This window comes from Engystomops pustulosus, chromosome 1 (assembly GCF_040894005.1).
Source record: "Engystomops pustulosus chromosome 1, aEngPut4.maternal, whole genome shotgun sequence".
NCBI lineage: Eukaryota > Metazoa > Chordata > Amphibia > Anura > Leptodactylidae > Engystomops > Engystomops pustulosus.
In genome coordinates, this window is record NC_092411.1 from 154,570,678 (window position 1) to 154,693,764 (window position 123,087).

The 123,087-nt window shown below is 43.1% G+C and overlaps 4 protein-coding genes and 1 long non-coding RNA gene across 9 annotated transcripts; 1 reads left to right on the forward strand and 4 right to left on the reverse strand.

Moving 5' to 3' along the window:
- Window positions 1–11,818: 11,818 nt before the first annotated feature.
- C1H19orf25 (chromosome 1 C19orf25 homolog) lies at window positions 11,819–16,790 on the reverse strand. Of its 2 annotated transcripts, none has more exons than XM_072112001.1 (3): window positions 16,726–16,790; window positions 12,754–12,913; window positions 11,819–12,668 (listed from the first exon to the last, which is right to left on the reverse strand). In XM_072112001.1, exons 2-3 carry the CDS (start codon window positions 12,881–12,883, stop codon window positions 12,478–12,480), a joined length of 321 nt encoding a protein of 106 aa, XP_071968102.1. In that variant the 5' UTR covers window positions 12,884–12,913; window positions 16,726–16,790; the 3' UTR covers window positions 11,819–12,477. The 2 variants fall into 2 exon arrangements, with proteins under 2 accessions (XP_071968102.1, XP_071968093.1); XM_072111992.1 differs by lacking the exon at window positions 16,726–16,790 and adding an exon at window positions 16,580–16,701.
- LOC140064781 (uncharacterized) lies at window positions 16,684–30,317 on the forward strand. Its single transcript, XR_011847812.1, has 2 exons — window positions 16,684–16,836; window positions 27,755–30,317. It is a non-coding gene; the product is annotated as an uncharacterized lncRNA (long non-coding RNA).
- On the reverse strand, window positions 29,839–39,402 carry REEP6 (receptor accessory protein 6). 2 transcript variants are annotated; one of them, XM_072111979.1, is made up of 6 exons: window positions 39,159–39,402; window positions 38,762–38,855; window positions 35,197–35,335; window positions 33,167–33,335; window positions 33,006–33,079; window positions 29,839–30,243 (listed from the first exon to the last, which is right to left on the reverse strand). In XM_072111979.1, exons 1-6 carry the CDS (start codon window positions 39,271–39,273, stop codon window positions 30,226–30,228), a joined length of 609 nt encoding a protein of 202 aa, XP_071968080.1. In that variant the 5' UTR covers window positions 39,274–39,402; the 3' UTR covers window positions 29,839–30,225. The 2 variants fall into 2 exon arrangements, with proteins under 2 accessions (XP_071968080.1, XP_071968081.1); XM_072111980.1 differs by lacking the exon at window positions 33,006–33,079.
- A 2,285-nt stretch (window positions 39,403–41,687) lies between these two features.
- PCSK4 (proprotein convertase subtilisin/kexin type 4) lies at window positions 41,688–95,961 on the reverse strand. 3 transcript variants are annotated; one of them, XM_072112126.1, is made up of 16 exons: window positions 95,626–95,961; window positions 93,471–93,575; window positions 91,128–91,223; window positions 90,434–90,562; window positions 90,264–90,340; window positions 87,934–88,022; window positions 79,835–80,007; window positions 77,570–77,782; window positions 70,603–70,703; window positions 69,768–69,871; window positions 69,571–69,688; window positions 69,303–69,482; window positions 69,106–69,230; window positions 67,951–67,986; window positions 42,809–42,925; window positions 41,688–42,079 (listed from the first exon to the last, which is right to left on the reverse strand). In XM_072112126.1, the coding sequence occupies exons 1-16, from the start codon at window positions 95,944–95,946 to the stop codon at window positions 41,709–41,711; spliced, it is 2,355 nt and encodes a 784-aa protein (XP_071968227.1). In that variant the 5' UTR covers window positions 95,947–95,961; the 3' UTR covers window positions 41,688–41,708. The 3 variants fall into 3 exon arrangements, with proteins under 3 accessions (XP_071968227.1, XP_071968217.1, XP_071968236.1); XM_072112116.1 differs by having other exon boundaries at window positions 67,951–68,013; XM_072112135.1 differs by lacking the exon at window positions 67,951–67,986.
- A 17,006-nt stretch (window positions 95,962–112,967) lies between these two features.
- Window positions 112,968–121,555, reverse strand: LOC140120862 (CTD small phosphatase-like protein 2-A). The gene is made up of 8 exons (XM_072139905.1): window positions 121,364–121,555; window positions 120,716–120,813; window positions 120,411–120,520; window positions 114,504–114,601; window positions 114,148–114,227; window positions 113,856–113,982; window positions 113,346–113,441; window positions 112,968–113,201 (listed from the first exon to the last, which is right to left on the reverse strand). Exons 1-8 carry the CDS (start codon window positions 121,553–121,555, stop codon window positions 113,139–113,141), a joined length of 864 nt encoding a protein of 287 aa, XP_071996006.1. The 3' UTR covers window positions 112,968–113,138.
- Between the last annotated feature and the right edge of the window lie 1,532 nt (window positions 121,556–123,087).

Here is a 123,087-nt window from a genome sequence, read left to right on the forward strand (position 1 = left end):
ATCAATTACAAATATGGTAAACAGTCTACCAACATCTTCCCCCTCTCATCATGGACAAGCGTACTGATATGTACAATGTCCACCAGTAAGAATGAGGACCTACTTACTACAAAGTAGAACCAAGCAAAACAGCCCACTAGATGCTATTCCTCAATGTGTGAGAGGAAGTCAGCTAGTGCAATTCAAAATCAGTCAATTTGTGCATGTATGTCATCCATTGTGTACCAGCCCAGAATGCTTATCTAAATGCTGCACAAGAAGTGGAAAATCTGCATATGTATGCAAGACACTGGGGGTAATTTACTAAGGGCCCGATTCACGCTTTCCCGACGTGTTACCCGAATATTTCCGATTTGCGCCGATTTCCCCTGAATTGCCCCGGGATTTTGGCGCACGCGATCGAATTGTGGCGCATCGGCGCTGGCATGCTCACGACAGAAATCGGGGGGCATGGCTGAATGAAAACCCGACGGATTCGGAAAAACTGCCGCATTTAAAACAAAAAATGTGTCGCACAGAATATCATTAGTTACGTTGATTACTAACTACTAATTTAAGGTAATTAACAGTAAAGTTGCACAAACAATAATAAGAATCAATGGAGTCTCATTCAAAAATAGATGGAAAAAAAAACTTTAACAGGTCTATGAGCAAAGGCCTGATGATTAAGTCAATTGTCACGGATGCTCCTGCAACCCATGTCCCTGGTCGCAGGTGCACCGGTGTGCCTCCTTGTGCCCCTGAAGCCAGGCTGCAGCCTCACTCACTTTCCCTCGCTCCTAGGGCGCATGTGCGCCCGCTCTGTAATATTTAAAGGGCCAGGTGGACACCTGCCCATATAAATTGCAGGTCCCTTCCTGTGTCCCCTGCTGGATCTTTGTGCCTCGTGCCTCAGAGAAAGCTTCCCTGTGTTATTTCTGTGTTAATATGATTTCCCGTTGTGACCTTGATTCCTGTTCCTGACTCCAATTCTCAGCCAACTGTCCTGATCTTCTACATTGTCCCTGACTCCGCTTGGAATGCTTGGAATGAAATGGCCTTGCTTGCCACTTTTAAAAAAGGACTGTCTGGTCGAATCAAAGATCAGAGACCTGCACGAGATCTGCCATCCTATATGAGTAGTCTCATCTCTTTGGCTACTTGGTCCGTTCGAGGTACTGAAGTGCATTAATCCTTTGTTTTACAAGCTTCGTCTTCCTCCCATCATGTGCATCCCAAACTCCTTCCAAGTCTCCCTTCTGAAACCTGTCATCCTGAATTGCTTCTCCTGGCAAGTACCTCCTCCTGCCTTCTTTGTCTTCTGCAGAGGTTCATTTAGACCAAGAAAAGTGGGAGGCCAAAGGGAGGGTACTGTCACGGGTGCTACTTGGACCCATGTCCTGGGTCGCAAGCGCACCCGCGTGCCTCCCTGTGCCCCTGGAGTCCAGCTGCAGTGTCACTCACCTTTCATCACTCCACCCGCAGCCACCGCGCCCTGGTGCATTCGCGCCAGCTTTGTAAGATTTAAAGGGCTAGCATGCCGATTGTCACTGGCCGCCGCCCCTTATAAATAGAGAAAGCTGCCCTGTGTTATTACTGCGTTTATTGTAATTTCCAGTTGTGTCCTCGATTCCTGTTCCTGGCTCTGATTCTCTGCCGCCTGTCCTGACCTTCTTCCTTGTCCCTGACTCCTGCCTGACCACGACTCCATCTCTTATTATGATTTTTTACCTCGCCTTGGCCACCACTGCAAGCCGCACCTGTGTAACGACCTGGTGGTATCAACCCGCAGCAAGTCCAACACGCTTTGCTGTGGGCTCTGGCGAAAACTGGGTGCCACTTAGGCTCCCAAGTGTTGGCTTACATCATTACTTGCAGTGGTTCGGAGGGTCCACTACCCCTGACCTTGACACCAATTTTCTCCAAGCGAGTTCTAAGAGGAGCATCAGTTGCTGCCAACTTCCCTCTCCAATGCAGTGATGCACTTATTTAAAGCAACACACTCTCAGTGTTCACCATACACGTTGTAAGAGCATTTAAAAACCCTCCAGGACTTGCTGGTGTGAGACCTAAACTCTATTAATTGCAGAGTCTTGCTGTGTGCTGAGGGCCTGGAAGAGCTCTCTGAGCAACTGGAATTAAGATTGCATTGTGCCTCCATATGCTCTGGAGCATTGGAGGAAGATGAGGGCCAGTTTAGTGGGCTTTCTTGCATTATTGCCCCCACGCCAGAGCTGGTTTGAGGTACTTGTATTTGCAGGGGCCCCTTTTGTGAGGTGCTGGAAGCATTCTTCCCTCTTTCTCCTCTTGTCAGGCCAGGAGTCTGCCTGGTGGCGATAACATGATGGACACGGCTGGCGGGAAACTCTCCAAGCTCAGCACTGATGTAGTTTGCTGGCTGCTGTCTGTCCTGTTGTGTCCCGAGGTCCTACCTCGCCTGCCACACCACGAACGTCCTCACTCTGCCATGTTCAAGCCACCCTCGGCTCTTAGCTTGCCACAGAAAAAACTTAGGCAATATTTGTAGCTGGGCTTGACATCTATAGAGATTATAATCTTCACATTAGGAACAGGTGATATAGGAGGAAAGGGGGGGGGGAAGAGGTTGTTAGATCGGAAAAGGGGAGGGGGTTTGTAGACCTGAAGAAGTTCTGTTTTGGTATTGAAACCAAGGTGTCCAGATTTTCAGAAATTTGTTTCTTGTCTTCCAGTGGGATAATTCCTCGAATCTACAAATTTCTCTCTTTGTCTCTCCACTGGGAGAGGGACGGGACCAAGTTTGTCTTCCAATTGTGTGGAATTAAAAGTTTTGCAGCTGATACGAGGATGGTAGCTAAGTCATTCTTTTTAAGTGTAAAGTTAGGATCAGGTTTCCCTAGCAATATAACACTAGGTAACTGGGGTATCTGTATTTTACTTATTTGTTCTATCGTTTAAAGAGTTTCTCTCCAGAATGGCTGTAGCCGATGACAGGACCACCATATATGGGCCATAGTACCTATTGAAGTGTTACAACTCCAGCACCTATGTTCTATTTTTGGGAATAATTGCTGAAGCCAGTGAGGCGTCTTATACCACCCAGATATTATTTTATATGCATTTTCTCTCATTCTGATACACCTACAATAACCGTTCGAGGCTTTCAGTACACCTGTTTTATCTTCTTCTGTAAAGACCTCTTGCAGATCTCTTTCCCACTGTGTTAGAAAATAAGGGCAAGAAGAAGTCTGTAATTGAACAATCGCCTGATATGTTCTTGACAGTAATTTCTTCTGAAGGGAGATTGTGGAGGCTAATTTCTCCAACCAAGTGGGATCAAAATTGCTTTTTGTTTGTGAATTTTGAGCATACTTCTTCGAAATCTCTATGATGTAAAAAATTTGTAAGCTTGAGGCCTTTTTCTCCAAGCATTTGTGCTTTGTCTATTGCATCTTGCTTTTGAAAAAATGAGGCAAGTGAACTGTGGTGTAACCTGTTCCAAAAGGTATGCATGTTTTCTTTGTTAGGGTGTAACATTATAGGTAGTCTAGTGGTATTAAGGGGCTAAGGTCTGAGAAGGTTGGTGACATCTGTGATTTGTGAAAGTATGTGACCTAATCCTTTATGTAGTACGATACATTTCCTAAAATCACTAGGTTGGGTTCTGAGGCCCCCCCCCACCCCCACCCCCCATATGGCGGCTCTGCTTTCTGGAGTAAAAAGGAAGTTTTCTACTTTATTGTATAAACTATGTTCCAGTGATTGGGAGATTGAGAGCCACCTTGAGAGTTGGCAGGCTTGATAATATGCTTTGGGGTCCGGGAGACCTATCCTTGGCTTGCTAGTTTTCTGTAGTGTGAACATGGGTTTACTTGCAGTGCTGCTTTGATTGATTTAGCACCCTACCTGTTTCTGTCCTGCAGCTCCACACTCCTCTGTGTTCTCAAAAGCTCAGCCCCAATCACCTTGGAGGCTGGAACTTCTTGATCACATATCACTCTTGTTCACCTGGCACCCTTTGGTGGTTAAAATAAGTTTATATAGGTTTTATTAGGTAAAAAATTATACATTTTGTATAAAAATGTGCTTGTTTCGCCATCTACTGACACTAATAACTTTTTCATAATTCGATGTGAAGATCTGTGTAGAGTGTAATTTTTTGCTCCTGGCACAGTGTAACAAATATCTAGAAATGAAAAGCCCTTAAATCTCACATAGGGCTTGTCATTAAAACAAATTGTTACCCCCCCCCCCCGATTATGACAAAGGAGGCATTGACAATGATCCCTGCAATAAACACCTGTGATGAGTAATGAAGTTAAAATACATGACGCTAAAATTGTGCCACTAAAAAAGTACAGCGCATCCTATGAAAAAATTCCCCATAAATAAATGATTTTATGATAAAGTGGTTCATTGTCTTGTGACTATATTTATGGGTTTATTTATTTTTATCCTGGGTATAATACAGTGTATCATCTTATCTAAACTACACTGATGAACAGTCAAGCCCCTTCCACACTGGCGTTTTTCACGCGCGAGTTCTGCGCGTGCATTTGACGCGCAGAACTTGCATTGCACTCTGTCCCATTGTATTCAATGGGTCTTTCTTCATTAGCGTTGGTTTTCACGCGCGTGCTTGCGTTCGTTTTCACGCGTGTCAAAATCGCAGCATGCTCTACTTTTGCGTGTCACGCGCGTTTTTCACGCCCCATTCAAGTCTATGGAGATGCATCAAGAACGCATTGCACTCGCAATCATTGCGAGTGCAATGCGTTTCAAACGTAAGGGTCGCTAGGTGACCAGAATAACAGTATTTCCCCTGCTCGAGAACGATCATTTAATTTAAAAAACACAACGAAGAACAGTGAAGAATAGAATAAAAACAGTGAACACAGTGAACACAGGATCATTTAAGAGAAAAACACAGTGCAGAACACAGTGCAGAATAGATTACAGATGTTCGGCACATCTGCTTACTTGTCGGGAGATACGCGCGGAACGGTGCGCCCAAAATAGCATGTGAAGAACAATATATATGTGTGAAAAACACATTGCAGATGTATTTAAACATCTGCAATTTGTTCTTCACACACATATATATTGTTCTTCACATGCTATTTTGGGCGCACCGTTCCGCGCGTATCTCCCGACAAGTAAGCAGATGTGCCGAACATCTGTAATCTATTCTGCACTGTGTTCTGCACTGTGTTTTTCTCTTAAATGATCCTGTGTTCACTGTGTTCACTGTTTTTATTCTATTCTTCACTGTTCTTCACATCTGCTAACTTGTCGGGAGATAATATACACGGGGAACAGTGAAGAATAGATCGCAGATGTTTGCAACTTATCAGAAGACATTATTTTTCAATTAAATAACACATTTTAATCCCAAACCATGGTCCCTTTGAAAAATGCTCGAGTCTCCCATTGACTCGTGCGTGAAAAATGCACCGAAAACGCAAAAAAAAACGCTAACAACACGTGCGTGAAAAACGCAAAAACGCTAATTACTCCAAGGAAAAATGGAACAAAAACACAGCCAAAAACGTCAGTTTTTCACGCATTGCACTCTGACGTGAAATGCAACGCTAGTGTGGAAGGGGCCTAACTTTAGAGATTTGAATTACCGTATTTTTTGCCCTATAGGGCGCACCGGACTATAAGGCGCATTAGTCCGATGCGCCTTATATATGTAATGATCTGCTGTCTCCGGTAGCGGGGACCCATGTAAGTATGGTCCGCTGCCCTGTGCCCAGCGCCATACATAGGGCGCACCGGACTATAAGGCGCACTTTGGATTTCCACGGAAATCCAATGCTTTTAAGTGCGCCTTATAGTCCGGAAAATACGGTACTTGTAATTTGCAAGGACCATCCATATGGGTTACTTCGTCGATCTCTGAGGAAACTTAGACTAGGCTGTCATATTTCTCCATTGGTCTAGCCTAAGTGCTGCATGGACCTTCCGTGCAGAGAGGTGTAGTTGCTCAACTGTCCTAAAACAGTCAAGCACATGCACTAACGGACCATATCAGAATAAGTTCTTATCTAGGCTGTTTACCCATTAGATGCTAAAATCACAAACCTTGTGAAGGAGGCCCCTTGAAGCTGTACAAACTGGGGTCCAATTGAAGGTCCCTGAGTTTGTCCTGCTCATGTGACTAGTCGATCCTGTCTCTGATAGGGCCGAGTAGTTTGCCTGCCAGCCTATTCAAGTGCATTGGTTGACAATACTAATGCACTTCTTTAAAAGACACCTGTCATCAAATCTCTGTAACTATTTCTGTCACCACTACTGGTTGGAGAAGCTCACAAGGATTCCATCCCAGCCTTTATCTAGTCAATTCATACATTAATCATTGTAAAATCATCTTTTCTTTATTACGTAAATTAGGCTGGTCACATGGTCAGAGGCAGTGATGTCACACCTGTTACCCCTCCTCTCTCCTTGCCCTGCTCATGTCTGTGTGTAATTTATAGTAAAGCATTGCTAGTGTCTGTGCTTTATCTGCTGACATGCTGCCCCTCCTAATACACATGTGTGAGACACAAACATCAGCTACACCTGTACCTGACATGTTCTGCTATAACATGGCTGACTGGAGCTGTTGTATCTCTCCTATACATACAAAGGCTGCAGGGGTCTCCAGCACTAGGAACACATGGAGGAGCCATTACACCATTATACCTCACAACATTATACAGGCTGTCAGTCATGTATATATCTCATACACACAGGCGTCAGGGGGCATGGCCGCCAGAAGCAGGAAGCACATAGAGGAGCCAGCACCAGGAGTGTCACATAATTATACAGGCTGTAGGTCATGTATATAGGAGTATCTCATACAAACACAGGCTGCAGGGGGCACCAGCAAGCACATAGAGGAGCCAGCACCAGGAGTGTCACATCATTATACAGGCTGTGGGTCATGTATATAGGAGTATCTCATACATACAGAGGCTGCAGGGGGCACCAGCAAGCACATAGAAATGCCAGTAGATCAGAAGATCACATGTTCAAGCTTACATGCCAGTAAAAGTAAAAAAAGTTAAAACAATAAAGGTTTTTTAAATAAAATTAAATAATAAAAGAAAGTGAAAGTCTCCCAAACACCACAATTCCCTATATACAAGTACAAAAAACCACAAAATCACAAAAAAAAATCCACTTATTTGGTATTGCCACGTCCGTAAAAATCAATCGGTGAACACGGTAAAAAAACTACCGGAAAACTTGCCAAAAATAGACATTTTTTTTTAATCAGATTGCTTTACAAAAAATGTTCTAAAAATGATCCAAAAAGTTACAGGCACCAAAATGATACCAATGAAAAGAACAACCTGCCACGCAAAAAGTAAGCCCACCACCAGCTCCGTCAACCAAAAAATACTAAAGTTATGCTGCTGTAGAAATGGCGATACTAAAACAAATGCAATTTTTTCTATTCTAGTTTTTCTTCAATAAAATTGGCTAAATATAAATAAAAGTAGATAAATGAAGTATCACCGTAATTGTAGTGATCCGTAGAATAAAGATATTATATTTATGCTACAGTGAACGCCCCCCCCAAAACAAATTCTAAAAAATCCAAAACAAGAATTGATGATTTTATTTTGCTCCACACGTAAAGAGTTAATAAAATCGCATCAATAAGCTGAAGACCCACTAAAATGAAGTTTTACAGTGCATCTTGTCTCGCACAAAATAAGCCCTTATTTGTCCAAATTGGCAAAAAAAAAAAAAAAGATTGTATAGCCTCTATAAACCCCTTCCCCACACACTGTCATAGAATGGTGCGGCTGGAAGTGACTTGCCAAAATGGTTCAGACACAGTGATCTGGTCAAGACCAGAGGGGTTTTGTCGTTTTCTAAAACCCCAACGTCCCTCATTCCCTTCTGAGCCCTACTGTGTACCTATACAACATTTTATTTGCAAGTGTGGGGCAATTTTATACTCGGGAGAAATAGTAGTACACACTTTTGGGGGTTGTTTCATCTTTAATCCCTTAAAAAATAAGACTGTGACTTTTTTGGGAACATTTTTAATTTTTTCCTTTTAGGGGCCTAATTGATTCAAACACATGTAGGGCAAAATACACATATTACACCTTGCAAAATTTTTGAAGGGGTGTACTTGTTGGGGTTCCCCTCTGTTTTGATATCACTAAGGCTCTCCAAATGCACCCTGACACATGTAAAGGATTTCTGTCAAATTTGGCTTCTAAAAGGCTAATGCCACTCTTTCCCTTCTGAGCCCTACTGTGTACCCATACAACATTTTATAAGTGAGGCAACTCTACAATCGGGAGAAATAGTTTTACACATGTCTGCGGGTTGTTTCATATATTATCCCTTGTGGCTTACAAAAATTAGGGATAAAACTGACTTTTTGGGGAAAATTTTCATCTTTTTCCTTTTTAGGGCATAATTGAACACCTGTAGGGGCAAATATACATATTACACCTTGCTAAATTCTTCAAAGGATGTACTTTTCAAAATGGTGTTACTTGTTGGGGTTCTCCTCTGTTTTGATATCACTAAGGCTCTCCAAATGCACCCTGACACATGTAAAGGATTTCTGTCAAATTTGGCTTCTAAAAGGCTAATGCCACTCTTTCCCTTCTGAGCCCTACTGTGTACCCATACAACATTTTATAAGTGAGGCAACTCTACAATCGGGAGAAATAGTTTTACACATGTCTGCGGGTTGTTTCATATATTATCCCTTGTGGCTTACAAAAATTAGGGATAAAACTGACTTTTTGGGGAAAATTTTCATCTTTTTCCTTTTTAGGGCATAATTGAACACCTGTAGGGGCAAATATACATATTACACCTTGCTAAATTCTTCAAAGGATGTACTTTTCAAAATGGTGTTACTTGTTGGGGTTTTCCTCTGTTTTGGTACCACTAAGGCTCTCCAAATGCATCCTGACACATGTAAAGGATTTCTGTCAAATTTGGCTTCTAAAAGGCCAATGCCCCTCTTTCCTTTCTGAGCCCTACTGTGTACCCATACAACACTTTATATGCACAACTGGGGCAATTCTACGCTTAGGAGAAATTTTACACATTTCTGGGGGTTGTTTCATCTTTTATTCCTTGTGGCTTACAAAAATTTGGGGTGAATGTAACTTTTTTGAGAAAATTTTCATCTTTTTTCGGCCAAATGGAATCAAACACCTGTTGGGGAAAATATACAAATTACACGTTGCTAAATTCTCCAAGGGGCTTACTTTCCAAAATGGTGTCACTTGTTGGGACTTTCCTCTGTTTTGTTACACTAGGGCTCTCTAAATGCATTCTGACACATGAAAACTTTTTCAGCCATACTTGTCCTCCAAAAACAAAACAACGCGCTTTCCATTCCAAGTGCCCCCCTGTGCCCGTACAGCAGGGTACAGTGACAAAATGGGTATTGGCATACTCAGGAGGAATTGCACTAAACACTGTAAAATGCATTTTCCTTTTTAACCCATTGTGAAGTTGCAAATTTTATTGTTCAAAGAACATGTTAAAGAATAACAAAGGATAACAAACTTCCCAAAGGTTGTTTTCAATATTTTGAGGGGTGCAGTTTCTAAAATGGTGTGATTTGTGGGGGTTTTCTGTCATGTAGGCCTTATTAAGTTACTTCTAACTAAATTGGCCCTTCAAAAGTAGGTTATGATGATTTTCTTGAAAATCTGAAAAAAAATCACACGTAAAGTTATAAGCCTCCTAACATCCTAAATAAAAGGAAAGGATGTTTGAAAAATGATGCCAAGTTAAAGCAGACATATGGGAAATGTTAGTCATCAAGTTATTTTGGTAATATGACTAACTTTCCAAAAAGTAGAAAATTTTTAATTTGGAAAACATTTTTTTTTCAAAATCGTCACCAAATTTCCATTTATTTCATAAATAAATACTAAACATATATCTTAAATTTCTCAACCAACATGAAGTACAATGAGTCACAATGAGTCAAAATCAACTGGATATGTTAAAGCATTCCAAAGTTATGACCACTTAAAGTGACATATGTCAGATTTCAAAAAATGGGCCTTGTCAGGATGGTGCAAAATGGCCAAGTCGTTAAGGTGTTAATTAAACTGGGTGGCCTTATATGGAGTACAGTATATAATTTCATTTGGGAGTACGTAATGGGGGCTGTTTTAAATAAATTAGAGGTACTGTATTATAAATAAAATATGTATATAAATTAGCAGGGTGTTGTAGTTCAAGAGGTGTGGTATACCGTATATAATTCTGGGTGCTGTAGACACTATAATGTATTCGGGGGACTATATAAAGAATGTTTTATGTGTGTTTAGCCATGTAAGTAACTTTTTTTTTTTAGGGGCCGAGTTTTCCTGCATGGAGCTGAAGACATTTTAGTGTGAATTCAACAGAAATAAACCATGGTCAAGAGAAATTGTAAAGAAGATCAAAAGGCTAAAATCAGCACTGGGCTGTTCTGTTCATCTGGGTTACTTTTGAGATCCATGGAGGTCCTATCACTGTGATCCCACCAAATAGCAAGTTAGCCCCTATCCTGTGGGTGGGGATAACTTGTTGTAACCAGATATATTTTTACATTGACTGGTCAAAAAGGAGTTAAAAGTTTGAATCCCCAGAGAGCAGGAGTGCGCAACCTTCGGCCAACCGGGGACCAATGTACATGCTTGATAAAGACCTTGTGGTTGAAACGTTGATTCATAACTGATGAATAAAGGGACACTACACTCACCGGCCACTTTATTAGGTACACCTGTCCAACTGCTCCTTAACATTTCATTTCTAATCAGCCAATCACATGGCGGCAACTCAGTGCATTTAGCCATGTAGACATGGTCAAGACAATCTCCTGCAGTTCAAACCGTGCATCAGTATGGGGAAGAAAGGTGATTTGAGTGCCTTTGAACGTGGCATGGTTGTTGGTGCCAGAAGGGCTGGTCTGAGTATTTCAGAAACTGCTGATCTACTGGGATTTTCACGCACAACCATCTCTAGGGTTTACAGAGAATGGTCCAAAAAAGAAAAAACATCCAGTGAGCGGCAGTTCTGTGGGCGGAAATGCCTTGTTGATGCCAGAGGTCAGAGGAGAATGGGCAGACTGGTTCGAGCTGATAGAAAGACAACAGTGACTAAAATCGCCACCCGTTACAACCAAGGTAGGCAGAAGAGCATCTCTGAACGCACAGTATGTCGAACTTTGAGGCAGATGGGCTACAGCAGCAGAAGACCACACCGGGTGCCACTCCTTTTAGCTAAGAACAGGAAACTGAGGCTACAATTTGCACAAGCTCATCGAAATTGGACAGTAGAAGATTGGAAAAACGTTGCCTGGTCTGATGAGTCTCGATTTCTGCTGCGACATTCGGATGGTAGGGTCAGAATTTGGCTCAACAACATGACTCCTTAGGGTTTAAATACCCTAGGGGGTCTAAAAAAAATAGTAAAAAAAAAAAAATGTAAAAATAGTTAGAAAAAAAAAATGAAAAAAACCCTAAAAAGTTAAAATTAGTCCCCTGTGATCAATGCCATTTGGATCGAGCTGTTAGTAGGTACTGGGTGCAATGGCACAGAATAGCTCATACGCACCTTCATTACACACCGCTGTGTCTGCACGAGCTTAGAAATTTGTTTTTAAACCGGCCATTCCTTGGCCTGCAAAAGACAGACCTGGTTTGCTTAGGAAACCTGGAATGCTATCGAATTAAAATCTTTTTGTTTTGCCTTGTAGAAGAGCATCACACTGGAATTATTTAGTGAGTGTATTATTATATTTCAATTGGCATTTACTGAGTTGTAAAGTGACTTTTACCATTAGTACCATTTACCAAGAGTTCTGAACAAATCTGCTGCCAAGAGATGAATCAGAATTATTTATTTAAAAGAAAGGGATACAAGACAAAGAACCAAAGGACCAAAGAAATGAGCTCAGCGATGGATTGCGGCCTTCATAGTTTTTAGAAGTTTATTTGTAAAAAACATACTGTCATATTTTAGGCCATTTAGGAACTTTAAAATATCCGGCTTCTGGGTTTCTTGCAAATCAATGTATATTGGCACAACCCTGGCAGTGTTATTCTCGATAACATTTGTTAGGCACCATTCAGACACCCATTTCATCCAACAATCTTTAAGAGAATGTTTAGAAAGAACAAGGAAAGATATCACACTAGATTCAATTACTATAGAAGCTGAAGAGATAGCTAGTACTCCAGCTACTTTATCACGGTGCTCCACATAGCCCTGGTAGCCGTTCTCCTCCAAAGTACCAACAATGTTCATGACCAGGTCGGTATCCTCTATACTGTACCAGATGGAGAACTGGTAGGTGCATGGCAAGGTACACATACCTCATCAAGTTAAACAGTTTTCCATGCAACTCATTTTTATTCCATATAAATTATTGGCATACTTGTTTTACCCATGCACTGTATTATAAATGATAAGAGAAACATCCCCACCAATGAGACTTACAAATTCAATTCCATGCAAGAGTTTTATCAGCAGTGCAAGAAACAGTTACATGGCTGCCTCTCTCAGCTCTTCTATAACTTTTCCAAGCTTTATTCCAGAAGATCTCAAGGACTCATATTTTTCCTTCAACTCATCCTGAGCTCCTTTCAACATGTTGTTCAAATGCACATAAGAGCAGCTTTGCATGTACTGCCTGTCGCGGTCACTGGATATTTCCTGAGAAGGTATCAGGGAATCTGGGATAATAGTATGAAAAAAAATAGCAGTAAGGGAAGGAAAGACAAATATATAAGGATTTTCCATACTGTGCATAGAGCATACCGTCACTAAGGTCACAAACAAACACAGGATCAGAAGCTACTGCACCACGAACATCTTCCAGAATTTCCTCTACACTTGGGGGCTCTGGGCGAGAGGGAAGAACAATGCGTTTCTTTGCTCTTGACGTCATCCTAATGTTGGCTTATAGATAAAATATTTTCTGAAACATGAAAAAAAATAACATGATCTTGATAAATTCTGTCAACAGGAATGCTGGAGATCCGATCACCAAATTTTACTCTACTAAACTCAGGAAGGGTATGAAATGTCCTTTGTAGAATTACTTCTTTTATGTGAAATCTCGTTGCCTATAAAAAAAATCTCCTCCAAAGCCAATGGAAAATGAGCAGGGAAGCGTAGAAATTTTACCTGAGATAAGTCACTAAAAGGGCTAGTTCACATCTTTGATAGGTCTTCAGTTATGTCCTTCTTTTATTGGAGGTAAAACCAGGAGTGATCGAACACAAAGAACAGGTGCAAGTCTTTCCATTATACTTTACCTCTGTAAGGAGTTGAACCTGTTCTGTATTCAACCTTAGAGACTGAAGGGGGGGGGGGTATCCCTTCAGACACCCCTATCTTTGGCTTCATAGTACCTAGAACTAGAGATAAGGGCAGTTAAAGAATGGAAGAAAAGTCAGCAGCTGATAAAGATCCAATTCCTTCCAAGTTCCTTTAGAATGGAGGCGTAGAACACAAATCCAGAATCCTCTTGCAATTTGAAGTATTTATTATTATTTTTAAGATTTATTATAATGTTTAATATGAAACCAAACACATGTGTTTTCTCTTCTCAGCTCATCTTTACATGTTTTGGAGAGGATTTAAAAGAAAAAAAAGGTAAATATTTGAGATTTCACACAAAAAAAGGGATTTCTAAAAAAAAAAAAAAGGTCATTTCATATGCCACCTGAGGTGGCAAGTAGTTTAATGGAGTAAAATTTAGTGACAAGTTCCCTATAAACATGATTTCCCACTAGTCACAATGTCACACAGTGCCTGTGTCGTTCAATTAAACGTTTTTCTTTCAAAGACATATCTCATGTTCTCACAGGGGGGTTTTCAGTAGTAAAGGACTAGGACTTATCTAATACATCGAGTATACTAAGAGCCATACATTTTCATTGGTGGCATTTAGAGCCACAGTTGGTGTCTCAAGCACAGCTCTCAGCTGTCTCTGGCACACCCACAGAACTGAATGGAATATGTTCTCTGCATCACCCATTACTGATAGTAGGACACCCATTCTTGAGTAACTTGTGCATTCAGACCATCTTTTTTTCCCCCCCTGTTCTGTAGACAGGAGATAACTTCACAACTCGCTTTAAATGAAGCAGGACACACTTTTGCAGTGCAGCTCTATTAACCCCAGGGTTTTTTATTTATTTTATTAAATTTTATTTTCCCGTGATGTTATTTATTATAACATGCCGTGTACTGGGAAGATGAAAAAAAATTCCAAATGTGGAAAAATTGAAAAAAAAAAACGCATGTGCTTCACGTTCTTGTGGGATAAGTTTTTATGCCTTTACTCTGCACTCCAAATAACACCTCTACTTTCTTTGGTTCCGTATGATCCCGGTGATACCAAATTTATACAGGTTTTATTGCGTTTTAATACATTTTCAAAAATGATATTAATGTGTACGAAAAAAAGGAAAAAAAAAATTTGCCATCTTCTAACGCTAATAATTTTTCATACTTTGGTGCACGGAGCTGTGTGAGGTGTCACTTTTTGCGAAATGAGCCAATGTTTTCATGGCTACCATTTTGAGGACTGTGTGAGGTCACCGCCGGTTATAACCGTTTTTATATTTTGATAGATCTTGGGACGCGGCAATACTTAATGTGTTTGTGATTTTTACTGTTTATTTTATATCAGTTCTAGAGAAAGGGGGTTGATTTTAATTATTTATATTTTATTAATTTTTTTACATTTTTTAAACTTTTTTTTTTTTTTTTTTTTTTTTTACACCATTTCTTAGACCCTCTAGGGAACTTTAACCATAGATGGTCAGATCGTTCCTACCATATACTGCAATAAAACTGTATTGCAATATATGGAGTTTTTGCATGTGATTCGTTACAATGAGCCACCGGCTCATTGTAACGAATATGCAGAAACCATTCAGCCTCGGGTCTGACGAATGCCCGAGGCTGTCATGGCAACCGATGACGTTCAGGGGAGGGACGAATGGAGGAAACATGGCGGTGCCAATGCGCCGTCATTGCTTTCAGTGCTGCCGGTGGCAAAGGGAAGGTTAACACCTGCGATATGCAGCAAAGCCCATCTCTGTATGAAGAGGGCTCAGCCCGTGAGCCCTCTTCTTCCCCCCTTCATAGCTCTGCGTCGGATATATCCGTCGCAGAGCGTGAAGGGGTTAGAACACTATTGAAGAGCCAATGGTAGCTGAAAGGCAGGCTTCAGCAGAACCATTGTGTTACGTATATGGAGAGGCAGCAGACACTCCGGATCCCACTGCCATGACCCCAGCAAACAGACATTCATATCATAACCCATTCTTGGGACAAACCCTTCACGACAACCCTTCCTGTAGAGGTCCCTGTTCAAACACTTGGAGAGCTTTAATTTACAGGGAGTTTTTTTTTTTTTTTTTTAATTGATGCCAGCTTACTAACCTCCGACAATCACAGTAGCTTTCTATGCCAAAGAGAAGCGCATGCCAGACCCTGTTATAGGTTAGGATCATTTGATATAAACAAAAATACCAAAACTGAATTATCCTGTTATTTTAATATAAATCGCGAGAAAAGGGTCCTCCGAGAGCAACCATTTCAAAGCAGCAGTGGTGGGAACTGTATTCCCTTTTATGGCATTCTCATGAAGGGGATCTCTCATCAGTACTATGGAAGAAGTGATAACAGCAGTGACTGAGCTTGATACAAGTACTCACTGTGGCACATATACTAAGGTGCTAGCACCAGTTTTCTGTCAGACTTTGCACATTCTTTTCTGTGCAAACTATTTGCTCACGTATTTAAGAAGTGTCTGCACCACATTTGTGTCGTGGCGCAGCTGCACTATTCTTTACTTGACAAATTTCTGCACTGAAGTCTGACAAAAATGTGTTGCGCGCCCTATGTTAAAGGCGCCCCCCCCCCCCCCAAAAAAAGTGGTGCTCTTTGTTGGGGCAGTGCAGGGGGCGCTAAATTCATGAACGCACACCAGAAATCCTGACTCTGTGGGCCACTGTCTGCCGTGATAGGACTGTATTCAGAATACACTGTTGGTGCCGCTGTCCGGCTGGCACTCACTTGTCATAGATTAGTCTACTTTTCAGCCACAAAGCCGCCTTGCTGTATGTCATGACTATAGTATGGCTTGTCTGTTTAGGCAATACACTCTGTGAAGTCTTAATCTCTCCTGTTCTGATCTCCACCTATCACATTCACTCATTATAATTAAGTGTCAGTCACTCAGATGAGGCAGAACTAGAGCAGCACCGGCTCTACAGTGTAAAGCTGCAGTCACAATGCATCCAGCATAGTCTCGGAGTGGTGGCAATAAGAAATATGTGGGGCACGATATCACGTATTATTATGGAGAACCAAAGTCATTTATTCGAAAAACGCCAGACATCTCAGTGTAAAAGCTTGTGTGGACTGTCCCATAGCATTGCTGGTAGACTCCGTCTAATACTGCTACATAGGGAGGACAGAATACTAGAACATGGACTGCAATATGGATAAGCGGCTCCACGCTGGTGAGGCCATTCCTTCACCAGGCACTGGGCACAGATGTCGTACACAAAGTGAACGGACGCGGTAGACAATGCACTGCACTAATACACATAACTAGTCCCACCTCATCTCACTCCGCCGAGCTCTTCCTACTCATCCCACACAGAGACGCTGCACTGTGTACACACACTTATAGTCACTAGAGTGCTACTCTTGGCAATTTCATTTGTCTTCTTTTGTGACGCCATTTTGTCGAAGATAACTGCTTACACGCCAGTCGATGTAAGGGAGGCTAGAGGGCGCCGGCTGTGGACAGCTTTCAGACACAAGTGAATGTACTCTTTGCAGCACCCGGATAGAGATAGAGACGTCAGCGTACAGGTGAGAGGTCAAGTCAAGCGTTGACGTGTTATAATAAAAAGAAATGCTAATACACAGGCCGCTACTTAACCCCTCGTAAACCAGGGTGTATTTGGAGAGCAGTAGATTTTTAATCTTCACCCTTTTCTATTCCACTGATCATAAAGATTTACATAAGTGGAGAGCAGTCATTTCACCTACTTGTTACCTGCATTTGCTTGTGGGAGCTGCTCTCTGTAAAATGGATGAAGAAGGGAGTGAGACACTTATTTAAGGCTGCACACACAATGATATGTTTCCAAAATGGGCCCTTAAAACCGGCCATTAACTCCTTTTTTTCACTATAGTTCATAGAAGGGGATTAATCACAAGCTGGTCCATCTTTGTATTCCCCCTGAGCTGAAAATATCTAGACAATTTGGAGTGCTGCCTGCTTTCGTTTACCTAGACACCCCTCTAAACATCCGGTGGCCAGGCCATTGTACACCAGGTACTGCATGTGCAACACCCTCGCCGATGCAATGGCGAGGGAGTGTTTGCGAATACGTCCCACCTGCATATACCCACATCACACTACATGGTCCTGATAGGACATAGGGGATATTGCAGTGGTTAATCCTGCCTGGCAAGGCAGAAGTTAAGTATTTTGTATGATGCAAGATGCTATTGTCCAATGATATGTGTTACATCCTGTGCTCTGTAAGCTGAGATGTGATTGGAGGAGCAGCCACCACCTGACCAAAGGGAGGTAATAAAACCCCCTGGCCAGGAATGTTCTGGAGGAATTAGAGAGAAGTCTCAGATTCTGAAGAAGTCTCTCCCAGATGAGAAGAGGAGAAGATCTTGTAGACTTAGAGTGAGTGAGTAATCTCAGTCTAGCCCATACCAGAGCAGGAAGAGCCTAGCCCCTGCCTCTGAAGAGTGGAGTATCAGACTAGAGTTAGTATAGTGAGAAAAGGGGTATCATCTTACCTTTAAAGGTGATACTTGAAGCCCTACAGGACAAGCTGAAGCTTCCTACCAGGACACAGCTGCCTTCCCAGCCTGCCCTCTACATCCAGGCTGGTGAACTATCTCCTGAGGCTCCCTCCAACTCACATCTCAGCACTCCATCTACCTGTTAAAGGCACGTTGCTGCGGTTCCTGACGGTTCAAATAAAGAACTGTAAGTTGTTTTCTTCAACTTCTGTCTCCGTCTGGTCCCTGCTAATACGGCTGCCTTCACCACCGGCACCCTGTCCATCACACAGAGACTCACCCTCGGGACATTAAGGGGTTGCCCCCGGGAGATCCGCTATAGCAGCCTCTCCCTCATCATTTCTTGCCAACACCACCCTGCTGGAGACCTGCCAGGCTGTAGGACAGCCCTCCGGTTCCCCCGTACCAAGCACCGTGACAATAGCGTGCTTAGGCCGCAACCGCCAGCCACTCCGGTACTGCGGGCCCCGGCTGACTCCAGGCCTCACCGCAAAGGGCTAGGCCCCGGTGGGGGATGTTGCAAGTGGCGTCACGAACAGGATTGATACTTCTGTGCCTTATTACGGCATTAAAGACTTTCCTTTATTAAAAAGACTGTGCTGCCTAACCCTGATGCCATCCGGGTTTAGGCCCAAGTAATTGTGTGTTTCTGGATTGAACTGTGTTATACTGCTGCCACGTGCTGTCGAGCGCCGCTCCAGCACTCAAGAGGTTAATCCTTGCAAGAACTGTACCAGCTCTGCTACATCCGGCGTGGCAGCAAGTAATTCCAGCCCGCCAAAACCATCACTGGCGGGAAACCCAGAGACATCGCTAAGCTCCGCCCCCTGCGCGAATCCTGCCTCAGCGCGCTATGGCGCAGCAGAAAATTCAGCCCGCCACAACTCCTGGCGGGAAAGACTCAAGCTCCGCCCTCTGGCACGAAACTCTCCCGCGCTGCAACGCCAGTGAGAACCCACGAGGTACCTCAGAGTCAGCGCAGCCGCCATCCAGCATCAGAGAGGTTAATCGGCCATCTTGGATTTCTCCACGTGCTGTCTCCTGTCCTGCCGACATGCCGCACAGCCTTCGAGATGAAGAACCAAGTGTCGCATGGCCTGCCCACAAGCCTCGGGCACCTTCCTCTGCTGCACCGCTTACTGCTGTCTCCTGTACGCAGTCTTCAATGGCGGATTCTCCACAGCGGCTGCCTCCTCCGATGACGGACCTCCTGAGGACCACCGCGGATGTGAGTACCATGGCCCCCAGGGCCTATATCACAGTGACTGTGACTATATCTCCCTTAGCCCCGGCTGGGGTACAGTCCGGCCTCCCTGCAGAGGGTCAACATCTCCCCATAGGAGGCCCGGCTACAAAAGGGACTCTCTTAAAGGGGCCTGACCCCTTATCTAATGCTGCTGATCGTCCTGCGGAGTATCCAGGACCACCTGCTAAGAGGCCCAGGCTGTCCGGTGAGAACGCCCTGCCAGCTACAGAGGTTACCACCGCCAGCGCAACAGCGCCCCCAAGGGCTACAGGTCAGTCCAGGAACAACAATCCTTCAGCTGTCAGCAGTGAAGAAGTTACAGCTCCTGCGGTCATCATCATGCGCTCCACAGCGCCCCCAGCTACAGAAGGTCAGCCAGAGAAGTGCCTGCCTCCTTCCTTTGCTGAGATGCCTGCCGCCGCAGATGACCTCCCTGCTGTCCCAGCTCCAGCTTCTGGGTGTTCCATGTCAGCAATTCCAGTGTCTACCACCAGATGTCTTCAGGTGACAGATCTCAACACTGCTTTCTTCACCCAGGCTGATGATGTCCATGCTGCAGTTCCTGCTCCCATGCCTGCAGCCATTGCTCTTGAGCAGCAAGATTAACCCCTGAAGGGCTGTAGCCCACTTCAGGTACTGTACATATTGTATATTTCTGTCCTTACCCCAAAGAGCCAGAGACTTTCCTGAGACTCTTACCCTTATTTATCTCAGTCAAGATATTATACATTGTCATGTGCTATGATAGCACCCTTCCTCTGCCACAGCAGAGCTTCTTTCTTCAAAGGACTCTGTCCCTCTACACCAGAGGAGACCCTTTGCATCTCAGTGCACTTTTCCCCACCTCAAGGGCTGTACCCAGAAGATGGACTTTGTTACTAGAGACCTTCTGAGAGACTTTTGCCAGATACACCAGGGAAAAGTTGCTATGTCTATTGACTATTATTTTGCACTTAATGCCTTTCCTTGTAGGTACGGACATTATGCTTGCACCTTTTTATGCCTTTTCTTTGCAGGAAAAGAGACATTTATTCTGCTACCCTGAGTAGCCTACCTCTGTAACGTTTGTAACGTTTAAGATGTCTACCCATTGGGCTCCTAAGCCAATGTGAATTTACCAAATGTTTGCACACTGTCATATATGCCAGTAGTCTGCATTAACCCTTTCATAGGCTTTTCAGGTTGTAGTGTGGCTGTGTCGGACCGTCTATTTGTGTAAAACACTGACTGCTACCTGATCCCTCAAACCGAGGTTTGCACATGGGGGTAGTCCGTAAACTGCGGGTCCTTCGGGGACCGGGGGTGTTACAAAGATAGCACCTGGATGCCACCCATACATGGGTAAGGATACCAGTCAGGAGGTACTCGTGTCACATATGCTAACTCAATGCATATACACATTATATAATTGCCGCCAGGGAAGAAGTGTTGATACAACAAATATACAGGCCTTGGTGCAAGGAGTGGATTACAGGACATGACACCACACCTTTCCTACTGTACAGTTCGGTTTAATGGCGTCAGCGACCAACTGTCATACAGCTACATGTTTTTGTCTTAGTCCGACACCAACCCAGGTGCCTGTCTCCAGGACCATGGGCGGTTTGTCCCTACACCTCACATAGCCTGCACTTCCCAGAAGTGCCCTTAGCCCCCTCTGTGCCCCGAACCATCTGTAGTCGAGCCGAGGGCGGCTCTTTCAATTGCCCCCGGGGTATGCAACACCCTCGCCGATGCAATGGCGAGGGAGTGTTTGCGAATACGTCCCACCTGCATATACCCACATCACACTACATGGTCCTGATAGGACATAGGGGATATTGCAGTGGTTAATCCTGCCTGGCAAGGCAGAAGTTAAGTATTTTGTATGATGCAAGATGCTATTGTCCAATGATATGTGTTACATCCTGTGCTCTGTAAGCTGAGATGTGATTGGAGGAGCAGCCACCACCTGACCAAAGGGAGGTAATAAAACCCCCTGGCCAGGAATGTTCTGGAGGAATTAGAGAGAAGTCTCAGATTCTGAAGAAGTCTCTCCCAGATGAGAAGAGGAGAAGATCTTGTAGACTTAGAGTGAGTGAGTAATCTCAGTCTAGCCCATACCAGAGCAGGAAGAGCCTAGCCCCTGCCTCTGAAGAGTGGAGTATCAGACTAGAGTTAGTGTAGTGAGGAAAGGGGTATCATCTTACCTTTAAAGGTGATACCTGAAGCCCTACAGGACAAGCTGAAGCTTCCTACCAGGACACAGCTGCCTTCCCAGCCTGCCCTCTACATCCAGGCTGGTGAACTATCTCCTGAGGCTCTCCCTCATCATTTCTTGCCAACACCACCCTGCTGGAGACCTGCCAGGCTGTAGGACAGCCCTCCGGTTCCCCCGTACCAAGCACCGTGACAATAGCGTGCTTAGGCCGCAACCGCCAGCCACTCCGGTACTGCGGGCCCCGGCTGACTCCAGGCCTCACCGCAAAGGGCTAGGCCCCGGTGGGGGATGTTGCACATGGCTTATGGTGCGGTCACATGTGGCGTTGGTGTTGTGTTTACAGACTAAAATCAAATGCCTTGGGTTGGGACTTTCCATTGAAATGCATGAGATCGGTATCCGACACCCAGTGTTTTGCATTGTATAAATACAAGACGCTGGGTGCTAGTTACCTATTGCATGCCTTAAAGGACTATTCCAGGAATCAGCATAATTCATATAGAAATGAGTCAGTAATAGCTAATATGTACTTTGTTGTTATTTCAAATTTTGCTCCCCTTAGCAGAAAAATGCTGTTGACATAGACCAGGGGTCCCCAAACTTTTTACATAGGGGGCCGCTCACTGTCCCCCTCAGACCATTGGAGGGCCAGACTAAAGTCTAAAAATAAATAGCGGTACATGTGACCGCATCCATAATACACTGGCAACCCCCTCAATTAATTATTTTATATACCGGTACTGCACCCCCTTGTGAACTATTTTATATATTGGCACAATTAATTAATTAATATACTGGGACCTCTCTCCATTAATTATTGAATATGCCTCCCCCCCCATTAATTACTAAACTGCCCCTCATAATTAATTATTTCCTATACCCGCACCATTAATTATTCCTATACTGCCCCTCATAATTAATTATTTCCTATTCTACCCCTCATAATTAATTATTTCCTATGCTGCCCCTCATAATTAATTATTTCCTACGCTGCCTCTCATAATTATTTCCTATGCTGCCCCTCATAATTATTTCCTATGCTGCCTCTCATAATTATTTCCTATGCTGCCCCTCATAATTATTTCCTATGCTGCCCCTCATAATTATTTCCTATGCTGCCCCTCATAATTATTTCCTATGCTGTCCCTTAAAATTAATTATTTCCTATTCTACCCCTCATAATTAATTATTTCCTATTCTACCCCTCATAATTAATTATTTCCTATGCTGCCCCTCATAATTAATTATTTGCTATGCTGCCTCTCATAATTAATTATTTTCTATGCTGCCCCTTATAATTAATTATTTCCTATGCTGCCCCTCATAATTAATCATTTACTAATCTGCCCCTTATAATTAATTATTTCCTATGCTGCCCCTTATAATTTATTATTTCCTATTCTACCCCTCATAATTAATTATTTCCTATTCTGCCCCTCATAATTAATTATTTCCTATTCTGCCCCTCATAATTAATTATTTCCTAAGCTGCCCCTTATAATTAATTATTATCTATGCAGCCCCTCATAATTAATTATTTCTTATTCTGCCCCTCATAACTAACTATACTAGCCCCCAGTCGCCACAATCTTTTTACTGCCCTTTAATAAAAAAATAAAAACCCTGCACTCACCTAAGTCTTCTATCTTCTTGCCTTCTTGCCGCAGGAAGGGGCGCGCAGCCGCGTGATGACGTCATCGCGCGGCCGCGCATTTTAGTTCATGGAGCGATGTGCGCCGGGGTTGTATTCCGGCCACATCGCTCTAGTAATAGTGCTTGAGCGGCCGTTTCCGGCCGCACCGAGCACTATACAGTGACGGGCAGGAGCTTCCTGTCCGGATGGAGGCTCCTGCCCGACTGTTGCAGGCCGGGAGGGCCCGGCGCTGGCGCGCCAAGTGTCTGGGGCCGGATCGAAACGGTCCGTCGTTGTTTGGGGAACCCTGACATAGACTGTAATGAAGAATTAAAATGCTACTGGCCCTTTAACCCCTTAAGGACGCAGCCATTTTGTAGCTTTAGGCTGGTGCGACACGTACCAGCGCTTTCAGACATTGCGCTTTGGTTGCATTTTCACTGCGTTTTAAAACGCATTACAACAGCTGAGGAGAGGTGATTTGCCTTATTACATTACTGTTAACATTTTTTTTTACAAAACGCATTGTAAACACGATGTTAATGTATGTGTTTTGTTAACACATGCATTAACATCGTGTTAACAAATGTAAATAGTAATGTAATTAGGCAAATCAACTTCTCAGCTGTTGTAATGTGTTTTAAACGCAATGAAAACGCAACCGAAGCGCAACGTGTGAATGCGCCCTCAGTCCCATTTTTTGGATTCTGACTTGCGTCGCTTTATATGATTATAACTTTTGAACACTGTTAATTTTGGCTGCTAAGTTTTGCATTTATCTACAAAAAAAATGAAAAAATGATGATCATTTTTTAAATGTCTGGAAAATTTATTTTGACATCAAGCGGCTTACAAATCAAATATTGGTTTTTCGGATTTTCAGAATTGACTATTTTGGGATAAATACAGTTTTGAATGAAATTTTACATATTTGGCATCAAACCCCCCTATATAATCAACCCATTTTTAAATCTCCACCCCACAAACTATCAGAAACAGCTTTTAGGAAGAATGTTAACCCCTTGAGATCTTCATAGTAATTGAATTAAAATGGAGGTGAAATTTATATGTTCATTTAGCCCTAAAATTTACACATTTCCAAAAGATAAAAAGATAAAATCCACCATACAATTTGTTCTACAATTTCTCCTGAGTGCAGCGACCCCCCACATGTGGCTGTTACTTGTGTTATGGGGGCACAGTGAGGCGCAGAAGGGAAGGAGGGACCTGCAGCTCCCAGGATTTCAGTTTCCTCATTGGCCCCTCTTGTAGGCTATAACATTTTCGTTTTTTCGTTATTGTGACAGCATTTTTTTTGCGGGACGAGATGCTTTTTCCAGTGTTACCATTTTGGGGTTGGTATCCCCTATTGTTGAAAATTTAGGAACTTTTTTTTGAGGGCAGGAGAAGAAAAGCATCAACTCTGTACTGGATTTTTTCTTTTTTTTTTTCGTGTTCACCGTTTAGCCTGATAATTATGTTATCTTTATTCTATGGGTCGATACGATTACGGGGATACCAGACATGAATATTTTTTCTTATGTTTTACTAAATTTGCCAAATAAAACCTTAATGTGGGGATAAATCTATCATTTATGTATTGCCATCTTCCAAGTAGCATAACATTGTTACTTTTTTGGCTACAGAGCTGGTTGATGGCTTGTTTTTTGCGGGGCATGTTGTACTTTGCACCAGTATCATTCTGGAGTACATATGTTTTTTTTAATCACTTTTTATTGCATTTTTTGTGGGATTGAATAGGTAAAAATCATAATTTTTGGAGGGTTTATAACAGTTTTTTTACGGCATTTATCGTGCGATTTCAATAATTATTTACTGTTATTCTACGGGTTGTTACATACGCGGTGATACTATATATGTGGGGTTTGTGTTATGATTTAGACCTTTTTTTGCGTTATATGTCTCTTTATATGTTTTGGGGCATTTTTATTGATTTCTTTCTTTATTTTTTATTGAATAACTTTTTTTTTTCACTTTTTTCACCATGGGACATGCAATCATCTGATTGCTTGTTCATGATAATACTCTGCAATACTGATGTATTGCAGGGTATTAGCAGTTTTAGGCCGCGGTCACACGTACCGCTAGGCGTCCGTTCATAACGCGACGCTAGCGTACAGGGGGAGGTCCTCGACCCGAACGCACATGCGTTTCCAGAGAAACGCCTGCGATCGGCTTAACAATCGTTCGGGCCGAGGACCTCCCCCTGTGCGCTAGCATCGCGTTATGACGGATGCCTAGCGGTACGTGTGACTGCGGCCTTGCAGGCAATCTTACATCTTATAAACAGTTCTTAAAGGCAACACTGGGGTCCAGATAGGAGCAGCAACGATTGCGCCCCCCAAAAACGGTTGGGGAGGGGCGATCAGGGGGAAAGACCCCCCAGAGGCATGTTAGATGCCACGGTCGTGCTGACCGCGGCATTTAACGGGTTGAACAACCGCGATCGGAGCACACTCCGATTGCGGGTGTTACACTGGGGTGCCGACTGTAACATATAACCGGCACACTAGTGTAACACCCGCGATCGTGCTTTCTGATGCCGGTTCGGCTCTTGATCTTGAGATGAACCAGCATGGTCTGTAGGTTTGTTCTTAAGTTGAATTTGTATGTAAGTCGGAAATGTATATTTTATCATTGTAATCCTCGACATAACTTTTTTGGTCTCTGTGACAATTGGATTTTAAAAATGTTGGGTTGTCAAAAAAAATCAATATTAAGACTAAAGCTTCATTACAGACACCTGTGATAACTGTTATAGCTGTTTATTGTAGCCTTGGATTAAAGTACAATAAATTACCAATATCCAGGGGTCCATTTGTAACTAGGGGTTATCTGAAGAGAGGGGAGTTCCTCTACTGCAGTGTTTCCTAGCTTATCGGTATGTTCCGATAAAGTTAGCGATATAACACTGCTATTACTGTGATAGGGGTAGGGAGCAGCTTACTTTAGTAAGTTCTCCTAGAGGGTTTATTTCTGGTGACAGTTCCTCTTTAAGCCTTAATAAAATATATCCGCTCAGGAACTGGGAAGATTAAAGGTTGCCCCATATCCCAAGAGGAATGTACTAAGTCCTTTGCACTTGCCAATAAGTCTCACAAATTGAGGAGCAGGAGCAGTAGAAAACTGCAGACTCCGGACCTGAAGAGTTAAGGAACAACCCAAAACCATCATGCTCACCATAGAATCAGAATGGCATCATTCTGTCCCCTAGTCTATTGACCCCAAATTACAAATCTCTTAAAATGGTGTTTGTTGGATATATTTTCCTGTTACAGGCGGTCCCCTACTTACGGACACCCGACTTACAGACAGACCCCTCTGACCTCTGGTGAAGCTCTCTGGATGGTTTACTAGTCCCAGATTGCAAGAATTAGCTGTAAGGTGTCTGTAATGAAGCTTAATTGATAATCCTTGGTCCCATTACAGCAAAAAATGTTTAAACTGCAATTGTCACTAGGGGACCTTATCTTACGTAACCCGGGGACTGCCTGTACTTGTTTACTGAGTTACTTTGTTTCTCGCTGAAGGATATACCAGAATGTTCCAGGGCCAACCTTGTTGACCCTTTAAACCAGTCTAAATGCTGTATCCTTAAATTAATTTAATTGTGTTTGTTTACATTGTTATTTATCTTTACACCTCACCATAGGTGAGAACAGTGTACTACATATTTTATGTACAATTACTTTTCACTCATTTTAAAACTAAATAAAAATATGTAGAAGGGTGATGGCGTTTTTGGTCAGTTTTTGGCCGTTTACTATGCATTTGGCTGCTTACAACCTATTTGTCTATTAAGATAATTGGGAGAAACGGACCAAAAACGCCATGTATGGCATCACCCTAAAAGAAAAGAAGAAAAAAAACTGATAGATGCTTATACTCACCTACCTGTCCAATATCGATCAGCAGTAAGCTTATTTTAGTATGTCTAAGAAGTGCAGCTTTTTTGAGAAATAAGGCTTTTAAAAATATGCAGTGCACAACAATTTGCGATTATATTAACGATTCTAAATGAAATGCTGGTATAGAAGCATTGATCAATCTCCCCCATGTAATTACTAGAGGAAGGAGGACTTGAAACAATAAGTTGTGGCTATAGTTCATACTTTTACGTTGGGAGGATTCCTGTTGTTCCTTTACAACAGAGGGCTAGGACATATTGCACTGTATGTTATAAATAGAGAAGTGAACAGTGACAGCCAGTATTTTTTTTTACTGAAAATGTTAAGGGTGTCTTCCTTTATATCCATCATTAGGAAAACACACAGAGCTTAGTGAAGGCCTAGGCTGGATGCAATACAGTTGCATCTGTCCCCGTATACAATTATGGCATCCTCTGATCAAACACTGTGCTCTCCAGCAGGAAGCAAAATGGAAAACCGCAGCCAGCTTTATTTTTTTATCTAACGTTTCCTGCTGTTTGTAACATATACTAAGCAGACAAAGGTGAAAAGGATGCCTCTATCTGCCAGTATGTGTTTGTATAAACACTAAACATGTACATATGACATGGTGTGAAACCACCCTTAGACTACATTCACACTACAGTATGGGAGACGTATATACGGCCGATATACGTCCCCCATACACTTCTATGGGCTCGCGGCGCCCTACGGGACATGTCCTATCTTTTCCCGTATTACGGAGCAGCGGCCACACATCGCTATGGAGAGGGGCGGGGGTAAGCAGTGCTCTCCCTCTCATCCTCTCCCCAAGCTGCCGTGTGCCCACCGTGCTACGGTGCGGCGGTCTCACGGCAGTGGGAATGTAGCATTAGTTTTAATTTTAATGGCAGCAGCGGAAAACAAGAGTCATTTAAGTTTTGTGTAGTAACTGCTCCTCTTCTCATCAACAGGTATGTTATAAAGATAAAGGAGGACAAGGTATAAGCCAAGATTCCTCCTAGTCTACACTGGCATAGTAACAAAACTTGTTTGTGGCTTTCAAGAGGAGTTTATTGAATGTTATCCAACAAAGGAGTTTAATTGTACCAGATCTCAACAGGCTGCATGGACAACAGTCTTTGTCAGTGTAAATATTACTGACCGGCTGTAATAAAGATATCAAAATTGACTTAACCTACAGTGTAAACTGGAAATTGTGGCACACGTACTCCAACTGGTGCGCTGTCTAATGGTACACCTGCTTTATCATCCCCTAGTGTCAGCAGGTCTTTGGATTCTTTTTATGCCCCACGCCATACACTGAATTAAAGGCAATGCAAATGTGATCACTATAGGGGGCAGGATTAGAGACATGGCTCAACAGAGCCAGAAAGTGGGACAGTCAAGTTCTTTGTAAACATAACCAGGTCTTGGATGATCGACCAGCCCGTTTCATATTGAGGAGCCCATACATGATGCATCCATGTGGCAGTAAACAGGTAAATTGCCACTCTCTGTATTTACTATTGTTAACAATAGCAGGTACAGTCTGACATTTATTATGCATTTCCGCCTTTGATGTTCATGTTTAACAATGTTTTACCAAATTTCCAAGTTATCATCTGTCCATAGGATAGGAGAGAATAAGGTGCTGCTATACCCATTAGCAATAACACGACCCCCATTCTCTGGATTGCTGGGGGTCTTGGTAGTTCCCTGTGGACAGGGGACAACCCCTTTAAGTGAGGACGGCTAAACAAAATTGATATGGGCCCCAGCCTTGTTTAGTCTCTGAAACCATAGTATAATTGTGGACTAATTTGCAAACCTTAACATAATCTTTGTAGGACAGGTGGCAATGGTTACGATCAGACAAGCATGTAGACTGATCACTGAACTGTAGGTCACTGTGCAATAAGAGGAAGCAATGTGCATTTTGCCCTGCCATTTAGATAAAACGATCCGGTGTAGGTGCAGTTCTGTCCGCATGTGCTATAGCTTCCTAGCTTATACAGGAACACTGTAGAAGTCTACAATAGACAATACAAGGCCTTTCTTAAGCCCTTAAGGATGCAGTCTTTTTTTGTTCACTTTTGCTCCCCACCTTCAAATATCTATAAAATTGTTTAATTTTTACATGTATAGAGCTGTGTGAGGGCTTATTTCTTCTTAACAAATTGTATTACTTTGGAAAAAAAATATTTCAAATGCAGTGATTTGCACCATTTTCTTGTGGGCTCAGTTATTAAGACTTTCACTATGCACTCTAAAAACCCCTCTACTTGATATTTTCATTTGACAATCACAGTGATACCAAATTCCTACAGGTTTTATTGTGCTTTAATAAATATGTGTATTCAGCGGAGGGGATGCACTGGTGTCCAGTTCTACGCCTGTTCACAAGGCAGTGCAAAGAAGAGTGGAAAGCTGCTGCAGACAATCTGAAAAGGGAAATTTTTCTTATAGCAATAAAGGGTGAAGTAGTGAAGACAACATGCGTTGTTCAGTGGGTGGGTGCCTACAAAGGGGTTTCAGAAGTACAGGAAGGGAATCTTCACAAATAGATGGGAATTATGGGGGAGCTTTATCATCAAGTTTCCGAGGTAAAAATGTTCTAGTTGCCCATGGAAACCAGTCAGAGCTCAGCTTTAATGTTATAAACAGCTGTAGGAAAATGAAAGCTGTGCTCTGATTGGTTGCCATGAGCAACTAGAACAGCTCTGCTCTAAGAGACTTATGATAAATCTCCCCCTATAAGCAGTGTAATGCTGGTTTCTGTAGGACTTGCCATAGGCATGGAGAGCCTACCAGCTTTCATAGAAACCGATCGTCACCACTACCAAGGTTGCAAGGGACGGCAGTTACGTACATGCAGGTATTAATGGAGGATGTTTTACATATAATACAATCTGTGAGCCCTCTTGACATGGGCTTAATGCCTATGCTGCTCATTGTTAATTGTTTAGAGAAAAAATACATACATACCAAGTAAACAAACTACTGGAAAAAAATGACATTTACAAAGGCCCCATAAGAGAAAAAAATCTGACCACCATTATACAACAAGTAATTTAGATTTATTTTTGTATTTCCAGTCTTTGTATTGATACAGAAGCGCTAAGATTTCCACTTTCCGGTCCATGAGATCACTTTAACCTAAGCTATGACAAGGAATAAAGAAACGTAGCATCTAGTAGCTAGCCATCACTCTCTGTGGACAAATTTGTGTCAAGTGTGCTGAACAGAAATCCAAAAAAACAAAGAATGCACATAAATTCCAATTGGGGACAAGGAGGGGTGAAGTGTGCATAAACCTGGAGTGAAGTTGAGGTAAAAAACAGGGATGGAAGGAATGTAGTCTTTTCATAGGATTTATTCTCTTATAAATGAGACGTCTTGAGGTAAATCCATCACTTGACTTTTTCAGCTTCCAGGGAATTTATCACTGCTCCTTTGAGTGCTACAAAAAAAAAGGAAATATCATTATAAATGGAATAGTCCTAGAAACCAACAACTTATGTTATCTAGAGGAAACTACTGTTGAGGTCACTACAGGTTGCATGTTTATGCTTTGATTCATGCCCCATGGGGTTCTTCTGGTCCATAGACTGAGGCCAAGACAGGTCCGGTATGTCCAGTAGAGCTCACTGCTCTGAGATGCATCTCTGCACTACTGGTGTAGTGATAGTGTCAGCTGTTCTCTTCAATTAGGCTTTTGTACTATAGTGAAAGCCTAAGATACTCAATTATAAGAAGCTAAGAGAACTTGGAAGGATGCCCAAACTAGAACTGGAGCGGGGAAAAAAAGGAGTAGCAGCAACATTCAGGGTGCGGTCACATGTCGCGTTTAACGCACGTGTTTGAAAAAGCTGGAGAGATTTGCCTAATTAAACACTTGCGTTTACAAAATGCAACAGTTACTGCATTGTTAATGCATCCATTAACATTGCGTATACGCATGTGTTAGTTAATGCAGTTACACACGTATCGCGCAAGTGTTTACATTTGCATTTTGTAAACAAGTGTTAACAGCTGTTTAATTAGGCAAATCCATCTTCAGCTTATGCAATGCGTTTTTAAATGCATGCATTAAACACGACGTGTGACCGCATCCTTAATGATATGTCCTCACCCATTATGATCCACACCCGCTTTTGGCTTCATAAACTGCATCTGAAAAACTGAATGTGGGAACACACACACACACAGTACTCACATGTGAAATCCAGGTGCTGAATTTACTCAATTGTCCCGCAGTAACTTGTAAAAGCATACAGTGGAATGTTGCAATACAACATTGCAGCATTCACATTGCGGAAAATGTTTCCTGTAGCATAGTTCCAGCTCTTAGATTACCATATACATTAGATAAATGTTGGCTTCCAATTCCCAAGGTAGATGTAGTGTAATTCTTTTGTTTTAATATCATTTTTTTTTCTTTATTAAAGACATCGCTTTAAATTTTGGTCCTTGTATTCTCTGGGAAATCATAGACTTGTAAAGTGTGGTTAGATGTGTGACTGCTAGAGAGCTGAGTGGTGGCAGCGGATAATATCTGGAGTGCTGAAACGTGACGCTAGCGCACAGGGGACGGGCTTCGGCCCAATCGCATATGCGTTTCCCAGGTTCATAACTTTGGCAATTGTGAGCCGCCGGCATCGCGAGGGGACACAAAGAAGAGCGGAAGAACACAAGGAGGACCCGAGGAGGCACCAAAGCATCGGAAGCAGAAGAGGCGATTATAATGTTAAATTATACTTTTATTTTTTAGATTCGAGTATAAGCCAGATTAGGGGTTTTCAGCACAAATTTGTGCTGAAAATCTCTGCTTATACTCAAGTATATATGGTATATAATGTAAATGTCAAGATGTTGTACTAAGCAAAGGCCTGTGTGAACAAGCTGCAGGGACAACTACTAAAAAAAAAAAAGAACAAACTTGTAAAGGTATTGTACAATATTTTAAGTTGTTAAAAGATTTGGCAGACCACAGTACAATCTGGTAGATCCATTGTCTTGGTGGAAGTCTATAGTATAATTATTTGTAGTATCCGGACAACTCCTTTTCTACACGAGTACCTGGTAGCTGACCCCCCCCTCCCCATGATAGGCAATTACATCATGGAGTGGTGCAAGAATGTTATTCCAGAAGCTGATGCTTTGAAATGAAGGTGTGTCCACATAATACGTAGTTATGCAGAGTCATCCAAAGGAGAAGCCACTTTTTGTTCTTCTTTAGCAGCTCTCCACTCTGGCTAGTGGGACATAGCATGCTTTATATCATGTCAGAAGATATACTTTGAGCAGGATATTGATCATAAAGTAAAACAGCAAAACTGAGTAATGTGGCAAGAATGAGGGTGCGTCCAAACAGTTCCTCCATATCAATATTCTAATGACAGATCAATAGCCCTTGATACTTCGTGTAGCATTGCTTGCTACAAGCTGCCAAGCAAAACTGCAGACAACCCTCATAAACAAAGGACTTTAGCACAGATTGTAGTACTTTGGTCTGCAGGAAGACATCTAGTGCACTGCAGGAAGAAGGCTTACTAGCCAGTGAGGATAACAAAACCCAGAACTAGAACTTCTAGAAACTACAAGAGAGCTCAGCTTGGTATGGGCCATATAATTGTATTTCTGGTATATGCAATTGCATTAATTATTTTAAAATATTTATTTTACTTGGTATAGGGAATGGTATCTATTTGTGGGCTAAGGAAGATTGAATCTACATCTATGAATCGTAGTGATATATGATTATAAATTGCAGCTGCTGTTTCGCAAGGAAGAAGATACTCCTGGCATCATATATATAACCAGGATGCTCAGAGTCCTGTCCTTGGCACGGTGTTCAATCCAGTAAAAACAGTACACTGCACAGTCCGAGATTCATGGAACATCCACTGCTATGTGTTTTTAGTACAAGGGCTCATTCACATGGCTATACTTAGGGCAGTGATGTTTTTGCATGATTTCCGACCAGATCACGGCCCCCATAAACCTCTATAGGCCCTGGTCACAGCGCGGTTATCACATCACCATGACCCAGTTGGGTGGCAACTCGTCTGCCTATGGAGGGAGAAGGGGTGGGAAGCAAACTAAAATGTTCTGCAGCACCAAGACAAGGTTCAGATTGTGGCTGAAGTCTGGCCTTGTGAGAGTGCTGGATTTTATTTGTATGCCAAATTGAGCTCTCTGATCATGGTTTTAAGTACATACAGAAGTGCTTGGAAGGGCCTGCTGGCCTCCCTCTGGATTCAGAAGAGATCTGCTGCTGGCTAGAGTCTGCAGTACTGTAGCATTAGAGAAAGGGAGACATTTATTTAATAAGAAGATGCAGGACATGAAACATCATGACATAAAGTACAGTATTATCTTACCTTGCCTGGTGACAGTTTCTGCTGTGTTCAGAGCCTGACCACCAAGATCACTTACTACACTATCTACAGTTTGATGATGCTTCAAGAAAAATGGTCGGATGAAGCGGCTATATAACGTCTGTGAGCCATTCCATGTAAACGGGGCCATACACCACAGAAGGAAAGCACACTACAAGAAAACAATTGTGGAAAGTAATGGGTTAAACACAATTGCTACAAATAGCACCTATTCCCCAGAACTAGCACAGCATTATTGCAGCATATGAATGGGATGCTACAATGTGAGCTTGAGGTTACAGAAAACCCCATTTTTCTAATCACATACAACTTTCTCAATATTTAAAAAGTCAGTTCCATATCGCCAAATTAGTTTTTTTGGTAGAAAGAACATGGTTTTCTAAAAGACGCCATCAAATAAATGGGAATTTAAAGAAAACCACACAAATCACCATATTTTCACATATACAGCTAGTGACATGTTCCCATAGAGCCCTATTAACTTACCTCCTTTTAGCTAAAAATTGTTTCCCTTACATCCACATTGATCAACTTTATATTATGTAACCTGGCATCAGAGAAGGGGTGTCCTGCTCAGCCAGCCCCTCCCATCTACTCCTTCCAATGTCCCATGCCTCTTCTCAGCATGTCACATGACCAGAGTGACATCATTTCCGGGACCTTTAGCATTCACATGAAATCACAGCAATCTCCATGGATTTCTACTTCTCCCCATACTCTATGGAGGCATGCTGTGATACATACATGGGTTAAACGTTGCAGATGTAAAAGGACCTTTGATAATATCATCCTGGTCACATGACTAAGGGTTCATTCACACACGGTTCATTCATACTGCTGCATGCCGGAGGTGAGGAGGTGACCCCTCCTCCCTCCATTGAAAACAGCGGCGCACGGCCCCACACTCGCAGAAAGAGAGAGCATGCTCTATCTTTTTGGGGTGTGTGGCACAGATCGATGCCACACACGTGCCACCATTGCCATCTATATGGACGTATATGCGGCCACATGTACGTCCCCATGAAATGCCGTGTGAATGAGCTCTAAGTGCGCAATGATGTTCTCCATACAGCAGAATATCATGGCAATATGCATGACTCAATCAGGTGACTTGTATATACTTTTATAAACTGATTTTGGTAACATTGTAGCCATGGAAAGGAACCATTTACAGATAAGAGCATTTACATTTTAATCATAGTTTTACTGAAGCCTTTATTTTGAGTGGGTTATTTTGCATTTGCAATGTTTAACCCCTTATCTCTGCACCTTTTACCTACGCAAATCTCCACCATCTACTAACCAATCCAACCATGACCTCTTCATTTCAGTCTGTGGTATCGCCACAGTACCGAAGCAGCTTGCCGTCTCTGGGTTTTGCTGGACCCGGACCTCTACTTTGCACTGTATATTCGATCACTTGCACGCTCTTGTCACATGCATCTCAATAACATCTTTAGAATCTGCCTATTAATTACAATTGAAACCTATAAAGTGCTAATTGCACTCAATGCCAAGACTGTGGTGCAACTTCATACAATGCAGTCACTGGGGTCAGGAACTGTAAAAATCTGTAAGGGTTCAGAAGTGTTTTATTAAATTCCTAGGGTCAGGAACTGTAAAAATCTGTAAGGGTTCAGAAGTGGTTTCCTAGGAAATCAGTGGTTTTCCAGTGGAAATCCTAGGAACCACTTCCTAGAATTTGAACATGCCTGCTTTGCCCCAAAAGTAGCTCCCTTTCTGGGTGGAATTCCAACTAGGCTCCATTTATTTCTATGCTGCCAAGCTGCAAAACCAGCACAAACCATGGCAAGGAGTTTTTGGAAAAAAAACAGCAATAATTGTCAACCCCCTTAAGATCAGGCAATACAAGGTTAAGCCCCTTCGTCACATACATTCATAAGCTTTATAGCCTTACATTTCTTTATCTCCATATATATCAATATGCCTCTCTGCACTCAGTATTAAAAAATCCTAATAATTTATTATATACCCCTTAAAGATTTCCTCACCTTTCCCAGATAGTAAAATGGAAACCAGAAGAGAAATATATCCGAGAAGAATTCCACTACACTGAACACTCCATAGACTACCCAGTACGTCAACCATGTTGTGTCATCTGTTTTATCTGCACTTTCAATGGCTTTAATCCTGAAAAGAAAAACAGATTCTTGCAAGAGAATATGCATTTGCTAAAGTTTTGCCAAATTATTAATGCAAGTAAATGTATGAAATTTCAATTTTAATAAAAAATGCCAGTAAGTATAACAACACTTACATCAAGTCCTCTTCACCCAGATTCCCGCACTGGTCTTCTTTAATGTTGACCAGGATCGGGTGGAATAAAGATTTTTAAAAAGCAGGCCAGAGCGCAGGGAGGTGATGTCCGGCTGCTAATTATTCATGCCATCCACATGATAGATGCCTCATTCTCCCAGCATGGGAAAGGGAGCGATGTCACACAGGAGGCGTGAATAACTATCAGCCAGAGAACCGGACAGTGTGTCCCTGTACTCCGGCTTTTGTTTTCCAGGCAATCCCAGCGTGTCAACATTAAAGACCAGTGCAGGGATCGGGATGAAGAGGACCTTAGGCGAGTATGTGCCATTTGTTTTGTACTATTCTTATCACTCATTTCTAATCCAAGTTAGGCCAAGGGACGCAATTGACTAATGGACACCACTATGTGTGGTGGGAGCTTTGGAGTCTCTCAAAGCAGACTGAAGCTCACTAAAGCAGCAAATTACAGCCAACATCAGAAATTTTAAGAGAATGCTCCGACGCTCCTCCCCAATTACTTTTCTATATTCTGCGCGGCCCGGCACCTCGTGATGCCATAGTGGCCACCAAGCTTGCGGAACCGTGTTGTGCAGAAGATACAAGAGGAGCTGCGGGGAGCAGCGAATGGCAAGTACTGTAAAGCTGCAGTGTGCTGGGGCTACCTATATAGTGGGAGAAGGACTTGGCTGCAGTGTGCTGGGGCTACCTATATATTGGGAGAAGGACTTGGCTGCAGTGTGCTGGGGCTACCTATATATTGGGAGAGGGACTTGGCTGCAGTGTGCTGGGGCTACCTATATACTGGGTGGTTGCTGCAATGTGCTGGGGTTACCCATATATTGGAGGTGCAGTGTGCAGGTGACCGGGAATTGTTCCTGGTGCTGTGTTTCTGTGTGAAGCTTTGTTCTAGTACTGTACTTGTGTATTGAACTCCATGCTGGTGCTTTATTTATGTACTGAGCTTTGTTCAGGTTAAGTATATATGTAAATTTCTATTAAAATAATTCATGACAGGCACAACTTTAGAACATGTAAGATACTGTACATTTCAATTAAATGGGGGACACTGTATATGTTAAAATTAATTCGGTGGACCAATGCCTAAGCTAACAAAATGAGTGAGACACTATAATACATACATGAATGTATGTCTTTAACATTTTTATGTGTGTGGGGGGTGGGGGTGGGGCTGTCTATGTTAAACAAAGTAGGGGATGGTGGAGGGGTTTGGTAGGTAAAACTATTTTTTTAAAATTCGCCCTGTACAAGAAATTACCTAGAAACTGCCATGGGTGCATTTACATGTTCAGGTTTTCAGATGCAGTTTCAATGATATGTTCTCACACATTATCATCCACAGCTGTTTTTGGCTTTAAAAACCTGCATCTGAAAAACTGAACGTGTGAACACACCGTGAGGCTACATTTACAAGTGTCATTTACATTGCATTTGGAAACACAATATAACAGCTAAGAACATTTGTGTTTACAAAATACAGCAGTTAAGGCAATGTTAATGCATAGGCTAACAATGCGTTAACACAATGTCAGCACATGCGTTAACATAGCATTTTGTAAATGCAAGTGTTATCAGCAAAGTAATGAGTCAATTCTCCTCTTAGCTGTTGTACTGCATTTCAAAACGCAATGCTACGTGTGAATGCAGTCAGAGAAAACCAGAAACCAAGAGGTCCTGTACAACCCAATAGCAGAAAATACTCGATTTAGGCTCCTTTTTAAATGGTTAGGATTTTTTTCTTGGTTTTTTAACGCTCAACTTCAACAATGCTACTTATTTTTCAACAGACATAAGCATATGATAAGCTTATTTTAGTAGTTAAAAGTTCAATTTTAGGGTAAAAAAATAAATATATATAGAAGCCAAACATAACAGCTATTCTCTAACTTTGTTTATACTGTAGAGTGAACACTGCAAATGTTATAATTTAAAAAAAAAAAAAAAAAAGAACATTTTTTCTATTAGTGAAATCAAGAAGACACCAGATATGTACAGTTTTTCTTCATATTTTTCAAAAGTTTTAACCAAAAAAAAAAAAAAAAAAAAAAAGACACATTGTTTGTCAAAATAGGTTACTAGGGTATAGTGGTTTGTGCCATGTACAAAATTGGTTACATTTGGCACCACAATTGAGGTGTCAAATATAACAATGTTTATAACAGTTTTTTTTCCTTATTTCTCATTAAAAAGACTACTATTAGGGCTTATTTTATAAACAATCAGGCTACAATTACATCACATTTTTTGTGATCAGTGTATATGCCAGTAAAGCTCCCAATGTATATGCTGAGCGTATCCATAGACATGTGGACACACCTTTCTGCTTCTGCCTGCACATTACACGTTGTATAGGGTTGAAACATTCATGTATCAGTATTCTGTTATGCCCTTCACAAGTTGAACATAATATCCTTATAGCCATGTTCATTATGGAAGCAGCAATACCCACTTAGTTTTTTTGTTCTTAAAACAAATTTGCGAGTCTTACTTGCGCAGCGGCCATGCTAATCTCTGTATTGTTTCAATTGTGCTGCCAAAGCTAGCAAATTATTTCATTGTTTTTTTTTTTACCCATTATTACTTATAGGGAAAATACATTTTGCCATTTTTTACTGCCCCAGCGGACTTACATATGCAAAATATCAATACTGCAGTTTATTATAACTGTCAGTTTCCACAGACTGTCGCGCTATTAGGCCCAGCTCCCGGCTGCACTGGCAAACACAAAGGGATTGCGATGTGCAGTGGCCCACAGATTGCTTAGTTGCCACAATCAACTCTACTGGGGCAGTGAAGATGTTAAACTGCCCTGAACAGAGATTTCTCCACCAGGAGCCTGGCTATGTACAATGCGTGGTCTCCTGCTGCTGGTGTTGCTAGCAGTCTGGTGCTGCTGTTTAGTGGGAGAGCAGGGACTCCTTGTACAGATTACTACGATGATCAGTGTCCTGTTTGCTGTGAATCAGGGACGTTGCAGTGTCTTATTTCACAGTGTGAATCTGTCCTAACACTGGTCTTTGCCATCAGCCAAGTGACAGCTGTCATGCACAGGAAGTAGGGTGCAAGTAGGGACGTATAGGTTTTTTTTTTTTTTAATTTTATTGCCTTCCCAGCTAACCGATAACTCCTAATGTAAATAAGCATTGCATCCTTTATAATCCACCCCTGTTTTGCCTCCCTAAAGTGCATAAACCTATATCCTTCCCCCAAGTTTAGGCTGCAGAACAGTAGCAACCACCCATGCTCCCCAAGAAGAATCCCGTAAATCCAAATACTTACGATCTGTAAGCAGGATACACAAAGCCAATTAAATTACAGACCAAAGACGCCCCATAGCCAAACACCAGGTACAAGCCCAGAGAGCAGATGGAGCCTGCGGAGACAGGAGCATGCGGGGTTAATGGGGGGATCTATATCAGTCTGGGGGGAAATAAAAGGACATCAAGGAGATTACAAAACATGAGAAAAGCTTGTGTCTAAGACTGTTCAGAAGAATTAGTGCAAGGCAATAATCCCCATAGAGCAGAGCCTCCCCTCCCCCTGCTGGGCAATCCTGAGCAGTATTATCAGGCCATAGCTATAGACAGGTGCATACAGGGGAGCTCTGATGATATAGAAAAGGTGTAACGGTCACCAGTACACTAGACGACACGGCAGGTGTCCGGCCGAGGCTTACCGCTCGCCAGGTAATACTTCTTGATGCCGGTCTTCTGCTCCGCCTTCCCCAGCAGCCTGGAAACTATGTTGTCCCCATTCAGGTAGTTGGTCAGACGCTCCCGGAGAGACGGCATGGCGACCCCGCAGCTCGCAGGCTTCCTCTCCTCTAGCTGATGCCTCGCTCCGGGCTACTAGCGTCACGTGAGCAGTGGCCAATCCATGAAGAGGGCGTGTCCGCGGCGTACAGGTGCAGGTTGTGTCCTGTATCAGGGGCGGAGTAGAGGTTCGCTCATATTACCCCACCGGACCTGCAAATATCATTGCCAAGCAGCGGGCACAATGGCACTGGAAGGCACCTGGATAACGCAAACAGAACCGCAGGCCCGCAGCTACTCCTCTAGTTCTCCGCTCTCGTAGTGAGCACAAAAGAAGATATACTAAAGATATTCACATCAGCACCTAACTCACAGCATGGCTGATTCCACCTGAAGAAGGATGGGGGTCACCACCTGGACATATTAATATCACCCAACTTTTGGGTTAGAGAAAAAGGGACAAAAAGCCTTCCCTTTTTAGAAAACCACCACCATTGTCCCGCCACTTGTCCAATCTCCAAATATAGTATAATAACCCCCTTCATGTGGTCAAACTCCTCCCCCACTCCCAAAGACCCATATATTCTCCCTTTACTTATGTGTTCACCTGTCCTCATCTCCTCTCATATAGTGGCCTGCTGTCCTCCTTCATCTCCCCTCATACTGTGGTCTCCTGTCCACCATCACCCCTCATACTGTGGTCTCCTGCCCTTCTTCATCTCCCCTCATATTGTGGCCTCCTATCCTCTTCCATCTCCTCTCATACTGTGGTCCCCTGTCCACCATCTTCCTTCATACTGTGGTCTCCTGTCCTCCTTCATCTCCCATCATATTGTGGCCTCCAATCCTCTTACATTTCCCCTCGTATAGTGGCCTCCTATCCACCATCTCCTCTCATACTGTGGTCTCCTGTCCACCATCTCCTCTCAAACTGTGGTCTCCTGTCCACCATCTCCTCTCAAACTGTGGTCTCCTGTCCACCATCTCCTCTCATACTGTGGTCTCCTGTCCACCATCTTCCCTCATACTGTGGTCTCCTGTCCTCCTTCATCTCCCCTTATATTGTATCCTCCTGTCCTCCATCTCCCCTCATATTGTGGCCTCCTATCCTCTTACATTTCCCCTTGTATAGTGGCCTCCTGTCCACCATCTCCTCTCATACTGTGGTCTCCTGTCCACCATCTCCCCTCATATTGTATCCTCCAGTCCTCCATCTCCATCTACTGGGGCGTGGAGTAGCCGGACATGAGGCTACTAGTCGCGGCTACTCCACGCCCCAGTAGCCACGTTACTCCGCCTACCAGATAATCTTCGGCGCGCAGCTCCTGGTAGCTGCGCGCCCTCGTCCGGTTCCCTTGCGTTCTGCGCATGCGCAGAACGCAGGCCTTCGGCTGCGAAGCCGCGGCTCCGGGGCCGGAACTACTGTGCATGCGCAGTAGGCGGGGGACTCGGACGAGGGCGCGCAGCTACCAGGAGCTGCGCGCCGAAGATTATCTGGTAGGCGGAGTAACGTGGCTACTGGGGCGTGGAGTATCCGCGACTAGTAGCCTCATGTCCGGCTACTCCACGCCCCAGTAGCCGCATAAAAAAATTAGCATATAGCTACAATAAAGTTTTCTAAAAGACACCAGGGACGTGAGGATTAGCCCAAAAAAGGGCTAATCCTCATGTCCCATCCATCCACCTACCACCCCTTCTACCTTTATAGGTAGAATCGGGGTGGTAGGTTCCCTTTAATATTTAGAGCTCCCTGGGATCAAAATGCTAACTGGATCAATTACCTGCAAACTAGTAGTGTAGATTTGTACCATGTCAGCCATGGAGAACAGAAGAATATTGAAGAAATATTTGATGGTGAGCTTTCGAGAATACTAGTTCTCTTCGTCAGACATGATGTTATGCATATAGCCTCAAAGTGATTTATTCACTCTTCTTCTGTTCTCCATGGCTAACAGGGTACAAATCTACACAGAGTCTGCAACTGTCAGCCAACCCTGTGCAAGTTCCCAAATTAACTGTCAAATGCGCACAGTACTCTTCTACTACCTTTTACAGGGGTTGATAAATTCAGGAAACAAGAAATATAATCTACAGGGCGGACTCTCCAGTGGCACAAGCTGGGAACAATATAAGGGACACTGTAATAGCAAATTTGTCCTTCAAAAGCTCTCGCTGCCGACTCCCCTACAGTTTTACCCCTTTGTGAGGTATTTCTGTTTTTAGAAGAAATTGAGTTTCTTAAAAAAAAATAGAAATTTTCATTTGCATGAGCAAAATGCTCACAATAAACCTTTATTAATTGCTTGAGGGGTCTAGTTTTCAAAACTTTTGTTTTGGGTCTTCTGTAAATGCAACTTCAAATCTATTTTGGTAAAAAAAACAAAACTATGTGCATCCTAGCAAATAATTTCTCCTACATCACACATACAATATAAAGGCAATAATCTTCACAATCAATTTTAATATATTTTTATTTAAGGCACAGTAGTAAGGAAAAGGTGGACATAAAGTAGTACATACTCAGAGACCGCTATACCAATGGCAGCCACTAAAGTAATTCCTGGAGGCTTCGCAAAGCCAGCATTACTAGAATAAGCCTTGTTAAAGTCCACCTGTGAGCAGGACCAATGGTCTTTATCATGGGTGGAAAAGAGTGGACATGAGGTGCAATTACTAGCCGAATCACCGCTGCAAGTGTGGCAAGATGGGTGACATGGGGCACAAACACGTTTAGTATTGTGGGACTCCTTTTCTAATGTCTTCACCTTCTGTAGATCTTTAAAATATTTTGGTGGACAATGGATGATGCATACATTTCCATAGATATAAAATGGTAGTTCACACTCTATAAGAAAAAATAAAAGCTTAGAACATTCAGGAGCACGGTCAAGATTACAAGATGTGGTACATGAAAACACTATTCCTTCCAAAGAAGTGGACACTTTTTTAAGCATCAATTCCATCAGTCTAATAACAATGCTCCTCTTATTGATAGAACCCTGCCTTTAGACAGGAGAGTACCAAATTATCGGTTTCAAGTAATACATCACAATATGAACAAAATTGCCAAAGGAATGTACAGGATTGAGAAATGGTATCTGCTCCATAAACAATAATGCACCACACGTTGAGTGTGCTCCTGCAGTTCAACCCTTTACATTTGAAGGGAACTGAACTGCTATACCAGATAGACCATGCTTGAGAAAGGGGTAGGTACTCTGAAAGGCGGTGTGTAAATCTGCCCACTCTCTCTGTACCAAAACTGGAATTCATGGACTTTGCATGAAAGGAAACGTTGAACTCTATAACTTATCTGTTGTATATTTCATGATGATGAAGATTAGAGAAAAAAAAAAGTTTGTACTGCAATTATTTTCTTATTGGCTGCAATAGCAAACATAACACATGGACACGTGCGGCACTATGTTGGAAAGAAAACAGCAATGTGTTTCTAAACCTGCACAGGTGCTTTAAGAAATGTCTACTGCTTTACTTTAAGCCTCTAGTCCCTAGGCTAGTTTTCATTCCTATTTGTACAATACTGCACATAGGCAACATTGTGTGTAGAATTTACCTTGGCATGCTCCACTGGGATCACGAATTACACATTCTGACAACCCAGAACCGATTTTCCTAGCCATTAAGTTTTCATTTGTTCCATACAGAATAAGGACAAAGCTGTACAACAATCCTAGGAGACATGCAGAAAGAGATTAGATTTTTAGATGAAGTAAATATGAAACAAATTTACAGATGAAGAGAGAGAAAATAAAATATTTCAGCAACTAAATAAGTAGAAATCATTCTTCTTTACCTATGGCAAAATCCATGAGCAAGGCTGGATTATCATTGGCACTATTGGAGCACCAATTCCAGGCCCTCGATGTGGATAATCTCAAGGGGGTCTGGCCTGCAGCTCCAATGATTATAAGGTGGGTGCGCGGGGCCTTCCACTCTGCCCCCTTGTCCCTTTACTCACTGCACTTCATGACTGACCTGTCCTCCCCCTTATCTGAATAAATTGCACCGATTGGCTGAGCTGCCTCCCTATATATCATATAGACTCGTCACACCACAACTGACCACATTGTGCCTTCACATATATCATATATAACCCTCACAAAACTGACCACACTGTACCCATACATATATCATATATACTCCTCACATCACAACTGACCACAACATCCCCCACATATATCATATATACCCCTCACACCACAAATGACCACATGGGCCCCCACATACACCATATATATCCCACACACCACAACTGACCCCGGGTTCCCCTATATATAATATATATCCTCACACAACAACTGACCACACTGTTTACCCACATCTATTATATATACCCTGCGCATCACAACTCACCACACTGTCATCCCATGTATATCGTATATCATAATATACCATTTACACCACAGCTGACCACACTGTGCCCCCACATACAGGAGTGTACCTAGCCTCTTTGCTGCCTGAGGTGATTTATACCCGAACGGTCAAAGAGTTTATTTACAGGACTTAGTGGTAATAATTAGAGATGAGCGAACATACTCGTCCGAGCTTGATGCTCGTTCGAGCATTAGCGTACTCGAAACTGCTCGTTGCTCGGACGAATACTTCGCCCGCTCGAGAAAATGGCAGCTCCCGCCGTTTTGCTTTTTGGCGGCCAGAAACAGAGCCAATCACAAGCCAGGAGACTCTGCACTCCACCCAGCATGACGTGGTACCCTTACACGTCGATAGCAGTGGTTGGCTGGCCAGATCAGGTGACCCTGGGATAGACTAGCCGCTGCCCGCGCTGCTCGGATCATTCTGTGTCTGGATGCCGCTAGGGAGAGAGCTGCTGCTGGTCAGGGAAAGCGTTAGGGTGTTCTATTAGCTTACTGTTAGGCAGGAGTGATTCTACAAGAACCCAACAGCCCTTCTTAGGGCTACAATAACGTTATACTTTTTTTTTTTTTATTTGCAGCTAGTACCATATTGTGAGGAATTTGCAGGGGGACTTGCTACCGTTGTGTTTAGCTCTTAGTGACACACATATCCACCTCAAACACCAAAGTGGGAAAATTTATTAGGGGTTTGATTTCAATTAGGCACAGTCTGCCATTTACTTTTTATTTTACATTTATTTTTTCATAACTCAGCGTCATCTCATCAGTGTGCTTTCATACTTGGCTAGAAAATAGCCAAAGGAGAATCCAAATGGCTTACTTATGCCTACAATAGCGTTATATATATTTTATTTCTGGTTGATCTGCTGGTGGCTGTCCTTGCTGCAGTGCATCTACTACCAAATTGTGAGGAATTTGTAGTGAGACTTGCGACCGCTGTGTTTAGCGCTTAGTGACGCACATATCCATCGCAAAGACCAAAGTGGGAAAATTTATTAGGGGTTGGATTTCAATTAGGCACAGTCTGCCAGTTTCTTTTTATTTTACGTTTATTTTTTCATAACTCAGCGTCATCTCATCTGGCATAGCAGTGTGCTTGCATACTTGGCTAGAAAATAGCCATAGCAATAGGATAGCATCGTTTGGTTTTAAAAACTAAAAAACACAAAAAAAAAAAACACAAAAAAACACAAAAAAAAGTTAAAAAAAAATTAAAGTTATAACTTTCATTTTCAAAATGTTTAACCCGAGGGCTAGGGGTAGAGGACGAGGGCGGGGACGTGGGCGTCCAACTACTGCAGGGGTCAGAGGCCGTGGTCCTGGGCGGGGTGAGACACCACCTGCTGATGAGGGAGCAGGGGAACGCCGCAGAGCTACACTCCCTAGGTTCATGTCTGAAGTTACTGGGACTCGTGGTAGAGCACTGTTGAGGCCAGAACAGTGCGAACAGGTGATGTCGTGGATTGCCGACAATGCTTCGAGCAATTTGTCCACCAGTCAGTCTTCCACGCAGTCCACCCATGTCACCGAAATCGGCACTCCTCCAGCTCCTGCACCTCAGCCTCCTCCCTCCCAGTCTGCCCCCTCCCAGGAAAATTTGGCATTTGAACCGGCATACTCTGAGGAACTGTTTTCTGGACCCTTCCCACAGTCACAAACCACTTGTCCGGTTGCTGCTGAGCAATTTTCCGATGCCCAGGTTTTCCACCAGTCGCAGTCTGTGGGTGATGATGACCTTCTTGACCTAGTGGAAGAAGTGTGTAAAGAGGTGTCCGACGATGAGGAGACACGGTTGTCAGACAGTGGTGAAGTTGTTGTCAGGGCAGGAAGTCCGAGGGGGGAGCAGACTGAGGGATCAGAGGATGATGAGGTGACAGACCCAAGCTGGGTTGAGAGGCCGGGTGAACAAAGTGCTTCTGAGACGCAGGAGAGTCCTCGACCAGAACAGGTTGGAAGAGGCAGTGGTGGGGCCAGACGGAGAGGCAGGGCCAGAGCAGGTGCATCAGCGCCAAATGTGTCACGTAGTGAAGCTCCCGTGGCGAGGGCTCCCGCGGCGAGGGCTAGATTTTCAGAAGTCTGGAGGTTCTTTAAGGAAACACCGGATGACCGACGGACTGTGGTGTGCAACCTTTGCCAAACCAGGATCAGCAGGGGTTCCACCACTACTAGCTTAACTACCACCAGTATGCGCAGGCATATGAATGCTAAACACCCCACTCAGTGGCACCAAGCCCGTTCACCTCTGGCCGTGCACACCACTGCTCCTTCCCCTGTGTCAGCTGATAGTCAGCCCCCTGCCCAGGACCCTGGCACAAAAACCCCATCGTCGCCTCCACGATCCTCCACAGCATCCACCAGCGTTCAGCTCTCCATACCCCAGACGCTGGAGCGGAAACGCAAATATAGTGCAACCCACCCGCACGCCCAAGCCCTTAATGTCCACATCTCCAGATTGCTTAGCCTGGAGATGCTGCCCTATAGGCTAGTAGAAACCGAGGCCTTTCGCAACCTCATGGCGGCGGCCGCCCCTCAGTATTCGGTCCCCAGCCGCCACTACTTTTCCCGATGTGCCGTCCCAGCCCTGCACCAGCATGTGTCAGATAACATCATCCGTGCCCTGACCAACGCCGTTTCTGACAAGGTCCACCTGAACACGGACACGTGGACGAGTGCTGCCGGGCAGGGCCACTATATATCGCTGACGGCACATTGGGTTAACTTGGTGGAGGCTGGGACCGAGTCTGACCCTGCGGCTGGTCATATACTGCCGACGCCGAGGATTGCGGGGCCTACCTCGGTCCAAGTCTTTCAGGCCTACTATGCCTCCTCCTCCTCCCACCCCTCCTCCACCTCCTCCTCCGAACTACCATCCGTGGGCATGGCGCCATCAGTCGCTAGCTCTAGGCACAGCAGCAGTGCCGTCGCTAAGCGACAGCAGGCGGTGCTCAAACTCCTGAGCCTAGGCGATAAAAGGCACACCGCCCAAGAACTATTACAGGGCATCACGGCGCAGACTGATCTGTGGCTGGCACCGCTGAACCTGAAGCCAGGCATGGTTGTGTGTGACAACGGCCGTAACCTGGTGGCGGCTCTGCAACTCGGCAGACTGACACATGTGCCATGCCTGGCCCATGTGTTAAATCTGATAGTTCAGCGTTTCCTCAAGACATACCCCAATCTGTCTGATTTGCTCACGAAGGTGCGCCGCATCTGTGCGCATTTCAGGAAGTCCAGCACAGAGGAGGAAGAGGAGGAGAATGTTGGCGAGACACAAGAGGGGACCATTGTTGAGTCCTTCACTGTTCAGCGTGTATGGGCAGAAGAAGAGGAGTTGGAGGAGTTGGAGGAGGAGGAAATGGACAGTCAGGCCAGTGAGGGGAGTGAATTCTTACGCGTTGGTACTCTGGCGCATATGGCAGATTTCATGCTAGGCTGCCTATCCCGTGACCCTCGCGTTCAAAGAATTTATTCCAGCACCGATTACTGGGTATTCACTCTCCTGGACCCACGGTACAAGCAAAATCTTTCCACTCTCATCCTTGGAGAGGAAAGGAGTGTGAGAATGCATGAATACCAGCAGGCCCTGGTGCACAAGCTGAAACACTATTTCCCTTCTGACAGCGCTAGCGGCAGAGTGCGTAGTTCTGCGGGACAAGTAGCAAGGGAGAGTAGGCGAGCAGGCAGCTTGTCCAGCACTGGCAAGGGTACGCTTTACAAGGCTTTTGCCAGCTTTATGTCACCCCAGAAAGACACTGTCACATGTCCCCAGTCTCGGCAGAGTAGGGCTGATCTTTACAGAAAGATGGTGAGGGAGTACGTAGCTGACCATACCATCGTCCTAAATGATCACACAGCTCCCTACAACTACTGGGTTTCAAAGCTGGACATGTGGCACGAACTGGCGCTGTACGCCTTGGAGGTTCTTGCCTGCCCTGCCGCTAGCGTCTTGTCCGAGCGGGTTTTCAGTGCAGCTGGTGGCATCATCACCGATAAGCGTACACGCCTGTCGACTGACAGCGCTGACCGGCTGACGCTTATTAAGATGAATAAAGCCTGGATTTCTCATAATTTCCAATGTCCACCAGGTGAAGGAAGCTCAACCTGAATAATTTATGCACTCCTCCTCCTCCTCATTTTCCTCCTTCTCCTCCTCTTTGTACACTAAAGCAGAGGAAACTGGCTATTTTTTGACAGGGCCCAGTGGCTCTAGCTATAGTACTTTATGCATTTAATTTTTCTGGAGGGCCACCTACCCGGTCCTCTGTTTTAAACAATTTTTGGGAGTGCCACATACAGGCACTCAATCTATTCCATTTTTCTGGAGGGCCACCTACCTGCTCCTCTGGTTTGAAAACTTTTTTGGACTGCCACATACAGGCACTCAATCTATTTCATTTTTCTGGAGGGCCACCTACCTGCTCCTCTGGTTTGAAAACTTTTTTGGACTGCCACATACAGGCACTATCCAAATTAAATTGTCTCCATAGCAGCCTCCACACGTTGTCTCCATTGCTACCTCCAAAAGTCGTCCATATAGCTGCCTCCATACATCGTCCCCTTATCAAACGAGGTGTGTCAGGCAGAAATTTGGGTTGTTTTCATGGATTCCACATCAAAGTTGTTAACTTTGTCGCCACCCTGCTGTGTTATCCACAAAATATACTGGCAAACTTTTACCATTTAGGGATATTATTTCAGCGCTTCTTGCGCATCTGTTTACATTCCCCTCACCCGCCATATCCCAAACTTATAAGAACACTACTACACTTAACTTGGTGCAGGCTGGGACCGAGTCTGACCCTGGGGCTGGTCATATACTGCTGACGCAGAGGATTGCGGGGCCTACCTCGGTCCAGGTCTCAAAGGCCTACTATACCTCCTCCTCCTCCCACCCCTCCTCCACCTCCTCCTCCTCCGAACTACCATCCGTGGCCATGGCGCCATCAGTCGGTAGCTCTAGGCACAGCAGCAGTGCCGTCGCTAAGCGACAGCAGGCGGTGCTCAAACTGCTGAGCCTAGGCGATAAAAGGCACACCGCCCAAGAGCTATTACAGGGCATTCCACATCAAACTTGTTAACTTTGTCGCCACCCTGCTGTGTAATCCACAAAATATACTGGCAAACTTTTATCATTTACCGATATTATTTCAGCGCTTCTTGCGCATCTGTTTACATTCCCCTCACCCGCCATATCCCAAACTTATAAGAACGCTACTACACTTGATCTTATACAAAAGGTTCTTAGAAGTGCTGTTTGGGGAGTAGCCGAGAGACAGGGGCTTGGATTGGCGAAAGCTCGCCTGGAAGCGGAGCGCCAGCTCCATCCCAAGATCCAACTAACATAGTTTTAACTGCAGCACCTTTAATCTACTACTAGTTCACTGCCTCCATAATAATAATAATAATAATAATAATCTTTATTTATATAGCGCCATCATATTCCGTAGCGCTTTACAAATCATAGGAAACAAATACAAATGTAATGTAACAGAGCACAACATTTGTATGGAACAACAGGAGTGAGGTCCCTGCTCGCCAGAGCTTACGGTTTATGAAGATGATGGGGTAACACGAGGTAAAAGAATATGTAATGGTCAAGCCATTCTTCTTAGGGAATAGAACAAAATATAATAAATGGAATTGCTGTCGCTTGAACCACTCAGCCATCATCTTATATACCAGGTCCAGGGTGAATGGGACTGCAGAGAAGTCTGGTGCCTGTTGGTTGCTGGATAACAGATGGGAGGACGACACAGGACGGGTTAGTAGAAGAGTTAAAACTTCATGCAGTTAATGAGTGTTATAGGCTTGCCTAAAGAAATGGGTTTTAAGAGCACGTTTGAAACTTTGGAAGAAGTTAGGTATTAGTCTGATAGTCCGGGGCAGAGCATTCCATAGAATTGGTGCAGCTCTAGAGAAGTCTTGGAGACGCGAGTGGGAGGTCCGCACTAGGGTAGAGGTTAATCTAAGATCACTGGCGGATCTAAGAGCACGGGTTGGGCGATAGACTGAGATAAGAGAGGAGAGGTAGGGGGGTGCAGCATTATACAGAGCTTTATGGATGAGGGTTATTATTTTAAACTGTATTCGAAAGGAGACTGGCAGCCAGTGCAGCGACTGGCATGAACTGTAGGCATACATGGTCCCCTTATCAAACGAGCTGTGTCAGGCAGAATTTTGGGTTGTTTTCATGGCTTCCACAACAAACTTGTTAACTTTGTCGCCACCCTGCTGTGTAATTCACAAAATATACTGGCAAACTTTTATCATTTACCAATATTATTTCAGCGCTTCTTGCGCATCTGTTTACATTCCCCTCACCCGCCATATCCTAAACTTATAAGAACGCTACTACACTTGATCTTATATAAAAGGTTCTTAGAAGTGCTGTTTGGGGAGTAGCCTAGAGACAGGGGCTTGGATTGGCGAAAGCTCGCCTGGCAGCGGAGCGCCAGCTCCATGCCAAGATCCAACTAACATAGTTTTAACTGCAGCACCTTTAATCTACTACTAGTTCACTGCCTCCATACATGGTCCCCTTATCAAACGAGCTGTGTCAGGCAGAAATTTGGGTTGTTTTCATGGCTTCCATGTTAACTTTGTCGCCACCATGCTGTGTAATCCACAAAATATACTGGCAAACTTTTATCATGTACCGATATTATTTGAGCGCTTCTTGCTCACCTCCTTTGGTTCCTCTCTGCCACCCATTGGTTTAAAGCCTGAGTCCATTTAGGGTATGTCGCCATGTCACTCTCTAGCCTGCCGCTGCCTCTGCATGCCGTCCCCTATAGTGTCAGGGTCAATTATTGGATGTTTTAGATGCTATCTAGCTTCATTCTGTCACTCTGTCATGGCCATGCTGTTGCCCATAATTTTGGCATAATGGTGCGATTAAGCAGCCTCAGAGGCATCCATGCATGCTGCCCCTGCTGTTTCCTGTCCATTTCCGTGGTGTTTCCATCCTTTTCTGAGGTTCCCAGGTGTTTGGCCAAGCTTCCCTGTGCAGAGCCTTGGTCCCCTTGAAAAATGCTCGAGTCTCCCATTGACTTCAATGGGGCTCGTTATTCGAGACGAGCACTCGAGCATCGGGAAAAGTTCGTCTCGAATAACGAGTACCCGAGCATTTTAGTGCTCGCTCATCTCTAGTAATAATCAATTGGGGTATCTAATTGGATCTCAGAATTGGTAGAGAAGCCGGTCACACATGGTCCCTGCCATATAATGTGCCATTTCCAGCAGCTCTCTATTTAAAACACCCCCTTCCTGCAGCTGCCCCCCTCTGTAGCCCCTCCTAGTGTTTCTTTTTCTGTTGTCTGTCTATAAAAGAAGGGACTACAGAAAAGGGGACACTATAATAGCCCTTGTCTTTGGCCTTTTCACTTTGAGGAAAAAAAATATACATATAGTACATACCCGAGTATAAGCCGAGACGCCTAATTAAAAAGACGCCAAAAAAAACTTTATTGACTGGAGTATAAGCCTAGAGAGGGAAAGGCTACTGCTACTCATTTATAAAATGTCCACCAGCCTTCCCGCATTGATAAAATGTCAACCACAGAGCCCCCCTTTAATAAAATGTCCACTGCAGAGCCCCCCTTTAATGTAAGTTCACTAATGTTATACCAACTGCACATTTATCATTATGTATACGGGATCCCTAGGTTATACCAGCTGTACATATATCATTATATACAGTAAGATCCCCAGGTTATACCAGCTGTACATATATCATTATATACAGGAGATCCCCATGTTACACCCGCTGTTCATATATGATTATATACAGGAGATCACCAGATTATACCAGCTGTACATATAACTGTCATTATTCGGGATGTGTGGCAAAGCGGGATGGACTTGCTGTGGCAGGGTACCACCAAGTCGTTCCACAGGTGCGACTAGCGTGCAGTGGCAGCCGAGGTCGAGGTATGCAAAAAATATCAATGATACCACGGAAATATTCAATTCTTCACTTGTAGTTCACTTGTAGTTGACGGCACAGGGACCACCAGAAACGGAAAACAAACTGAGCCCCCTGGTCCGAGACTATATGCAGAGGTATTCCATGAAGCCAGAAGATGTGCTGGAAGAACAGGCTGGCAAGATGTGGAACCGACGGCAGGCCTGGCAGAGGAACAAAGTGGGAAATCTTGGAGAAGCGGTCGGTTACCACCCACATGACGGTATTACCCAACCCACAAAATTCCGTACATCCTTGACCAGATCTGACCACCAGTACTGTCGGGAAATGAAGGCAAGAGAGCGCTGCACCCCATGGTGCCCAGCCACACGAGAGCAATGTCCCAAAGTCAGTATCCATCTCTGAAGGGCAGGTCGGACATACATCTTGCCAGGAGGAAGTTGCCGAAAGTCCACAGGAGCAGCAAGAACCAGCCGTTCAGGATAAACAATGTGTCTAGGAGCAGGATCCTCCCCAACAACATCCGAGGCACGAGAGAGAGCATCATCCCTCACATTCTTCTCTGCAGGACGGAAATGTAGCAGAAAGTTGAAACGGGAGAAGAAGAGAGACCAACAAGCCGGTTTTGGATTTAGACGCTGAGCAGTCCAGAGGTACAGGAGGTTTTTAATGATCAGTATAGATACTGACTGGATAACGAGCAACCTCTAGAAGATAAAACTATTCCTCCAAAGCAAATTTAATAGCCAGAAGTTCCCGATCTGCAATAGAGTACCGTATATACTCGAGTATAAGCCGACCCAAGTATAAGCCGAGACCCCTAATTTTGTCACCAAAAACTGGGAAAAACTACTGACTCGAGTATAAGCCGAGGGTGGGAAATGCATTGGTCAAACTCCCCCCCCCCCAGTATATAGCCAGCAAGCCCCCAGTAGTATATAGTCAGCCAGCTCCCAGTAGTATACAGCCTGACAGCCCCTAATGGTATACAGCCAGCCTGCCCCATGTAGTATACAGCCAGCCTGCCCCCATGTAGTATACAGCATCCCCTAGTAGTATACTGCCTTCCCCCATGTAGTATATAGCATCCCCTAGTAGTATACTGCCTGCCCCTAGTAGTATACAGTCTGCCCCCATGTAGTATACAGTCTGCCCCCATGTAGTATACAGCAGGCCCCAGTAGTATACAGCCTGCCCTCAGTAGTATACTGCCAGTTCCCAGCAGTATACAGCCAGTCCCCAGTAGAATACAGCCTGCCAGCCCCCAGTAGAATACAGCAAGTATACAGCTTGCCCCCATGTGTACAGCAGCCCCTAGTAGTATACAGCCTGCCCCCATGTAGTATACAGCAGCCCCTAGTAGTATAAAGCCTGCCCCTAGTAGTATACAGCAGCCCCTAGTAGTATACAGCAGCCCCTAGTAGTATACAGCAGCCCCTAGTAGTATACAGCCTGCCCCCTTGTCTTTGGCCTTTTCACTTATTGACAGGAGTATAAGCCTAGAGACGGAAAGGCTCTGCCTGCCCCCCTGTAGTATACAGCAGCCCCCATGTAGTATAGAGCATCCCCTAGTAGTATACAGCCTGCCCCCATGTAGTATACAGCCTTCCCCCATGTAGTATACAGCCTGCCCCCATGTAGTATACAGCCTGCCCCCATGTAGTATACAGCCTGCCCCCATGTAGTATACAGCAGCCCATAGTATTATACAGCCAGCCCCTAGTATTATACAGCCAGCCCCTAGTAGTAAACAGCAGTCCCTAGTAGTATACTGCCTGCCCCCATGTAGTATACAGCAGCCTCCATGTAGTATACAGCCTGCCCCCATGTAGTATACAGCCTGCCCCCATGTAGCATACAGCCTGCCCCCATGTAGTATACAGCCTGCCCCCATGTAGCATACAGTCTGCCCCCAGTAGTATACAGCCAGTCCCCAGTAGTATACAGCCTGCCAGCCCCCAGTAGTATACAGCCTGCCAGCCCCCAGTAGTATACAGCCTGCCAGCCCCCAGTAGTATACAGCCTGCCAGCCCCCAGTAGTATACAGCCTGCCAGCCCCCATGTAGTATACAGCATCCCCTAGTAGTATACAGCAGCCCCTAGTAGTATACTGCCTGCCCCTAGTAGTATACAGTCTGCCCCCATGTAGTATACAGTCGGCCCCCATGTAGTATACAGCAGCCCCCATGTAGTATACAGCCTGCCCCCCAGTAGTATACAGCCTGCCCCCCAGTAGTATACAGCCAGTCCCCAGTAGTATACAGCCAGTCCCCAGTAGTATACAGCCTGCCAGCCCCCAGTAGTATACAGCCTGCCAGCCCCCAGTAGTATACAGCCTGCCAGCCCCCATGTAGTATACAGCAGCGCCCTAGTAGTATAAAAGCCTGCCCCCATGTAGAATACAGCAGCCCCTAGTAGTATACAGCCTGCCCCCATGTAGTGTACAGCAGCCCCTAGTAGTATACAGCCTGCCCCCATGTAGTATACAGCAGCCCCTAGTAGTATAAAGCCTGCCCCTAGTATACAGCAGCCCCTAGTAGTATACAGCAGCCCCTAGTAGTATACAGCCTGCCCCCATGTAGTATACAGCATCCCCTAGTAGTATACAGCCTGCCCCCTTGTCTTTGGCCTTTTCACTTTGAGAAAAAAAAATATACATATAGTACATACCCGAGTATAAGCTGAGTCGCCTAATTAAAAAGATGCCAAATAAAACTTATTGACAGGTGTATAAGCCTAGAGAGGGAAAGGCTCTGCCTGCCCCCCTGTGGGCTCTGCCTGCCCCCATGTAGTATACAGCAGCCCCCATGTAGTATACAGCAGCCCCTAGTAGTATACAGCAGCCCCCAGTAGTATACAGCCTGCCCCCATGTAGTATACAGCCTGCCCCCATGTAGTATACAGCCTGCCCGTATGTAGTATACAGCCAGCCCCTAGTAGTAAACAGCAGCCCCTAGTAGTATACTGCCTGCCCCCATGTAGTATACAGCATCCCCTAATAGTATACAGCCTTCCCCCATGTAGTATACAGCATCCCCTAGCAGTATACAGCCTTCCCCCAAGTAGCAGACAGCAGCCCCTAATAGTATACAGTCTGCCCCCATGTAGTATACAGCAGCCCCTAGTAGTATACTGCCTGCCCCCATGTAGTATACAGCAGCCCCTAGTAGTATACAGCCTGCCCCCATGTAGTGTACAGCAGCCCCTAGTAGTATACAGCCTGCCCCCATGTAGTATACAGCAGCCCCTAGTAGTATAAAGCCTGCCCCCATGTAGTATACAGCAGCCCCTAGTAGTATACAGCCTGCCCCCATGTAGTATACAGCATCCCCTAGTAGTATACAGCCTGCCCCCTTGTCTTTGGCCTTTTCACTTTGAGGGAAAAAAATATACATATAGTACATACCCGAGTATAAGCCGAGTCGCCTAATTAAAAAGACGCCAAATAAAACTTATTGACAGGAGTATAAGCCTAGAGAGGGAAAGGCTCTGCCTGCCCCCCCCCCTGTAGGCTCTGCCTGCCCCCATGTAGTATACAGCATCCCGTAGTAGTATACAGCCTGCCCCATGTAGTATACAGTAGCCCCCAGTAGTATACAGCATCCCCTAGTAGTATACAGCCTGCCCCCATGTAGTATACAGCCTGCCCCCATGTAGTATACAGCAGCCCCTAGTAGTATACAGCCTGCGCCCATGTAGTATACAGCCTGCCCCCATGTAGTATACAGCCTGCCCCCATGTAGTATACAGCCTGCCCCCATGTAGTATACAGCCTGCCCCCATGTAGTATACAGCCTGCCCCCATGTAGTATACAGCCTGCCCCATGTAGTATACAGCCTGCCCCCATGTAGTATATAGCCTGCCCCCATGTAGTATATAGCCTGCCCCCATGTAGTATACAGCCTGCCCCCATGTAGTATACAGCAGCCCCTAGTAGTATACAGCCTGCCCCCATGTAGTATGCAGCAGCCCCAAGTAGTATACAGCCTGCCCCCATGTAGTATACAGCATCCCCTAGTAGTATACAGCCTGTCCCCATGTAGTATACAGCAGCCTCTAGTAGTATACAGCCTGCCCCCACAGCCCGCCCCCACAGCCCTTAAAAAAATAAACTTCTATACTCACCCTCCGATGTCGGCATGGCTCCCCGATGTCAGCGGGTCCGTCTTCTTTCTTCTCCGCGGCTCCTCTTCTTTCTTCTTTCTTCCGGCATGGACGCGGCCATGTTTTCTTCTAGCAGGCGCATCTATGACGCGGCCGCTGCTAACGTCATAGTATGCGCGGCCAGGAAGAAAACATGGACGCGTCCATGACAGAAGCAAGAAAGAAGACAAGACGCGCTGACATCGGGGAGCCGCGCCGACATCGGAGGGTGAGTATATAAGTTTTTTTCTTTTAATAGACTCGTGTATAAGCCGAGGGGCCGTTTTTCAGCACATTTTTTGTGCTGAAAAACTCGTTTTATACACGAGTATATACGGTAGTTCCATTCTGCGGCTGAAAAGGTCTTGGAGAAGAACCCACAAGTGAGAGTTGGGCCCTTGGCACCCTTCTGTGTGAGAACGGTTCCAGCACCAACCGATCAAGGCGTCAACCTCTAGCAGGAACGGTTTCTCAGAATCAGACCGGGTGAGAACGGGTGCAGATGAAAAGGCAGATTTTAGCTCCGTGAAAGCATCTTCAGTCGCCGGAGGCCACTGCCTAGGGTTGGCGTTCTTCTTGGTCAGCGCCACAATGGGAGATACCAGGGTGGAAAAATGTGGGATGAACTTTTGATAGTAATTGGCAAATCCCAGGAATCTCTGGATAGCTTGTAGTCCCACTGGACACGGCCAGTGAAGTACTGCAGACACCTTGGCAGGATCCATCTGTAGTCCCTTGTCTTAAATAATGTATCCAAGGAATGGGAGACTCTTCTGATGGAATTGGCATTTCTCGAGCTTTGTATATAGGTGATTGGCCTAACGTACATGGGTCTGATGGGATTCAATGTCCACAGAGAACACCAGTATGTCGTCCAGGTAGACCACGACAAAGGTATAGAGTAAGTCTCTGAATATGTTGTTGACAAAGTCCTGGAACACTGCCAGTGCATTACAGAGACCAAAGGGCATAAGTCGAAGTGGCCATCTCGAGTATTGAAGGCGGTCTTCCATTTATCACCTTCTTGTATGCGAATGAGGTTATATGCCCCTCGCAAGTCCAACTTGGTGAAAACCTTGGCACCACATAGACGATCAAAGAGTTCAGTGATCAGGGGAACTGGGTAGTGGTTTTTCACCGTGACTTTATTGAGGACGCGGTAATGGATGCACGGACGGAGAGAACCATACTTCTTGGACACAAAAGAAGAATCCTGCTCCAGCAGGAGACGAAGACTTGTGTATAAAGCCCTTGTGCAGGCTCTCCTTTATGTAGGCCGAAATGGAAACGGTTTCAGGAACAGACAGAGGGTACACTCGAACCAGTGGACGAGATGCACCCGGCACCAAGTCCACATATGGAGCAGGAAGACCCAGCAAAGACTTGAAGGACTCCAGAAGTGAATCGGCTGAGACGGGACAAGGTGCTTCCAGACAATGTGAGTGACACTCCCGTCCGCAGCGGAGAACTTCACCCGTTTGCCAGTCGAGCACCGGTGCGTGGCGCTGCAACCACGGAAGACCCAGAAGGATTGAAGACTTGGACTGGGTTAACAGATAAAAGGAAAGTCGCTCTTTGTGCATGACCCCTACTTGTAGGCATAGGGGTTCAGTGTGGTACCGGATCGGGTCCTGGAGAATCTGCCCACTGACTGACGAGATAACCAGCGGCTTCTTGAGACGGACCACAGGAAGATGGTACTTAGAGACCACAAAGTTTCCTGCTGACTCGGAATCCAGGAAGAAAGAGGCAGAAAATGGGTCACCCTTACCGGAGCGGAGTAAGACAAGTATGTTCAGACGTGTAGAAGCTTTGTTCTCACCGAGGGACGCTTCTCCCAAGAACCCTAGGTGCGCGCGTTTCCCGGACGCGGAGGACAGAGTGGACAGGTCCAAAGGAAGTGCTGCAGGCTGGCACAATAGAGACAGAGGTTCTCCTGAAGTCGCCTAGATTGTTCCTGGGAAGACAGCCTAGATCGATCCACCTGCATAGGCTCCTCTGCAGACGGCACGGCCGGAGGCTGGAGCGGCCTTTGAAAAGCAGGAGCTTGGCAAGGTAGACGTCGTTGACAGACTTGGGGATGCTTGTGACATAACTCCTCTGTACGCTCCCTAAACCGCACGTCTATCCAAGTGGCCAAAGTGATGAGACCTTGGGAGGCGTAATCTCGGCGGGATCCGGATCTTACTGTCAGGATTCGGGATGTGTGGATCCACTGGACCACCGCGGGAGGTGGTACTAGCCGACACCTGGGACCGAAGTCAAAGTGGCACCTGGTCTTCACCAGAGCCGGCGCAAAGCAGGATGGACTTGCTGCAGCAGGGTACCACCAGGTCATTCCACAGGTACGACTAGCCTGCGGTGGCAGCCGTCACAGAAGACAGGCTCGTGGTTGGGTCTAGGCACAGGTTCAGAGCAGGTGGCAGAGATGCAGGGTCAAGTCCAATCCGGGGTCAGCAACAGGAGGTCCCCCTTTAATGTAATGTCCACAGCAGAGGCCCCCTTTAATGTAATGTACACAGTGGAGCCGTTAATTAAAATTTTCACAAAAAAATGGACCAATTGTCACGGCAGGGATTATTTGCTCAAATTTTTTTTTACCCAAAACTGCCATTTGCAGAAAAGATTACCCATATCCGGACAGTAACTAAATCATAAAACTTTTATTATTTGTACATCTTAAAATGATAGTAGTATTGCTACTGGGTGCTCCATGGAAAAGTGTTTAAATACACAGTATGACACAGAGTTCGGGCTAATCATAGTATCATTGTCAGCACTCGTCCAGCAAACGCGCAACCACAACCAGACTTGGCGCTAGCTGTAAGACTACGTAAGTGGTGGCGAATTCACCCTGCGACGTCCCTGTGGGCTAAGGCCCTGCCTAAAGCAGATAAACCGCCCTGATAAGGGCGAACCCACTATTAGGAACCTAACTGACGGTCCCTGAGTGACCCTACAACAGGATAGGGGACACTTACTTCGTCTGGCAGCTGCTGGATGGTGGAGCGGACAGGTAACGGAAATACAGGTATAGACCAGTGTTCACACTGGTGCACAGAAACAAACACAAGACTGAACAGGTAACCGGAATGCAGGAATAGACCAGTGTTCACACTGGTACACAGAATACAAACACAGGACTGAGACAGGGACAGATATACACTCACCGGCCACTTTATTAGGTACACCTGTCCAACTGATCGTTAACACTTAATTTCTAATCAGCCAATCACATGGCGGCAACTCAGTGCATTTAGGCATGTAGACATGGTCAAGACAATCTCCTGCAGTTCAAACCGAGCATCAGTATGGGGAAGAAAGGTGATTTGAGTGCCTTTGAACGTGGCATGGTTGTTGGTGCCAGAAGGGCTGGTCTGAGTATTTCAGAAACTGCTGATATACTGGGATTTTCACTCACAACCATCTCTAGGGTTTACAGAGAATGGTCCGAAAAAGAAAAAACATCCAGTGAGCGGCAGTTCTGTGGGCGGAAATGCCTTGTTGATGCCAGAGGTCAGAGGAGAATGGGCAGACTGGTTCGAGCTAATAGAAAGGCAACAGTGACTCAAATCGCCACCCGTTACAACCAAGGTAGGCAGAAGACCATCTCTGAACGCACAGTACGTCGAACTTTGAGGCAAATGGGCTACAGCAGCAGAAGACCACACCGGGTGCCACTCCTTTCAGCTAAGAACAGGAAACTGAGGCTACAATTTGCACAAGCTCATCGAAATTGGACAGTAGAAGATTGGAAAAACGTTGCCTGGTCTGATGAGTCTCGATTTCTGCTGCGACATTCAGATGGTAGCGTCAGAATTTGGCGCCAACAACATGAAAGCATGGATCCATCCTGCCTTGTATCAACGGTTCAGGCTGGTGGTGGTGGTGTCATGGTGTGGGGAATATTTTCTTGGTACTCTTTGGGTCCCTTGGTACCAATTGAGCATCGTTGCAACGCCACAGCCTACCTGAGTATTGTTGCTGACCATGTCCATCCCTTTATGACCACAATGTACCCAACATCTGATGGCTACTTTCAGCAGGATAATGTGCCATGTCATAAAGCTGGAATCATCTCAGACTGGTTTCTTGAACATGACAATGAGTTCACTGTACTCAAATGGCCTCCACAGTCACCAGATCTCAATCCAATAGAGCATCTTTGGGATGTGGTGGAACGGGAGATTCGCATCAGGTCAGGTCAAGATCAAATGGGTTATATACAGGTCAGGTACAGATACAGGTACAAGGCAGGATAAACAGAGACAGGTAAAACTGAGCTCGATACACAGTTAGGACAAGACTAAAAATAACCAGCAAGGTCTGATGGGAGCAGGCAGGTATATATGCAGTTCCTGGACACGCCTCCAGCAGCACCCTGGGGGAACTGTCCATCAGCCTAGTAACCCTTGCTGGGCAGGACTAAAATGCATGGAGCCGGGTGTGGCTCAGTTAATCCAAACATAAGAATTAAGCCACAGTTCAGACACAAATAAACGCCATGTATTCCGCCAACTGCGGATAGAGCGACGTTCAGGCACGGACGTTACAATCATAGTATATAAGGCTGGAAAAAGACACAAGTCCAACAAGTCCAACCTTTAAAAAGATCTTCGGAGAAATCCTTGTACTGTCCGTTCAGGTATTTGGACATTGTAATGATCTCCCCTCAGTCGTCTTTTTTCTAAACTGAATAATCCCAAATTTTGTAATCTGTCATTGTATTCTAATCCCCCCATTCCCCTAATAATCCTGGTTGCTCTCCTCTGCACCCGTTCAAGCTCTACTATATCCTTTTTATACACTGGTGCCCAAAACTGTACACAATATTCCATGTGTGGTCTGACCAGGGATTTGTATAAGGGCAAAACTTTCTTTATCATGAGAATCTATTCCTCTCTTGATACATCCCATAATTTTATTTGTTTTAGCAGCAGCCGCCTGGCTCTGGTCAATAAAATTAAGTTTACCATCCACCAATACCCCCAAGTCCCTTTCAGCTCCAGTTTTACCAAGTAATTGACCGTTTAGAACATAATTATACTTTTTGTTTCCATGGCCCAAGTGCATAACTTTACATTTATCTACATTAAACCTCATCAACCATTTCTCTGCCCACTCCTCAAGCTTCCACAAATCCCTCTGTAATGCTAAACTATCGACCTCAGTATTTATTACTTTACACAGCTTAGTATCATCTGCAAATATTGAAACTTGACTGTGTAGACCCACTACAAGGTCATTAATAAAAATATTAAAAAGAAGTGGCCCCAATACTGACCCCTGTGGCACTCCACTGGTAAGGTCAACCCAATCTGAGAATGTGCCATTAATGACCACCCTCTGTTTTCTATCACTAAGCCAATTACTTACCCAAATACACAGATTTTCTCCTATTCCCAGCAGTCTCATTTTATATACCAACCTTTTATGTGGCACGGTGTCAAATGCCTTTCAAAAGTCCAGATATACATCATCCACAGCGTCCCCCAGATCCAATCTTGAACTTACCTCCTCGTAGAAACCAATCAGATTAGTCTGACAGGACTGATCTCTCATAAACCCATGCTGACGCTGGGTTATATGGTTGTGCACAGTGAGATACTCGAGGACAGCATCTCTAACAAACCCCTCAAATATTTTTCCCCCCACAGAAGTTAGACTCACGGGTCTGTTTCCAGGATCACTTTTTGATCCTTTTTTGTATATTGGTACCACATTTGCTATGCGCCAGTCCTGTGGAACATAACCAGTCCTCAGTGAATCTTCAAATATTAAAAATAACGGTACAGAGTTCATGCAGAACCCGGGGGTGTATGCCATCTGGCCCTGGTGATTTATCTATCTTAGTGGTTGCGAGGCGGCGCCGTACCTCTTCCTGGGTTAAACTGTTGACATTCCAAAAAGAATTTACATTATTCCTCATTGTGTCTTCCACCAGGGGATTTTCCTGGGTAAAGACAGTTGAGAAGGCGACATTCAGTAGATTGGCCCTTTCCTCATCTCCTTCCACCATGACCCCCATGTTATTTTTAAGGGGACCCACACTCTCTGTTTTTAGTTTCTTGAAAAATAATTTGGGATTATTTTTGCTCTCCCTGGCAATTTTTCTCTCAGTCTCTATTTTTACAGCCTTTGTCTGCTTTTAACATGATTTATTTTTCTCTCTATAATCCTGTAATGCCTTATCGCTACCTTCACGTTTTAGCACCTTAAACGCCTTATCTTTCTCGCTTATTGCTTTCCTTACAAGACTAGTTAGCCACATTGGCTTTTTCTTGTTCCTCTTGTTCCTCAGAATATATGAGAAAAAGTCCCTTTTTTTTGGGGGGGGGGGGGGGGGGGCTTTTGTCTTTGAGAACATTATCCCAGTCTATGCCTTTAAGGTCTTCCCTTAGTTGCTGAAGTTTAGAGTGTTGGTTGCCCCTTCCCTAACGTTCTTAGTAAAGCGTAATACAAAATCAATGATATTATGATCACTATTCCCCAGGTTCCCCCCAACCTGTAGTTTTGCTACCCTATCAGGTCTGTTGGTAAGGCTAAGGTCCAGCAGTGCCCCCCCTCTTGTTGGCTCCAGGACTATTTGCGACAGGTAATTGTCTTTTGTTGTTGACAAGAACCTGCTGCCTTTGAAGGACCTGCATGTTACTGCCCCCCAGTCAATATCTGGGTAATTAAAGTCCCCCATGATAAGTACTTCACCATGCTTTGAAGCCGGAATCCATTTCACTTATCAGCATTTCCTCTGCTGCCTCCAATATATTTGGAGCCTTATAACAAACCCCTAGTAATATTTTATTATTCTTTTTCCCTCCCCTTATCTCCACCCATAGGGACTACATATTTGCATTTGCGTTACTGATGTCATCTCGCAAGACAGGCTTGAGGCAAGAATTTCACATATAAACAAACCCTCCCCCTTTTTTATTTATACGATCCTTTCTAAAAAGACTATAACCATCTATAGTAACAGCCCAGTCATAGCTACTGTCCAGCCATGTCTCGCTGATACCCACTATATCATATTTCTGCTCCAACATCAAGAGTTCCAGTTCCTCCATTTTGTTTGTGAGGCTTCTGGCATTTGTGTACATACACTTTATATGGTTTTCCCTGTCCGTATTCCTTTTGTTCTTATTCCCCAATCTCATTCCAGCCCCCCTTCCTCCCCCATGGACTATGATTCTTCCCAGCACTCTACACTGTCTATTTGCCCTGCACAAGTGTAGTTGCCCTCCCCCCAGGTCTCTAGTTTAAACACTCCTCCAACCTTCTAGCCATTTTTCCCCCCAAACAGCTGCACCCTCCCCATTGAGGTGCAGCCCATCCCTACTGTAGAGCCTGTAGCCAACAGAAAAGTCAGCCCAGTTCTCCATGAACCCAAAACCCTCCTTCCTACACAAACTTTTGAGCCACTTATTTACCTCCCTGATCTCCCACTGCCTTTCTGGTGTGGCACGTGGTACAGGTAGTATTTCAGAGAAAACTAATTGTGATCGCAGCGTGACGACATTTGATATTTAAAGATAAAGCCCCTTCCAGAGAATCCTGAATACCCAATAGAGGGTGAATACAAAGCCCATCTCTCTGGCATAACAAAGCGCCTATGAAGGTATGATAAGTTGATTGGCATTGAAGGATAACCAGAGTGCTGCAGGGGGCGGCAACATCACACAGACCTGCCATTGGTTCCTTCTCAAACTCTTTCATCCAATTTTATCAAGGGGAGACGCAGCGTCTAAAGCATGACGTCATCCGACAGGAGAGATCAGTTGACAGTACTGATACGATGACGCGGCCAGTGCTCTCCGTGCAGGTCAGTGGACATGACCAAATGTTGGATGGTATGGCTCCTGCGCATGTCAGTGCACTTGGATTTTGAGTGCGAAAAGAACCTTGGTGGTCCGTGATGACTGCTATCGTGACAGGTTAATCAATGTAGATATTCATTATAGATGTTCATGTAGTTTTGTAATCTGTAGATGTTAATCCCTATAGCAGTTCTGGCTATTAACAGCTTTTCAGTGGTCACTAATTCACAACAAACTGTACTCTGCATAATTCAGTATGTACAATTCACAGTCTGTCTCATCCATAGTTATTATACATTGAAACATGGATATTAGGGCTCCATGATTATCTGGAACAGAATGAAGAACATATAGCTTAATATATATTCCAGAGCAAAGTGAAAGTGAAAACCATTATATAAAAAAGGTGACTTTACATCAATTCGGCTGATGTCACTTAGGGGATGGTTAGAACCTTGTCATGGTGGGAGGGGCTCAATTCACATGGTTTACGCACCATGAGTGATCTTGTATACATAATGTATCATAAAAAAGTTGATCAAAGTTAAAGAAGAAGTATGTGTACAGGAAGTATGAAATTTACAAGTATGCCGCAAAAGTGAACCCTTCATTCAGGCCCACTGGGCTCAGGGATTTGAGCAGATATATACATCTGGCTTCCAGTTGTAGAAGTTTCAGATCAATATTACCCTGATGAGGCCCTGTCTGGACCAGGTCAATAGCTCAAAATCTGAGAGTGCTTGCATTTCCTCCGTGGTGTAATCTTATGTGTCTAGAAATAGGAGTGTCCTTATTCGTCGTGATGGAGCTGACATGACTGGAAATTCTCCTCTGTAGCTGTTGTATGGTTTTGCCTACATAGATATGTGGACAGGTGCACTGTGCCACATATACCACTGCTGTGCTTTTACAATTCATGAAATGTGTGATCGAGATGGTTTCATTGTTAGCTGGGTTGACAAATGTTTTAGTTTTTGGCATAAATGGACAGAAGGAGCATATCCCACATGGGAAAGATCCTGCAATAAGATTTCGTAGTTGTTGAGTAGGTGTTTAGGGTACCTTGAAATGACTATGTACTAGGTTCCACAGATTGGGACCTCGACGATACATAATTGCAGGTCTCTCTGTTATAGTCTCTCCTAGGTCTGGATCAGCAGTAAGTATTGGCCAATACCTAGAGAGAATCTTGTTGTTGTTGTAGGTACCTATGAATCTAATAATTTGCTGTGCGTGCTGTTGTGTTTTATTATGAAAGAGTGTATCTCTTTTTGTGTTTTTTGCCCTAGTGTAGGCTTTATACAGACATTTTTTAGGGTAACCTCGACTTCTGATAGAGATTGTCACATTCTTTCTTAAATGTTGTTTAGTCTGAGCAGTTCCTACGAGCTCTCAGATACTGCCCGACAGGTATTCCTGATCTCAGGGGTTGTGGATGCCAGCTTTGCCACTCAAGTAGATTGTTTGTAGAGCTTGGCTTCCAATATATCAGTCTTAAGGTGTCCCCGTGGATCTATGCAAATAGTTAGGTCCAAGAAATTAATCTGCGTTTCATTGATCTCAGATATAAACTTCATTCCAATGTCAGTACCATTGAGTTGGTCGACGAATTCACCAAATAATTTTGCACCTTCTTCCCAAAGAATCAGCACATCATCGATGTACCTGCCTCAGTACACTATGTGTTGGGTAAAATGGACAAGACCTTCAGAGAAGACTATGGTATCCTCTCACCAACCAAGAAAGAGGTTTGCGCATGAAGGCGCAAACGTCGCCCACATCACAGTTCCTCTAATTTGGTTGTAGATGGAACATTTAAACAGTAGTTTAAAGTAGTTTCTAGTGAGTATAAAGTACAGAAGTTTTAATAGGAACTTGTTATGTTCCCTAAATTGAATTCCTTTGGTATTGAGGAAGAATTTGACTGCCTTAACCCCTTAAGGACGCAGGGTTTTTCGGCTCATTTCTCGCTCTCCATCTTCAAAAATCCATAACTTTTTCATTTTTACGTGTACAGACCTGTGTGAGGGCTTATTTTGTGCGTAACAAATTTTACTTTCCTGTAATGGTATTTATTTTAACATGGCGTGTACTGCGAAGCTGAAAAAAAATTCCAAATGTGGAAAGCCCGTTCTTGTGGGCTGTTTTTACGACTTTCACTCTTCACTCCAAATAACACGCCTACTTTATTCTTTGGTTCGGTGCGATTGCGGTGATACCAAATTTATATAGGTTTTATTGTGTTTTAATACATTTTCAAAAATTAAACGAATGTGTACAAAAAAGAAAAAAAAATGTTGCCATCTTCTGACGCTAATAACTTTTTCATACACGCACGGAGATGTGTGAGGGGTCATTTTTTGCAAAATGAGGCGACGTTTTCATTGCTACCATTTTGAGGTCTGTGCGACATTTTGATCATTTTTTATTTCATTTTTTATGTTATGTAAAAAGGTGTAAAAGTCGCATTTCGGACATTTGGGCGCCATTTCCCGCCTCGGAGGTCACCGCCGCCCGTAACCGTTTTTATATTTTGATAGATTTTGGGATGCGGGGATACCTAATATGTTTGTGATTTTTACTGTTTATTATGTTTTATATCCGTTCTAGGGAAAGGGGGGTGATTTGAACTTTTAATATTTTATTCATTTTTTTATTTTTTAAAACTTTTTTTTTTTTTTTCACTATTTTTTAGACCATCTAGGGTACATTAACCCTAGATAATCAGATCGCTCCTACCATATACTGCAATACTTCTGTATTGCAATATATGGCATTTTTGCAGCACATTCATTACAATGAGCCACTGGCTCATTGTAACGAATCTGCAGATGCCAGATAGTCTTGGGTCAAACGAAGACCCGAGGCTACCATGGCAACCGATCGATGACGATGACGTTCGGGGGCGCGGCGATCGTAATAAAGATGGTGGCACCGACCGCGGTTATTAGCGGTGGGGGTTTGCTGCAATATGCAACAACCCCCACCTCTGTATGAAGAGGACTCAGCCCGTGAGCCCCCTTCATACATCACTTATACCTCTGCGCCGTAGAGCTACGGCGCAGAGCGTTAAGGGGTTAAGGCCAAGGTGATGCTCAATGTTGTTATACAGGGATTTAACATCAAGACTGGCAATCATTGTATTGGGTGGAAGTGTTAAATCCTGTATTTTTTTGATGGTATCTTTAGTGTCCTGAAGGTACGAGGGAATAGCACAGACAAAGGGTTGTAGCATCTTGTCTATGTAGACACTGCTTGATTGCATGACAAACGCCTTACTCACTGTTCTAGCCCGTTTCCTCACAGCCCCACTGAATGCACTACTCATAGTGGGGCCATCTATTATGAGACTAAATACATTATTTAAAAAACGAGTCACTATAGGTTTAGAGAGCTGTGTCATACTGGGGCACATTTACTAAGGGTCCGCACGGCGCATTTTCATCGGGTTTCCGGCGCACGCAATCGAATTTTGGCCGACTTGCATGCAACACAAATCGGGGGGCGTGGCGGACGGACAACCCGACTGATTCAAAATAAGCACGGGATTTACAATTCAAATTGTGTTGCAAGACAATGCACTGACATATACCAGGAAGAAGAAGGTGAACTCCGGCGGCCCTCAGAGGGGAAGCGACACATGCAGGAAAATGGACGCATGTTCTTGAAGAATCACGCCGGACTTCATCCTCATCGGAGAATGTACCTCGGGGATCGCGACAGGACCGGGTAAGTAAACCTGCCCCACTGTGTTTTTAAACACTTTTCCATGGAGTAGCAATTCTACTATAATTTTAGGATGTATAAATAGTAAAAGTGACATTTTATGATGTCCGGATATGGGTTATCTTTTCTGCCAATGGCAGTTTTGGGTAAAAAAAAACCTTTAATTGAATGTACACTGCTGAGCCCCCCTTTAAAGAGGACCTGTCACCCCCACCAAACATGCCCCCCATAATCCTCTCCCCAGCCCCTTTCCATATATGTTAAATTTATTTTAATTTATGTTGTGAAAGTTGTTACTAAAGGATATAACCTCTTATCAAATAAGAGGTTGGATCCTCGTATCCACTGCGCTGGCAGTCGGATATATTCATGAGGGGGCGGCACTCCTCTCTATGCGCTGACCGACACTCCCCAACGACTACCCTCTCTCGCTGCGGAAAAGCCTGCAGCGATTGCGCAATATATGTGATGCTGCCGGCTTCTCCGCAAATACTGTATTCTTCCTGGCCAATGTCAGAAACACCAAATAAGAAAGTGTAAGGTCAAGCAATGGATTACACGTCCCTCTGCGATGTGGCCGCATCACAGAGAGACGTGTAATTCATCACTTAGGGGGTCCACTTTAATGTAATGTCCACTGCAGAGTCCCCTCTTTAATGTAATGTCCATAGCAGGGCCACTTTTAAAAAAAACAAAAAACGCCATGCTCACCTTCGGCTTCTTCTCCCCGCGGCTCTTCCTCCAGGCCTGTGAGCGCACAAACTATGATGTCACCTTGACGCGACACACATGATCCCTATTATATCCTTATTATTATTGCTTGCTTGTCTCAGCAAAGCATCCCCTCACCTGTTGCGGTCAGTGAAATCCCATATATCAATATTAAAGGGGTTTTTCACTTACAGCAAAAAACTTTTCAGTAGTTTATTTATTCCTCCAGACCTCTAGATGCCTGCATGCCATCACTTAACAGAAAGATACATTGTTTATTTCTTGTGCATGAAAACCGATCGTCATGTGGTGTCACACCGGTGCATGGTTTATTATATCACAGAATAATAAGAACTGTGCACCTGTGCGACATCACAGAGAGTAATCAGAATGGTGCACCTGTGTGACATCACATGACGATTGGATTTTATCCAGAGGAAGTTAACAATGTAACTTCCTAAAGAATTACATCAAGCAGAGATCTATATAATTCATACGTAGAGTATTTTTGAAAACTGTTCAACTCTTCATTGTACAAAACAATTATTTGCTGAAAGTGGACAATCCCTTTAACATATAGTAGCCATTGTTGCCATGGGGCATCACTGTTTAAGCATAAAGTGCTGACATTGAGGTTCACATGATGCACCTATAGGTAGAGAAATGCATTCTTTTTCTTAGTAATTATAGTAGGGCCCTCAATTTTTTCAACATAAAGAGATGTTTTGCCCCAGCAATATTATAGCAAATTATCAAACACAGATTTTTATTATTACTCCAGCAATTGGTAGGGGTTGTGGCTATATAACCACCGAAACACATATGGCTCAACAATATAACAGTAATATGCCGTATGGCACAACGATTATCACAACCATCCATCTAATGTGGCTCTTGACTCTCCACAGACAAAGAGTTTAATTCAATTGCCTGATCATTTTGTTCTCGGAAATATAAGTTGCTGTCAGAGGTGTAAGGTAGTAATGGCAGTTTTATACTGTCTCCCTTTGTGAATGGGGGTGTCTAGAGAGCTAGCCATCATACAAATAATCTCTCTGCTAACAACTCACATTGTGGTTCCATTGGATTAAAAATGCAATATTTTTCAAGTTATAATAAAAAAAAGACTTCTGTATTTCTAAAGTTAAAGCCTACCAGTGTTTCGGTAGTTCCCTTTGTTCACCAATTCAAGAGTCCATGTGCCTTGTGGATTTTCATCCCATGTGTGTGTACTCATAAAGGACCAGTTTTGGTACCCAGCAGAACTTGTATCATATGGTCTAGAAAATTGAGAGAAATTTTAGATATCTTTATCTGTGATAACAAAGTAACTCAACTTTTAATAGCCTTACCTCAACCCCATGAGAACAGATCGTGTACCCATTGGGCTGGTGAGGTAGATTTCTAGATCACCTCTTCGAGTATAGCTGAGCGAGACTTGGGCTTGAACATGCTCAATTGACAAGATGTAGTTTGATGTCCCAGAGCAACCACTAATGTTCTGACTTACAACAAGATGTGAAGATATTCTCCTTGAAGAAACAAATATATTACCAAGACTTTCAAATAAATTATATGCAAAGAAAAGAGCTCCTGGTAAGAAAACACATTTACACTTACCGAGGACTACTGACAATCCTAACCAAGCACGTTCTCTGTGGACGTGTAGTTTCCCACTTTAGAGCTAGGTCCACCATTTTTCCAGCATCCAGAAGTCCATAACCATAATGGTGACTCACTAGAGTAAGAAGTAAAATACATTGCACTTTCACATTTTGCCTAATGCTCAGTTTAGAAGACATTGTTTGTGGCCTCACCTTTTCTGCCTACTCCATTTACCACCCAGTCATCAGTTATTAAGTTATCAGGACTTGATGCACGCACCACAATGTGTTGCACATCTCTCCATGTGAGGGCAGGGCTGTGTTCAAAAGGTCACAAATCAGTCAGGAGATTTATTAATACTTATAACCTTCTAACTCATGTAACAAATTGGACATCATATATGTCTCTGACCCTCTTAGGCTGGATTCACACTACCATAGCACGGCGGGCACACGGCAGCACAGGGAGAGAAGGAGGGGGAGAGCACAGCTCACCCCCGCCCCTCTCCATAGCGATATATGGCGCACGGCGCCGTATGCCGTGAAAAGATACGACATGTCCTATTTTTTCACGGGGTGCGGAGCCGCATGTGTGCTGCACCGTACCACTCCCGTAGGGTGCTGTGCCCCCATTGCCGTCTATGGGGGACGTATATTGGCCGTTTATACGTCCCCCATGCGGCAGTGTGAATGAGGCCTTAGAGTGGGTTCACACGGCAGTATTTTGAGTTCATCTTTTTATGTCAAAATCAGAAATAGGATATACAATTGGAAAGATTTGTAATGGGGCAGAATGATGACATTACAGCCTTGCAGCACTGGGGTCCTGGGTTCATGTCCCAGGGTCAACATCTGCAAAGAGTTTGTATGCTCTCTCCGTGATTGCGTGCGATTCCTCCGGGTCCTCCCACACTCCAAAACATACTGGTAGGTTGATAAGATTTTGAGCTCCATTGGGGACAGCGACGGATTTGGCAAGCTCTGTGCAGCGCTGTGGAAACTTTGACCGCTACATAAATAAAGGAATTATTATTCATGTACTTCTTACTTTGCTTCCAGTGCAAGTGCAATAATTCCTGCTGCTAGAGGCGCAGATGCGGATGTTCCAGTGTGCTGTTCTGTACACCGGTATCGAATGTCAGTGGTGACCTACAAAAGACAGCACATACCCTGCAAAGTTAAAAGGAAATGAAAATGACCTGTTAAACTTACAGTATGCGAAAGGTGTAGTTTATTCTTTAAAACCTTAAAGGGAATCGGTCAGGACTATTTGGAAACTAAACCACCCACTGGGCCTTATGGACTGATGACTTAGTTTCTCAAAATCCTTTAAGGGCATGTTAAAAACAAGTTTTCTTCCAGCAGGCACATACTATGACGCGGCTGCTGCTGATGTCATAGTATGCGCCGGCCAGGAAGAAAACATGGCCACGTCCATGACAGAAGAAACTCCTCGGGACTCACCACATGCTGCTGGCAGGGAGCCAGGTAATGTGAATTACACTTATAGAAACTACTGAAATGATTCAGAATGCTGACAGAGGCATTTTTTAAATCAGCATAGCATAGTCTATTGGAACCTGTCAACAGCTAAAAATGACATTCCTGGTGACCGGTTTGCTTTAAAGAAAGAAGAAAATATGTCACCAATGGAAAAGGCCAGACTCCATTAGCTGGGATGAAAGAAAATATAGGTTGATTTTGTTATTGTTGTTGTCTCCTATTGTCAAGATACAAGTCCATCCCATAAAACCACCTCCAGGTTTCAAAAAGAAAAGTTTTTTCACCTACGCATCATGACCACATGACAGGACGGAAAAAAAACAGAAATAACAGAAACCTTTATTAATCTATCAGCGAGCATTTTGACACAGGAGCACATTGAAATCTTGAGTAAGGGTATCAATTGTGTGCCCTCTCAGGACTTTAATCTGTTTTGTACTATACAAGATATTAATAAGTTTGCTCGCAACATTACGGTAGAAAAAAAAACATTTTTTGGACTTACAGGACGAAAATAATGTCAATGTGTGTAATTTTGTGGATCAGTGTAATGTTTTAACACTTAAAGCACCATCAAATGAGTCAGGGAGTGCAAAAAACAGATCACAAAAAGTATCTACTATCCAATAACTTTGTGGACCCCCATATTGGAAAAATTCCAAGATATTGTGGAAAAAGAGCTTACTAACTTAAAAATAAAAGGATAAGAAAAACAAATATGACAAGGAAGAAAGGTTATCTCTATACCAGTTAAAAGAGAACAAGGGAATAGTACTCCGCACAGCGGACAATGGAGGGGCCAAAGTAGTTTTGGATCCTGCCCTATACAGTAAACTGAACAGGGATATTCTATACAGTAAACTGAACAGGGATATTCTGAATAATTCAAGTCCCCTAAACTGTAACCCCACAATATCTTGCCAGGAAAGCCTAAACAAACTTTTGGAAAAGGGCCTTTATTTGGGAGTGTTGACTGAAAGATTGAAGGAATTTTTACAAGTAGAACACCCTACTACTCCTACATTCCATTCGGTCCCTAAAGTGCACAAAAATATATTCCCCCCCCCCCCGCGCCCCCGATAGTGGCAGGTATCAGGAGCATGGAAGAATGGTTAGGGGAATGGTTGGACTTCTATCTCCAGCCACTAGCCAACATAACACCTAGCTTCTTAAGAGATACAAAGCACTTGCTCTAAATTCTTAAAAATGTAAATTGGAAACAGGGTTATGGGTTGGCCACAGCGGATGTATCGCTGTATCCATCCATACCCCACAATTTAGATGTTCATTTTCTAGCTAAACACATGGATATGTATAGTACTTATAGTGCTGAATTGAAAGAAAATATTCATTTCACAAGGTTCTTATTGAGCCACAACTTTTTCATTTTTGATTTGGAATTTGATTTTCAAGTGAGGGGAGCCCATATGGGAGCCAGATTTTCCCCCTCACTTGCAAATATATATATGACACAATGGGAGGAGCAGTACATCTTTTCATCGACAAACCCATTTAAAGAAGATATCGTGTGGATACGCAGATTTATAGATGACCTGTTTGGGTTTGGTTTGGGTCAGAGAAGCATTTCAAACAACTGATGACATACTGCAATAATAATCATATTAACATAACCCCTTATCACCGGCGCTTGTTTTCCCGCTTAATGACCAGACTTGATTTTTCGGATCTGATATGTGTCACAATAATTGGTTATAACTTCGGAATGCTTTACATATCTAGGTGATTTTGAGATGGTTTTCTCATGACACATTGTAATTCATGTTAGTTGTAAAATTTTAGTGATAATTTAGGAAAAATTCTTCATTTTCAAAGTTTAAAGTGTTCTGTTTTCCAAACAGGAAGTAAAACTACCCAAAAAGCTTGATAATTAACATTTCCAGAATGTCTGCTTTATGTTGAGATGATATTTTATGCATTCTCTAATTTTTCTTGGATGTTATGAGGCGCAGAACTTTAGGTGCAATTTTTCTCATTTTCATGAAAATCCCCCAAACTCACATTTTGAGTGACTTTGAAAGGCCTAAATAACAGTAAAACCCCATAAATTGCCCCACTACTACCCCACTAGCCCAAAAACAACTTCTATTAAGTCTATTAACCCTTTAAGTGTTTCACATGAGTTATAACAATATGGACCAGCAATTTAGAAACTTTTGAATTTTTTTGGAAAATACATTTAGGCCAAAACTGACAATTTCATAATGAATAAAATGATGAAATGCTCTGCAACGTTTGATGCCCAATTTATCCTGAGTATACGGATACCCCATATGTGGTAAATTTCTGTATGGGTGCATGGCCGGGCATAGAATGAAAGCAGCGCTATTCACAGCAGATTTGTATTGTCACATTGTACAGGCTATATGAGGGATTATTATTTGCAAGGTGAAATACAATGTATAGATAATTCCTTTTGGGGGTCTATAGCTTATTCTTGAGATTTTAGTAACTATTTCAAGGGGGGCACAAATAAAATCATCAATTTTTATTTTGGATTTTTAGCACCTTTTTTTCCCCCACTCACCGTGACGTAAAAATAATATGTTGTTATCTTTATTCTCTGGTTCACTACGATTGCGGTGATACCTCATTTATATAGTTTTTCTTATCATTGCTCAATTTTACTGAGCAAACCCAATATTGGAGAAAATCACATTGTTTTTATTATCGACAACAGGGCCATAACTTCTGTATTTTTCTGTTGTCAGATCTGGTTGAGGGCTTATTTTTTGTGAAAAGAGTTCTTTTCAGTTGTATCACATTAAAGCGCATAACCTTAATACGGACACGATGATACCAAAAATGTACTGTTTTTGTTTTTTATATACTACACATTTTATGTGTAAAGGGGGAGATTAGGGAACATTTTATTTATTTATTATTACAAAGATTTTTAATTTTTTTTACATTTTTTAACCTTTCCACTCTAGGGCTTGAACATGTATTCATCCAATCGCTTGTTCAAGGGGTACTCCCATCTGGGCATTTACATTTAATTTCATTTATTTGCCATATGTAAACATTTCTTCAATTGGATGTTATTAAAAAAAATGTTTCTGTGTGAAGATAATTTCTCATAAATGTAGTCATGTGGTCCCTTAGAAACGAGATGGCTTCCTCGTATATGACCACCTCACATTTTATAAGCCGTGGCCAGACATGAGCTATTGAGTCCTGTCTGACCAACTGACCAACCGTGGATGGCTAGGGGACTTGCAGTAACTCCCAGACATTTCATATACAAAAGACATTTTGTTTCACTTCAGCAGAGGTGCCGTATCCGAGGAGTCAGTCTCGTTTCTTACATTAATGAGAAATTATCTTCACACAGGTGAATTTTTTTTAATAGCATCTAATTGAAGAAATGTTTATATATGGCAGATTAATGAAACAAAATGTGAGTGCCAAGACGAGAAGCCCTTACACTGCAATACACTTGTGCGCATGCTCAGTTACTTAACCCCTTCCCGACGCGCGCCGTACTAGTACGGCGCGCGCCGGGTCCCGGTGCATGGAGAGGGCTCGCGGGCCGAGCCCTCTCCATAGCCGGTAAGTCTTTGCTGCATATTGCAGCAAAGGCTTACCGGTAACACCCGCGATCGGTGCTAGCACCGATCGCGGGTGCTTTCACCGCGATCGCCTCCGGCAATGCTGCCGGAGGCTTCAAAAAGATGGCGCCGCAGATGGATCTCCGCTCCCCGATGACGTCACGGGGAGCGGTGATCCGTTGCCATGACAGCATCGGGCCTCACGAAGGCCCGAAGCTGTCTCGTTTTAACCTATTCATTACAATGTGCTATCAGCACATTGTAATGAATGAGGAGTAAAATCCCCATATACTGCCATATTGCAGTATGGCAGTATATGGTAGGATCGATCAGACAACCTAGGGTTAAAGTACCCTAGGGAGTCTGAAAAATAGTTAAAGTGAAAGTAAAAAAAAGTTTAAAAAAAAAAAATTATATTAAAAAAACCTAAAAATTCAAATCACCCCCCTTTCCCTAGAACTGATATTAATATTAATAAACAGTAAAAATCATAAACACATTAGGTATCACCGCGTCTGAAAATGTCCGATCTATCAAAATATACTAACGGTTTTTCACTGCGTTTAACCCCGTAACGGAAAATAGCGTCCAAAGTCAAAAATGACATTTTTTTGCCATTTTGGAAAATATAAAAAAATTAATAAAAAGTGATCAAAAGGTAGCACAGTCCTAACAATGATAGCAATGAAAACGCCATCAAAAGTCGCAAAAAATGAAACCACCCACAGCTCCGTACACCAAAGTATGAAAAAGTTATTAGCGCCAGAAGATGGCAAAATCAAAAAAAAAATTTTTGTACAGGAGGTTTTAATTTTTTTAAATGTATGAAAACATTATAAAACCTGTACAAATGTGGTATCCCTGTGATCGTAGCAACCCAAAGAATAAAGTAGACCTGTCATTTGGGACGCAGAGTGAAAGCTGTGAAATCCAAGCCCACAAGAAAACGTCGCAAATGTGTTTTTTCACCATTTTCACTGCATTTGGAATTTTTTTCCCGCTTCCCAGTACGCGCCATGGAATATTAAATACCGTCACTACGAAGTGCAATTTGTTACGCAGAAAATAAGCCATAACAGAGCTCTTTATGTGGAAAAATACAAAAGTTATAGATTTTTGAAGGTGGGGTGTGAAAAATGGAAGTGAAAAAACTAAAAAAGGCCAAGTCGTTAAGGGGTTAAAGCAGGGTCCTGCCAGGAGGCTGAACCCGGCGTGAAGAGGAGCCGGCAGCGTCAGTTCACTGGCCGGTCCCCAGGATCCCCTGGTAAGCTCACAGGGGGAGATACTTACACAGCTCGGTGTAAGCGGTTAAACCAGGGAGCAGAGTTTTTCCGATACACAGTTTAAGTGCCAGGTCTGGGATGTTACATCACAGCACCGGCATCAGTAAGACCCAATGTCTTGCAATTTTCTTCTGAAGCGCCGCCGTAGAATCCCGACAGGGCAGTCATTAAGGGGGTTAAAATTTACATACACCTATGGGGGCTCAGTAATAGAGTTTTTAGATGTCAAATTGCAGAGCACAGCTAATGGCATAGAGGTCAACCCCTATAGAAAAGAGAGTTCGGGCAACTCCATCCTAATGGCCAAGTCCGGTCATCCTAACCACGTCATAATATTCCTTATGGTGAAATGGTCAAATTAAAGTCAGTTCGTGGAAGAAGCACAGAAAGTGAAGACAATAATACAGGGAAAGAGATATAGATTTTGCCATAGATAGTAAGTGAGGAAAATACCAAGAGATAAATAACTATAAGATAAAGGGAGTAGGAGAATGACATGAAGAATAGTAATGGTGAAAGAACAAACACCAATAACATTTGTGACTAGCTACAGCAACCAATTTAAGGAGATTAAACACATAGTTAGGAAACACCTACCGATACTGTCACAGGATCCATTACTAGCTAAAGTAATGAGGGCAGGTGTCAAATTTGTCTCAAAGAGGGCTAAATCTATAGGCTCACAAATATCCCCAAGTATTTTTTTGAGTAGAATACAGAATAACCCACCACCTGGTTAGATCTGAAGTAACACTACATATGGGGACATACTGTATGTAAGGTATGCAAATATGTACAGAGTAGAAAAACATTTAAATCTTACACTACAAATAAAGAACATACAGTAAACATGTAGATCACCTGCAATACATGTAATGTAGTCTATTTGGCTGTATGCATAACACGCAGGGTCCAATATGTAGGATGCACAATAGGTCCTGCTAAGGTGAGAATCAGGAGGCACATGTCAAATGGAGTATGATGATGAATGTTTCCTCTTTGTCCTGTCATTTTAGGGAAAAACACCAGGGAAATTTTGATTCATAAAGATGGCAGGGAATAGAAAGAGTCACTACTCCAATCAGAGGAGGAGATGTCCTGAAAAAATTATTCAATCAAGAGACCTTCTTGATGTTTATTTTACAAACCTGAAGTCTGGAAGGGTTAAATTTACATCAGAACTTTATCTTATATTATTAAAATGTGTTATATTCTCAGGAAGCTACTGGCGGGTAGCGACATGCGAGGGGCCTTCATGCCCAGCTCCCCTTCCTTTTTGGGCCTTGCTTTACTGTGTCAGGAATTCTTACCTATTTATGTGACAGTACTTTTTCTATCTGTCGGCCATATAAATATAATATTCATATTCTTTAGCCTGCCATTCATACATTGCTGTTCACCCTGTAATATTTAAGTTTGTCCAGTAGGGGGAGCTGAAGTATCAGGACAGTGGACATTATCATGTGCTTTGCACTGCCCTGAGGATTAGTGTATTGGTCACACTTTTAAATATTTTTATTGTAAGTCTTTTTTGTTGTGATATATATTTTTCCAATAAAGTATTTTGATTCTTTGGCCTTTGATCGCATGCTTCTGTTCTTTTCATAATATAAACGCTTCCTTTATCATTACATGAGGTCGTAAAAACATAGCTTCTTACAATTTTCCTGTTCTTGTTCATGCCACTACTAAAAGTGGTGGTTAGTGTGGATGCACATGCCTCACTATACCAGGGGACTTCTCCGTTCTCAGTGGTGCTGCCAACTGATAAAGTGAAAATACTGTTGGTGTACCCATCACCATTACAGTTATCGTAATGCAAGCCACCATTTCCTGATGCCCACACAAAAATTGAGCCAAGGCCGCCACGTCCCTAGAGTAGAAGGAAACATAAAGGCAGAAGCTGAAACATATGGACATTGGCTGTGCAGAAACAAAATGTGATCTCAATAACACGTACTAGTTCAAGAGTTCAGAAATGACAGGGACGATAACGTATTTCAGTACCTTAGGGCAATTTGTAAAGTGTTTAAATAAAAACAAAGAAACAACTTCAGAGATACAAACTACTCTTAGTCTCTCAGTGGTGAGGCTGCATCAGCATTGATGAACATGGAAGCAGGGCCAGCTCCAGCACTAGAGTTGGTGAACTCTGTCCGGTCAGTGCGGGGAAGCCACAGATTCATGATTTGTGGTGCACGTTCTTAATCAATCGGTAGCTCCCAGCATTATACACGGAAAGAGCACTTTTATTGAAGTTTCCATAAATGTGCCCCAGTGTTTTCATTTGGGTTCGGGTATTGTTCCACACACCAGGACACCCCTGGCCAATCATAGCCATAGCTATTTGCTTTGGGTGACAATTTGTGGTATTAGCTGTTCAGCCACCAACATTTCTGGTTCACCACTGTGAAGGAAAATATCAAATCTTATTTGGAAACATCATTCAGAAACAATCTGGAAATGTACTGCAATTCAATCTAGAAGCAAGAGCTCTGATTATCCCTTCAAGGAACCCATCAGCAGAATACACCTGACAAATGAAACACTACAAGACCCTAATAAAAGCAGCAAGACTTTCCAATCATATTACTTTTGTAGACCAGTGTAGTGGGATTATGCAAAAGAGATCAACTTTTAATTAATATGCAAATTAAACACATAGGGGCAGATTTATTTACCCGGCCCATTCGCGATCCAGCGGCGCGTTCTCTGCGCTGGATTCGGGTCCGGCCGGGATTTATGATGGCAGTTCCTACGCCGTCCACCAGGTGGCGCTGCTGCGCTGAAATGCATCTGATCGCGCCGGAATACACAGAGCTGGACCAGGTGAAGGTAAACGTGTCCCAAGCGACACATTTTCGGTTTTTCCGAATACGACGGGTTTTCGTTCGGCCACGCCCCCCGATTTCCGTTGCGCGCATGCCGGCACCGATGCGCCACAATCCGATCGCGTGCGCCAAAATCCCAGGGCAATTCAGGTACAATCGGTGCAAATCAGAAATATTCGGGTAACACGTCGGGAAAACGCGAATCGGGCCCTTAGTAAATGACCCCCATAATGTCAAAGAGCTCAGAACTAGGTTCATTTCTGCTTATACATTCACTTTAAGATGGTTTGCCTGAAAGAATAAAATAAAATTGAAATGTACATCAGAACCTAGAATACTGGAAGTCCCCAGATTACGTACAAGCTAGGTTCCATAGGTTTGTTCTTAAAGGAAACCTACCATTTAGAATGGCAGGGGTAAGCTGTAAGTACCGAGCACCAGCTCAGGGTGAGCTGGTGCCGGTACTTACTTTCGTTAGTGTTATAAACCGCGGTATCGCGGTTTTAACACTTTTTAAACTTTAGAGCAGAAGGGGCTTCGGCGCTGCGCGCGACCGTGCGCGCGACCGTGCGCGCACAACATCTCCGCTATTTCCTATGTAGGCGCGCGCACGATCGTGCGCACGCAGCGCCGAAGCCTGTTCTGCTCTAAAGTTTAAAAAGTGTTAAAACCGCGATACCGCGGTTTATAACACTGACGAAAGTAAGTACCGGCACCAGCTCATCCTGAGCTGGTGCTCGGTACTTACAGCTTACCCCTGCCATTCTAAATGGTAGGTTTCCTTTAAGTTAAATTTGTATGAAAGTCGAATCTGTACATGTTATAATTGTAGCTCCAGACAAAAAATTTTTTTTTACCCCAGTGACAATTGGATTTTCCGAATTTTTTGCTATAAAAGGATTATCAATAAAGCTTCATTACACTTTACAGCTGATGATTGCAATCTGGGACTAAAGTAAAGCATCCAGAGAGTTTCACCAGAGGTCACAGTGGGCAGATGGGTCCGTATTTAACTAGGGGTTGTCTGTAAGTCGGGTGTCCTTAAGTAGGAGAGCCCCTGTATATATACCGTAGTTAGAAAGGATTGGACTCACATGTACTATTCCTTTATGAAATGCCTCTGTGGCAAGCCTGCCTGGCCCATCCAGTGTTTTGCCATCATCTTCTGGTCCCCAGCTGGCACTGTAGACATGTATGTATTGTGAATTCAAACTTAAAGACCGAGCTTCTACAGAATCAGTAATTAATCCATCAAGCATCCGCACTCCTATTGGAAAGTATATGTTTAGATGACTATACGTTGATGATGCACTGATATCCCAAAAATTCTTATAGTTTACATCCCCAAAATTATATACTTCAGTGACATATAACGGGATCGCTAAAATATAACTTTTATTATCGTAATGCTAAAATTCATATAATTCGATCAACGGCAAAAGAAGCCAACATATTGCACCAAGTGTAACACTGTAAAAAAAGGAATTAGTCCTCACCGGTAATTCAATTTCCATAAGTCCACCATGACGGCCCCCTGGAGGTTGCTTCCCCTTCCTCTGTAGGGACAGGAAATTGAGAGTATTAAAAGGCCCTCCCCCAACCTCCCACCAGTGTATACCCAATCACTACACCGGTATAGGCTTCAACTCAATTTTATTTTGCATGTTATATTCACATACAGTATTTACAAGAAGAAACCAACAAAATTAACAAGGGAGGGAAATAATAGGGCCGTCATGGTGGACTTATGGAAATTGAATTACCGGTGAGGACTAATTCCTTTTTTCCATTTCGTCCCCCATGACGGCTCCCTGGAGACATACCAAATTATCCCCAGTTAGGGAGGGACCACTGCTTGTAGGACTTTACGGCCGAAGGCCAGATCTTTTGCCATGGCTATATTCAGTCGATAATGATTAACAAAGGTGGAATTTGAACTCCAAGTGGCTGCTCTGCAAATTTCATCAATGGAGGCTCCCCCTCTCTCCGCCCACGATGTGGAGACTGCTCGGGTAGAGTGAGCCATTAATTTCAAAGGAACAGGAACACTTTTAAGACTGTAGCATTCCCTGATCGTATTTGTGATCCACCGGCCAATAGTTGACTTAGAGGCCTTTCTTCCCTTATTTTTTCCTGCAAATTGAACAAAAAGGTTTGAGTCCTTCCTCCAGGGACTTGAGACCTTTAAGTATCTAAGTACTGAGCGTCTTACGTCTAGGAGATGCCATTTCTCCTCCGTAGCATTCTTAGGCTGACGACAGAAAGATGGCAATACGATCTCCTGACTCCTGTGAAAATTAGAAACAACTTTAGGAAGAAAATTTCTATCAAGTCTGAGAGTAATTCTATCCTCAGAAACTGATAGGTAAGGTTCACAAATCGACAAGGCCTGGAGCTCCCCAGGCGGGGATGTGATCTAGCGGATGTGATGGCAACTAAGAACGCTGTTTTAAGCGTTAAAAAACGTAAATTATTTGACTCATTGGGTTCAAAGGGATCTGAGGTTAACGCATCTAAGACCAAGGAAAGGCCCCACTGAGGGGAAGATTCCTTTACAGTAGGTCTTAAGCGGGTACAGGCCTGAAAGAATCTCTTTACCCACCTGTGTTCCGCAAGTGCTGTATCAAAATATGCGCTTAAAGCTGACACCTGGACTTTCAGGGTACTAGGCCGTAAACCTTTATCGAAACCCTCCTGCAGGAAATCAAGAACCTGGCAAATACTGGGAGAATCTTGGTTAGGTTGATCTTTACACCAGGCACAAAATTTTTTCCATATCTTAAGATAGATAGCATGGGTCACAGGCTTCCTACTATTCCTCAAAGTCTTTATTACCTTAAAGGAGAGTCCTTTTGTGTTCAGGAAGGCGCTTTCAGGATCCAGGCTGATAGATTCAGGAACCCTGGGTTCTGGTGTAAGACTGGTCCCTGGTGCAAAAGGTCTGGAATCTTGGGAAGGATGAAAGGAAGGTCTAGAGCCAGCTTTTGTAGAAGCGGAAACCAGCTTTTCTTTGGCCAAAACGGAACAACTAGAATCAGCTTGGCCGGACTGGATACTAATTTCTGTAGAACTCTGTTGATCAGAGGAACTGGAGGGAATGCGTAGAGGAGATCCTGATCCCAAGGCTGGGAGAAGGCATCCAGACCCCAAGGAACTTCCTTTGGATTTAGGGAATAGAATTTCTTGGCTTTTGAATTTGTCCTGGATGCAAAGAGATCGATGGCAGGGTTTCCCCACCTGAGGACAATCTCCTGGAAGATTTCGGGTTTCAGGCTCCATTCGTGAGGGAGAATAGGTGTCCTGCTGAGGTAGTCCGCTACCTCGTTCTCTGAGCCTTTCAGATGGACTGCTGAAATTGAAAGAGCATTCTCTTCTACCCAAGAAAATATTTCCTGGAAATGGTCTGAAGTCTTTTTGACCTTGTTCCGCCCTGTCTCTTTAAATATGCAACCGTAGTTGTATTGTCGGAGAAGATCTTTAGGTGCTTCCCTTTTAGATCCTTGGTACAAGCTTTCAGGGTTTTTAGGACGGCTTTCAGCTCCCTTTCGTTTGAGGATGCACAAGACATTGAATGGGACCAGAGGCCCTGAACGTACTTCCCTGGAAGAAGAGCTCCCCAACCTGAGGTGCTGGCATCTGTCTGGATCTGGGTTATTGGCCAGAGAACCCAGTTCACACCTTTTTGAAGGTGATCGAGATCCTTCCACCAGTTTAAGGATTTTTTTACTGCTGAAGGAATCTCCAATCGTAAATTCAGGTGATGGTAGTCTTTGTCCCATTTTGACAGGATCCAGGACTGGAGAGGTCTTGTATGGATCTGGCACCAGGCTACACATTGAATGCAAGAGGTCATGGACCCCAGAAGACTCATCGCTGCTTGTATCGAGATGTATTTCCTCTTCTGGAAGTCCTTGATTTTCAGAAGTAATCTGTCTATTTTCTCCTGTGGAAGATAAGAAGTCTGGGTTAATGAATTTAAGGATACTCCCAAAAATTCTTTTATAGGACTGGGAGTCAGATCGGATTTTTCCAAATTTATAATCCAGCCCAATTCCCGAAGAACTTCTATTGTCACCTTCTTCTGTTTTTCTAGATGGCTTACCGAGTCTCCCACAAGTAAGAAATCGTCCAGGTATGGGACCACTAGGACTTCTTCGGTCCTTAAGTATTTGACCACTTCCGCCATAACTTTGGTAAAGACTCGGGGAGCTGAAGAAAGACCAAATGGTAAAGCTGTAAATTGAAAATGAGATTCTTCTCCCGAAGGAGAAACCACTGCAAAACGCAAAAACTTTTGGGAATCCGCATGAATGGGAATATGATAGTATGCATCTCTGAGATCCAGAGTACACAAAAATGCATTGCGGTTTATTAAGGGAGTAGTAGATTTTACAGACTCCATCTTGAATTTGATATACGTCACCCACTTGTTCAGAAATTTTAAATTTATAATTAACCTGTAAGACCCATTTGGCTTCTTTATTAGGAAAAGGGGGGAGTAATGACCCGTACCTTTTTCTTCTGGGGGGACTGGACAAACCACTTCCAGTTTCTGCAGGGTAGACACTTGCTCCCAAAGATGATGTGTCAGACTTCCTGAGGATTGCCTGGACAGAAAAAACCGATGAGGAGGAGAAGACATAAATTCTATACGGTAACCATCTTGGATAATGGAAGTCACCCACCTGTTGTTTGTTATATTCTTCCACTGGGGGAGAAAGTCCTTCAACCTTCCCCCCACCCTGGCGTCATTGCTTCTTTTCTGGTTTGTTTGAGGAACTGAAGAGGAATGGCTTGTTTTTTCCTCCCCTGGAACTATTCCAGAAGGCTTGTCTCCAGGAAGATCTCCCCTTATTCTTTGGTTGGTCTTTGTTTGCTCTAAAGCCACGAAAAAACTGCTTTTTTGGTGTAGGTCTAGGTTCAGGAAAACCTTTCTTCTTATCCGCAGCTTTGTCAAGAATCTCATCTAGCTCAGATCCAAACAAGAATTCACCTGAAAAGGGAAGGCTGCAAAGTTTTGCTTTAGAACGAATGTCCCCCGACCATTGTTTCAACCAGAGGGCCCTTCTGGTGGCATTTGAGAGGGCGGCATCCCTTGAGGCAAAACTAATAGATTCAGCTGAGGCATCAGCTAAAAAGGCAGTAGCAGATTTAAGTAAAGGCAACGAATCTAAAATTAGGGATAGGGATACTGAGGTTGCCGCAATATTTGTTTTGATTGTAGTCATAGAAGACTCCCAAAGTTTTTTAAGTAGACAATCCGTTTTCCTGTCCATAGCATCTTTAAGTTGCGTGGAATCTTCAAACAGTAAATCCGTCTTTTTAACAACTTTGGTAATAGGAATGTCTACTTTGGGTATGTTCTCCCACAATTTGGTCTCTTCTGGGTCAAACAGTAAGCGATTTTTAAAGTCTTTAGGGACAATTAACCGTCTCTCTGGTTCTCTCCACTCATCTACCACAAGACCCTTTAAATTTTCGATAACTGGAAACACCCTCGTTTTCTTCTGTCTCAGTCCCCCGAATAGTTCATCTACCATGGATTTTTCTTCTACTTTATCCTCAATTCTTAGGGTATCCCTTAAGGCCTTTATTAAGCTATCCAAATCTTCATTGGCAAACAAAAATTTGGGGTCATTAACCACCTGAGGTTGTGAAAAGACATCCTGGTCTTCTGACTCCATCTCGTATGAGCATGAAGGCTGTTCATCATCCTCTACGTATTCAGGACTAATTCGGGGTTTTTTCAAGGGTGGCCCTTTAGAGGCCTTAATTTCTTCCCTCATAATGGTTCTTAAAGGAAACCTACCACTTGTAGTGGCAGGTTTCCGATGGCAATACCGGGCACCAGCTCAGGGTGAGCTGGTGCCGGAGCTTATTTTAGTTAGTGTTTTAAACCGCGGTATCGCGGTTTAAAACACTTTTTAAACTTTATAGCCGGCGCAGGCAGGTACGCGCTCGGCGCATACCGTGCACGCGGCTACATAGGAAGTGAATGAGAGCCGCGTGCACGGTAAGCGCCGAGCGCGTACCTGCCTGCGCCGGCTATAATGTTTAAAAAGTGTTTTAAACCGCGATATTGCGGTTTAAAACACTAACTAAAATAAGCTCCGGCAGCAGCTCACTCTGAGCTGGTGCCCGGTATTTCCATCGGAAACCTGCCACTACAAGTGGTAGGTTTCCTTTAACTCATCCAAAAATGAGGGTTTCTCTTCCTTAAGGATTTTATCTAAACATTCTTTACACAGGCTCTTCTTATAAGAGGCATCTAATTTTGCATTACAAATTTGGCAACGCTTAGAAGGAGCCTTTTTAGGTCTATCCTTATCTGGCTCTTTCTCTTTGGGTTTGTCTCTTTCCCTTTCTTTTGGGAGATCTTTCTCCTGTTAATTTAAGAAGATAGGGAGAACTACATCAGTAAAGACCCTTATAAGAGACCCCAAATAATGGCAATAGACAGGGAAATAATTCCCACACATTCCAAAGCGTTTACTCACGGAACCCAGGGCTAGGGATCGCGTCTCAGCCACATCCGCCATGTTGTCCAGCTCCATGGAGACCTCAGCAGAAGTGAAACTACACTGCACGCCTCTAAATACTCACCTTCCGGCGTCTGACGTCATCAGTGGCCGCCTGTCTCCCTGGCTGCCCCACTTCCTGCGCCGAGGTCTCCGCGACGTCACTTCCGGTCACCGGAAGTGGGGCATCGGCCGAACAAGCGGATCGTGTGCCGGCCGCTGCGGACCCCAGAAGGAGTCGTATGGCCGCCGGCACGCCACAAATGGCAGCCCAGCACTGGAGACCCCAAGTGGAGCCAGGAGCTCGGACGAGGGAGTGCTGGGGAGGACAAGCACCCCGAGAGGTACGAGATCCATACCTCCCCCCCCCCCCGGAGGAGAGAGAGAGGATTTACTCTCAACCCTATCCCCTGTAGGGACAGGAAACACTGGTGGGAGGTTGGGGGAGGGCCTTTTAATACTCTCAATTTCCTGTCCCTACAGAGGAAGGGGAAGCAACCTCCAGGGGGCCGTCATGGGGGACGAAATGGAAATAGGAGATCTTATTATGATATTCAACAACAGGAATATTTTTTGAGAAGTGGCTGATATATTCTTATACGCATTCCTCAAAAATAATTCCCTGAAGCGTTGGGTATTAAAACACGGTTAGAATAGGCCTAGGGAGTGCAATATTCAAACTCCTTTTTAGTTATGTTTGTTTGGTGTGCCGATTAATGTGTATACACTGGCAAGGGATTCTTTCTGAGCTCATTTCATTACGACACCCCAAAGCAGGTAAGACTAGATTAATTTACCTAATTGTGAACTCCTCTAGGACATATCAAAAGTTTTTTAATATGCACATTTAATACAAGGTCGGCTTCGCTAAAATATGAGCTCAGCTAGTCACTATTGCAGGCTTTGATACAGAGGAGGGCCGTAGGTATTGGTCATATGAGGTGGCCAGTCCCATATGGCAGGAGTAAGGTGCCTAGCCTCTAGTTCGGAGGAATAAAAGGAGCAATGCCCTAAGCCTCTAGTTCGGAGGAATAAAAGGAGCAATGCCCTAAGCGTGAATCTTCAGGCATCTAATGTAAAGGGTGTGAATTAGCTTAGGCAGTCAGTGTGTAATGTGCAAGGTGCTAATACAAGCTAGGTAATCAGTTTAGCATGCTATACCTTATCAGCCAGTGTCAATTGGAAGTGATGTGAGCATATTTAGGCATTTCATGTGGCAGCTGTAAGCTGTACAGCCGTCAAGAGTATTTCGGTAGTGGCTGAAACAGTCATCCATGTAACCGGATGGCTTCTATAGAGTGATAAAAAAATCAATACAGTGGTTATTTGAGCTCATAACTAGGGCTTAGCAAAAGCCAGTGCATGGAGGTATGAATTAATATGATTAATGCTTAACCACAAAATCTTGCATATGAGACACTGCCTTGGGCTATAATATCTGTGTGAGTAACACACACTTCGATTAAATGAGCATAGGATAAAATTTTGATATGTCCTAAAGCAGTGGTCCCCAACTGCCGGGCCATGGCCAAAGAGCTAAAAAAAAACACACACATCTATACTCACCTTAGGCTTCTTCTCCCTGTGTTGTTGTGTGCGCATTACATTAAGGGGGGGGGGCTCTGCTGTGTGGACATTTTTATAAAGGGGCACTCTGCAGTGTGGACATTACATTGAAGGGGTCTCTACGGTGTGGACATTTCTTTAAAGGGAGGCTCTGCTGTGTGGACATTACATTAAAGGGGGGCTTCGCACGAGAGTCTGTACTGGGCCTTTACACATATACCTCATATCTAGCACTACAGATTTAATTTTAATCTCAATGGTGGATAAATGTGTGAATAATTAGTGATACCTGGTGGATGTATCGATGTATCCGTATTACCTGTCTGGAAAAATACCAGCAGTCCTGTACATATTCTTCTGGTCCTCTTATATGATGTACTGTATTTGTTAATCCAACTAACAGGTCTAGGAATAGTAATGAGAAATTCCTGAAAAGAAATAGTCCTTCCAAGAAGACCGCGCTCCGGCTCTGCTGTGTGGATATTTCTGTAAAGGGGGGCTTTGCTGTGGACATTTCTTTAAAGGGGGCTCTGTTGTGTGGATATTTCTGTAAAGGGAGGCTCTGCTGTGGATATTTTATTTATTAGGTGCGGCCGCTGCATTGTAGTAGTGGCTGCATTTCTCACCCTAGTCTTACAATCGAGTTTATGTAAATGAGCTGGAGTCACTCACCGTTCGGCTAGCCGAGCAACTCCTGGCTCAGTCAGGGCATAATTTATGCACGTCCCCTCATCTATATACATCCCCGGCGGAAAGCGCTGATCTCGCGCATGCGCAGGAACTACCTTCCTTGGGCAGCCGCACTTCTTTCCCGCCAGCTGAGAAAGGAATGTAGTTACCACACATGCGCCGAGGATGTGTTTAGATGAGGGAGAGTGCATAAATTATGTTCCGACTGAGCCAGGAGGTGCTCAGCTAGCCGAACGCTGAGATATCCTATTTTAAGGTTTTACACTAGGTGCAATATGTTGGCTTCTTTTAGTGTTGATCGAATTATATGAATTGAAGCAATGATATAATTAAAGTCATATTTTAGCAATCCAGTTATTTGTCAGTGAAGTAAACTATACGTTAGAACCCAGAAATAACTGCCGTTAGCCATACATCACCTCCTATCCTTGCATTGTATGCAATTCCTACACCACAAATGTTGTTATTAGCAACTGCAGCCACCTCCCCGGCACAACGTGTTCCATGACTGAAATAAAAGTAAATAAACCATTGTTACAAAAAATAAAGGCTTCACCAATTAACAAATTGTAATCTAGTGATGTAGTACAAAAAAATTTGAAAGGATAGAAGCCACCAGAAAGAGAGGCAGCTCTCACTCAATTTCTCTGCATGACCATGTAATATACCATTAAACTTAGACTAGGGTTTCATTAGGCTCCATTGCACTTATATATGCTACAATGACCTAGCGGGTACCACTGCAAGCTGCTGATCTATGCAACCAAAAACAATTTGTGTCATAACTGGTGGGAACAGAGATGACTCCGATTCCTGCAGACCCACTTAAAAAAAACAAAAAACTCTTGCTCAAATGTATATAAAAAAGTATCACTTGCACCAACCACGATGCAGCACATTAAAACAAAGCATACTAATATGTATCTACAAGATATTGGGGCAGATTTATCAAGCTGTCTAAAAGTCAGAATATTTCTAGTTGCCCATGGCAACCAGTCACAGCTTCCCTTTAAAATATTCATAAACACTGGTAAAATGAAAGCTGAGCTGTGACACTGAGGACATATTTTCCATTGTGTGTCAAAGACGAACATTTTTCTTCCTCAGGGAATCGATAGTGCTTGGACGCAGAGTGGCTTATATAAAATGTCCTGAATATTGGTATAGACCCTTATGCTAATTTATTTTGTTAATTTATGTATCTTATAGATACATATTAGTGCACTTGGTTTTAATGCGCTGCATCGTCCTGAGTTGCGTTGTTCCCAATCACTATAGCTATGGCCCAGGTGATACGTTCTTTTATATTCATTTTTTGAGGCTTCATTTAATGCCCCCATTGGACAAACCATCAGCAGATTTGGTTTTCAATATCATCTTTATGCTGATGACACCCAGCTATATACTTCGGCAAGTAACATCAGCTCTGGCCTAATCCAGAACACTAGTGATTGTCTCTCTGCTGTCTCTAACATCATGTCCTCTCTCTTCTTGAACGAACTTCTTGTTTTTCCACCATCCACTAACAGAGTCTATCCTAACCTCTCCATATCAGTCTGTGGGGTCATCATAACCCCGAAGCAGCAGGCCCGTTGTCTTGGGGTTGTGCTGGACTCCGACCTCTCCTTTGAGCCACAGATTCAATCTCTTGCTCGCTCTTGCCGCATGCATCTCAGAAACATCTCTAGAATCCGCCCATTACTCAAATTTGAAACCTGTAAAATGCTAACGGTCGCTCTGATTCACTCTCGTCTAGACTAGTGTTACTCTCTACTAATCAGTCTTCCACTCACCAAACTCTCTCCTTTCCAATCGATTCTTAATGCAGCTGCCAGGCTCGTCTTTCAGACTAAACACTTCACGGATGCCATAAGCTCATGCCAGTCACTGAACTGGCTGCCAGTCTCCTTTCGAATACAGTTTAAAATAATAACCTTCATCCACAAAGCTCTGCATAATACTGCACTTCTCTACCTCTTCTCTCTCATCTCAGTCTATCACCCAACCCGTGCTCTTAGATCCGCCAGTGATCTTAGATTAACCTCTATCCTAGTTCGAACCTCCCACTCGCGTCTCCAAGACTTCTCTAGAGCTGCACCCATTCTATGGAATACTCTGCCCCAGACTAACCTCCATAGTTTCAAACCTGCTCTTAAAATCCATCTCTTTAGGCAAGCCTATAACACTTGTTAACTGCATGAAGTTTCAACTCTTTTTTTTTTTACTAACCTGTCCTATGTCCTCCTCCCATCTGTTATCCAGCAACCAGCAGGCACCAGGCTTCTCTGCAGTCCCATTCACCCTGGACTTTGTATATAAGATGATTGCTGATGACTGGGTCAATCAACAGAACTTCTATTTATTATATTATATTTTGTTCTATTCCCTTATGAAGAATGGCTGGACCATTATATAAGCTTTTTATCTCTTGAGTCATCCCACTCTTCCTCTTAGACTGTAAGCTCTTGCTCCTTTTGTTCCATATGAATGTTTTGTGCTCTGTCATGTTTTATTATATTTGTATTTGTCCCCTATGATTTGTAAAGCGCTACAGAATATGATGGTGTTATACAAATAAAGATTATTGTTATAATTCTCGCACTTGGACTTATGTCACCAAATTATACCAGCAACACCATTACACTCTAGCTCCTATTTATTGAGCTAAGGGTTTTTTTTTTCATGCTCAAAAGTAGTAATCTGACATGTCCAAAAAATGTCAAATGATGTTACTTGGTTTTATGCTTACCGGTTTTCATCAGATGGATTATATCGAGGCTGTGGATCAGGGTCATCATCATTAAAGTCATAGCTTGCCATAGGATCCTGAAGAAAAACACCAATCAATTTACAAATGTTATTTCAAGATAACATATAGAACATGTTAAAGTATGTAACATGCAAGTAAATAAGTCTTACAAAATTCTCCTCTAGGTCAGGATGATCTTTTTCAATGCCATCATCCAGGATGGTCACCACCACTCCACGTCCGGTAAAGCCAAGACCCCAGGCAGACAATACATTTAGGTCAGGGCTAAGGTCATTGTTCTAAAAGGCAGTCCAAAGAACATGTTAGAGCATAGTCAAAGCATTTATACAGCAGGTCTATAAAAGTGTCACATGCATTGTGTATACATAACTTTGGGTTACTATTCATTACAAAAAAAATAGAAAATGGTTACACAGTTATTAAAGGTGACTAAATGGAGAGAAGCTCAAAACAGTCCAGAGTGTATATCCATTTTTTAATAAACGCTCTGCTTTTAATTGTCTTCAGGACATTGGTTTTATTCTTCCCTGGATGTTTTGTGCTCTCACATGTCCGGTATAATAAGCTTTGCGAAAGATGGAGCTGGATTTTGGTGTTCTGATGCCAGGGAATGTATAAAATGCATTGGTTTGAACAAAAGGTATCAAAAACAGAATTTCCTACCCAATGTAAACAGAATTCAGCTTAGTCCCCATAAACTATCTGCAGACCTACCAAAATGGTCTACACATGTGTGTGCAAGCATTTAAGAAATCTATTGTGGAGGTGGCTGATCTTTTGTGGTTTTACGAAGTAGGAATTATATGTAAATATATTTTCTTTTTACAGAAGATATTTGCTCACCATGTACCACTGCTTATGAAACATGGGATCAGTAGGTACCACACTGATCTGTCTTGTTCTCATCTTCCTGGCAGTCTGCTGCTGGAACCAATACACCTGGTGGTCACAAAATATTATATTCCAGCTAAATATTCAGGTCACTTCATGAGAACTGACAAAGCCAATATGGATAGGTCTTCAAAATAATGTAGCTCACTGTTCTGGGCTGATCCAATGCCCATTCATAAACTAAACAGATGAATAGAAGATAATGAGAATTTCTTCAGGAACAAAATACAGTCCAGTACAGTTATTCGTTTCAGGTCACCGTCCAGAAATCCACACACTGTTCCCCTTCTCAATAGTTCCTATAGTATCTTCTCAGAGGATAAATTAAGAGCGTAGCTTGTTTTTTAAGATTCCATAAATTTTATTGTAGTGTACTCACATTTAAAAACGTAAAAAAAGTGAATATCAAAATCTTAAAATTATGTTAGCAATCAACGGCCGACCCCGGGTTTCGCTTTCATAGCGTCTTCTGGGGCATAGCTAACGTCAAACACTAACTTCCATGCCTATCATGTTCAAAAGTGGGCTGCTCAAAACAGCCAATCAACTCCTTACTCTCAAAAGCACCTTAAAGGAAACCTACCATTTGATTTCATGCATTATGAAGCAAACATACCTCGGAAATGCTGTAGCTACACTGATGCATGATCATATCTTGGGTACTCCCTGAGCTGAGCGGTTTTGCTGAAAAAACAATTATACTATTCAGGACCTTGGGAAAACTGGATCAGCATGGCTGCCTCGATCAACATTGAGCTTGTAAATACAAATGGAGCTTAGTCAAGCATGACTAATCAACCTGAGCTGGATCACTCATACACAGCAGCTCAGGGATGGTGCAGCAATTGATTATTCTGTCTAGCAGGGAGAAAAGTGTTTGCAGCTTCTTCTACTGCAGAGAAAAACTCTCCTGCTAGAAGAAGCGGGAAAGCAAGGGCTGAACCAGCCATAGAAGGGGCAGAGCTTAATTATCATAATGTTATATCTGTTTTATTAGCAAAACCACTCAGCTTAGGGATTAACCAAGTTATGATCCTGCATCAGTGTAGCTACAGCATTCTCAAGGTATGTTTGCTTCATAATGCATCAAATCAAATGGTAGATTTCCTTTAAGTTTCAAAATATCGCTTTCAGCGATAGTAGGTTCTTTATTGATAGAGATATTTCGAAACGGAAGGTGCTTTTGGGAGTAAGCAGTTGATTGGCTGTTTTGAGAAGCCCATGATTGAACATGATAGGGATGGGAGTTAGCACTTGACGTCAGCTATGCACCTGAAGTAGAACATTGTACCATTTTCATGTGTGCATTTTTATAAATTTTACAATAAAATTTGATGGAATCTTAAAAACAGGCTATGATATGTGTCCTAATTATCCTCTGCAGAATAGTGAGAAGGTACTATTGGAACTAAAGAGGACATAATCAGCATGTGGATTTCTGGATGGTGGCTTTTTCTCTGTATGGAGACCTGGGACGAATAAGAATTCTCACAAGAACCACTGAAAGTATTTTGTCCCTGAAGGAATTCTCACTGGAAGAGGAGCTCCAGTGGTGAGAATTTTTATCTTCTATTCATTTCCTAGTAAATACAGAATAAAGGTGTTGTAAGGAAGAATGTACATATTGCTATATTATCAGGAATACTGACACTTATAGAGAAAAAGAACAGACAGCTATCTTCTCTTTATAGTGGACAAGCTTCCCATTCATGTGAAATATACAGAGGATGTCTTGATGCATGCAGAAATTCCTGAAATTGTTACCGTCATTCTGAGCAAAAAAAAACTAAAAAACATAATTCTTCTCCAGTTGTCCCTGGGAATCATTCCTTAAATTATTTTGCCTCTTGGTTCTCATTTAAGTACCTCTTTTGGCCAATAGCAAACATGGCTTCCAGCTCTCAAAAAACCTACAATCAGCAAGATGGAGGGGCGGAGCCTGCCTCCTGTCACCTCATCACAAGACCCTGCGGCTGACGAATGACACCAGAGCTATCTATCTCATATCTAAGCCATGAGGTAAACAGCTGATTGCAGGGAGGGGGATGGGGGTGTGTCTCTAGCTCAGTAGTCAGCTCCCCTGTGAAGAGGGAATGTGCCTAGCAACAGCCATACGAGAGATCACTGGCATCTAGGGGAAGTCTGCAGAATACAAGAGGAAGGAGCAAGATTCGAGTAACTAGATAACTAATCCAATGGCAAACGGGCTTAAAATTACCTGCCCTCCAACATATCAAAAGTTTTTTGAAATGACGGTTACACTTTAAGTAGCATATATTATACACCTTAACCTACCTGACATTCCTCCTCAAGAATCAGATTTATAGCCCAGTGAGGATTTAAAGATTCCTTTTGCACACTTGGATGTTGCAGATGGTAGATATGACTGCCTTGTATCACCTGTATAAAAGAAATTAGTTCTTCAGTACACATACAAGTAGGATCAACCTTTCCCCTTAAAAAAACCTAATGTATTTATTGAAGAATCACAACCCAACTGGTACATACAGAGAAGGTGTACCCGACCATGGCGTCTAAACAGCAGTGATGTCTTACGTCAGCTCTGTGAGGCAAATTGGCCTCATCTGTAACAGTCTTCTGAATTAATATGCAGCTTCCCGTACAGTCTTCTGAATTAATATGCAGCTTCCCGTAATATATACAGCCCCCAGTAATTAATAAATATACAGCCCACACTAATCTACAGCCCCCCAGTAATGTACAGCCTGCAGTAATATACAGTTGCCCACCCTATAATCCGGCCCTGTTTGTGTGTTTATATAAAATCACCTTTAATTCCATAGAACAGAAAATCATAAACAGGTTAAAGGGCATCTACCATCAAGATGAAGGACTGTATGCAAAGGAGCCTGAGGGGCTCTAGGTGTTAATGGAGCCTGGAGCCCATCAGGCTCATTTGCATACAGTTTTTCATTTTGGTGGTAGATGTCCTTTAAGTATCCCTGCACAGTAGACATCCAAATGACAGAATCACCACTTTTTCAAACCCATAAATATTTTAATAGAAAGTGATGAAAAGGTTGTATAGATCGAAAATGGATGGTATTAATGCAAATGTCATTTCATCAAAAAGTGACAACCTGCACAGGAACTGGCTAATCTCCTATTCTGTAGATCACAGAACCACAAGCCTGATGCAATTTTAAAGAGGAGATTCATATCTAATGATAGGAATGAACGGAAACCTCCAATAACGGTATCTAACACTGCGGCAGAGTACAATGTAGACGCCTCTTCCCCGTACCTCTCCGCTCGCCCCATTGGCCAGCGGTGACTGCCAGGCATCATGCTGCAGTCACCGCCCACAATCCTGCTCCCTCGTGAATACATCGGACAGCTTTGAGAGCGGTCCGGCGTTTTACATTGTACTCCGCCGCAGTGTTATTGGAGGTTTCCGATAACACTATCATTCTAAGGCTGCATTCACACTACAGTATGGGGGACGAATATACGGCCGAAGTATATGCGGCCGACATACGTCCCCCATACACTTCTATGGGCTCGCGGCGCCCTACGGGAGCGGTATGGTGCAGCACACGTGCGGCACTGTACCACTCCGTAACCGGGAAAAAGATAGGACATGTCCTATCTTTTCCCGTATTACGGCACCACGGCCATACATCGCTATGGAGAGGGGCGGGGGTGAGCACCTCCTCCTCCTCCTCTCCCCACGCTGCTGCGTGCCCGCTGTGCTACGGGCACACGGCAGTGTGCATGTAGCCTAACACTGCAGCGTTTGTTTTAGCACTAGGAGCTGCTTACTTTATTAATTTCTTTAAGTAATTTCTGGCACTAGGTCCTCTTTAATATGAAACCCAGAGCAAGATATGTCATCTAAGGCCAAAGTCCCATGGTTTTCACACACAAGCCCTGTGTCCCCTATCCAATCATAGCCATGGCTAGTTTCTAGGGGGTGTTAGTTTGAACGATTGGATGTTCGCTGCCAATGCGGCAACATGTCCGGGTCAGGTGGCTGAACCCAAATGCCAGGTCTGCTGTAATCCTATTGAAGTCTATGGGTAACTTCTACCATTCAAGCACACTCAATTTTTAACTGATGCATTCCTAAAGCATAGTCCACATTCAGTTTTTCTTTTAAGCATGTTAAAATGTATGAAACTCTGTTGCTAAACTGACGAATGAAAATCTGTCTGAAAATCATCAGTTTTTAACTGACAATTTATGTAACATTTCTGAGAGAGGGATCTTCCACGCCCCTATAGCTTCTCCTCGGCACCCTGTCTGCAGGGAACATGTTACATGCCCTGCTGTGGCACTACAGAAAACACTCAAGTGATGTGACCAATGTGCCACCACAACATTATCAGAAATGTTAGCCCTTGTAATGAGAAGATCGTGTACTGTACAATGTGAGGGCTGCAGCATGGTCACTGTAACGCATCCAAACCGCCGTCTATGCACTGATCACCTCCCCCTTGATGATGAAGCCAATCTTCCTGGCGATCCTCTCCATCTCCGCGGGACCTTTGGGCACTTCCACTGCCCAGCTGTTGATGTATATCTGCAGTGCTACTACAGTGGGCAGCCACAAGAGCTGGGTCAGGGCAATGCCCCCTCGGGCTTTCAGCATGTTTATACTGCTACTACCGGAGACCGGCCGGGCTCCGTGCGCCTTCGGGTCAGAGGTCAGGCCTTGCACCAGAGTTCCTGCGTATTCCCGCTGGCCTGGGTCAAATGAAAGGTAGATAGAGGCGGACAATAGGATACTTTGTGATATAATTCGGTGCATATTCCATTTCTTTAGGCTGGCTTTATCCCCTGCCATAGGAAGAAGCGTTTTGAAAGAAACGTGCACAATAAATAAAATACTTGTACTTTTTTGCCTCCACCTTTGAGCTTGGTTTAAAAACTTGCAGAAACTTTAAAACGTGAAAGTTTTATAATCTCACACTGACTGGAATTTTGAGGGAGATGGAAGCACAACCTCTCTGGTGCAAACGGATGTAAACTCCACCATCTGCTAGCTGGCAAAGCATTGGCAAACACCATGTCTAGGTAGTGCACAGGCCCACACCTGCAACCTTTATTTCTATGTACTGCTAAAATGTATAGCACCAAAGTATCAGTAAACTGCTAACAAGACTAAAAATCTACAGTACAAGTGGGGTTAGTCATTTCTTGTTTCACAAAGTATCCTATGCAAATAAATAAAGGACCTAGCTAGCCTGTTTATACATTGAGGGTGCGTTCAGACATTCAGTTTTTCAGCTGCAGTTTTTGATGCCCAAACCAGTAGTGGAGTTAAAATAGAGGAGGAGGAGCTCTTCTTAATGATAAGTCATCACCCATTATGATCCACACCTGCTTTTGGCTTCAAAAATTGCATCTGAATGAGGCAGGTGCCACACGCACCGCTTTGTCTGCGTTTGAAAACGCAGACAAAGCCGCACCCACTGGGGCGGGCCACGGCCCGATCGCATCGGTGTTTCCATGGAAACGCCTGCGATGGGCCCGAGCTGCCGCTGTTTTGCATTAAATTAACGCAGAACACCGGCGGCTCATTCCATAGAAACGCCGATGCGATCGGGGTGCGGCTGCGTGTGGCACCAGCCTAAGGGGGATGCCACACATGGCGTTTTTGGTCCGTTTTTAAAAATCCGTTTTCATTCTGTTTTTGGCCTTTTACCATGCTTTTGGCTGCTTACAACCTGTTTATCTATTAAGATAATGTGGAAAAATGGACTAAAAACTGACCAAAAACGCCATGTGTGGCAACACCTTAACTGAATGTGTGGCTGTATCCTTAGGGCGCGTTCACACGTTCCGCTAGTGTCGCGTTCATAACGTGACGCTAGCGCACAGGGGGCGGGGCTCGGGCCCATCGCATATGCGTTTCCTGGGAAACACATGCGATTGATAACCCAAATGCATGCATTTCTCTGGAAACACATATGCAATTGCCCCGAGCCCCGCCCCCTGTGCGCTAGCATCGCATTATGAACGCGACACTAGCGTAACGTGTGAACGCGCCCTAAGGATACAGCCACACATTCAGTTAAGGTGTTGCCACACATGGCGTTTTTGGTCAGTTTTTAGTCCATTTTTCCACATTATCTTAATAGATAAACAGGTTGTAAGCAGCCAAAAGCATGGTAAAACGCTAGCAAAACGCCATGTGTGCCGCCAGCCTAAGGGGGTTTTCCCATGAAAGAAAATGATCAAATTGCAATTCACTTATGATGTTAACAATCAGTCTAGACCGTTTGATAGAGCCTGTGAACGCTGGAGACAGGATATCCCTGACCTGTCAGATGATGACTGGAGGGAGGTCGAACTGTCCTACTTCACATCTGTTGTGAGTGCGAGGGACTTCCTGATCCAATCTAAATTCCTCCATCGAGTTTACTTCACCCCTGCTAGACTATTTCGCATGGGAGCAATGCCTAATGATCTTTGCTTTCGCTGTCAGGCTGAAGTCGGATCCTTCCTGCATTGTGTCTGGTCCTGCCCTAGGGTCCATGTCTTCTGGTCCGAAGTGCTGGAGTTCCTTAATCTACACTTTGATTTCCCACGCTTACTATCTCCCTCTGTGTGTCTCCTCGGCATCATAAACGAAGTTGTCAATGGCCACTATGACAAAATTTTCTTTAGGTTTGTCCTATACTACGCCCGAAAAGTGGTGGTGATGACCTGGAAGGACCAGGAGCCCCCTCCATTAAAAAGATGGATACTGCTCATTAATAGTGTCATTCCCCACTACCGGTCCCTGTACGCCAACAGGAAGTGTCCCCAGAAGTTTGACCGCATCTGGTCCAGATGGTGTGCGACTCCCCATACAGCCTTATAATCACATGTGATCTATACTCCTCTCCATGATGAAGGAGACTGAGCGTGCTGGTATGTGTGTGTGTGTGTGTGACTGATTGTCTATGTGTCAATAGTTATTTGTGTTGTATCAAGATGTCTGGCTGCAGTATCCTACTGTTATCTACTATGTAATATCCCTCAGGTAGTTTTGAACCGCAGTAAGAACCTGACTGTTACCATGGCTGTTGTATAATAATCCTGTAGTGGGGGGAAGGAAATATGTGACAGACAATCTTGATTTCTGGTTTTGTTTATTATGTTTGTATAAAAATTCAAAAACTGCAAAAATAAATACTTTTAAAAAAATGATGTTAACAATCAATTTTAACCCTTTACTTCACAATTTACTTACTATCACTTTGATCTCATGTGGGAAACAAATGTGATCGGTAACAAGCACCTGGTTTTGTTTAAATGCAAGACAAACGTGTAAGTGGGGCCTTACAGTATTTGGGGGAGATTGTTATGGGCAGAAGCAGGATAACACTGTCAGGGTACCAAGATGTAGGGACAAAGAGGAACATAAGATGTGGCGGTGCCTAATTGAGAAGATGGAGGACATGTCACCTGCAGTCACTGGAAGTAACAAGTAGGGATTTCTTCTGTGTTTCTGTAGCTGTATACACTTTTAGGGAGCTGTCCCACGTTGCGTTTTGGCTGCATTTGCAAACGCAGACCAAACCGCACCCACCGGGGTGGATCGTGGCCCGATCACATCGGCGTTTCTATAGAAACGCCTGCGATTGGGAACGAGCCGTCGGGTGTTTTGCGTTACTTTAATGCACCCGGGGGCTGCGGTCTGGTCTGCTTTTGCAAACGTTGCCAAAACGCAACGTGGGACAGTTCCCTCAGTAAAGTTGTTATTTGCACAAGCAAATGTGCGGGGGTTATATACAGGATTGGGCATTGCTTAAAGGAAACCTACCACTTGAAGTGGCAGGTTTCAGATGGAAATAGCGAGCACCAGCTCAGGGTGAGCTGGTGCCGGAGCTTATTTTTGTTAGTGTTGTAAACCGCTGTATCGCGGTTTAAAACACTTTTTAAACTTTATAGTCGGCGCAGGGAGGTACACGTTCGGCGCTTACCATGCGCGCGGCTACATAGGAAGTGAAGGAGAGCCGTGCGCATGGTAAGCGCCGAGCGTGTACCTCCCTGCGCCGGCTATAAAGTTTATAAAGTGTTTTAAACCGCGATACAGCGGTTTAAAACACTAACAAAAATAAGCTCCGGCACCAGCTCACTTCAAGTGGTAGGTTTCCTTTAAATTGTATATTTTTTTGTTTATAGAGCTGTTTTAGAGCTTATTTTTTTGTGCGACAATCTGTACTTTTTCTTGGTATCATGTCGGGGTAAATGATAACTTTTTGTTCACTTTATGCACTTTTTATGAGGTCAGATGTGAACATTTCATAATTTTCTTTTGTTTTTTATTTACTCCATTCACCACACAGGTTCAGTGCTGATAGGGATTTTTATGCAGGGCCCCAACAGCCCTCTTGACTTTTGTAAGATGAGTCCTAATTAACCCTTTGAGGGAGGATGAGATAGCTGCCGGCAGCGAGATGACGGAGTAAAAGAAAGACACAGTCCGGTCTTCCGATGCACTCAAATCAAACCTGTTTATTTCAAAAAAACCCCAGCTGTATTTTAAATACAGAGAAATCAGCATTTTGGGTGTTGTATGAAAGGAGATAAGGCACTTCGATTCCATTGGACATCAGCACATTCTGGGAAAAAAGTTAATTAATTGTGCTCAGTTCTCAGAGACCTTGTACACAGATATTGTTTATACTAAGAAGAAGATAAGTGGACTCCAGAATCATAATATAATCAAGGACAGACTGGCTTCTCATTAAATGTCAAAGGGTATTAGCTGACAGGCAAGCAAACAGGTTACATAAAATGAAGTTTGAATCATGACATTAACTTGACAATGGTCAGGGAACATGGCCGCTGTATCTAAGATGGCGGACAGTAGTCAAGATGGCGTCCCTAACCAGTGCGATCTCCTTAACAAGTGCCAATTTTATTTGATTGTTACGGATGTTGTGATACCCAGTATGTTGTGTTTTTTTGGGTGATTTTCATTTTTTTATGTTTTATTTGGTTAGTGCATGGGATGGGACTTCAGGGGACTTTTATTCTTTTTTTAATAATTTTTTAAATTGCACTTTTTTTTTTTACCCATGGTGGGACATGAACACATGTTCATTGTAATATGCTGCTATAGTAATGTATTGCAGCATATTACATAGTCAGCCTATGCTTTCTGCATAGGCTGACAGCTGCACTGTTAGATGGTGCTATAGACACGATTCTAACAGGCTGCTTCTGAAGGCAGCTCTGAGGTCCTTCTAGGGTTGCCATGTCTATAGGGTTAAACAGGCAGGATTGCAATAGTCGCAATCCCAGCTGTTACTGTGGGATCCCGGCTACCGGGTACTGCCGGAATCCCGTAGTGATCTCATGGGCTCAGCTTCTGAGCCCGGGCAATAACCATGACGTAATTGTAGGTGCAGGAATTACAGTGCCGCAGGTGTCCATGTGTTATGTCTGCTATTGCAGCCAATAAGAAAATAATGCACATGGTGATTGCAGTGCAAACATATATTTTTTTTCTCCATTCTTCATCATCATGAAATATACAACAGATTATACAAGTTATTACCATTAGTTCCAAGTTTCCTTTCATGCAAAGTCCATGAGTTCCAGTCTTGGTTGAGAGAGAGTGGGCAGATTTACCAACAACCTTTCAGAGTACCTACCCCTTTCTCAAGCATGGTCTATCTGGTATAGCAGTTCAGTTCCCTTCTAATGTATAGTGCTGAACTGCAGGAGCACACTCAACCTATTGTGCATTATTGTTTATGGAGCAGATATCATTTCTCAATCCTGTACAATCCTTTGGCAATTTTGTTCATATTGTAATGTGTTACTTTAGGGTAAATAATGCTAAGCAATAATTTGGTACATTTCAGCCCCTGCCTAAATCCAGGGTTTTATCAATAGGTTGGCCCTTTTTATTAGGCTGATGGAAAAGGACTAGTGTTTTCATGTACCATATCTTGTAACAAACAAGTGATGACCTTAAACCTGAATGTTCTACGATTTTTATTTTTCTCTTAGAGTGTGAACTGCCATGCCTTTGGAAATTCATTTATCATCCCTTGTCCACCAAAGTATTTTAAGGATCTGCAGAAAGTGAAGACATTGGAAAAGGAGCCCCACAATACTCACGGTGCTCGTGTTTGTGGCCGATTGCACCCATCCTGCTACACTTGTAGAGGCGATTTGGCTAATAACTGCACCTCATGTCCACCATTTTCTACTCATGATAGACATTGGTCCTGCTCACGGGTGGACTTTAAAGGGACTTATTCAAGTAATTTTGGCTTTGTAAAGGCCCCTGGAATTGCTTTAGTGGCAGCCATTGGTATAGTGGTCACTATGAATATATATTACTTTATGTCACCCTTTTCCTTCTGCCTTGCGAAATGCAGCTTTGCATCTTACTTCATAGGCATCGGTAGGGCAAATGCACTAAACATATGTGAAATTAAAGAGCTTTCTGAAAGGGCTATGCCTTGAATAAAAATATATTGTGTAATACAATTGTGGTGATTATTACCTATATTTTCCTTACACCTCTACAATGGCACTTGACACGAGGGATTCCTCACCTTTCCAGGGACAGGAAACAACTTGGAATTGATTTAAATGGATTCCTCAGTTGTTTCCTATCCTTAGGGATACTTGGAATCCTGCTCCTTTGCGCGGCTACATACCCAGTCGGTATCTGGCATACAGATTCTTTTTTTTTTTTTTTTAGACAATTTTCTTCTTGCAGCTCAGACTCCATTGATTCTTCTTCAAAACCTTGACTTTACTCTTTACTTTATCTCTCTAGGCTGGCTGGTGAATCGAGAAAAGTTGGAAACCTACAACCAAATGTCCTTCATTCCCCAGAAAATGGTACCTTTCCTCAGCAACTCAGGAAAAATAACTTCCATACCATCAGGGAAGCAATGAGGTTGGTAGGTCTTCTAACGTCCACCAACAGGCCCAAGTACATGTAAGATCCCTACAAACATTCCTATTGTCAAACTGGGACAAAAGTGTCCAATCTCTAGAAAATAAGCTAAGGATTCCTCCAAAATTAAAGAAATCCCTAAAATGGCGGTTACTGAAAAAAAAAATTGGCAAAGGGGCTTCCCCTTTAAACCCTCTCCTCAAGTGGTTACGACCGATGCCTGCAATGAAGGCTGGAGAGCCCTTAGCAGCTAGTCTACTGCTCAGGGGGGTTGGAATCAAGAAATTAACTCAGCCTCCTCCAACCTCAGAGTTAGCAGCAGTTCAGAAAGCCCTTTTAGCATTCTCTTCCATTCCGCCACCGGCTGTGTTCCCTCTACACCCACATGGCGTGGAGATGGCGTTGGCATTAAAAAAAAAAAAAAAATCACAGTTCCTTGCTTTGAGCAAGAAATTGAGATTATTTTAGTGCACCTAAACCAGTTTATGGCGTTGAAGCACTGATAAATCTCCCCCATGTATTAAGTCTCAAAGCGTACACAATGCTGGTTAAATTGATTTGTGATGTTGTCTGTAAACTATTAGAAATTGGGTATAAGATTCCCCACATTTGGCAGGGGTCTCCTAGGTGAGACCCACAGAGACCTGGGTATGGGTGCTCCTAAAAGGTTATTACTGGATCATCTTGCAAATATAATTCTTAGACCATGTACATGATACAACATAGACAAGGTTGATACTTTTGTAATTAAAGGGGGCATTCCTACTTCTGCAAATTAATGTTGTTTGTATGATGAAAAATAATACAATTTTCCAATATACTTTCTGTATACATTCCTCACAGTTTCTAGATCTCTGCTTGCTGGCATTTTATAGAAAGCTCCTATGTTAACTTAGAGTGGACAGAGATCTGACCATGGTCACACAGGTGCACGACTCCTTAGTATCATAGAGAGTAATCAGAGCTGTGTGATATAACGAGCAGTGCACCTGTGTGACCATGGTCAGATTTCTATTCACTGGAAATAAACAAGGAAACTTTCTATAGCAGGACCGCAAGCATCTTGAGAGGAATTAAAATAGAAAGTAGATTGGAACTTTGTATAGCTTTTCATTATTCAAACAATATCCATTACTTGCTGAAATGGGAATACCCCTTTAATGAATTGCTTCATAGTAAAGATGCCATCATTAAAGATATCATTGTAAGTGACTTAGTGCAAGGCAAGTATTGGCAAAAAGAGCAAGTGCCATAGGGAGAAGAGACAACTGTAGTGGATTTAAGCCTGGATCAGGTTTCAAACTGAGGAGAAATGGCTGTGGAGCAGTTGACCCTTAATTTTTTTTCTCTACAGTAGGTAATGTAAGGGAATAGAGTTAACCTTTCTTTGAGGTTAGGATCAGCTGTGATTATGGGCCAATATCGTTTGAAAATCATTAGGGCAAAAAGGGGAAAAGATTGTCCGCACTAGCTTCAAAGTAGATTAAAAACCTCCAAAATTTATTAATACCATAACAAAAGTTAAAAATAGTGACATCACTGTAGCAAAAAAACATACCTCAAAATGATAGCGTTATGGAGTTTATATCTGAACACTGCTGGAAGTTAGATTGTGAGCATGAGCACTTCATCCGGGGGGAGGGGGGATAGGATTTGTTCTAAAACTAGATGTTAGTTTTTTCTTAGGTTTACCAGACATTACCAGCAGTGTTACATATTGAAATATTAAAATATGAAATGTTTGCTGGATAAATGAAAGTTGCGAGAAAATCTATGGGAAACGAGTTTCCAAAAGCAAGATCCCATACGCTTCTCTCATTTGTAATTTTTTGACATAATCTCCTCTACTTTTATTGAATGTTATATGTTCTATAGCAGTAGTGGTCACGGTTTTCACAAATCCACCCCCCCCCCCAATCCCCCTAAATCTGTGATTTTCGGTGTAGGATCTTCTCTAAGTTTTAGGTAAGGTTTTGTCCATTAGCAAGCTCTTTATGGTATAATGCTTTATCCAATATTACCACCGATTCTCCCTTATCATAAAGTTGGATAATACTATTGAGGTTATGCTTTAGTGATCTTAGGGCTATTTTTTCCTATTGGAGATTAGAATATGTGTTGTTTGTTTTGGTCTCTTCACACAAAAGTATCAAATCTCTATCGACTGCTTGTTGGTATAAGTCAATTTCTGGGGCGTGGGAATTCACTGGATAAAAATTTAGATTGCTTTTTTATTGTAAATGTGGTATTTAATACCACATTTAGCAAACTTTTTATATTTTAACATATACCACTATATTATGTCACATAAAACAGAAAAAAAAAACTAGTTTTTGAACAAATCCTCCCTTCCCCTTCTTTATTGCATCGTTTATTGCATGAGAACTTATCAGCAAATGCGTCATAGGTGCCAGTACACCTTATGAAGTCCTACTCTGCCCTAGAAAAGGCTATACAGGCGTTTTATAGGGCACCCATGATTCCTAAACCTCTGATATAAGAGGTCACATTCCCACTTAAAAGAAACCATCCTGAGTAATTTCTTCTTGCTCAGAGGTATGGCCCACAGGAATGCCCCTCTTTAGTTTGTTGTAATGCCAGCTATGGCAACTCAAGGCTGTTAGAGGTAGGTTTGCGGTAGACACTAGTATGAAACCGTGAATCTTCACCCAATTTGTAAGATCAACAATATTGTTGTTAGTTTCATCTGCTGCTAGGATTCTAGCATCTAATGCTAGGATCTCATGTTTGGACCCCTGAGGAAGCCTGTGCAATACATGAAGGGCCTCTGCCACCATCTGTCTTCATCTATACCCAGTAATGTACTTTGGCACTGTTTGAAGTGATTAAGGGGTAAGTGCCACTTTACATGAAAAAAGACATCCCCTTTATCACACAGAAAGGGGATTGGACTATTTATTTTTGTGAAACCCGTTTCACATGGCCGTTTCAATTTCCTACCCGTTTGACACCATGGCAATATCCGCTCTGAGTATATCAATAAAGTGATTTTGTATCCTGAGCTGGGTAACCAGTTGGCAGCAGAATATATCTTTAACCTGCACAAATTCAGAAACAGAATCGATCAAAAGCTAGCTGCTCATCTTGGGAATAAAACTAACACCAGATTCCCACAATGGAGTCCTCCAGAACTACCAGATTAAGATTCAGAACGGGCCTCTGTCCAACGCTCCTATAAAGAGCTCAATGCAGGAGTTTCTATCAACTCTATTTTTTTTTTTAACAGATTGACTCGTGTTTGCAAGGGAAACTATAACCCAAAGGTAAAATAAATTATTGCAGCGTACATATGCAACACCTCTGCCAACTCAGTGTTGCGAAATTAACATCTTCCCCCATACAATAGTGTTTCTCTCGGCATGATCAACCTAGGGAGACCTCAAGTGTCTGGAAATGGTAATGGAGCTAGCAAATATTTGCCCAAGAAGGAATGTTTAATTGTGTAACTAATCAGATGCACTGTTACTGCTTTGTAAAGAGAGTGCTGCTTGGATGAGATGCCTGCCACCTCAAAAGGGGAAGTTATAAAACCCCTTGTGACTGGAAAGTTCTAGGTTCAGTCCTGGAGAGGTCTTTTGAGGGTCTTACCATACTGAGAAGCACCTGCGTCTGTGACATGATGCCCTGACACACTTGGCGTGAGTTGAGACCAGGCCCAAACAGACATCCACCTTCAGGAGTCTGCATCATCCTGCTGCGGAAGCAGCCCCTCATGTCCAGCCTGAAGCTACCTATAGTAGGCTGTGAGTATCTCATGAGGAACTCCATCAAACCAGCCATCTTGACACAGTTGTTGTTCTGGCCGTTAACGGGATCCAAATAAACGAACTGCAAGTTAAATGACATTCTTTGCCTCAGGATGCTCCCTGTGTAAGGCTGACAACACCCAAGGCCACACCATTGACCACCACCAGGGATATAATTACTCTCATCTTTGCATTGAATTGTTTGTATTTGGCTTTATCTGAGATCATAGACTTTACCCCTCACTTACATATACAGCAAGTCATGTGCACTAATATAGTCAACTATAACATTTGCTTACATGTAATATTTATTTTATTATTGCATACTTTGTATACTTTTGTCTGTCAAGACCAGTAATGTAACCGGATGCATTTAGTGTTAATATTCCATACCTGACAAGAAACCTTTGTATTGAGTATCCGGGGTACTTCTAGTAACACATATTTGAAGGTGTTGAAATTGGTTAGAATATAGATTTGCACTTCTAATAAAGACTTGTATTTTTGAACTTGCACTGGTATGTATTATATATTCATTCAGTGTTTTGATGTGTGGTCCATTTATCCTTATTGACCCTTTTCTCGGTTACAAAAACGTCCACCTACTCGGTTAGGTCACTTCCACCAATGTCTGCCCTGAATGAGTCTATACCCTCTTCTCATGGGACCTGATTGGTGGAGAAACATATGTCATTTATATATTGTACAGACATACACACAGTGTGATAGTATGGCTAGTTCATATGATGAAGCCAGTTATACCAGTGAAACATGTTGGGGGCTAGAACATTTTCAGTTTTAATCAGCAGACACCCCGCTAGAGAATAGATTGTGTTTGCCTAGCCAGTTAGTCAACGTATAAAATATAGTTAGACAATAGTTTATCTAGGGTCACCTCTGAAATATAGGAGCACAGGAGTCATGTATCCAGGTCATCTACACAAGATCTAATGGTTCACTGACTTCTCTACACCATAAAGGTGTAAATGATTTGCGATAGTTGTAAAGTTAAGAATAAGCCAACCACTTAATTTGCCTTCTCTTCTAAACTGTCGTCTAAGAAATTGTCTAAAAATTGTCAGTAGGGAAACCCAATCTGTACGTGTCCATAAGCTAAAATGGGTTCAGAGAAAATTCACAAAATGTGAAAACCACCCCAAGATCTGAAGTGCATTCAGAGCACACGAGAATCACAAGGAACAGTCCAAGGAGCTCAGAGAGAATTGTGGAAAGGCACAGTGGGGCCCCAAAACAAAACTATTTTATGAAAAGTCACATTTTGTAAGAGGCTCCCTTAAGCCCTGCACAACCATAGCACTTTTTAGTTAAAAGTAGTATTGTAAGGCAATCTGCAATAGGGAACTGTAGAAGAATTTTATAGGAGACAGATTATAGAAGATAATGATGGATACAGATATGATAGATGATATATAGGGGATATTTAGATATAGATATTAAATAAACTGTCTAACCATCTATCTAGCTTTTTGTTTATATATCTTCGAAATTAAAGGAGATAGATGACAAGCATCTTCACTCCGACATTCAACCAAAGGGTATTAAAAGGACATTGTCTGCCTTTTGGACACGGGGCCCTGGGCAAATGCCCAGTTTGCAGCCCGGAAGAATGGCAGCAGATTCCCAAATCCAGGTGTGAAAAACTTGTTGTATCATTCCCAGCTCAAAAAGAGTTCCTTCACTGAATACTTATGACCATGTGATATTTCAGTTTTTCCCGTTTCAAACTTTGCCAAATAGATCTACATTTTTGTTTTATTCTGTCAAGAAGGGGTGCAGAGTGTACAATACTGAGCAAAAATTGTGAATTAGACTCACCGGTAATTCGGTTTCCATCTAGTCCTCCATGACGGCCCACTAGGAGGATGACCCTTGACCTCTGTAGGGACAGGAAGCAGAGAGGTTAAAAGCCTCCCCCCCACATCCTCCCGCCAGTGTCTACCAAATAACTACACCGGTGGAAGATACAACATATTTTTATTCTGTCTGTTTGAATCACATACAGAATTTACAACAAAGTGAAAGAAACATGGGAGGGAAAAATATATAGGCCGTCATGGAGGACTAGATGGAAACCGAATTACCGGTGAGTCTAATTCACAATTTCCATAACGTCCCCCATGACGGCCCACTAGGAGATTTACAAAATTAGTAGAGTTAGGGTGGGACCACAGCCTGGAGAACCTTCTGACCGAAGGCGAGATCCTGCGAGTTGGGTAAGTCCAGCCGATAGTGTTTTGCAAAGGTGGATGAAGAAACCCAGGTGGCAGCTCTGCAGATTTGTTCAAGAGAAGCGCCCCTCTTTTCTGCCCAGGAGGCGGATATGGCTCTGGTGGAATGGGCTTTAAGGTTAGGAGGAACTTCTTTCCCTTGTTCTGTGTAACAAGAGGCTATGGCAGTCTTTAACCATCTGGCGATCGTGGTTTTGGATGCCTTTACCCCTTTGTTCTTCCCCTGAAACTGAACAAAGAGATTGTGATCTTTGCGCCAGGGCTTTGTAGCTTTTAAGTACTCTAAGACCGAGCGCCTTACATCCAGGGAATGCCACTCCACTTCCTTGCTTGAAGAAGGATTCCCGTAGAATGATGGAAGAATTATTTCTTGATTCTTGTGAAACCCAGACGCCACTTTGGGAACAAAGCTTGGATCCAGAGTCAGAGTTATCCTGTCAGGGAGAATACACATATAGGGTTCCCTAATAGAAATGGCTTGGAGTTCCCCCAGCCTTCTAGCTGAAGTCACAGCTATTAATAAAGAAGTCTTTAAAGTTAAGTTTTTTATACTAGCGTCCTATAAAGGCTCAAAGGGAGGTCTGGAGAGAGCATCCAGAACCAGGGAGAGATCCCAGGAGGGAACCCGCTTCAGAATCTGAGGCCTAATTCTATTTGCAGCAGCAATAAATCTTTTGACCCACCTGTGGTCCGCCAGGGGATGGTCGAAGAATGCGCTCAGAGCCGAAATTTGGACTTTCAGAGTGCTAGTAGAAAGACCAATTTCTAGTCCTTTTTGCAGGAAGTCTAGTACCTGTAAAATATTTGGGTTAGACTGAGAGGGGGGATTAGCCCCACAAAAGGTCACAAACTTTTTCCATATCTTATGATATATGGCGAAAGTAACCTTTTTTCTACTTGCCTTCAAAGTAGTTATTACAGCCCGAGAGAGACCTTGGGACCTTAGGAACTCGAACTCAGGATCCAAGCCGCCAGACGGAGTCTTCCTGGATCGGGATGGAAAATCGGACCTTGGTATAGAAGGTCCTTCCGAATCGGTAGAATAAGAGGTTGCTGGACAGATAGGGACCTCAACAGTGGGTACCAGCTTCTTTTTGGCCAGTTTGGGCAGATCAGGATCACCCTTGACCCGTCGAGCAAGATTTTTCTGAGTACTCTCGCAATTAGGGGAATTGGGGGAAAGGCATACATGAGACTTCCGCTCCAACGATGGCTGAACGCGTCCATGTGGTCTCTGGACTCGCCGGCCTCCAGAGAGAAGTATTGTTGGCATTTTGAATTCTCCCTCGTGGCAAATAGGTCTATTTGGGGCAGGCCCCAGACGCTGGTTAGATGTAGGAAGATCTCCTGGTTGAGACACCATTCGTTCGGTAGGATTTCTCTCCTGCTGAGATAATCCGCTTCCCTGTTTAGGGATCCCTTCAAATGAGTGGCTGAAATGGAAAGGATGTTTTCTTCTGCCCACTGGAAAATGGTACGAGCCAGACTCGATAATACTGGGGATCTTGTACCCCCTTGTCTCCTTAAATAGGACACTGTCGAGATGTTGTCCGAGAGAATGTGGATATGATGATTCCTCAGATAGGCTGTGTTTGATCTTAGCGCTTCCCAGACCGCTCTTAACTCCCTGTAGTTTGAGCTGTTTCTTGCTTGGGCTAGAGTCCAGGACCCTTGCTCGTAGTGGGAAGGAAGGATTGCTCCCCAGCCTGAGCTGCTTGCGTCTGTCACTATGGTGATGGTTGGGAGGTGGTGCCAACATACCCCTTTCTCTAGGTTCCTTACTTCCATCCACCACAGCAGGTCCCTCTTTACAAAGGAAGGAATCCGGATCTTCTTGTCTAGACCTGAAGACTTCCTGTTCCAGAAAGTTAGGATCCAATTCTGAAGGATCCGAGTATGGCTCTGACTCCAGGCGACCGCAGGTAGGCATGCTGTGAGGAGCCCCAGGATCTTCATCGCCTGTCTGACTGGTACAGAGTTCTTCCGTCTGAATGAACGAATCTGATGCTTTATGTTGGATATTTTCTCCTGAGGAAGAAAAGACATTTGGTGAGTTGAGTCTAGAATGATCCCTAGAAAGGTCTTTCGAGTGGAGGGTACTAAACTTGATTTTTTCAGGTTGATTAACCATCCCAACTCTGTTAAGATTCTTAGGGAAGACTCTCTTGCCAAATTTAGGTTTTGTTTGTCTTTCCCTATAATTAGCAAGTCGTCTAGGTAAGGGATGATTGATATGTCTTGTAGTCTTAAAAAGGCTACCACCTCCACCATGATCTTGGTAAAGACCCTTGGAGCCGATGAGATACCGAATGGAAGTGCACGGAACTGAAAGTGTAAGACAGAGCCCTCGGGAGAGAGAACCGAGAATCTTAGGAATCTCTGAGATGAGGGGTGGATAGGTACATGATAGTATGCATCTCTTAGATCTAATGTGCACATATAGGAGTCTGTGTGAATAAGTTGGGTAGCTGTTCTTACCGACTCCATGCGAAATCTTCTGTAAACGATGAAGCGGTTTAGCTCTTTCAAGTTGATGATTAGGCGATTTGATCCATCTGGTTTTTTGACAAGGAACAACGGGGAGTAGAATCCCAATTTTTCTTGTTTTTGAGGGACCGGCACCACCACTCCCATGTGGATTAGATGAAATACTTCCTGCCAAATGAAGGAATGCGTAGAGTGAGAGAGAGATGGTAAGGGAGCGACAAACCTTGGAGAAGGGGGGGGTGATGAGAATTCTATCCTGTAGCCCGATTCCAAGATGGACAGTACCCAGGGATTCGAGGTGACCTTTGTCCACTGGGATAGGAATCCCAGGAGACGCCCCCCCACTTTGGCGTCATTGTTTCTTGTTTCCTGGACCCTCTGGGAGGTTAGAGAAAAGGAAACCCCTTCCCCTTCCTCCTTTGGGATAACTCCATCGTCCTTGCTTACCTTTGCCACGGTAAGTCTCTCCGGTGTTCCTAAAAGGACGAAAGGAAGATTTCTTGGGTATTGTTTTGGACTCTGGAAATCCCCTTTTCCTGTCAGACGCCTTTTCAAGTATAGCGTCCAATTCGGGTCCGAACACAAAGTCCCCGGAAAAAGGAATGCTGCACAATTTGGATTTAGAGCGGATGTCCCCGCTCCACTGCTTCAGCCATAAGGCCCTCCTGGTGGCATTGGTAAGAGCTCCTTCTTTTGCAGCGAACCTTATTCCTTCAGCAGATGCGTCAGCAAGGAAGGCAGTAGCTGATCTTAACAACTGTATGCTTTCCAGTAAGTCTTCTCTGGGAGTACCCTCCCGGATATGGGACTCTAATTTCCCCAGCCAGAAATATAGTGTTCTTGCTACCGAGGTGGCTCCTAAGTTTGACTTAAGGCTTAGCATGGAGGTTTCCCATGCTTTCTTTAAAAGAGCTTCAGATTTTCTGTCCATCGGGTCTCTTAACTGAGCCGAATCTTCAAAGGGCAGGTCCATCTTCCTAGAGACCTTGGAAACCTGTACGTCAACTTTGGGGAACGAGTCCCAATCCTTTGACTCTTCAGGGTCGAAGACTAAGCGTTTCCTGAAATTCTTAGAGACCGCGATTTTCCTCTCAGGGTCTCTCCATTCCTGACTAATTAGTCCCCTAAGGGTATCGTTAAGGGGGAAAACACGATGCTTCCTGGCTTTGAGTCCCCCAAACAATTCATCTTCACGAGAAAGAGGGGGTTCCTCGTCTTCAAGGTTCAATGTATCCCGCATAGCTTTCAGAAGATCGTCCAGATCTTCATTTTGGAATAAGTAGCGGGAGCTTGTTGCCTGCTCACGATCCTGATGTTCCTGGTCTCCAGCCAGAGAGCAGGAAGGAGAGTCTGAAATGCACCCTTCTTCTTCCTCTGAGGAGGAAGCCGATACTATCCGAGCTTTCTTACGTGGGGGGGCTCCTTGCGTTGCCGCCGCCACCGAAGAAACCACTTTCTCATCTATAAAGGACTTAAGTTCGTCCATAAAAGACGTTTTCTCTTCCCGCATAAATTCTTCAATGCAGGTTTTGCAGATCGGTTTCTTATAGCCTTCTAGTAGGGTACGGAAGCACATACTGCATTTTTTAACAGGAATCCTGCTTTTTTCAGGTTTTTCTCTACTCTTTTCAGACTTCCCTGATTTCTCTTCCTTGCCTTTCCCCTTAGAAACTTGCTCCTAGGGAAGGAAGGCAAGGAAACAATGACTTGGTGATCACAACAAAAAAACAATTGTATATGTTGCCACACAGCACCACTCACGTGCACCGGGGGGGTGGAGTAGGCCCAAGTCTGCCTCATCAGCCATTATGATGTCTGGGACGGCCAGCCAAGAAAGAAAACGAGTCATAGACCTCAGACCAACTGACTACCCGCTTTTAAGGATTTAAATACCTTCATGGGGAGCCCATCCCCCTGCCGGTGGCCTCCTCCGCGTCCCGCGCCCGGCGCCGCGGTCACTTCCGGTCGCGACCGGAAGTCGTCATCGGTCAGGAGGAATTCTGGGAAACGTAGTTCCCTGCGTCCGCGCGAGAGTCTGGCGGACCAGCCCGCCGGAGAGGACGCCAGCCGGACGATGTTTCCTTCCAGGGAGAGCCCGCAGCCGCCGGGCTAACCGAGGATCTGTCCGGAGGGGAACTTGGACCGCAGTCGGCGTAACCCCAGGTAAGGTGGTAAGTATGGAGATCCTTCTCCATTTTTTTTTTTTTTTTTTTAAAAACGTCCCCCCCCCCCCCTAGGAGGAGAGAGACCCTCTCTTGACCTGACCCCTGTAGGGACAGGAAGACACTGGCGGGAGGATGTGGGGGGGAGGCTTTTAACCTCTCTGCTTCCTGTCCCTACAGAGGTCAAGGGTCATCCTCCTAGTGGGCCGTCATGGGGGACGTTATGGAAAAAAGCAATAGATACATAATTCCATTTTGAACCAAAGAGTTACATAAAACATCAATAAGATTTTATTGCAAACATATATAAAACATATACAAATCATAAACACATTTAAAAAATTATAAAAAATATACAAGATATAATATGACATTCAAATAACATGTATTCAGTAATAACATAGCAGCAAAGTCAAGTCCTATGGTAATTTGATGATTTCCTCAACATGAAACTGATGTGAAATCACCAGCCTTACATCCTCCTGTCAAAGTAGAGGAAGGAACAGTTAGGAGAAAGGCAAAGTTCTCTATGCAGAGACTGCTAGGATATGTACAAGTAGTATAGAAAATGTCATGGTCATTATAGTCTGAAAGGGTAGATTTCTGGAGTAGTATAAGTTGCTCACCACATAAGTCATTTGTTCTAGGACAGGAAGCAAGGTCAAAAGTTCTTTATCTCTTTGGTTTCCTGACCAGCGCCTTATTGGAATTCTATTAGTTAACTGACAAAAAAAAAAAAATCAAATTATTTAACTAGCAATGTTATGATTGATGGGGTTTAATGGCGTTCAGAGCTTTTGTTCATTCAAAACATGTTATATAGCAGCCTTGGAGAGCTATGTAACATACATTGTACATGTATCTTTGTAGCAGGAGGACTGTGACAAAATGTAAATTTGTAAATGTATATTGTAACTGGACTTTATGTGCAGTGGTGGAGGTTCTCACTCATAATCCAACACTAATGCCATGAGTAAAGCTATAACAGACCAGCTACAAATCAAGACTATATATGCATTTTATTATTTGACAGCTCTTTAGGGCTACTACAGAACACTGTGTAGTTTTTTTTATAATCAAAACTGCTGAAAGTAGAGCAAGCAAAAGTTTTATTAGACAACACAAAATTTACTTACGTGGAAGGGAAGTGTATAGGCCACTGCATCCAGTGCCACAGTTTTGGCTAGATCCCTATGGAGAACATTCAAGTCCTTTACATAATGACCAGATACACAAATACAATGGTCCTGGTACAGGCGATGCCTAAAAAGCCAAGTTCACATAGAAAATTGTAATTTATAGTAGAAATGTACTTTTGTGGCAACAGCATTGCTGTCATGTACAAAAGCAGAACATGCTGTTTCACCCACCACTGTTATTATAAGGCCAATACATAGAACATTTACACAAAATACAGCTTAAAAAAACCTGATTAGCTTTTTCTGAGGATCCAAGATTTCCAAAATCTTTTCGGAATATTCTTTCTTTGCTGTGGTAAAGACAAATATCTGCATGAAAAGACATGTACACTCTGTCAAGACAAATTGTAGCACTCGTATTTAACCTGTTCTATGTAAATGAGATTGAAAAAAAAAACAAACAACTGGGGGCTAGGTAGTGTTGCCAGCAGTTGACACAGCTGTTCTTCCATATACATCCTCAGCTGAAGTTACCAGCTAGGTGACTGCTGCAACATTCTCCAAGGATTCTGCGGTGACGCCATCATAAGGGGCGCTGCACTGACCGGTTTCAGCTGTGAAATGCATTTTGAACACCAACCTCACCTCATAGATTTTGCCGACTGTCTCAAGGAATTCTCTGACATAGGGGCGCAGCTTTAGATGTACCTGAAATATTAAATTTAAATGGTAAAAACCACGATCTTGGTAGTATCAAATTCCTGCCAAGAATAAATCTTATATAATAATAAATATAATAAATATCTCTCTATATCTATATATATATATATATCTATATCTATATCTATATCTATAATCTCTATCTATCAGTTTCCACCAAAACGCTCTACAAAATATTGACTCTAAGGACAAGCTACTTTTGTCACTTATCCACAGGAGCTTACATGGTTTCTAGCAACAATCTACACACACACACACACACACACAATCCATCCAAAAATTAAAGGGATACCTGTCTGATGTCCTATAGTCTTCCGGTACAATTAGAGTCTGCATAGTTCTACTCATAGATCCATGCACTGTGACGGTGGTAATAATCTTATTTGTTATCCAAGGTCTCCATCCACTGCAGTGTGCAATAAATCGCAATTGCGATTTAAAAGGTTTCCCAAATAAATCTAGTCTTTTTAGGTGCAAAATTTGCAACTTAGAAATGCAGGTTTAGAAAAATATATATTTTTAATTATGTCACTTTCTTTGATTCTAACACTCCGGCTAGGGATTTTTCTTAGCACACTTTCAAGGAACAACATAATATTCGCTAAATAGACAACAATAGAAAAATGGTTTATGATTTTTGAAAACTTTGGCACCTTGTCTGGATATAAAATAAATGAAGAGAAGAATACACTCTTTAAATAAGGACAGTAATCTAGATGAAAATTCCAATATCAAAATCCAATTTGCCGGGTCTTCTATCAAATACCTAGGTATCCATATAGCACGCTTGAAACAGGAAGTCTATAGGTTGAATTTCTCCTCAGTGCTCCATAAAATAAAGGAGGACATGAGGAGATAGATTAACTTGCCTTTATCTTTAGCAGGAAGGTGTAGTTTGTTAAAAATTAAAAACTATTATACCCCATGCAAAATTAACCCATAAAAATACATTCATGGAAAAGAATAATCTGCAGTACCTCAGATTACTTTTTCTGCATACAGGTTACAGATATTGTTGAAAATCTATTTCCCAAAAACCATATTCAAGAAGCAAAATAAAATGTTAAACTACTGTAAACTTCTAAGTACATCAAACCACAATTTTATATTGAACATATATGCTGATTCAATGCATCTAAACAACAGTGATTTGCATGCAAAGACCAACCTTAAATGGGAGGAGGAATTTTTTAATAATATGGATAGCAAGGAAATATGGCAAAGAATGATTAGAGGTATGAATATGGTGAGAGCAATGATTAGCTCCAAGATATGGAGAGAAATCCAATTTAAAAATAGTCCATAGAGCATACCAAGCTTTTAATGTCAACATGCCTAAATAGTCAGAAATTTTTCCCCGAAATGTGATAAAAAAAAATGCAAATATCTCACACTGCTTTTGGAACTGCCTATTCATTCCAAACTATTGGTCAAAAGTGATAGACTATATAAACACCCAAGACACAAATTTAAAAAAATTCAAATGTAGACCCCTGGCTTTGTTTCTTTCACTGTGATCAGGGAATTCATATTTCTGAGAAGAAGATCCACAGGAAACTACTAGCTGCTAAAAAAGCTATTCTTCTACAATGACTTGAAAGAGAAGTCCCCAAGATGGAGCAGATTACCAAACTATTCAAGCTATTGGAGGGGAGATAGAAACAGAATAGGTTAAATACACAACCATCACCGAGGCATTAGGTGCCGTAGCGGTCAAGGGGGGGGGTGCTCATTAATCAACTAGGTATCCATTTCTGTGTACTCTGTAATTATATTTTTGCAAAATAAAGAAAAAAGTTTTTTTTTTATAGCATCATTTCCACTGTCATTTCTACGTTGATTGGGGGAACTTGGAGTTCAAAATCTTTACACAAAAATGTAAAAGACACCTTAATGTTCCCATTTTTGATATAGTTCTTTTTCATAGTTTCAAAGTTTATATGGTTGAAAAAAAACATGTCCATCAAGAAGGGAATGGATTGAATGAGGAAGAGATTTATGGGTAAATAATTATATATAACATAACCATCAATGTTATTTAGGTGTAAAAAATAGAGATGAGCGAGCACTTAATTGCTTGAGTGCTCGTTATTCGAGACGAACTTTTCCTTTTCGAGCATTTTTCAAAGGGACCATGGTTCGGGAATAAAAAGTGTTATTTAATTGAAAAAGAATGTCTTCTGATAAGTTAGCAGGTGTATGAAAACATCTGCAATCTATTTTTCACTGTTCCGCGCGTATATTATCTCCCGACAAGTTAGCAGATGTGAAGAACAGTGAAGAATAGAATAAAAACAGTGAACACAGGATCATTTAAGTGAAAAACAGTGTAGAATAGATTGCAGATGTTCGGCACATCTGCTTACTTGTCGGGAGATACGCGCGGAACGATGCAAACAAAATAGCATGTGAAGAACACTATATATGTGGGTGAAGAACACATTGCAGATGTTTCCATACCTCACCCTCTATGCCCTTCCCCCCTCTCCTTGTGAACCCCTCTTATAACTTGTCCTGTCATCTCTTATCTGCAACTTTCTCTCTGAGCTGTCAGCAAGCGTCTGAGACCTCGGGATCTTCTCCTGTGAGAACCCCATTCACACACAGCGGATTTACCCGATTGCAGGGTCTGGAGTCTCCGATGTCTCTGTCCTTGGTGCTGATCTCCTGGATGCGCTGTCCCGGGATACGCTCCTCTTCTTCCACTGAAGTCTCTCTGCCCTTCCCGATTTCTCAGCCTTTCCCTATGTCTCTGTCCTGTTCCCCGATCTCTCTGTGCTGCTCCCCGATGTCTCTGTCCTGTTCCCTGATTTCTCTGTCTTCCTCCCCGATGTCTGTCCTCCCTTATGCCTCTATGCCGCTCCCTGATGCCTCTGTCCCGCTCACCTTGTTCTTCAATGTTTTCTTCACACATATATATTGTTCTTCACATACTATTTTGTTCGCACCTTTCCGCACGTATCTTCCGACAAATAAGCAGATGTGCTGAACATCTGTAATCTATTCTTCACTGTGTTTTTCACTTAAATGATCCGGTGTTCACTGTGTTCACTGTTTTTATTCTATTGTTCACTGTGTTTTTTTAATTAAATGCTCGATCTCGAGCAGAGGAAATCCTTGTCCGAGCAACGAGCCGTTTCGAGTACCCTAATACTCGAACGAGCATCAAGCTTGGACGAGTATACTCGCTCATCTCTAGTAAAAAACCTTTCTAGAAACTCTCTGCTGTGACCAGCGCCTGAGGCAGGCTATTCCACAGATTGACAGTTCTCATAGTAAAAAAGCCCTGTCGCCTCTGGTGATTAAACCTTGATTTCTCCAGACGGAGAAAGTGACCCTTGTCTTTTGATTTGATCTGGAACAACTTACCACCATATTTTTTGTATGGACCATTCATATATTTATATGAATTAATCATGTCCCCTCATAGTTGTCTCTTTTCCAGATTAAATAAATCTAGTTATTTTAATCTTTCCACATAACTAAGACCCTCCATACCCCTTATTTTTGTGGCTTGTCGTTGAACCCTCTCCAGCTCCAGAGCATCCTTCTTATGGACCGGAGGCCAGAACTGGACAGCATTTTCCAGGTGAGGCCGAACCAATGCCTTGTACAGTGGTAATATTACATCCCTAACCCGAGAGTCCATTCCACTTTTGATGCATGACAAGATCTTGCTGGCTTTAGAGGCAGCTGATTCACATTGCATGCTGTTATTTAATTTATGATCTACTAGTATACCCAGGTCCCTCTCAACAAGGGACTCTCCCAAGGACATATTTTGCCTTTGGATTATTAAGCCCCCAGGTGCATAACCTTACATTTATCCACATTGAACCTCATTTGCCAAGTCACCTTGCAGCCTATGAACATCCTCCATAGACTGTATTACACTACACAGCTTGGTGTCATCTGCAAAAATAGACAGTGCTATTAATTCCTACCTCTATATCATTAATAATGATATTAAAATAGTAGTGGGCCACTTTTTTCTTAAAATGTTATCCTGTCTTTTGCCAGTACCTCATTGGTAGTCCAATAAATATCAATTGAATTTAAAAATTGTTTGACTTCCTCTAATTTTTTTTTATTCTATTTTAGTTCACTTTCCAAATCCTTAAATTCGGCTGCTGTTTCCACGTGAGTAAGTTTTAATTGATTTGTATGATATTAATATCAATTTGCTGTAGTTTATTTATTTGTAATAGAGAAATGTTTTGGGAACAAGACAACCACAGGGATTAAATGAGCCTTTCTATGCCTAGTTCTAGGAATGTTATTTTGGATGTAACACGGCTTTGAACACCTCCCAACACCTCCCTCCATCTCTTCACCTGTGATCCATCTTTTCACCTGTGAATAAGTATTTAGTTAGTGGATGTACGCTTGCAATTCAGACCAGGACTGAGATGTATTTATTTTGTCCAAAACACTTAGGTCCGATATTAAAGTTTTTTCTTATGTGATGCAAGCCTGCAGAACTATACACTATTTTTAAATGAAAATGGATTTTTTTTAACCCAAGAACAATTGCTGGAAAACTTTTCTATTTTCATTTTCAAGGTACGATATGCAATGCCCCAAAAAAATAAAATGGTAAATTTCCTTTAAATGAAATCTATTTGTTTTTATACATTGTGAACCAAGCATACTTTGAGAATGCTGTAGCTACATTGATGCAGAAACATATCTTGTTTAATCCCTGATCCAAGTGCTCAAAAAAAAATTATAAAATTAAGGACCTTGGGAAAGCTGGGTGCAGACTGGCGGTTGTACATAAACACATTACACGGAGCTTCCTGAACTATCCTGACAGGACTAATCAACCTGAGCTGGGGGATGGTGCAACAATTGACCACCTCTGCCTGTTAAGGACAACACAGCGAATACAGCATTTTCTGAAGAAATGCATAATTAGTGTAAGAGAGAAACGCTGTGGTAGCCACAGGAGCGACATAGCCTCATTATTTTTCCGCAAAACCACTCAGTTCAGTCAGAGAGAGAGATAGAGACGGAAGCACGTGTGTGTGCAGGGAGAACAACAGAGACATAGGAAGAGCAAGTAAGTAAGAGGCACAGAGACGGGCAGGGTTAGTGAGTGACAGACTGGGAGAGATATATTCATAGATCAATATTGGTAGACCAATTCTGTTTTGTAAAAACTAAGAGCAGTTATTTACTATCCCGGAGAACACCAGGATCTAAAGCTATGATTTTAGAATTGTAGCTCTAGACCAAAGAAAATCTTTGGGTCGCAGTGAAAATTGGATTTTTAACATTTTTTTGCTGTCACAGTCATCTTTGTCTCATCAGACCAGAGAATGTTAATAATCTTGCTTGTCTCACGTGGTGTTGATCTCCAGTGTGCTACAGGATGCTATGCCTAGCCGTGTCTCAGTTGTGTAGGTTTTCATTTGCAACAATCCCCGGAAGGGTCTGGGTCTGGTGTGGGGTCTATGATGTGCCGGAAGCTACCCCAGGGCCTTGTGGGGTCTGTGTGTGACACTCTCTTGCCGCCGCTGCAGCAGAAAGCGTGGAGGCCACCAGGTCCAAGCCCTCTTCATACAGAGATGGGCTTTACTGCATATTGCACCAAAGACCCATCGCTATCACCCCCGGTCGGTGCTTGCTCTGATCGCGGGTGTTAACCTTTTCTCTGCCATTGGCAAAGTCGCCGGCAGTACTTAAAACATGGCGCCGCCATGTCTCCTCCAATCGTTGCTCCCTCGACGGCGATCGGTTATCCATGACAGCCTCGTGTTTTTGTCAGACCCAAGGCTGCATGGTTTCTGCAGATTCATTACAATGAGACAGTAATCACTAGTATGCAACCGTGAATCTTCACCCAATTTGTAAGATCAACAATATTGTTGTTAGTTTCATCTGCTGCTAGGATCCTAGCATCTAATGCTAGGATCTCATGTTTGGACCCCTGAGGAAGCCTGTGCAATACATGAAGGGCCTCTGCCACCATCTGTCTTCATCTATACCCAGTAATGTACTTTGGCACTGTTTGAAGTGATTAAGGGGTAAGTGCCACTTTACATGAAAAAAGACATCCCCTTTATCACACAGAAAGGGGATTGGACTATTTATTTTTGTGAAACCCGTTTCACATGGCCGTTTCAATTTCCTACCCGTTTGACACCATGGCAATATCCGCTCTGAGTATATCAATAAAGTGATTTTGTATCCTGAGCTGGGTAACCAGTTGGCAGCAGAATATATCTTTAACCTGCACAAATTCAGAAACAGAATCGATCAAAAGCTAGCTGCTCATCTTGGGAATAAAACGAACACCAGATTCCCACAATGGAGTCCTCCAGAACTACCAGATTAAGATTCAGAACGGGCCTCTGTCCAACGCTCCTATAAAGAGCTCAATGCAGGAGTTTCTATCAACTCTATTTTTTTTTTTAACAGATTGACTCGTGTTTGCAAGGGAAACTATAACCCAAAGGTAAAATAAATTATTGCAGCGTACATATGCAACACCTCTGCCAACTCAGTGTTGCGAAATTAACATCTTCCCCCATACAATAGTGTTTCTCTCGGCATGATCAACCTAGGGAGACCTCAAGTGTCTGGAAATGGTAATGGAGCTAGCAAATATTTGCCCAAGAAGGAATGTTTAATTGTGTAACTAATCAGATGCACTGTTACTGCTTTGTAAAGAGAGTGCTGCTTGGATGAGATGCCTGCCACCTCAAAAGGGGAAGTTATAAAACCCCTTGTGACTGGAAAGTTCTAGGTTCAGTCCTGGAGAGGTCTTTTGAGGGTCTTACCATACTGAGAAGCACCTGCGTCTGTGACATGATGCCCTGACACACTTGGCGTGAGTTGAGACCAGGCCCAAACAGACATCCACCTTCAGGAGTCTGCATCATCCTGCTGCGGAAGCAGCCCCTCATGTCCAGCCTGAAGCTACCTATAGTAGGCTGTGAGTATCTCATGAGGAACTCCATCAAACCAGCCATCTTGACACAGTTGTTGTTCTGGCCGTTAACGGGATCCAAATAAACGAACTGCAAGTTAAATGACATTCTTTGCCTCAGGATGCTCCCTGTGTAAGGCTGACAACACCCAAGGCCACACCATTGACCACCACCAGGGATATAATTACTCTCATCTTTGCATTGAATTGTTTGTATTTGGCTTTATCTGAGATCATAGACTTTACCCCTCACTTACATATACAGCAAGTCATGTGCACTAATATAGTCAACTATAACATTTGCTTACATGTAATATTTATTTTATTATTGCATACTTTGTATACTTTTGTCTGTCAAGACCAGTAATGTAACCGGATGCATTTAGTGTTAATATTCCATACCTGACAAGAAACCTTTGTATTGAGTATCCGGGGTACTTCTAGTAACACATATTTGAAGGTGTTGAAATTGGTTAGAATATAGATTTGCACTTCTAATAAAGACTTGTATTTTTGAACTTGCACTGGTATGTATTATATATTCATTCAGTGTTTTGATGTGTGGTCCATTTATCCTTATTGACCCTTTTCTCGGTTACAAAAACGTCCACCTACTCGGTTAGGTCACTTCCACCAATGTCTGCCCTGAATGAGTCTATACCCTCTTCTCATGGGACCTGATTGGTGGAGAAACATATGTCATTTATATATTGTACAGACATACACACAGTGTGATAGTATGGCTAGTTCATATGATGAAGCCAGTTATACCAGTGAAACATGTTGGGGGCTAGAACATTTTCAGTTTTAATCAGCAGACACCCCGCTAGAGAATAGATTGTGTTTGCCTAGCCAGTTAGTCAACGTATAAAATATAGTTAGACAATAGTTTATCTAGGGTCACCTCTGAAATATAGGAGCACAGGAGTCATGTATCCAGGTCATCTACACAAGATCTAATGGTTCACTGACTTCTCTACACCATAAAGGTGTAAATGATTTGCGATAGTTGTAAAGTTAAGAATAAGCCAACCACTTAATTTGCCTTCTCTTCTAAACTGTCGTCTAAGAAATTGTCTAAAAATTGTCAGTAGGGAAACCCAATCTGTACGTGTCCATAAGCTAAAATGGGTTCAGAGAAAATTCACAAAATGTGAAAACCACCCCAAGATCTGAAGTGCATTCAGAGCACACGAGAATCACAAGGAACAGTCCAAGGAGCTCAGAGAGAATTGTGGAAAGGCACAGTGGGGCCCCAAAACAAAACTATTTTATGAAAAGTCACATTTTGTAAGAGGCTCCCTTAAGCCCTGCACAACCATAGCACTTTTTAGTTAAAAGTAGTATTGTAAGGCAATCTGCAATAGGGAACTGTAGAAGAATTTTATAGGAGACAGATTATAGAAGATAATGATGGATACAGATATGATAGATGATATATAGGGGATATTTAGATATAGATATTAAATAAACTGTCTAACCATCTATCTAGCTTTTTGTTTATATATCTTCGAAATTAAAGGAGATAGATGACAAGCATCTTCACTCCGACATTCAACCAAAGGGTATTAAAAG

Excerpts from the sequence above, each read along its gene's own strand:
- LOC140120862 (XM_072139905.1), bottom strand. The coding sequence starts at position 121,555 with ATGGCTGGTTTGATGGAGTTCCTCATGAGATACTCACAGCCTACTATA. Across the intron at positions 114,602-120,410 it reads AAATTGGGTGAAGATTCACG|ATCGTGGTTTTTACCATTTA; the intron begins GTTGCATACTAG and ends GATACTACCAAG. Across the intron at positions 114,228-114,503 it reads CAGTCGGCAAAATCTATGAG|ATATTTGTCTTTACCACAGC; the intron begins GTGAGGTTGGTG and ends CTTTTCATGCAG.
- C1H19orf25 (XM_072112001.1), bottom strand. The coding sequence starts at position 12,883 with ATGACGTCAAGAGCAAAGAAACGCATTGTTCTTCCCTCTCGCCCAGAG. Across the intron at positions 12,669-12,753 it reads TGTTTGTGACCTTAGTGACG|ATTCCCTGATACCTTCTCAG; the intron begins GTATGCTCTATG and ends CTATTATCCCAG.
- REEP6 (XM_072111979.1), bottom strand. The coding sequence starts at position 39,273 with ATGCCGTCTCTCCGGGAGCGTCTGACCAACTACCTGAATGGGGACAAC. Across the intron at positions 33,336-35,196 it reads CATTTTACTATCTGGGAAAG|TGTGCTTTCCTTCTGTGGTG; the intron begins GTGAGGAAATCT and ends GTTTTCTTGTAG. Across the intron at positions 33,080-33,166 it reads AGAAACTGTCACCAGGCAAG|TACTGCAGACTCTAGCCAGC; the intron begins GTAAGATAATAC and ends CTAATGCTACAG.
- PCSK4 (XM_072112116.1), bottom strand. The coding sequence starts at position 95,946 with ATGCACCGAATTATATCACAAAGTATCCTATTGTCCGCCTCTATCTAC. Across the intron at positions 80,008-87,933 it reads ATACAATGCAAGGATAGGAG|GAGTGCGGATGCTTGATGGA; the intron begins GTGATGTATGGC and ends ACTTTCCAATAG. Across the intron at positions 69,231-69,302 it reads TCTGTTCTCATGGGGTTGAG|ACCATATGATACAAGTTCTG; the intron begins GTAAGGCTATTA and ends TCAATTTTCTAG.